Source organism: Passer montanus, unplaced genomic scaffold (genome assembly GCF_014805655.1).
Source record: "Passer montanus isolate IOZ18808 unplaced genomic scaffold, ASM1480565v1 scaffold54, whole genome shotgun sequence".
Classification (NCBI taxonomy): Eukaryota; Metazoa; Chordata; class Aves; order Passeriformes; family Passeridae; genus Passer; species Passer montanus.
Genome location: NW_024370374.1, coordinates 4,818,466 through 4,962,644, shown reverse-complemented (window position 1 = coordinate 4,962,644; position 144,179 = coordinate 4,818,466). Strand labels below are relative to the sequence as shown.

Below are 144,179 nucleotides of genomic sequence, written 5' to 3'. Positions count from 1 at the left end.
AACAGTGTTTATTCCCTCTAAACAGTGGGGCTCCTTTGCCTTTCAGCCACTACAGTTTGTTTTAGTATTTAATAGAAAACGCTCTACAGACAGGAAGGATGAATGTGTTACTCTTTATCCATGGAACAAAGCAGAATTCTTTTTTCATTAATTTGACTGTATGAGCAGGGAATATGTGAATGCCTCTCTTTTTTATCCACCAGAAGGCCATGTGGTTTTAAAATGCCCCCAAGACTTTATTGATAGAGAAATGTTGGTTCTGGAGGCAGTCTTTGGGAGGAGATGGTGGAGGATGCTAGTGACAATGAGTCTCACATTTATCAGCACACATTAGATATGATTGCAATCAGCCTCTGTCACCTCTTGGCTTCTTTAGACAAGCTGAGCTGAGTGGTTTAAAAAGACATTTCATTTTGTGTCCACTGCAACAGGACGAATGTTTTCAATTTTTATTCTTTTTATTGTTTTATTATTCTATTTATTATTTTATTCTTTTTATTGATTTTACACTCTATTATTTTATTCTCTGTCAGATAGCAAGCACCATATTATTTTGGTAATATAAATATTTATAAAAACTCTGTTTTTAGTACAAAACACAGGAGAAAAAGGAGAGCATGGAACAGCTGAAGAAGTCAAGATTGCATCTACTGTGCTGAGGGATGATGGTATCACACCTTGGCTTATAATTCAGATAAATCAGAAAGCATTTCTAACACTAGAAATTTAAAATATTCCTGAAGAACTGCAATACATCCTGTGTCTGTGAATCTATGTGTAGGCTGTTCTAATCATGGGTCAAAATTTTGAATTTATTTAGAGCAAGTAACTGAAATGATGAAATAACTTCCCATGTGTTGCTTGCTTGGCAATGAGTGAAAAGGGAAGCATCACTTTTATTGACCAATATATTTATTTACCAATATATTGTACATTTATTGACCAATTTTTTTTTGTTGTTGTTGGTTTAATGATAATACTACAAACTTCTGTGTTTGGAGGGGAAGTCCTGAATTCTCTGCCTGAGTCATGAGGACACCCTGGAATCATGCAAATCTGCAGAGATTTCTTTCAGAAATGAAAAATATTTTTTAATTTCCTACATATAGGCTTAATTGAAAATTTGTTCTATTTACCAGCAGAGGCTTCTTCTACAAAAATACATTTGAATGGAAGCTTATCATAAAAAACTATTTCCAAATAATCCCTGCATCATATGACATTTATCCCTCATGAACTTCTACTTGATAAGGTAACTTTCACAGCTATAGATTAGGGAGTCACAGAGTGGCTGTGGCTGGAAGGGACTTCTGGAGATCATCCAGGTCTGAGCCCCTGCACTTGACAGCCACCCTTAAAATACCTGGATGCACAATTACCTTTGAGAGGCAGAGGTACTGGAATATCTTCATTTCTTCATTTCACACATGGGGAATAAGGCTAAGGGGAAGAATACCTGGAAGAGTGCAGAGTATATTTCCAAAAGTAGACTTTTATGGTTTTGGGTTGTTTTTTTTCCAGTTTGATATGAGTTGCAAGATTCTCAGAAATCTCGTTGTGTGCTAATTTCTTTTATTAATGTTGCTGAATTAAGCCATATGGGTTTGCTTATGATTTTAGAGCACCCTAAATCAGAACTCATAACTGAACTCTTATTCCCTTAGGCTCAGGACTTTCTCCCTTTAAATCTTCATTTTTATGATTTTTGTTACACACTTTGAGGCAGGGCAATAGCATATAAAGAAGCATCCTCAGAGTGCTTTGAGAAGAGAGCTGGTGATGGATCCTGGCAGAGTTTTTGTGGTGAGAGTGGTTGATCCTTTCTTTCCTGCTTCATCCTTGGCACAATACCCACCCACAGCGTGGCTGCAGACACTCCAGCCTGTGTGCCACCATAAATGAATTATTAAAAGTGAAATCTGGCCCCCAGTAGTATCAGACAAACCTCCCTCTGACTTTGGTGGAAGAACATGGATCCCCCATGATTTGTAAATGCACAAATTCAGCACTGAATTTGTGTATTTACAAATCACTACACTTTTCAGCAGTAGCAGTGCTGAAAAGGGAGTTAACATTGGTGCAAAGAGTCATTTGCTTAGTAAAATATGCTTCAAACCAGTTACTGTGGCCAAAGGCATCTGGTTTTCAATTTTCAGCACATCAAAATCAAACACCGAATCCTCTGATCTGTTGCTAAAAGTGTGTAAAAATTCCAGAGTGAAAAGGAGAGGCTTTGCAGACACAGTTTATGGTTTACCCAAGCAATGCACTGAGACAGTGAGAGCTGTATTAGCAGTCTGTCTCACACTGTGTGTTGCTTGGGTTAGGGGAGCTAACAGCAAAGATGGTGCATCCTTACAAGCTGACTAGGGAAAATTACAGGATTCCTTCTGAGTAAACAACATTACAAATGCTTTTTCTCCTCCCTCAAATACTCTCTTGTTCTTACTAAAAAGATCAAGTTAATCAAAACCTTGTAGATTAAATAATTAAACCTGTAGACAACCACAATTTTTTATTGTTAATTAGACATAGAGAGGTGCAATTTTCATAGGATGCAGAGTCCCTAAATTTAGCTGTGGAATATTACATTGATCACACACACACAAACATCATTGATCCTCTGGGGAAGGCTTGGACGTCAGTGTGTGCGTGCTGGCTCAGACCACCTTTCACCTATTAAAGGGGGTTCCAGCAGATCTTTATCCTTGCTGCACATAGCAACAAAATGTGCTTTGCCATCCTTAACCCTTTGAGCGTTCTCAGCCTCTTAGCAGGGTGATTCACACTTCACTCACTTGCTCTGCTTTTGTGCTCTGTCTTGGAGATGAAATCTTTATACCAAAAGTGCAGCGTTTTTTTATCTTCTGCTGCTCTGTCAATTCTTTAATGTATGTTATGTGTGTTTAAATATTTAATATACACTGAAGCCATTAAAACATAGCTGTAAGAAATCTGTTATATTACACCTTCCTACTGTGACAATTACTCCTTCCTTTAAATGACTTGCAGCCTTTATAAATAAATACTGAAATTAAACCCTGGCATGATGCAAAATGCTGGATTTTGCTTCACCTGTTTAAGCTTACCAAAGGCAGTGAATCTTTTTAAAATACTGTGCAGAATATTTTTATTGCTGTGTAGATCTTTGTCATTATGCATATGATAATTCTCAGATCCTTTTTCTAGCAATCACTAATTAAGTGTAACAGGCATACATCCAGACACTCCTGAATTTTAATCCTCATGTTTCTTAATGAGTTGATCAAATATTACACAGAATGTAATAAAAATATGGGACTCATTTAAAATACAAATGTGTAATTTGTATAATTGTCCAGCTAATAAATTATGTCTAAATATTATGATTGTTTGTGCAAACACTTAGGGATGTGTCCATGCAAGTGGCAGAAATGATCCATATGTGCACATGCAATTAAATATTCTATACACATAATTGTCCATAAGGATTTTCAGAAGCATGCATGGCAAAGTATTCTACATTTGCAGAATACTTTAGAATCTAGACACAAGTCTTGCTTAAAAAGAACAAAATCTGTTTATATTAAAAAGTAATGATATGTAATTAAATTGTTAGGAGGGTGATTTAGATAAAACAATACCCAGTAGCCCCAGCTTGTCACCTGGCTGCAGCACTGGCCTTTCCTACGTTCTGGAATGATAGAAGAGCTTCTTTCCTCCCCTTTTTGCTGATGGGAAATTCCTGGCAGATGAAGTGCCTGATATTTGACCTGCTTTTAAATGTTTTGCATGATTTTGCAGAGTCAAGGAGCTTCCAGTAGCTCAGACAGGCTTTCAGCAAAGATCTAAACATCCTACTGCTTAGCTAAAGTGATGTTTTGATGTTCAATACCACTTAATTTTGCTTCATTTGTCTTCATCTTAAAAAGCATCTACACAAACTCAATATCATTTATTGGAAGAAAAATGAAAGTAAAAGCTTGTCAGTTGTGAGAAGCATTTATTTTTCTGCTTTATTGGTGGTATAAACACAGTGCTCTGGATGGTGAGGGCCAGCAGAGCTGTCTCTGCTTCTTTACTCTGTACAATATGATTTAGCTGGGTCCAGTTTATTGTGGTTTTTATTTTATTTTATTTTATTTTCCAAATCCCTGGGCTCATAAGGGCTGGGAAGACCACAGGGACAGATTGCCCAGGCACCAAGGGATGACAATGTCTTGTGCTGATCAGCAGCAAGCTCTGTGCCTGGCTGTGGAGAGAGGCACAGGGAAGGAGCATACGCAGGAAATTCTGCTCCTGGTGCCTCAGGTGGCAGGCTCAGGAGGGATCTGCAGAGAAATTCCTGGTGCTGAGGAGCTGGCATCCCCACTGGCATGGGATGGCATTGTCACAGAAGCTCCAGTCTAGTCCTGCTGCCTGCCCCTCTGCAAAATCCGTTTTTGCCCTGCAGCCAAATCCCATTTTGTTTATCCCATACAAAACCCAGCTCAGCCCTTGGTGTGAGCCAGAGCACAGCAAAAGGGGCTGGGCAGGGACTCCTCAGAAGAGCTGCTCCAGCCTGGGCTGGGACATTAACTGCACTCTGTGTGGGACACAGTGTGTGCCTGGAGGAGAGGAGATTTCAGGAGAAGAATGTTTAAATCTGAGTTGATCTTGGCTCTTACAGCTTTGAGGGTGAAAGAGCACAGAAGAACATCCATGCTGGGATATCACCCTTTCCTTCTCACAAATTCCTCTCCAAACAACAGTCATTGAGATATTTAGCCACTTACCCTAATATACTTCTAAATTTGTGATGCATGTTTAATATCTCAATTTCCCTCTTGTAAAACTGGGGACTTGCACACATCTGCTGAAATGTGCTCTCACGTTGTTGTCTAAACCATCATTGCAGATAAGAAAAAGAGTTTACCATAAAACTTGAGAGCATTGCTTCCAGTTGTCTGCATGATATATCATCCATGGATCCACATGGATGGAAATAGAAAAATAGGGATATCTACTTTACAGGGATGGTTATGTACATACTCTGAAACTTTTATTTTATTTCCTATTTTTTTAGATATTTTTTACCACCTCCTGAATAAATTAAACTTTTTATATGTGTTCTTTTAATTGACAAAGAATTTATTTAACAGTCTATTTTAAAGTAATAACATAAATTTAAATGGGACCATTAGCTGCTTTTGCAACTGGACCACCCCAAAACCAAATGTTCAGCAAAGAACATTCACTGAGAAGAGGGAGAGTTTCAGAAATTAAGAGATGGATCAGGCAAAACCAAAAATACCTCATTTTGACCACTGTGTCTTCTGTAGAGATGAAATGGGTATCTTGGGAGACTGACACATCTTCCCCTCCCTGCTCTTCTGTTCCATCCTGATGCATGCCAATCCTTGAATATTTCCACAAGCTTTCCAGCATTCACTGTGCTTTAATTCTCTGAGGAGGGTGAAGGATGTAAGAGCTTTTTGATGTTACAGATGCTGTAGCTATGTGTTGGAACCCCTGTGAAGGGTCTCAGTCCTGCTTGCTGTGTCTCTCCCTCTGAATATGATATTTTGCTCTACATACTGGCAAAGTTTCACAGCAAGAGCCTTAAAGGATACCCCATTCAGCCTGTCACTGTTTCACAAGAGAATTAGCCTGGGAATTTGGGCCTGTGAATTCAAACTCCCTTATTTCACAGAAGGGGCCAAACTAGTCAGTAAGAAAAACATGAGTCACGTTTTACATGCAAAGCTCTTCCCTCAGTTATCAACAGCACTTTCATGTGAACTAGAAAGCAGCTGTTGCAAATAAAATTCAGTGTGAAGCAGAAAGGTAGACTAAACATTCACTCCCCACAGTTGTTTTTATCTGGAGGATGGGTATACATCCATTCTATGTGGCTGCAAAGGCTGAACTGTCCTTTTTAAAGCACTCCATCTGCAGTGTGTCAAAAATAGCGCTGTCCTGCACATGCTTACATTTTTGGCAGCAAAGTGACAGCTTAATTTCTTTTACAGTAAATATATAGATATATTACACAGTGATATGTAGAGCAGATGTTTCTAAAAATGCAAAGAAATTCCAGTCTGTTCATGTTGATGTAGTAACTTCAGTGTTTCAAAAAAGAGCTGGTTTGGCAATGCAGTCATGGTGCAAACATGAATATTTGAACAGCCTGTATACAAACACCTTGTATCAATGGGTATGGCCATGACATCTACAAATAAAAAGAAAACTTATTTCGAATTTACCTATGGGAAAAATAAAGCATTCCTTTCAAAAGTTTTCAAAGTGAGGGACAATTCTTGTATTCAGAGTTCCAGCATAACAGGCTTGACTCATCGATAGATGACACATCAAGCACAGGGAATTTGAAAAAGCACTGCTTAACCTCGCTAAAAAAAATCATGGTTTTGAGAACAGGAAAGAAGGAAAATTGCTTTCTGATCCTTGACTCCACTATGTTCAAAAAGGGTAATGAATGTTCTGATAAAACACACTTCATTGGACAAATAAATCTAGTTCAAACTGACAATGTTATGTAAAGGGTTGTTCAAGTCTGTTTAAAAATCATCTTGAAGCAGGAAAAAAACCCCAAACAAACCAGAAGTCCAGTATGATATAAGAAATTAAGTTTGCCAGTGCATTCATTCTTTTGGTCGCTTCTCTTGCAAAACCTTTTTAGTGACCTCCTTCCCTCAACAGCCCAACCCAACAGTATAAAAGTATGGGAAGTGAGGAAGGGCACCAAAACCAAGCCTCTAAATTACAGAGTGCCCAAAGAAACAGACTTGTGAAAAAGAACAAACAGCAGCACACACAAATCCATGCAGGGCCCAAACACTACACTCAGCCCTTTGCAGGGGGACAGCCCCAAGACTGAGAATTTCTTTTGTCTCCCATACCAAACAGAGCAACGTGCTACCTTGCATCTCATTTACAGCTTTAAATTAATTATTATTAGCTTAATTCAGTTGCTTCATAAGAGGCATCTCTTGCCATTGGAGGTGCAATGGAGTACCTGAGACAGATGCATGGGGTTTGGAGATTATGACCCTTGGAAACATTTAACTGGCTTCTAGATTAGCAGCATGAACACCATAGACCTTGTCAAAAAGCACTGGATATCTGTTAGATACATTGAACTTCATGTTTTTAATGTTTTCATGCACCTCAAGCATCTTTTGAAACCAAGGCAACAGTAAACTCCAGGATTACTTCCTTGAGCCCTGAAATTGTGTCATTGTGCATGGCACAAATTCTGTATATCAGCTTTTCCCAAGGCTTCCTAATTTGTTAGAGGTGGTATAAGTTATTGCAACTGGATAATATATAGTTATTTATATGTTAATGATTTATGGGCACCACCACCTTTCCTTGCTTTAAGGTTGATGTATGAATAGAACCAATGGAAGAAAAAAGAAAACCCGTATTTTGCAAAGCAGTTTCTGATTCCCCTCATGACAAAGGACTAATTACATGAAGCGACGAAAGATATAAATATTTATGAGAAATTGAGGTGTTGAAAAGCATATCTAATTGGGTAGATCATGCACAGATTTGCACATCAAAATCTAATATAAAGCATGTGTACAGAAATTATGCAGGGGAATATCTGGGAGGCCATTCACAGGAGTGAAAGTAAGGCAAGCCATCCTGGGAAGCAAGCCTGCCGTAGCTAAAAAATATGTCCACAGCTTTTCAGGAAGAAAACCGTTTGTTCCAGTAGACAGAAAAGGGTTAATAACCAGGTGCTGCCTGTTTTTTAGGAATCACATGAGTGTCAACTCTTCATTTTTCAGCAAATGATCTAAATGCAGCTTCCAAAAGCATCCATTTGGGAGATCTCCTCAACTTAGTGCAGTCTGACAGCATGAAAAAAAAAGGCTTGAAAGTGTTTGCATTTTCTTCACACTTGCTGAGCAAACTGACAAAACATTAAGCATCACAAGTGTTAACACTATTTGTTTACGATGAAATAGTAGGTTTTGCTGCAAGAGCAGAAAACAGCAGTAGTGAAATATCACATGTTGCAGCTAGAGAAACTCTTGGGAGACTTACAAAAAAGCTAACAAGACAGGAATCATAAGAGGGAAGATTTTTCAGCCAGCTGCTTTCTTCTAAATTTTCGATGTATGTTTAATATCTCAATTTCCCTTTTGCAAAACTGGGGACTTGCACACATCTGCTGAAATGTGCTCTTATGTTGTTGTCCATAAGAAAAAGAATTGTTGTATATAGGAAAAAGAGTTTAACATAAAAAATTGAGAGCATGGCTTCTAGTTGTCTGGGTGATATTTCATCCATGGAGCCACATGGATGGAAACAAAAGAGAAAAATAGAAATAACTGCTTTCTATAGAATTAAGGAAGAATAAAATTCTTCAAACCCCTTGCAATTTGTGTAAGCAAAGATCTCTTGAAACATTTTTTTTTTGGTATAAGTTAAGCATACTATCCCTGATATGTTTGTCACCATCCACAAAAGTGAACTTTCTGTCTGTATCTTTAAAATATTTTTTGTCAGCAATTCTCAAACATTTATTTTCCCCTCTGTTGTGAAGAACAGAAGGATGTAATCTGCTATGAAGATATGTGAGATTTATTTAGTGTCCATGGTCAAGCAGGGCATTTATCTGTAGAAGTATTTTCTTGGAATCCTTCCCCTCAAAACCTAAATCCTCTCAAAATCTCGACATTACATACACATGCAAAATGAAGATAGACTTGTTAGGAGCTCATGAGATTTTCACAGAATAGTTAAAATTACACAGATGTACAGTTGAAAATTATGTCTTAATTGTGTGCCTGGAGATGGGTTTTTGGGTACTGACATTTGAAAATGTTGGCCTTTGCATAGAAATTATTCCATGATAAATCTGTTCAATTAACAAAATTTTATGTCCAAATATCTGTCACAGATAACAGAACCAGCATTGATGCTATGTCTTAAATTCTAGTTATTTCTAATATTTTGTGAGTTTTTTAGTGTTTTGTAGGCACAGTTGGTGGTAACGGGCTGCAGCTGTGCAGCACAGGTGAATGCTATTGAAGGTGAGGAGCCATGGAGTGCCCAGGGGTGCTGCCCAACGCCGCAGGGAGCAGAGGGCACACAGGGGCACTGCACCAACAGCAGGGCATAAAAGGTTGAAGAAGAAGGGCAGAACTTGCAACCTTTTGTAATGTCATGGTGCTGCTCTGCATGGCCTGAAGCCTTCTGATGTTTTATGGGGACACATTGGGTATCGTGGTTGTCTCAACTGTGGCAGGTTTGGATTTCCCAGTAATCAAGGTAAGTACAAGACCTTCTTTTTCCAATACACTTGGTCAAAAGAATAAGTCAAAGTTCTAAGAGTTCCAAGCAGTTCTGCAGGTGAAATAAATTTCTTGACTGAGGAAGGCTAAATGTGGTGGACTAGAGCTTAAAACTTTTTTCTCCTATGCAAGTTGAATAGTGATGAAGGGGGTTTGAGCTATATTGGCATTGAAAAACAATAGAGTTACAAAAGATGTTCTGAAGTTTTAATCTTTCAAATAGCAATTTTAAACTTTTGAGATATTTCTATGTCCTTTTGTTTTTAGGTCTTCTTCACTCTCCAATTGTTTGGGGTTTTTTTTAGTAGAGAGTTGTAAAGCATTTATGAGAGGTGGGAATGGAAACAGTGAATAGAAAGTGGGTTAGCCAATATTTCTATTGGTTTTGTTAAATGGACTACTACTGAAACTACTTGCAAAAATCTCCATTTTGCAAAAATAAGGCATTGGAAAGCATTGTTTTTTTTTACTTTCACTGGAAGTAATTAACTTCAGTACAATTGTAGTATCAGTGTTGGAGAACAGTCTCCTACTTATATATTTATACAGTTGAACATGAAGGAAGGCATCTATGACATGGGAGGGCAGGAAACAGCAGGTACAAATTGAAACTTGAGAGATTCCAACTTTGGCTCAGGGGAAGCCCTTTTCACCTTAGGGACTGGAATAGTAGAACAGATTGCCCAAGAAAATTGTACATTCTGCATCTTTAGAGGTTTTTTAAGACATGACTGCTTCAAGACTGGAGCAGCTGTGTCTCATCATACGGTTGACCCTGCTGTGAGCAGGGGTTTGGACTAGATGAACTGCCAAAATCCCTTGTAGACAGGGTCTTTCCACGCTTCCACACAGGGTCTTCCTGTGTTTTACAGATCCTGCATTCAAGCTTTTGTTGTCTGAATATCCACAATCCTTCAAAGACTTTTTTTCCTCTCAAATTATCAATACAGAACTTAGAGTGTGCATACCCAAGAGGTGAAAACTCAGTGGCTATGACTGCAGGCTGCAAAACCAGCATTTAAAATAGGTCCTAGATCATTTAAAATAGGTTCTGTGGTGGGATTCAGTAAGGGACTCTAACTGGCAGTCTGGTGGTCAGTGTGCCACATGGAACTGTTGCCTCAATCACACAGGGACAGTTTATATAAGAAATATACATATAGGAAAACTTTAGCTGGGGGATGGCCGTCTCTGGTTCCTTTTGCTGTCAATAAAAGAGTTCTGCTTTCTGGCAGAGGCTGGAGAGTACTGCAGGCAGCTGTGCTAAGTAAAACTGGTCTTATGGTTGTGCCTCAAGTCTCTAGCTCTGAATTTCCTGTTGCTGACACCTGTAAAGTCCTTGGCTCCTTAATCTCACTCCTCCTTTTCTTTATTGAGCAAGCTCTCTGTGGCACTGTGTGAGGGTATCCACAGGTAAAAATACTTTACTCTGAAGTGACGAGTTTGAGTTGACCCTTCATGAATGTTTAATGGCAATAAAATTTGTCAGATTAATACAATTCAGGTGTGAATTAATACAATTCTCTGTGAAAAAGCATGGATCGTTTTTTGCCCACCCATTAAACTGACTCCTAACAAAATGCAGAGATGCTTAAGAAATTCCAGAAGCAATATATATTAAGATGATACATCCCTGAAAACAATTCTGTTCTCCCAGACAAAATAACTTTGGCTGTCACAGCTATGAAATGTCTCTGTGAGTGTGTATGCACAAAGGATGAGTAAAGAAAGTCAAGTCCATGCACTCCTGAAAAATCCTTGCACTTGCTGTCCTCCATCAATAAAACTCCTGCAGAAGATACATTTGAGGCAGTAATTCATTTCAACATTTTAAATCTATTTCTTCTGTGAAGTTTTTCGGAGTTGTTGCTGTTATTTTCTTTTAAATGAGAAGAGGATACCATATTTAATTTCCTCCTGTCTACAGATCAATAATTTGATATTCTTCTTGACATTGGGTAGGGTGTTTTTTTTTGTGCCTCCCACATTTAATTTTAAGTTGCTTTCATTGTTATAAAAGAAAATTTAAAAGTATAAACTAGTGCATTTTGAACATAAGTGTATGAAAAATATGATTAAATGGTTAACCACCTCTTCTGGCCGAGTATAGAAACACTCAAATTCAAGGTGAAATTGAACCCATTAAATGTTTTTCATATTTCAAAGTTCTATATCCCAAAACCAAAGTAAGCCACCTACACTTGTACGTGTTTGTATTTCACTACACAACATTAAAAATAGAGAAAATTTCATTATCTAGGTGTTTGTTATGGAAATGTAGATTTGATTCTTATCTTTTGGCTCTCTATGTCCTTTGGGAAATATCCTTTCCATTTGGTGATAGATGGGAGAATTATATTAATAGAAATAAGATTTGGCCAAGTTATTAAAATTCTCAGAATCTTAAGTTAGGACTACAAATAATGCAGCAAGGCCTCTTTCCATTTTCAGTCCATAGGAATTTCCAAAACTTTGATGTAAAGCCAAATATTTACCTAGTGAGTTGGGGAAGGGCTGCAGGTTAAGCGTTCTATTCAAATACATTGAACTCTTTATTTGTGTTTGGAATATTTTAGCTACTGAACTCTTTGTGTTTGGAGTATTTTATAATTTCTAAAAGGAACTATTGCTCTCTGGTTGTTTGGGGCTTTTTCCTCCTCCCAATTACTCCTATATTTCACATCCCATTATATTTATAATTTAGTTGTGGAGATGTCTTACTCAGGTTTGTTCCAGTTTTTATTTAATTTAGCAATTCCACTGTAATGTGGGCTTTACAGACAGGGCACTGTTTTCCCCTAAACATATCCTTGTGTTACTAAGAACAAAAACTGCTGAAGAAATTGGGTTTGCATCCTCAGAGTTGTAGAACACACTTCTTGATTTTCCTCTTCCTCGGTGCTCTTCAGTGCACTGGCTGCTCCTTGCATTGAGAATGTTTCTCTTCTTGGTGTATGTAAAAGGCTGTTGTTCTTCTCAGGGCATCAGAAGGATTTGTTTCTTAGCCATCTCTTTCTATCATGTGTGAGCAGGTTCTATTTTAGCTGTTTCTAGAAACATTTCATTTTGGTAGGTTTCAATGTGCTTCACCTGGTTTGCTCACTTCATCATCATCCTCATGTTTTCAAAATAAATTTGGCTTAAACTGGAGATAACAAACTGCTTGTAATCATCCTGTGCAGATAGCAGTGTGGTGTGCCTTATGTAAGAAACTTTTGATATTGTGATCTCATATTTGACATTTCCAGAGATAGGAGTAATCTCCATCCTGTCCTTGCACAGAGGATTCTACAAGAAATTGAAGCTGGATTCCATAACTCAGGAAACTGATGTCTGGGGATCTTCCCTACTCTGCTCTTTGCTGATGGGAGGTAAAAATACAGCTCAATGAATCAGACACAAAAGGAAACTTCACTGTCTATTTATTCTTCCCACTTTCACCTCCTAAGTGAGTGGAAATGATGAAAATCTAGGAGCTCCTGTCATTCTGGAACTGGAGAAATTCATTCTTTCCTGAATCCTATCTGTCAGAGCTTGACATTTGTTTATTTAAGCCCAGGCTTTGATGCCATGTGTGTGTGTGAAATGTCTCTGTGGTGGACACCAGCTTCTCACCTAAACCAAGGTAACCTGCAGGAGATGGAGCCAAGGCCAGAACTGGAACACAGTGTATTGAAATACCTGGATCCTCAAATTAAAACCCTTCTTAGTGCCAATTCTTGCATAATCTGCCTCCATTAAGTTAATGAAACTCCATCCAGAAATAAATATTTTTGTTCCCACTGAGGATCTTTTCCAGATCCTTACTCCTTTGATGCATAGAAGGCTTCTTTTAAACTTATTTTTGGACAGCTCTTGTATATTTGTCCTGTTGACACATTGACCTTTCACAAAGCCCTGACTGCTTTCTTCCTCTGATATGTTTCTATGGAGCAAATTTATTTCTTTCCTTGGCTTTCTCCCTCTTCCTGAAGTTTTTATTCTGCTCGGAAAACTAAGTCACTTGGGTCTAATTTTTCTATCAATTCTTCTCTTTCCTTGCACTGTTAAAGTTATTCTTATTCATGATGGATAAAAGCCAGGAGTAGGCCAGGTCAGACTTTTTGTATCTTCTGAGAATCTCATGTTTAAAATTCAACCACATTTCCTACTTGTTTTCAGAGAGTAAAGATGCTATCAGTGGATTTTTAGCAAATGAAAGGTGTGCTTTTGCAAGCAATGACACTTAAGGTGGCATACAGAGTTATATCCTCTGCTGTCAGACCAAATTACTTTTACTCCCTAAAACAAGATAGAGAGTCCTTGTCTGGGGAGGAATGTCTTGATCCAGGTGTTTTCCATCTTCAGCAACTTTTGTACAAATAGATATCAGTATTAATGATTGCTACTCCAAAATTATGGGCCTGATTCTCTCTAGAAACCAAGTGCAAAACCATAGGTATTTTTGACATAAAATTACATATTGGCTGCATAATGTATCATTCACTTCACTTTATGACTTCTTATGAGATGTCCCATCCTAAAGGTCAATATTTTAAAAAATTATCACGGGATTTTAGATATCACAGGCTGAAGTCATATGGAAACACAAGGCAGGTGCACTGTAGTTTGTCTGTTTTGCATTCTTCTTTCCCCAGTTGCTATTAAGACATTCAGTTCATTAGACATTCAGTTCATTATATTGGATACACTTGGGTCTCCTAGTCAGCCCTTGTTCAATAGAAATATATTCCTAAGACATCTGAAAAATCTATCAGGACCCAAAGAACAGGTGCAGCAGAGCCACTTCATCCCATCGTAACGGGAAGTAAATTGATTTGGTCAAGTATCTTGGATGTTTTTTATTTCTAGTGACACCTTGTGCAGGCTGCCCCAGAGCAGAGGCTGGACAGAGCTACAGAATAAAGCAGGGATTCATTCCAAGGATCTCCTCCATGGATGCACCTTGGGCAGCACCAGAGCCCAGCCAGGGCTGCACCCAAGATGAACCCAAATGGTCCCAAAATGCACGAGCGCTGCCGGGGTCTCTCCCTGGGCTCAGCTCTGCTCCATGTGCACATTGCAGTTCAGTGTCCAGTTCCAGCTGCAGCCCCTGCAGTCCCATCCTGCTTGTTTTTCTCTCTGCAGCCCACGGGGTTTGTGCTCTTGGGCTGAGATTTGGATCATTTGTCCTTGGTGCCCAGCTGGAGCAGGAATTGTTTTGTCTCCCTGCTCTGTGCACAGAGCTCACCATGCCCTCATGTGAAGCCCAGACCCACACACTAAAGCAGCACAGAATGTGAGAAATAGAAAAGCTGAAACCTAAGTTAAATCAAAAGGATTCACTGGTCAGGAATATCAGTGTAACTGGAATGTGCCAGCTGGCTGGCAGCAGAGGCTGTACAGCTGTGGGCCAGGAAGGAAAAGAGAAGGAAGGAGCTCTGTGTGTTATGTCCCTCTGAGCCTGAAGCCCAAAGGTTGTTCATCGCAGCTCTCCAGAGCCAGGCTCCATGTGGCCCCTGCTCAGCGGGACAGGGTTGGGTCCTGAGATCTGCATCCTGTGGCAGCTTTGTTAGCCCAAATCACACAATTAATTAGGCTGGAAAAAACCTTAGAGATGTACGACTAAACAGCAGCTTGTCACCCAGCCCATGGCACTGGGTGCCACATCCAGCCTTTCCCTAAACCCCTGCAGGGACAGTGACTCCCTGGGCAGCCCATTCCAATGCTCTATCACCCCTTCCACCAGAAATGCTTCCTTGTGTCAAACCTAAACCCCCCCTGGCACACCTAAAGGTCTTCTTGTCCTATTGTTGGTTGCCTGGGAGACAGTCTGACACTTTGGTTCTTAAGGAAAAAACAGAAATAAAAGCTCTGTGACAGAAAAGCATAAGGTGAATTTCTTGGGGAACTGAGTAAAATAACCTAGATCATTTTATTTCATTTCAGCTTATTTCATTCATTTGAGACTAATCTTTCTCTCATATCCAGAAACCCACATTTAAAATGTTAATATTACTTGGAAATGGTTATTCTGGGTGTGATGTTACAGTGTTTTGAAAGTGTTAATTTTATTGACAGTTAGATTTTAAATTTCTAAAAAAATTATCTAATTTTATTAGAAAATAGCTCTGTGAAAATGTAGATGCTTTCCAAGATGTGTATTGGATAAATAATTAGTTTGACTTCCATGAAATTGGGTGTTCAGCAAGAAGTTTAGGCTAGGTCACTGTTTCAGAGGATATAATTATGTATGCCACCTTAAGTGTCATTGTTTGTAAAAGCAGACTTTTCATTTGCTAAATATCCACTGATGGTATCTTTACTCGCTCTGAAAACAAGAAGGAAATCATTATGAGACTGGCAGTAGTTGCATTTTAAACATGATATTCTCAAATGATAAAAAACGTATTACCTGGACTACTCCAGGCTTTTATCCGTCATGAATAAGAACGACTTTAACAGAGCAAGGAAACAGAACTGATGAAATAATTAAAGGATGAAATAATTAAACTGGATGTTCAGCAAGAAGTTGAGGCAGGGTTTCTCTGTTGGGGTGACCAGGGTTTTCTCATGGCTGGTACCCATTAAATGGGATTTGGCTGCTGCACACAGAAGCAAGGCATGGAAGACCTTGTTGGGCTGGACCGAACACCTGGAGTTTTATGTAGTTTTATTTAGTTCATGTGATTTTATTACTGCTGAAGCTGCACCCATTGACAGGTGAGAGTTTTTTCTTGAGCATTGCCTGAGATGAGACAAGATTCTGGATTTCTGTGATCTGCTGAGTGCTAGGAACTGAATCAGTCTCTAGGGCTGTCCTTACTCTGGCTGTTTGTGTGATGTTTTTCAGCTTGGAGCACCAAGGCTTCACTTCCTTCTTGCTTTCATGGTTTCCTTTTAGTTTCCTCATCAGAGGAATGTGTTCACATGTAAATGAGTATCTTTCAATTTCACCTGCATTCTGGTATCAAAGGCCAGATGCACTATGGAGTATTGCATTTCTTTTTGTTTTTTTTTTTCCTGTAGCTTACACCTTCATTAATCCTCCTCTACAATAGAATCTCCCTGAAATGTTTCCGAAGAACATCTTATTAGAAGTGCTCTCAAATTGTATTTGATCTCTTGCTAGAGGACTATTAGAAAGTTAGAAGGTTAATTTGCCACAATTAAAATTAGTTGTCCTTAGTCACAGCCTTCAATCTGCTGCTGCTCTGCCAGAAATGGTAACTTTGATACAGCAAGGCACGCTGGAAATTCTGCTTTATTGCAGTTGTTCTTCCTCCTTGAGAATCTGTTCTGCTCAGCTCCTTCTCCAAGAGGGAGGAGATGGAAATACTGGTTCTGGTCTACATCAGCCTTCAGTAGGAGCCTCCTCCTTCAATATTAGAAAGATGAAAACGTTGGATGGCAGACTATCCAATTTTATCCAACTTAAAAGATCATATTAGTTTTATGACAGAGTATTTTGACCACAGAATAAGATTTCTATTGAATAAATTGATCTATTTTCAATTTAATTCAGTTATTTTATTTTGTAAAACTAAGAGGATTTTAATTTCTGTTTAATCTCTGTTCAGCAAGTAAATGAATTCAAAAGTTAAGACATTTAACATTTATTTTAAAAAATGTTATTAGTCAATTCATTTATTCTTTCATAAGGCAAAGTAAAAAAATACTACTATCCCTAGCAGAATATTCAGAAAAAAAAAGTCTAAATCATTGCTGATGCTATTTTGAGATGATTTTTCTTTTTTCTTTTTTTTTTTTTTCTGGTATGTCAAACTTGTCCATATTGTGTTCCTTTCTGGGGACCTCAGTTTTAGTTTGTTATAATTATCTCTTTTGCTGCAGTGATATTGTACACAGGCATGTTATTTTTAGGAGATTTTGTCCTTAAATCAAACCTGATGCCTGTTCTCTTCATGACCCCTTTTTGAGATCTTTTTTCAGCAGCACCAGTCACTCTGCAGTCTGTTGGACATGTGCTGGTATTTAGCAGAGAAATATGAGCAATGCCTCCCCTGAATGCAGAAAAGAGCCTTTCCCCAAAGCATCTCTTGGTGCATCAAAAAAACTCTGACTAGATTCTCCAAGTCAATTTAACTGTTTTCTCTGACTGAGATCTAAATGTGCGCAATTTATTTGCATCCTAAATATATTTTAAGCTGTAAAAAATGCATTTTAAGTCTCTTGATTTCAATTTGAGAGGTGCTTTTTGCAGGGGTGGGGTAGTTCTTATCCCATGTAATCAGGAAAATTTAATTTAGTATCTTCAACAGCATTCTCTGAAGTCTTATTCCTTCAAAAGAGTGGTGCATACAAAGCAGCTTTATTTCCTTCAGTGGAATTAAGTTCTTAATTGTACCTGTGTTTAAGGGCTTTGCAAGAATATGTGCAAATCACACTGGCATTGTGGAACCTTGAACACAGGTTTTTCTATTGTTTCAGTCCTGTTTTCCTGTCTCCTGAACTTTGCTTTTTGTGCTTCATTCCTCAAGCTGATATTTTTAACTTGAGATGAGTTGCTTGGAGGTGCCTTTGTTGGGCTGTTTAAGATAAAACATTTCAGCTATACCCGGGAGCAAATACTGGCATAAACCTGACCATTTTTTCTTAAAATAAATTAGAGTCCTCCTGGAAATGTTATTGACATCAGCTCCATACTCAGGAACAAAGATTAAAAATTAATTAAAAGGGTCTGGAATCCTTATTCAGCATTCTTTGACATGGGTTTTTGAAAGCAATTTTCATAAGTCTGCACGGCACTGAAGTGGTACAGTAATAAAATTCAGAAGCTAATGAGGGTTTTTATCAAACTGCAGTAATAGATTCTTACTTTAGAGGTAATAGTTCATTTTAATGTAAATTAATTTTAATACTGTTGATGCCATGGAACAGTAGCAAGCTGCAAGCAAGTGACTTTACTTCCAAACCAAAACTCTGTAAATTGGAGAATGATACATATAACACTTAAAGAATCTTGTAAAATAATTTTCCTGGTGAACCAGTAACTGTGAACTAGGATTGCATCATGCTAAGGAGAGAGAAATAGTGATATGGATCTTTGTGCATGTTTAATGATTTTGCATAAGTGCCACAGTAGTTCCTATGAGTAGTTTTCCAACATTGAAGGCAGCTCATCAAACATAGCAAGTATCACAGATAGAAGTTTGTCTGCAGCAGAGACATGGATCTCCTTGGCAACTCCAACTCTCTGCTTGTCTCTCCTGTCACTTTTTGGGAAGTGAAGTATGTCACTGAAGTCCATCTGTGTGAAAAGCACAACTGCTGCCTCAGAATCAGGAGGAAGGACTGTTCAGCATTGCTGAAAACCCCAGCCTGGTCTAGACAAAGTAGGTGATTAAGATACAGCAAGAAAGCCCAATGTAATATTTATCTGCAATAATCACAAAAGAAGAGCCCATGTTGTAGTTCTTGGTGTTAATAAGCTACAGTGAGAATTAAAGTAATAGTCAGACTGTGTTTTGTTGTATATAACTTAATTATTTAGAGTTAAATTCTATGGTGGTAGCTCCCTATTTTTGCAGTGGGAAATAGACAAAGATATTCAATATCTGTCATTTTGTTTGTCTGATCTGGGTTATTCCTGGGAAAACAACTTGCAGGAGTTGCAGAGCTCCAATTGGAAATGTATTGTGCACCCTGTGAAAGAAGGTATTGCACAAGCTCAGGGGAGGACAGAAGATGAGGACAAAAACCTTTTTTCTTGATCTTGACCTTGAGTAGCCTTTATAATAAGAGTGAGGGAGTATAGTATTTTCTTCTCTTTTTGGGGGGTTGTGGGGTTTTTTTCAGGCTAGAAAATAGGAACATTTGCTGCTGACCTGAACAGATGTGTAGAAAATGCCTTGTGCTGAGAGGTATTACAGAGAAGTTTGGGTTGTGAAATGTCAGTGTGGGTGGACCTGAGATGATTGAAAGCAGGGATGTCATGAATTCTTTACGAAGATAAACTTGCCCCAAACTCCATAACATTTGTAAGAGCTGTTCATCCACAGTATGAATAATCTTTTTGGATTGCATCTCTAGTGTGTCCTATTATGGTAGCTCTGCTAATTCAGGGAGAAATGGGTTCTCCATGTCTCTTGGAGAGATGGTTCTTTGTTAAACATTGCCATTGCTGTTGAGCTCTGAAGTTCTCTCATTCTTGCAGGCTTTTCTGGGTGTAGAGGAAAGAAGCTCTTGTTGAAATGTTTTTCAACAGGAATCGAGACATAATGAAATATTAGAAATTAGGGAAATGAAGGAATCTGCAGTTCTGAGAATATTGCCAGGAGAAAAAGAAAATATTCTGTGCAAAAGTCATCTCCCACTGAATAGGTACAAGAAATGTGGGTTTTGTACTCTGCAGCACATGGAAAAGTTGCCCCAAGTGACAGAGGGGAGATACACTTCTGTTGGGTGGCCAAATCTGAAAACTTTCAGTGAGCAGAATGTACAGCAAAGAAAAAGAGACGGTATCTCTGGATTTCTACGTGGCCTGGCAACCAACAAAAGGTGCACATTTATAGGCATTCTCGGAGAGAAACACAGGAAAAACTGCTCAGGAACGAGGATCCTGGTGGTCCTGGAGTATGAAAACAAGTATGATGGAAAGAGATTCTGCCAAGGGTAGGGCAGGAAGCATTTTAAAAGTACAATTGTAGGGCTGCAGCAGTGTTAGGAGAGTATTTCCCCACTCAGGAAAGAGGAAGACAATCCCAGTGCAGCCTCAGTAAGCTGAACCCTGAAATGAGTCATTAACTGCTTTCAGCTAACTGCAACAAACCAACCCAGAAACAGGGAACAACCTGAGAACTAAGAGTGAATGCTTTATAATGGACATAATCTTAAAATAGGGTTCAGGGGGAAAAAAAAGAGTTTTGCACTTAAAATATTCCAGACTTGGGTTTAAAATGGTAGCTGGGGAGCTGTGCCTGTGCTAGTGAGTTAAGTTCCACCTACCATGATGTATTGCACATTTCTGTCAGCATCGCTATGGAAATGTGACTTTCAGAAGCAACCAAAAATATTTGCTCTTTTAGTGAGTAACAGTTTAAAGCACAACTCTACATGGGACAAAAGGCTCCTTGGAAAAAGTAACACTCATGATACCTGTCCTAGGAGATGGTCCATGCCAGAAAAGAGACCAGAGCTCAGTTTCAATTTGGGATCTGAGTCAAAGCCGTGTTTTTAACAGCCACCAGAATGTTTTCTTTCCAAAGACAGGGCATGCTAGTTGTAAGGGACAATAGTGTGCATCAAGGGTGGATGCTGAAGCATGATAGAGATCAGTGACCTCAGGAGCCAGAGGAACAGATAAATGTTCATGTGGGTTTTCTGCTGGCCTCGGGTCCAGCTTCTCAGCACCAGTTGGCTTAGTCCTTCAGGTTTCTATAGAAACCTTTTGTGTGAGACTTTAAATAGAGGCTCTTCATGTACCAAAAAAGTAAGAACTCAAGAATTCTCTGGTGTCTTTGGTTACAAGCTCCTTCTTTCACCCAAAGTCAAGTCTTAGAATATTGAGATAAGAGATACTCTGGAAGGAGCAGTGATGCAGTGCTAACAAATATCTGTATGGTTTCCATCATTTTGTGATCTTAGTTTGTTTTATGTACATAAGCTATCCAAAGCATATAATCTTCCCAAAAGTTTGTATTCCTCATTTAATAATACGTGAATAGTAATTAATTTGTCGTTTCTTAGGGAAAGATAACTATTTCTTTACAGTTCTGGAGGTTCATTAATTGTCTTCTACAAAAGTTCAGCATGATTGGTAGAATTATGCTTAAAGACCATGAGACAAATTCTGTGCCTGAGAGCATTGTTCAAACTCTTCTTGAACTCAGGCAGGCCCTGTCATCTGTGTCTTAAAAAAATGATTATGTCTCTCTTCCAAGATGCATTTTGTAGAGCAGTATGCTCAGAAAGATGTAACTGTGCTAAACACAGCTTCTCCAAAGCTCATTCTAATAAAATATAAGTAAATAAAAATACTGAGCCATGGCTCTTTGGTGCCAGTTTTCCTGTCGTACATCTTTCCATCCAAGTCCAGCCACCTCTAGCTTAACAAAAGATTTTTTTCTCAAACATAGATAAGTGTCTTCCTAAAGTATTTTTCATTAGTGAGACTTTTATCTTGGGGTATTTTTTTTTTTTGCTTGGATGGTCCAGTTTTTATGCAAAATTAGGTGAGGACACTTTTTTTTTCCTGTTGGCATGCTAGTTTTGGTAAAATGTGAGTTCAATTGATGTTTTTTCCCCAGACAGGTACTTTGATGTTTCACTAGGAAAAAAAAAAACAACAAAACCAAAACCAAAAAAACCCAAAAACCAAAAAAACCCTAGAAATTAAAACTTCTATTTTCTGATTTCTGCTTTTCATTTCCACCACTTTCCAGGAAAAAGAAGTCATCCAAACTTCTTTCGTGCAATAGAGTAGTCAGAGCCAGTGACGAGTGATTTTCTTGGGTTCATTAACTCACTGCTTCAGCTTTTGATGACAAAATTGCTGCCTTCTAGAAACTGGTTTTGAAAGGACTAGAGTTCTTTATCAACCAATGAACTCTTCCTCTTCCTGCTATTTCCTGTGCAATATTGGGAATTTATTGTGAAATTGGGTTTGGGTTTGTTTATTTGTTTTTGTGGGGTGAATCTTTTGTCCATTTGAATGATGAGTAAAATGCACAATTACAGGTCTTGGATTTCATAGGAGTGTTATGCTGTTGATGTCCTGTAAACCCAACAGGCTCTTCATTCACTTTGGTTCTGTTCTTTCAGAAAATCCAGTGTGTTCACAAAGGCAATTTTTGTGTGGCTGCATGGGAAGCCCTCAGTGATGGAGAGGAATTAAAAGATGTTGTACTTGGAGCTGATAAATCCAGGTAAGACCCCAAGTAAGGAAAACTTTTTAAGTATCAATGAAACTGGCCAAGACAGCTTTTAGATCATTTTTAGACAGTTTTTAGATATATTTTACAAGTCATCTTTTAGATATGGACCTCTCAGTTACATCTTACAACTACATAAGTTATTTAAAGAACAGGATGGAAGAGAATAGACTTGAATAGTTCCAGCTGGAAGAGGCCTTCAACAATCCAATTGTGGTCCAATTGCAAGTAGTGGTGAAGAGGTAAATTTCAAGGGGTTTTATGGATGAAAAAGTCGACTCTATGCTTCCTGAAGTGTTGTAGCAGCAGTAGGGAGGAAGAAAAGACTCATGCAAATCTGCCTAGTGGAGAAGCAGACTCAAAACAAAACCAGCTGCTGTCAGACAGCTTGGCAGCTATCTCAGCTGAGCTCTCTGGAGCAAATTTAAGACTACTTGTAAACTAGAACTACTTGTAAACTCTGATCAGTTTGTAATAAGTGTGCTACATAACTCATGATGATTTACAGATGCAAAATCACAATGGCCGTAGGGGTGAGGGGCCTCCTGCTGGAACCATTCCATGGTCTGTGGATTTACATGGATTTCATGATTCCATGGACAAAGTCTGTTTAAAACCAATATATAATGTTAAGATTATCCACTTAATGTGTAGTAGAGAGTTTGTCATCAAACCCACCACACTGCACATCAAAGAAAAAAAAAACCACTCTTTCATAGCCAGGTTTTTTTTGGGGGGTTTTTTTTTGCTGTTCACAGAATTTCAGAATAAGGTGCCCTCAGCCACTCCTCACACACCTTCTCCTTCCTCGTGGCCTCCTTGGATGTTCTCTAATGGCCTCATCTCTTTTTTATATGGTGGCACCCAGACCTGCCCCAGCACCTGAGGTGAGGCCAGCTCAGAGCAGAGCAGGACAATCCCTCCCTTGTCCAGCTGGCCGTGCTGTGCTCAGTGAGCCCTGTTGTTTTATTTTTAATCCCGTGAATTACCATATTTTGTAGTTATATATTGAAGCAGCTGATAAAATACTTCTAAACCACTAACATTTTGAAATACGGACTCCTTGATCAGCCTTGTGCATGACTTTGCATGCTGCTCAGCTCGGAGATCCATGAGGATGAATCTCTCAAACCTTGCCTGCTCAACTCATCCTCATTCAGAGACAAGGTTGTGTCTTGTTGAAATGCTGGGGAGCTGCAGATGGAAGGTCCATCACAGTGTCAAAAGAAGGAGAAAGTTAATTTGGATGAAGGTGCAACAGAATGTTCTGAGCCAGGACAGAGGAGCAATATCACTCTGTTGAATTACACTAGTTAATTTCTGTGTCGTCTTGTGTTCAAAATGACTTTCAGCCCCATGATTTAGACATTTCTGTCGCTGTATGACTGTACCTCCTTTTTCCAGATGCATCTCAGTAAGGTTTTTGCCTTAATGTGGCATTTGCCAGATTTCTCATGTGTTATGTGATAGATCTTTCTCTTTTCCTTGGTGTCAGTTGAGCAGTGCTCAGGTAGAAGAATGTGTGTGTGCACTAGAAAATGTAAAATGCCTCAGCTCCAGAAAGACGCATTCACTGGCTCCTCCATGTGGTTTTCTTTACTGAGAGCAGATCACCTTGATGGGTGATGGATGGCCCAGGTTTTAAAACATGACTTCATCACATTTCACAAAAAAAACCCAAACAACCAAATAAACCCTTCTGCTTGCAGCTCTGATAACTTCTTAGCTGGTGTAATAGTCACTTGCCAGAAAAGTGATTTCCCTTTGGTCAAGTCCCATGTGGCATATTTCAGATGAGCTAAGCTCAGTATTCAGAATAAAACCTTACCAGCAAATGTTGATTTATATTTAAGCTTGGTTAATATGGTTTTTTTTAAAACTTGATCTATTTCCTTTTCAACACTAGTGGAATGTCTCTCAATTTTCAGAATTTGTCTAAACGATAGATACAGTAAGTGAAAAACTCTTTTTCTGTTTTACCTTCAGGATAAAACTTTGCAGTGACTGGGAAAAATGTCAAGCCTTGAAAGAGCATTTGCTGTGTCTAAAGCAGGGGCTTTTGGCTATGAGAGAGAGCTACATGAAACTCAGATAGAAAGGGTCTGGAGCCCACCCTAGTGCTGACAATTTGTCTGTCATTCACATGTCCTTGTTAGCAAGCATTCCATTCCCAATGAACTCGGAGCTGGGAAGCATTCCCTGCAGAACTGGAGTGCAACAGGAGAGAGGCTTTGCAGGCATGTCAGACACAGCCCTGCCAGCAAGGGCTCCACAAAAACAACCCTCAGGTCTGGAAGGAAAGATTTCCTCACAGAGCCAGAATGACAGCTCACAGAGCCACAATCCAGGGTGCTTGCTGCAGTTTTGGTGCCACAGAGTAACTTCCTGCAGTCACTAGAGAGAGTGGATTGGATATGACTCAAATCATTGCGTGTTCCTTCTAAAAATGGTGTTCATAGCTGAGATAGGAGTAACACAAGCTGGAACTTTGAACTGAGTTGGCTTTGCAGGGCTAAGATTTTTTGGGGTTTTTCAGCTGTGATGTCCTATCTGCTACCTACTGACTTGGCATCTTTTGAGGTGATTCAGAGTAATATTTTATTTATTGCTGATTGCCTTGTGGTTTGTAATAGAGTAATTCATAGAAAGAATAATCTTATCACTGCGACATAATAACTTTGTCCACCAGGAAGAGAAGTACATTCAGGGAAGCAGTTATGGAACTAATTTTTCAGGCTGTCTTTTTACCTGTGTCCTGTTTGAATTTACTTTTTGAAAAAGAGAAATTAAGTTTGTTTCCAATTATTGTTTGAATTCTGTTACAAGCTTCTTTATTAGCAGTACCTTTGGGTTAGATAATTATTTTTCAAGCTGGATGCAGAGATGGGCTGCAGTCGTTTCGGTTTGTTAATTTGAGATTTTGTTAATTTTGAGATTTTTTGGTTAATGTATCAATGAGTGTGGTGGGTTTGATGTTAGTTAATTACTAGTGTATTAATTTTTTTATTGTGAGATAGGACTAGGAGAAAGGTAAAGTAGGTTTAAAATTTCTAAAGGGTATAAATAAAACTTTATAAATAATTAATAAGTTTTATTAAAAGATACATAAATCATTAATTATAAATAATGATGATAATTACAATAAAAAGTAGTAAGAATTAAAGTAAAATGTTTAGAGTTTTAAAAATATTTTTTTATTGATGATGTAAAGAAATAAAATGTAGAATTTTGGTTAGTTTATTATTTTCAAATTTTTTTTAGTTCATTTAGGGAGAGAAGGTTTTTTTGTTACTGTTATGAAAAGCTCTCTATGCAGAGTTGTTCAAAGTAGAATAGAGTTTTTCAAAGCTATGAGATGGGCCCAGCACCAAAGCTATGTAATATATGCATGTGTTGAATGGTTCCTAGCTCCAAACCCTGCCAAAGAGCTGCAAACTGAATTAAATTCCTTGTAGGCATCAGAAGGATTATTTTGCCCAGGTGCAGGTGTTAAACATGCATGACCCGTGGCACATGTGAGAGTTTACATCAAAAAGTCATCAAATAAATAAAAGTTCAGTTAATGCGATCTCACACTATGTCATAGTTTAAAATTGCATAACCAGGCAGCTGTGCTTTTAATCAAATTAATGAGTCTACAGCTGAGCACTGCTGATGACTCAGAAGAGTCTTTCCCTACAGCACAACTTGCTAACAACTCTTCATGTATCATTAATTAAACTCACTGTAACACTACCTAAAGCATAAGGAGATGCAGGACAAGGGATTTTGAATATGTAACCATAGACAACAGAAAAAACAGCTTTATTTCAAGTCCATAGTATGCTTGTTACAAAAAAACAAGTCTTTATCTTCACCCCTCCTGTGAGCATTTCATATGTTCTCAAGTTTCTTTCTATGAAATACTCATATTCTTAATATTCTTAATATTTGTTTCAAGCATGAGAATTTTGAAAATGTTACTGCACAACTTCTCTCTTTTTCTTTGTTTAACTAAGTTCAATATTGATGCAAATTAGCAAAACCATCAGAAATCTGAGACAGCGTCTACCCCAATAATGAAGCCTGAACTGAAAGAAGCACCATCAATATGAAACTTCCCTGAAGGGTAATAATATTGGAAGAAAGAAGTAAATTATTTATGTTGAATTCAGGTTTATTTAGGTTTTTTTATTGCCACCTTGTTTTCTCTCCTGCTTCTGATAAGGATTTAATTACTGAAGTTACCGTGAGTCCTGTCACTGTGTTAGGTTTCCAAACACAGGGTACAATTACAGCAGTGCAGGCTCCTCAGAGAAGGTGGAAAAGCTGAGTACATGTCTTTAAGCCTAAAGAGGTGCAGAACTATCATCCAAGTGCTGAAATAAAGCTGCTTATTGTTGGTGCTTCTACAGTAAACAGGTTGATGTTTGATTTTGAATATTTAATATACCAATATTATTACCAATATAACCAATATTTAATATAAAACTAACCTGGGTGGAAAAGAACAAATAAGCCTTGGATCCAGATCCATGTTTAAATCACTGAGTGGGGCACTATCAGTTTTATGAATGTGGTTTTTGCAGCCCTGGTTTTATTCACCAGTCTAAAGAGCTGCTTCTCTTCACAGCAGAGCAGTGTCTTTGGAAACATCACCTCAGCAAGGTGGCAACATCTCTGTTCCACTGATGCCTCAGGTTTAGCTTTTCTATTTCTCACATTCTGTGCTGCTTTAGTGTGTGGGTCTGGGCTTCACATGAGGGCATGGTGAGCTCTGTGCACAGAGCAGGGAGACAAAACAATTCCTGCTCCAGCTGGGCACCAAGGACAAATGATCCAAATCTCAGCCCAGGAGCACAAACCCCGTGGGCTGCAGAGAGAAAAACAAGCAGGATGGGACTGCAGGGGCTGCAGCTGGAACTGGACACTGAACTGCAATGTGCACATGGAGCAGAGCTGATCCCAGGGAGAGACCCCGGCAGCGCTCGTGCATTTTGGGACCATTTGGGTTCATCCTGGGTGCAGCCCTGGCTGGGCTCTGGTGCTGCCCAAGGTGCATCCATGGAGGAGATCCTTGGAATGAATCGCTGCTTTATTCTGTAGCTCTGCCCAGCCTTCCCAAGGTGTCAGTATCTGTTTCACCTATGTGGTTTTTCCAACCCGTGTTTTATTTCCCAATCTAAAGAGCTGCTTCTCTTCAAGGCAACACAGAGCAATATCTTTGAAACACATCACCATCCCACAGGTGCCTCAGCCAGCAAGCTTGCTCCTGACACTGGCTGAGCTCCTTCCAGGAGGGCTCTCCCTGGGAATGTCCCCAACATTTGCAGCCTCACACCATCCTTCCCCAAAGTGCTGCCTGACTCATGAGCATTTTGTGGAGTTTGCAGCTCTGGGGAAAATTACGGAGTGTGGACTATTGTTGTGAAGGACTTTGTTAACAATGCCAGTGCACAGCCAAAGACAATTATCTTTCTTCTAGGGTACTACAGGAATTTACCATTTTCCATACGGGAAGGCTGAAAATTGTGTATGTGACTTTTACACAGGTCTGTAATGTGTTGTGGTCTCCAGAAATATTAAGGTATGAAAAAAAAAAAAAAGAATGAAACATTCTTATATAATTCTCATGGCACAATTTATAAGACAATCAGATTTTTAAGGAGGTTTAAATTGTGTTCCTCTTCATCATCCTCGGCAAGCATGAAATGTGCTCTGATTTTCGGTAGCATTGCAGTGGTACTAAAATGATACTTTTAATGTTTTGTTGTCTTTGGGTTCTTTTTTTTTTTAAGCTACTGAAAATTTATGCCGTTTCACTTTGTATGTAACACTAGTTTAATTTTGAATAAAACCAGTATTTCTTAAATGTGAATGGAATGATCTTCCCATGGACAAAACTGCAGTTTGTAATTCTTAGTGGTTTTGTGTTGCTTAATAGTAATTTTGCTCTGACAAAATACTGTCCTTTTATGTGTGTCCTGGTCTTCAGATTAGAAGTGTAGCAGTCTAGCTCCTGAATTTCACTGTCCCCTTTTATACTGCATAAAGGAAATGTTATGTAGTTGTTTGGTTGGTTTTTAAGAAAAAAATTAAACCAAAAACTAGTATTTTTTCCATTTCTGCAGTACGCCTCTGTTCAGATTTTTGTCATTTTAAACCCAAAATAACAGAAGTCACGAGCTACACAACATTAGACTCTGAATTCTGAGTTGTTAAGTAATTTTTATTTTGTTGTTCAGTAATTTTTATTTTCATAGCAAGTTAAGAGATACCTTCCTTTACATGGGAATGTTGTTGAGCATTTGTGTCATTCTCACAGAAGCAAATATAACCAGGACAGGTCATCTTATAGTTTATAGATTGGAGAGGTAAACATGCCGGGCCACAATTAATGTGAATATAAATGAATGTAAAGAAATGACAATCCTTCCATCTCCGCTGTTCCTTTCATTATCAATGTGCTGAAATTTGGGCTAAAATGACAGAAGAAGCATAACTTGCTTTCACAAGTTATGTTTCTATAAAGAAACAATGCTAATTTCCTTCATGGAAAATGTACAGGACTTCCCCTTTCTGACAGATAAATCTCTTCTTTATATTGATATATTCTTCTTTGTTGGAGTTCTGCCTCTCTGCATTCTTGGCTAGAAACATTTTTTGTGTGTTAGAAGCAACACTGGAGAGAACCCCTCTCTTTTATCCTACACACATCTTTTTGTTTCTGTTCATGTCACTTTCAGGAAGGTTGCAATTACTTTCTTATCCCAAATTCTAATTCCAAAAAGCAATAAATGTAGGTGGAATAATGATAGCTGAACAGAGAACAGCATACAGAGAGACAATATTTTAAAATGCTCTCCTAGTGTAATGAAATAAGCCAGTCATTCTGTATTTAGTGAAGAAATTTCTAAGAATTACATCTCCCATTTTCTATGGCAAAGAAGGAAAATGCTCTGAAATTTTTAGTCTATTTTATTTTCTTCTGTTTTTGAATGAAGAAGAGTTTTGATTGTAAATGTCTGTGTCTCACACCATTATATTGTGGTGTTGTGGGTTCATTTCTTTTTTTAATAGTATAACATACATTATGTTCTTCTATTTCTTATTATGAATAATCTTTTATGAAGGGGGCTTCATCATAATAAAGTGCCACTAAAATAAAGGTTAGTTTCTCTGTATACAACTTTGCTGGAGAAGCTTTTATAAATGACTTTATTGTTTCCCAGGCCTTGGAGAGTGCTGCTGTGGATGGCAACGAGTGTGACTCATCTGGCTATAGAGCTGGAAGTGTAATATTGAAGAAAATAAATAACAAGGCTGAAAAGAGCAGTAAATGAGGAAATGAGGCATGGGTGCATGAGACAGAGGTTGGTCTGCTGCATGTAAGTAGGTACCACCTAATTACTGGGGAAAAGAACTTAGTGAGGGCACAGCAGGACCATGAATGATCTGGAAGCCCTCTAGGATATGCTCGGCTTCTTAAAACAGTGTATATGGAGGGAATAGCTTGAAAATTCCAGTCCTGAAAGGAAATACATTAGAAATGTTGAAAAAGAGATTTGTGCTATCTTTTTTTTGTTTGTTTGTTTTTGGTTGATTTTACTGCTTTTTATATATTTGCTTTTAGAAGGAGGGTTTTGCATTGGGCAGGAACAATTCATCATATTCAGTGTCAAAAAAAACCATGGGGTTTTCCTTCTACAAAAAAAAAAAGGAAAAAAATGCTCAAAACATTCCCTCAGTCTAAGATGTTACTCTGGGAGCCTTTAACAAGCTACAGCTGGGATCTGTAATGTAAATTTTGTTGCATGAAAAACTGATCTGAGAGCCAGCAATGCAGACAGAGCCATGCTGCTGCCATTCACTTGAGCAGGAAAGGCATCACCATTCTCATTTTAAACCCAAAACTGTGCAGGACCTTTGGGGAGCCCTTGCTCTTACCGTTCTTTTTTGTCTTTTCTCCCCCTAGAACTTTTATTCTTTTATAGAAGAGGAAAATAACTCTTCCTGCTCTACAAAGCAACGTTCAGTGCCCAAACTTGCCTTTTCTGTTTTTATCTTGTTTGTTTTGTTTTTAGTTGACCGCTGACTGTGGACAAAAATACTTTTTCTATATCACTCAAATGTGTTTATGCTCTTAGGTTAAAGACCACCACCCTATTTAATGCAGGAATTGCTGAATGCATTGAAATCTACCTCCAATAAGTTTATTTTGGTAAAAAAAAAAAAAAAAAAATAATCAGGGCATTAGGGCATTCTGTTGCTGTGTAGTTGTACCAATATGAAGGAAAGCACTGATATGGCCAAACCTGTAAGAGATGTTATTTAAAGAAGATTTTAATAAGTGGCATTCAGGTTTTCCAAATTCAATGCTCGCATGTCCTAGGAACCAAGGACATAGAATGAAACTGCTGAATAATTTCCATGTGAAACCTTGTGAGCAATTTGTGTCCACAGAAGGCACAGAGATTGATGGGGTGTGCTCATCAACATTTTGCTGTTTGAGTAAAGTTTTTACTCTTGCAACCAAAGGAAATCTTCTGCAGTTCATTTTTTGAGATTGTGGAACAGTCATGAGGAAAGCCTGCTGGGAAGACCAAGCACAAAATCGATATGATCATTTCATTGATTGAACATCTTAATGTATTAATTATTTATTAATACATGGGATCAAATTATTTCTTATCAAAATTAGTTAGAGGGAGGGATTTATTCTGAAAATTGCATTTTGGACTTTAAAATAAGCAAGAATAATATATCTAGGTCTTATCTAAACATTCTATCTCTGATATACATATTTTTTACAAGATTTTTTTTTTAATGAGCTGAGATATGTGGCTCAGCATTTTCTAAAATAATACATTTTTCAAAATAATGCATTTTCCAAAGCTCCTTCAAGCTTTGAAAGCTACTGGAATATAACTAAATTTGGGGCTTTGAAGATAAAAAGATTAATGTCTTATAGTGTTAGCTACTAGTCTTATAAATGATGAATAATTTTCCTTATAATTATGGATAATTACATACATATATGTATTTATGCATCTATATTATATATGTTAAGTATTCACATGTGTATATAATGAAATGTGTCTATGTATACATATATGTATATACATATACACATATATATATTACATATATATTGCACATATATTTATATGTGTAAATATAAATAAAGCAAAATAATGATTTGATCCTATAATTTTTAAAGGAAATGGACCATTTCTAAAGAACAAAATAAATCAGGTTCAGCAGTATTTGTCAAGAACTGTAAGTTAGAAAGTAAATTTAGAGACAGCAAGGGAAAGTATATTTTATGTTTAAGTATTGATAGTGGTTTGTGAAATTATTTTGTTTGTAAAGAAATGACAAATTTCTTGTAAAAATTTGGATATTCCCAGGGGAGGAAGATTTAATTTGTTAGATTTTATCTGGGTTGTGGGTAGAGCAGGAGTATTATGGCTGTCACATCACATATGTCCAGTGCTCAAGCTCAGGTAGCAGCTGGATGGAGAATACACGGAGGTTTTTATAGCCACAGATGCAGAGCATGATCCAAGTCTTGTGCTTCCTGCTGCAGTTTGTGATGGCTGGTGGCACTTGTACCAGCTCAGGAAAAATCCATGTATATATTGGAATCACTTTATATGTTGGAATATTGGATATTGACGTGAAAGGATGGTTTAAGGCTGTGAGGAGGGTTTCGTCAAGGAGGGCTCTCCCCTATTCTGCCACTTCATTCCCTCCCTCATAGGCATTCTCCATCACCTTGCACTTCCATATGGGAATTTCCTGTATGGTGGGAAGGAAGAACTGGTATGGTGCAGTGTATGTACTGTAAATCCATTTAATATATGGTGTAAATATGCATGTTTTTCTCTATTCTTCTTTTTGAAGAACATTCTTCAATTCTTCCTTTTGAAGAATATTCTTCTCTTCTTCTTTTTGAAGAACATTCTTCTTCAATTCTTCTTTTTGAAGAATATTCTTCTCTTCTTTTTGAAGGATATTCTTCTTCTTCTCTTCTTTTTGAAGGATATTCTTCTTCTCTTCTTTTTGAAGGATATTCTTCTTCTTCTCTTCTTTTGGAAGGATATTCTTCAAAGAGAAGAATAATATTTTTCTTTTACTATTCTTCTGAGGTACTGACTTCAAACTGCAGAGGCCTGGAGGTAATCTACTGTTCATCTCCAGCAAGAGACTGACAGTCAAATCCAAATTTAGGAGATCTGGTTTGACCTAAACTACCAAAGTTACAGAAAGAATTCCCAGGAGTATTATAAGAAAGTAAAAATTCTGAAAAATAGATAAAAAATAATAGGTATGGATCTGATGTGTCTTTACACTTAGGGAAATGAAGAATTGATAGAACTGATAAAAACCAGAATTGTCAGTTTTGAATGGCACTAAGAAGTTTTTTGAAGGGTATTCTTCTTTTTGAAGGGTATTCTTCTTTTTGAAGGGTATTCTTCTTTTTGAAGGATACTCTTCTTCTTGTCTTTTTGAAGGATATTCTTCTTCTCTTCTTCTTTTTGAAGGATATTCTTCTTCTTTTTGAATAATATTCTTCAAAGAGAAGAATAATATTTTTCTTTTACTATTCTTCTGAGGTACTGACTTCAAACTGCAGAGGCCTGGAGGTAATCTACTGTTCATCTCCAGCAAGAGACTGACAGTCAAATCCAAATTTAGGAGATCTGGTTTGACCTAAACTACCAAAGTTACAGAAAGAATTCCCAGGAGTATTATAAGAAAGTAAAAATTCTGAAAAATAGATAAAAAATAATAGGTATGGATCTGATGTGTCTTTACACTTAGGGAAATGAAGAATTGATAGAACTGATAAAAACCAGAATTGTCAGTTTTGAATGGCACTAAGAAGTTTCACTGAGCTACTTGTTTAGAACTGCTTTGCTCATAAAGCACCAGTCCCTGCTAAGCCACCATCACACACAATGGGTAAAACCAGAGATAAAGAAATTTCTGTGGTTTTGTGTTCTTCACCTGCTATTTTTCACTTTACTCTTTGCTCCCTGAGCTTCTGACCAAGCCCTCGCCTCGATCTCTCTTCTCAGAAGTGTGATTCAGCAGCAGGAAATGTTACAGGTAGGTGCTTTTATTTTATTTCCCTTTTTTAGAAACATCAGCTGCAGCAAACTCGAATGCATTGTCTTTATTATAGAAAAGAGATAACCTCTTCTTGTGGATTTCACCTGAATGTTTCCAGTTACAGAAGGATACCTGTCTAGTGTAATGGTAGGTCCTGACTTTTGTTTGTAGCAGTGTTTGTTCTTGAATTCTTCTCAGCAAAAATTCACCCCATGCAGCAAATGTTCTTTCTTGTGTTCAGCAAGAAAAAAGTCTGTCTTATTAGTGATAAACAAGCCTGAGATTTGTGTGCACAAACCAAAAAGGATCTCAGTATTCTGTCACTTGGGTGCTGCAGTTAGTCTCTTCCAACAAAAGATGGCACTGCTCAATTTTCTTCAAAACTCATCTCCATTCTCTGATATTAAAAGCTCCTAAAAATTTCACTTGTCCGTCTAGAATCTGCACACTTAGATCAGTATTTTTTATTACCAAGCAAGTAATAAATTGGCCTCAGATATTTCTAAAAATATCTCTTTCCACAAGAAGTCCCAAATGGAAAAAACCTAAGTGCCAATAATTCACAAATTACTCTTGCCACTTGTTGAGGTTCACTTTGGAGTCAATAATTATTTTATGGATTCATTTTTTGTACAAATAGGAAATGAAAGGAAAATAGTTTCCAAGGTTGTCTCAGATATTTTTCTTTTTTTAAATTTTTTTTTTTACAACACACATTAGCCATTCAGACATTAATTTAAATGCCTATTGGTAAAGGTATATCTTCTCCTCAGAAGTTTCTGCTTGCATTATGGATGTACCCAAAAGCAGAGATTTTACACAAATGTGAACTTCTCCAGTGCCTTATATAAAATCAGACAGCTCTGTACTTCAGTTTTGCTAGATTTAGGTGTAGCAATAATCCAATTATTATCATAAATTAAAAATAATAAACACATGGAATTTATTTAATGTAAAAGACAATATAGTCCCCACAGACAAATTTAAAACAAATCTGCAACAGGTCTGTCATAGCTGTTACCATGACTAAAATGTAAGAAACAAATAAAAGCCAAACCCAAAAAGGTTACTGTAATAATAATATACAAATGTCAGAGATTAATTTAATTAATTCAGGGAATAAGACTTGAAATACCTCAGCATGATGTAAAAATACACAAAATCATGCTTTTTTAAAAATCTTATTTTAATACAATCTGAAGTGTCAAATATACAAAGATAACTGAAATTTCCCAGCGTACCCAGAGTACTCTGTGTTAAGTGGCACCAAAGAGGTTCTGAAGGGTTTGGATAAAGGGTAAGATTTACTTTTTGGGTTTTTTTTCATTTTTTGTTTGTTTCTTTTGTTTTTAATCAATTGTGGGGAAATTTCTGTATTTCAGAATTTGCATTTCAGGTATTGTTTCAGTTTATTTCTTGGTTTATTTTCTAAAAATACTGTGATGCTTTGCTTTCAGAAGCATTCTTCATGCTCTTTTTCAATCCTTTCCATGCTTCCCCTCAAGGAGGAACAAAAAACTAAGGATTTACTCCAAAATAAGGATTTTTCAATTTATTATTTTATTATTACCATTTAGAAATAAAATTGCTAAGTGAGAGATGCTGTATTTCCTAAGAAGCTCCTTCAGCATGACAATTTTTTTTTTTTTTAAAGAGAGAGTCAGATTTTGTTCCAAGCACAAGAAATTATTCACAGCACAGAAAACCCTCCCCCAAAAATAAATGTCCCTGAGTTTTGGTGGGCATCACTTTGAATGGGAAGAGCAACAATAGCTGGGAAACCTAAATTTAAAAAAAAAAAAAAAAAGATACATGACAAAATTGTAATCTGTAATTCAAACCAGATTGTGGAAATTTATGATAATGGCTTCATAGCAATTCAAACAATGAAACAATTCAATTTCAGAAGGGCAATAATGAATTTTTTATTGGCAGAGGAGTCCCTAGTTCTTATATGTAGCTCACTAGGTCAGTCTCAGCAGCAAATAGGACAATGATGCATTGATAAAAACTCATCATTATCCTCATTGGGTAGAAAGAAAATGGTGTTTTTACAGGTCTAGGCCCATTTTCACAGCAAGAAATCACCTTATCTCATTAAAAATACATTAGCACTTTGTTTATCTGCTCAGGAAGAACGGCTTTAATGAGATTCATCTTAAATTACTGTTTTGAGAGAAACAGCATATTAGATAGTACACACATATTTCAGCACATATGCAATAAACAAAAAAAAACCCCTTCAACCAAAGGAAAAAAACACATAGTACACTACAAATTAAGAGGCAGAAATCACTACCTTGTGGCTTTTACTCCCAATTGTGCCTGTAGAATTTGTTCTAATATGCCACTCTTGGAGCTGGGAGTTTCCCCATGTGTATACACTTCAATAGACTTGGCTTTTTTGACCCCATATCTGCTGGCTGATAGTGAATTCCACAATAACCCTCTCCCAGCCCTGGCTCCAAGCTCTTTGCCCTTCCTGTGCTCTGCCAGCATCACTGCAGGGCCTTTTCTCTTCAAACACTCAAGTCATGGCTGTTTTATTAGAGCTGGAAATGAAAAGTGTGACTTCTCCCAAGGGATGCTGCAGGAAAAAGTCTTCCCAAGGAATTGGACTTTTTGCTCTTTCCTGCAGAACTCTGCTGACTCCTGTCACAACCCCAGCTGCCAAAAAGTGACCAGGCAGGGGCTCAACTCAGAAATTCCTACAGCTTTATCATACCGTGATACTGAAAACATTCAATTTGCTGCTGATGTTCTTTTGGAAGAAAAACCAAGAGATCAAGGAGAGAGCATGAGGGAAGGGATTGAATGTGATGATCAAGGTTAATGCAGAACTTTAACAGAAGGTCAATCCTCTGTTGAGTGTGGAAGGTAGTAAACTGAATTGTAAACTTGCCCACAATGGCTTAATAATGCATTTGGTTCTTTCTAGGAGGGATGTGATTTTCCTGGCGTGCTGCTACTTCATGATTCTGCATCAGCAAGTAAAATGGCACAGCAATTTTATGAGATGTGTGGCTTGCAGATGTTTTCTCTAAATTTACATTCTTTGACACGTGGCATCACAGCAATGTGCAGTTAAAGAAGTCAAAATTTCACCTAAGTCATCATTTTTTCTTCATATGCTAATTTAGATGTAGTGGAAAAAAAGTTATAGTTTTGTTCATAAAGTGAACATTTTTAACAGTATGTGGAGATCATTAAGGTATTTCAGGTAAAGGCTGTTTTAATTTTACACATTCCAGAAAAATAACAAATTGTGGAAATCTTTGTGACCACCTTAATTTCAAAATATCCAATCATCAATGAAGCTACCTCACCACATACCTAAAAATAGAATTCTGTATTCCTTAGGCTGCCAGCCAAATCCATATGGTGAAAGGTGAAGCACAATAAAATGTAATAGAAAGCAGATTGGAGCGGGTAGTATGGCTGCTAGCAGCCAAATTCCTGAGTAGACCTAGGATCTTGTACCTTCAGGCTCAGTCACGTGCTGTGGTGCTGTTTGCAGACCCTAGTGTAGGTAATTAAGGATGTTGAGTAAGTGGTAGAAACTTTGGGGCAGTTCGATTGCTGCTGCTTGTCACAAGATTCACAACTCTGTTCAGCAAAAATTAGATTGAACACGAGCTGTACCTTCATTTATGCCAAAATAACACCAAGCACGTAGTTATAATAGGAAAGAAAGGAATTATTCTTAAGAAACACTGAGCACTGTGTTCTTCCAATAAATACTTCTGCTCTGAGAAGGATGATCACAAATATTTGTTAAATTATCAGAGGAAAAGTCATTTTAGTTCTTTTCCCATCTACTGCTGCTCCTGAAATCCAGGAGCAGTGCCTCTTTACGCTTTGCTTGCAAAAAGCACCTCCTCTTCCTTGCTCCATATGTTTTGGCTTGAATACAGTAGGGTTTTGTTTTATCAAGAACGCTCTTGGCACAGTCTGCCCTGCCCCTGATGCTTCCTGACCCTGACTCTGGAATAAATTTCTATTTGTTTTCCTCTGCCCTGTCTCCCAGCCCTGTTAAATTCAATCTTGACACACTTCATTCAGGTATTTAGGGCAAATTTGGTAAAGGTCCTAGATATCTAGGCTATAAATGAGAATTTAAATGCCCACATCTAAACCCATTGCTTATGTGCTTTTTTCAGTTCTCTTTCTGAGTTTCTTTTCCAGAAATACTTTGATGCTGTGCTTTGAGAAACACTCTTCATTATCTTTTTCAATCCTTTCTATGCTTCCCTCAAAAACAAGGATTCTATGATTACTATTTTATTATTACCTTTTAGAAATAAAATTGCTGAGTGAGAGATTCCATACCTCCTTAAGAAGCTTCTTCAACATGACGGAATGAATGTTTTTATTCAGAAAGAGTCATGAGGAGCCTCACAAGGATCAAAGATGACAAGTTGCCTATCTGGAAGGACACAAACCCGGCCGTAGTGTGGGTTGCTGTTTGTGCATGCATTTTGCACACACACACAGAGTCTCTGCAGAAAACAGGAAAGCAAGGATAAGAAATCCAAGGCTGCCACTGTCAGGAGCACGTCCCGGCCACCAGCCATTGCAATGGTGAGTAAAATCCACCCCCACTCTCTGACATGTGCAAACTGTAGGCACCTGACTGCACCTCAATCCCTAGGGTTTGGACCATGTTTGTGAAAAAGTCAATAAGAATAAGGAGAGACTGTAAGTAGAGAGAGGTTTCCAAGTTCAGGGGGAAAAAAATTAATTTCATTTGCCCACTATGAGATGTGCTGTGTTCTACAAAAATATTTGACTTATAGAATAGTAAGAATATAGTAGGAATTCTCTATTTCTACTAGAAACCATATAAAGGAATATTAGAAAACTTCTGAAGCAAAATCTGTTCCTCATCCTTTCAACTTAGACAATGAAAACAAAATTCATCTGGGTTGCTAAAAATCAAAGTCAACACTGTTTACTTTCAAACTCACTGGTATCATATAAAAGCTTTTTATCACTAGGAGCTTCCTGAGCACTTAAAACTGCTCACTTACAGAGAATACAATGTTAATTTAATGGAGCTAGGAGTTCCTTTGAGAAAACAATTTTATTTGCTTCAGTATTTATTTAAAACATTATGCTAACATTATTGGACTACACAAACCAGAAATATTACTAGTATAATACTATTAAAATAGCATGAAAAAATAAACATAGTCTTCTTCTGTACTTTTAAATATTTTAATAGAAAAATAAACAATATAATTAATTAAAAATATAAACATATATAATAATGACTATAAAGTAGATAATGATATAAGAATATATAATATATAAAAATAAATCATATCAAAAGTAACACAGAAGTACAGTATTTAGATTGCAAAATGCAAAAACAAGTTTCTAGTGCTCACTTGCAATGGGCAATTAGAAGTCAGTCTCTATTTACATTAAATGCAATTTCCATGTGGTAAATTCATAACTTTTTCTTGTAAAATAAGGCAGCTTTAAGAGTTTGGAAGTCTCAACAATTTATGTGATTCTGATTTCTATGCAAAGATAATTAGAACTTTATTTTTTATGTTTTCTAAAGATTTGCATCATTATAATTAAAAAGTTATAGTATTTTATCACCTTATGATTTTTGCATATTTTAAAATCTGTCTGCATTTGTTTAGTTATCTGTTATGGCTTCTTATATTCCTGAATTTAGAGTGTTGGCTTCTACCATTGGAATGAACTTTTTCCTCTCGAAAAAAAAAGGGGAGAGTTGTATGGATATAAAGGAGATATAAAGACCTTGAAAATATCTAGAAGACACCAAGTTCACGTGTTGGGGTTTTACAAAAGTATTCCTGCAGTTTTGAAGACATTTGAAGCCAGGCTGTGACCTTCAGGTTGTAGGAATGTAAAGAATTCATGTTCCATTTGTTATTTCTGCTTTGACAGTACTGTTTCCCCTGTCATTATGGCTATAAAACTGGCTCTTTGCTAGCATAAAAAGATTTTAGTTTTCCAGCACAGCCTTGAAATGAACTCCATGTTATGTAGATCGTCTCCTACACAACCTGCCTTTCTGGAGCTTTTTAGGAGCAAGGAATTGGATGGTCCTTTCAGGTCTTCATGTGCAAGGGTACAGTCATGTTAAAGGCATCCCTATGGGTCACTCCCTTCCTGTTGAAGGAGCTGACTTCCTCCTGCTCTGGATCAGCACGTGCTGGTTGATGACACGAATCACTCTTCTGAAGTTGCCCTGTTTTTCCTTCTCATTCTCAGGGCGCACACGGACCACCTTTGACACGTTTACAAACGTTTTCCTGGGCAGGAGTCATCCTTTCTGCTCCCAGCTCCACTCCCAGCACTTTGAGATCCAGCGGCAGAATCCCATCTGCAATTGACAGGAGAGGTTTTATTTGCAATGAGCCTTTCACTCTTCCAAGCAGTCACAGCTTGCTCAGGCCCCTGTGCTGGGCCCACCCATGGCGTGTCAAGGGCTGCCCAAGGAGACTTCACAGAATCACAGAATCTCTAGGTTGGAAGGGACCTTTAAGATCGAGTCCAACCCATGTTCTAATACCTCGACTAGGTCATGGCACCAAGTGCCACATCCAGTCTTTTTTTAAACACATCCAGGGATGGTGACTCCACCACCTCCCTGGGCAGATGATTCCAGTAGGGCACACTGGTGGCTCATGTTCAGCCGACTGTCAACCAGCACCCCCAGGTCCCTTTCCACCTGAGCACTGTCCAGCCACACCGGCCCCAGCCTATAACGTTGCAGGGGTTATTGTGGCCAAAGTGCAGGACTCGGCACTTGGACTTATTAAACTTCATGCCGTTGGACTCTGCCCATCCATCCAACTGTTCCAAGTCCCTCTGCAGAGCCCTCCATCCCTCTAACAGATCCACACATGCTCCCAGCTTAGTGTCACCTGCAAATTTACTGATGGAAGACTAAACCCTCATCCATATCATCAATAAAAATATTAAATAGAACTGGCCCCAGTACAGACCCCTGAGGGACACCACTGGTGACTGGCCTCCAGCTGGATGCAGCACCATTCACAACCACTCTCTGGGCCCGGCCATGCAGCCAGTTCTGAACCCAGCACAGAGTGCTCTTGTCCAAGCCACAGGCTGCCAGTTTATCAAGGAGTATGCTGTGGGAGACAGTGTCAAAGGCCTTGCTGAAATCCAAATAAACAACATCTACAGCCTTCCCTGCATCCACTAGGCTGGTTACCTGGTCATAAAAGGTGAGCAGGTTGGTTAAACATGACCTACCTCTCCTAAACCCATGCTGACTGGGCCTGATACCCTGGCCATCCTGTCTTCCGCTGTTTCTCTTACCCCGGCCGTGCCCTCAGCGTTCCGCTGTTTCTCTTACCCCGGCCGTGCCCTCACCGCTCCCGGTCTCCGCCGCACCCACTGCCAGCCACCGGCCGCGGAATTCAAACAGCGGGCCGGCCGCGCTCCTCGCCTCCTCATTGGCTGAGCGCCGTGGCGTCAGCAGAGCGCCGGCGCCAGCGGTGAGTGCGTGGGGCCGTGCGCGGGGTTCGCGGGGAGGCCGGGAGGGGAAGGGGAGCACGGAGGGAAGGGAGGGCAGGGGCACTCCCGGGAGCACGGAGGGAAGGGAGGCCGGCGGGGCAGGGGGCACTGCCGGGAGCACGGAGGGAAGGGAGGCCGGCGGGGCAGGGGCACTCCCGGGAGCACGGAGGCAAGGGAGGCCGGCGGGGCAGGGGGCACTGCCGGGAGCACGGAGGGAAGGGAGGCCGGCGGGGCAGGGGCACTGCCGGGAGCACGGAGGGAAGGGAGGCCGGCGGGGCAGGGGCACTCCCGGGCTGACGGGCGAGAGGGCGGCTCTGGCCCCGCTCTGGCCCCTGCGGCCGCCGCTGCCCGAAGTCCCCCGGGTGCGTTTCTGCCCTCGCTGCCCTGGGTTCGGCTCCGCGCGGGGCCGGGCCCCGCTGGAGGCGGCGGCCTGCAGCCGTGCCCGCTGCCCCTCCGGGCGAGCGCGGTGTAAAACGGAATAAAACACAACCCGCGCGCCCTGGTGAGGAGGAATCTCCGGGCGTGCGGAGCAGGGGCCGGAGCAGAGCCCCTGGCGTGCCCCGGGGCACGGCCGGGCTCGGCCGCTGCTCGCCCTCAGCAGCGGGGCCGGCACAGGAGGGGAAGGGAGAAAGGCACAGACCCGGCTGGAGGGAGAGAGCTCGGCAGCCGAGGCGGGAGCTGGGCACGGCAGCCGGGCACGGGGAATGCCTTCCCGTGGGGCAGCCGGCCCCGGGAGAGCAGGGCCCGGCCCGGGGCCAGTCCATGTCCCTGGAACGCGGTGCCGCCAGCCCATCCTGCTCTGCCCCCTTCCCTCTGCAGCCCTCGGGGCACCCGGCCCGGCCGTGTCTGCGCCCTGCCGTGCTCAGCAGGAGCCCAGAGCAGCCCCTGGGGAGGAAAGGAGCCCCACTGCAGAGCACACCGCGGGGATACACGGCTTTCTGCAGGCGCGCCTGGTGTGCTGCAGAACGCACCTCTCAAAGTCACAGGGATGTGCACTTGCAGATTTAAAGGCCGGGAATTACGGCCTAGTTGAAGCCTAAACGATCACGAGAGTAGCTTTCTCAGCGTATCCTTATGCAGGCAAAATATTGGTAGCCTCTGGCAAAGGAAATTTGACACAAGCCTATATTAAAATCTGATAGTGGAAAGAATCTGCTTGCTGTTGGAACACAATTGGTTTGTAGATAATCTTGAAAGTTCTGAGAACGTTTTGCTGGCATGACATATCTATAAAGCTGCCCAGCTTGGAGTGTGTATAGCTTTGCCTGTAGTGTTTCCCCTAAGTTATTTAAACAAATACACTATTTGAGATATTTGTTTGAAAGTAACTCCCAACATCTGCTCTTCTAGGCTGACCAACTCTAGAATGTTACCTCAAAATCTGTGCCAAGTTTACAAATGTTTGTTTCTGCGTAACTTGAAACTGAATTCAGTACGTGTGGCTGGTTTGGCCAGAAGGATCCATTCTTCATCAGAAAAGCTTTCTGACGCTGAGTCAGAGGAACAAACTGTCCTGAAATGTGAAACTGAAGAGCTGCCTCAAAACACAGAAAACGTTAATTCTGGAAGATTGCACATACCAGTGATGCTGGAGGAGGTTGTTCATTGTTTATCCCCTCAGCCAGGTCAGGTGAGTTAAACGATTAATTGACATTTGTGGTCCCTTAACAGTGCAACAGAAAAATGGAGTGTAGGGGTGATTTTTGTTTAGAGGAATAAAGGGATGCTCTTAAACAATCAGCTGTATCTTTCAAAGGTTTTCAGTTGTTTTGAAGTTCAAATTAAAACTCTGTATTCAAACTAATAAAATTCTGGTGTCTGTGTGTCTGAATCCCCAGGTCGGTGGTGTTTATTAAAACTGTCCTATTTCACTATTCTCTTGCTTTTGTGCTTGTCTTTTTGAGTTGCACTTGTGTATTCTTAAGGTTATGTTAATGACTCAGAGGGGAGTGCTTATGTGTGGTTATCTCATCAGTTTTTGAAAAGCCCTCTTCCTCTTGGGTAAGAGATAGTAAGTATGTAGGTTTTAAAAATTGTTTAGCTTCATTAGCATGGAGAACTGGTTCAAGCCTTCTGGTTTGGGTATGGTACTGTGAGTGGTTTGCTTTTGGTGTCTGTAGTAGTAAATGGTTACACATGTCCTTGAAAAAAATGGCACACAGGGAAATGGTTTTTGTAGTATGAATTTGAAAGGATTTTTTGAATAATGTAAGTTCTTAAGTAATGCTCACATTTCAGGTACTTCAATCTGTGGTTTTAGTGCTTATGTTAGCTTCATAGAATCTTACTAGTTAAGGCTTGTGTATGTGTTGTTTTACTACAGAAACTGAAACAATAGGCAAAGTAGAAAGATCAAAGTACGTGTATGCTTTTATTTTTATTTGAGAACAGCCCCATCCAACTGTGACAAAGTGATACAGCAAGTTTGAAGTGGATTCAGTGGTCAAAAATGTGCAGTCAAATCTTGTGTTGTCTTGTGTATCATTTTAAATCTTTGAAAAAGCAGTGAAAATGCAAATACTGTTGATAAACATTAGCATAAAAATTGCTCTAATTGCCTGTGTTGTACTGTTGAAGATAGGTATTTCTCTAATTTAGGTAAGGAAGTTGGAGTTCAGGTTTTTTCTGATGTCAGAACTATGATGACATTTTCACGCATTAAATGAACATACGAACTGTGATACACTATGTGAAATATTTTTTCTAGTTGGGTAAGTTTTTACTTGCATAAGAAGAGCCCGAGGAAGTCAGTGTCTATTAGACTCTCTTTGTTGATGTAGAAAAATCTTACTTGGCAATGGAATTTGTAAAAGAAACTGTTCAAGGGTATGCACTGTGAAGAGTAACTATTACTGCCCCAGAAGACTTTTTCTAATTTAAATATTTATGGTTGTAAAATAGTTTTATTGGGGTGGGATTTTTTTCAGGTCTGTGTATACCTGGATTTTCAGATTCCCAAGCTGGTGGTGAACCACTGACTGCTATAAGATAGCCCAAGTGTGTTTACCTCCAACAAAAGCATTCGTAATCTACTCCCAACCTGTTCAGCATGACTGAGGCTGTAAACTGTTCAGCACTTCTATTTTTCTGTTTGTATTCACAGCACTTTCTGAAGCCTTGACAAATAAGTAGTGTGCAAAAGGATGCAGTGTGTCAACTGAGTTTTGGCTAGTGTGAGCCCAAGGCTGAACAGAGGATGAGACAGTTCCTCACTAACCTGAGTGGTGGTCATCAGTTTGTACTGACATGCATGTCATCTGGGAGTGTCATATAAATTTACATTTTTAAGAATGTAGTCAGGACAGTAAGTCTATGAACACTTTGTTTTGTGGGCAGGAAAGGCAGTGCTCAGATCTTGAATTCAGTTTTTCTGCTTTATTCTCTCCCCACACATAAAGATCTTTGCTCGGCTTTAGTAGAGTTATATTCTTTGTTATAAAATAGCTGATTTGGGCCTCTATTTCTTCTTGTGTCTTAAGACAAGGAGCTATCAATGTAAAAAAAATCTAATTAGAAAGATGATGTTCTCCCTATAGTTATGGTCACTGAATGGGATTTTCATTTTACTTGTAGAGGTTCTTATGAAAGGAAATGTTACTTAAGAATGAGTCACCGCTGAAATAAAGATGTTAGTGCCCTCCCACTGAATATTCTTGTTGACTGTCTCCTTTGGGGAATCTGTTTGTCAGAGTTGGAGCAATAATATTTCCATTTATCTCTGAATCTTCTTTTATTGTCTTGTTTCGCACAGTCCCTGTAGTAGTCCTGTCTTTGAAGCAAGGACTGCCAATTAAATTTTACCAATCTACCTCACTGCTCAATGAAATGTCTGTTGCACTAAGTCCACACATAAGTAATTTCCTCTTTAAGTTTACTGTATTGATTACATTTTAATCTTCTCAGTCCATGAGTGTTGTTTGTAAATACCTCACCACTGTTTTTGCAGTTGTCTGGACAATTCTCTGTTCTCTTAAAGAACCAAACCTATTTTGAATCAATGTTTGGACATCCAGCAGTATGTTTCCTCAGTTTTCAGCCTACTTTTTCCTATTTTTTTTCCTTTGCAATGCTCACATTTATTTTAGCTAGAGATGTGGGTCTTTTTCATGTACTGTGGCTATAATGTGAGTAAAACAATTTCAATAGCAGGGAGTTCTAGTATGATGCCAGAGGATGAAACTGAAATTTTAACTGTTCTTATGAGAATCTTAAGGGTTTTTGAGGAAATGATAGTGCTCCACCACCACCAAATCCTTCTATATATAAACTTTAAACTCCAGCTAGAAAAGAAGCAAATATTATGCCCTACTCAGATTATATGGGGAAACGTGTAACCTGATGACATGGGTGGTTTTATGTGAGTGATTTCATCTGTGGTTGAGTATGATCCAGAAGTAACTGTAATGAATGTACTATAAGCTCTGGTAGTATTATTTGGTTTATGATAGTTCTTGAAGCTGGGATTTTTTACTATCTGTAAGTTAAATGGTAGGTGGTCAAACTTGAGGTGAGAAATAATGAATGAGACTTTTCCATTTTCTACAGTGTTTAAATGGTTTATCAGAAGCCATTAATAGATTACTTTTTACCTCATGATGTTATTTGTCTATAAAAAAAGAAGGCAGGTAATTTTCCCCAAAGAGATCTCATCTGACATCATCTTGAGTTTGCCAGGACTTCTTGTGGATATTTCTCTTTTGATTCTCCATGATATTATTGAGATTGGTTTTGCTACTTGGCATTCATTGAAGAAGGAGGTATCCTCTTTGTCTTGGAAATCGTGTGTTAGTCCATGTGTTACTCCATGTACTGTTTCTTTTTCTTGGAAATCATGTGTTGGTTTCTAGAGACAAGTACTTCCTGAGAGCATGCAGCTTTGCCATGAGCTCCCCTTTCACTCTTTCAGGTACATACTGCTTTGTTTTCAGGATAATTACTATTTTCACACATCCAAACATCAAAGCTCTAGGGTTCAGGTTTGAAGGCAGTGCTTCACCTCCTGGAGGTTCTGTTGCTACTCTTGGATGTTGATCTGGAGCGTGATTGTTTCTTCCTTTTCTGCAGAGCTAATTAGTCAGGTAATAGGAGACACTTGGACAAGCTGAGGGAGACTGCTGGTGAGAGAAAGCAGAGTCAGTTCTGGAATTGTTGTCTTACTTTCTGTGTATTCTTGTCCATACGTCACTATTCCCTTACTGCCTTGTACCAAGTATAAATGTAAGGCAAAAATAACCTTTCTCTGTACAGCACCCTGCAGAGGGGACTTCTGTTCTGTGGCAAAGCTTTCCAAGTGTTGAGGTGTATAAATAGTTACGTGGTGCTGCTGCTGACCAGGGTTCTTACCCCAGCACCCCCAAAGCCATCTGCAAGTCATTTCTAACTGGAATGACCCGTTCATGCTAGAGGTGCTCAAAACTGGACTTCTCTGCAGCGTGCCCAAAGTAAAGAGGGATTGAAAAGGGATCTGGAAAAAATAATTCTGATTTCTCAAGTTGTATGAGTATTTTGGTAAAGTGCAGCCAAAATGCCAAGTCTGAAAGGGAATATTAGTTGCATCATGAGGTAAATGATGAAATACTTGTTTTGGAAAAGCATTACAGACATATGGACATAGTAAAAGTTTTTATTGTTTTAGCCTGTTTTTCACTGGACTTGTAAAATGAGGTGTACATAAAGCAATCAATTTGCATAATGTTCTTTATTGTAGAAACAACTTTTTTTTGTGGGAAGCATGCTGAAAATATCTTTCCATATGCAGATTTTATGGCTATTTTTACTTTGTCAGCAGCACAGTGAGCTTTGTAATGATTGTTGTAAAAAAGGAAGGAAGATACAGAAACTTGTGAGTCAATAAATTAACATAGAGTAATTCTGAAAATACTCATGGCATTCCAGAACACGCCTTTTTCCCATGGTTCTTGGGTGTTACTGGGGCATATTGAGAGTTGTTTCAGTTGATCATGTAGTTCCTGTGTATTTTTTCTGTCACTCTTACCTTGCCTGGTGTCCTGGCTGCACATATTGTAAATTTACAGAAGAGGCTAGCCAGGCTTCAGATCACAGCCGTGTGTGGAAGTGTGTAACAGAATGTCCATGCAATAGAATGTACATATGTGCAAAGTATATTTATTTCTGGATGTATCTACTAGGAAACTAGTTAACTGGATTCTCATCAGATAGCACTGTTTAAAATACTTGGCTAAAATCATACTTTAAGAGGGATGATTTTAGTGAAGTTAGCATTTGAAGTTAGTGCATGAAAATGGAAAACATTCTCAAAATAGTTTTGACTATGATATGCAAAAGATACTGTTTCAAGTGTTTATCATTATTTTAAGTACTAATACTGTTTGGTTTTGCAAGGGTAGTGTATACGTGCAGATTTGGAAAAGCAGACCCCATTTGCATACGTTCCTTGACTTACAACCAATTGCTCTCTGCTGTGACGTGCAGGTGAAATAAAAAGTGGTAAGGGAGAAGGAGTGTTATTGAACAGTGTAATGCCAACAAATGTCATATGTGTTTTACAGTATCTGCATCTGTGTTATTGCCATCCCAAGATGAGAGAGGACAGAAGGGGTCTGGGAAGAGAACAGGACAGGAGGTGATACTCATGAACTATCGCGGTGGATGCTCCAAGTGTGGGGACACGAGGCGTGACTCCATTTTTCTCAGAAGGCGGATTTATTATCTTATATATTATATTAAAATGCTACATTAATATTATGCTAAAAGAACAGAGAGAGAAGAATGATCAGAAGGCTACCAAGAACAAGAATAGAATAGGAATGCATAACAAAATCCTGTGACTGCTCTCAGCCTTGACACAGTTGGCTGTGATTGGTCATCAATTGAAAACAATCCACATGGACCAATGGAAGATGAACCTGTTGCATTCCACAGCAGCAGATAGTTATTGTTTACATTTTGTTACCGAGGCCCTCAGCTCTCAGGAGGGGAAAATCCTAGGAAGGGATTTTTCATAAAATACCATAACTACAATGAACAGCTTGCCAGTTGAGGAGGCGGAGAAGGTCACACTCTTCAGTTGTCTGCTTGTTTTACTGACTTCCATAGTGGGCCCTCCAAAAGTACAGGGATCTTCAATTCCGTATTGACAGGTGACTGAAAACACCTCTGTGACTTGTTTCAGAGCACAGCATAACTGTTTTGAAGCTGGTACTGCTGAGGGATAAGACTGTGGTACCAGGAAATGAAGAATATCTGTGGGTTTGGATCTGAGTGATGGCAGGATATGATGAGGCATGCTGAAGACGTCCCTTCACATTTAACTTTTTTTATGCTTCAAGAATTAGGTCTTCAGAGAGAAAGTAACTAGAATACTTGGATGAGAGGAGGAATAAGTTGATGGCTGCAGCTGCACAGGAAAGAATGTTCAGGTTGTAGTTCTTGCACATCTGCCTGACCTCCTCATCTTCCCAGCTGCATCAGTGCTCTCTGGAGGCATGCCTAAATGTTACCAGCAGCCACAAGCAGAAGACCTCTCACCAGCTTGGTTCTGCATCCTTCCCTGGCAGTAGAGGAAGGAAAGCCTGCAGCTGCTGTATCCAGACCAGCAAAGGAGCAGGGGTTGCCTGCTGCAAGCAGCTCTGCAGATGTGCAGATGTGGTTTGATGGTGGTACTGGGTTGGTTTGGTGTTCCTGCTCTATCACATAATGAATGGCAGCGCTTCAGGAGGCTGTTTAAGATGCTGTGTTATAATAAAGCAAGATTCAGTGCTTTGGGGTGACTCAGCTTGCAATGACGCTGTGTATGCTCTCCTTTGCTGTTGTGACAGCATTAGTCTTTGTACCTCTTGGGGAAAACTAATAAAATTCACCAGAAAGTAATCTAAGCCCTTTAAATTTTAACTTGAGTGAGCCTGTGTTCTCAGAAAGGGTGATAATTAATATATGTAGCTACTCATTTCCTCCTCATCTAGTACTGTGTGTCTTTAGTCAGCCTTTTGGCTAAGCTTTCTTATTAAATATTTGAATTTGAGTTTGCAAACAGAAATGCAGACTTCTTTTCTATTACATGGAATATTACTAGCAATTGAAGATCACAGGTGGAGTATGGGAGGTATCTGCAGGTTTTGTTTTGTTATTTTGTGTTTTATACTGTTGGGAGTAGTTTTGCCCAGAATTAATAGGGGTAAAGAGATGATTAAGAAGTTCAGCTACTAAAATTGTTGTTTAAACAGGTATCTGAAGTTTCATGCACAGGTGTGGTCTGATTTTTTAAAAATATTTTTTCTTTTTCCCAGACTTCCTGAGCATGTTATCTTCATTCCAACAATGTTTGCTGATGCTCAGCATCTTGGGAAAATACTTTTCTAATAACTGTTTTAATAAATGACAAATTCTTCCGTTTTCATAACGTCCCTGAAATAAATGGATATTGTCTCAGGCTGACTCTGTATCAAAATGGTAATATTTAATGTCAAATTGCTGTAGGAACCTGGCAGCCAAGGCTTACCAAAAACATGTCCATGGCTTTTTTGGGGTTAGCTAGCAATGGCTAGCTAAATGATAATGATTTACTTGAGCCTTTGTAAAATTTTCATTGCATCTTTAAATATCTCCTTGGTTATAACTGAGGAAAGAAGTTTCTTCTGAGGTGGCAGAGGAAGTTAGGTTTTTCTTGTTGGGTCTGATGATTAGCTGAAGTCATTCAGACACTGAAATTTTAATTTCCTATGGAAATGTTAATAATGGTGTGTTTGAGTCATAACGTCATTAAATCTAATTCCAGACAACATTACTCTTAGGAAAATGAGTGAAGTAAATAATGCATAGTGAGGCAAGGTCTGCCAGTGCTGTCTAAAAGCAGGTGGCAGAGGCAGGTGGTGGTTTTTGTTTGCTTCTCTTTGCTCTTGTGCAAGGGGGAAGGGGCTCTAGAAAATAAGTAAGGAGTGCAAAGCAGAGCAGAGGTAAAATGCATTTTTATGTGTTCATACAAAACCTGTTCACTTTTGTTCATGTGTTGTTTTGTGTTAAGCTGTAAGCAGAAAATGGAACCCTTGTGAAGAAAATACATTGGGAATTATTTTGAGGCATTAAGTGGTTATGATTGATGGGTGCTGCAAAATGTGCTCATAGCAATGTTTTTTCCTCCTCTCTGTGAAATGATGAAGAGATGGTTGATGGTGCAAGTTACTGAAATTCTTGGATATGCCAGCTTAGTGATGTACAGCTATTTAACTGTACTCTAGAATCTAGCAGCATCCTCTGTTAGTATAGCAGTGGGATGAATGGGAAAAATGGGAAATGATGCTTGCATTATATTGAATTGTTGAATAGGCCAATGCTGGAAAATCATTTTATATTGTACTTAATATGTGATCTGAGAAGGTTGTTTTCCTGCAAAATGCCAACTGTTCATTTATATTCTCTTGGTGATGTAGGTTGTTAGACTTGGTGTGTAAACAACTTTTTTATCATTTCATAGTCTGTCAAAAAGTATTTGTGGAGAAAAATTAGTCCAGTTATGTTTTATCTATCAGTCCTTATTTTTTGAAATTACAAGTGATAACTTTTTACGTAGGTGCAAGACATGTACTGTATAGAACTGAGAGGAGATCTTTTGATTGCAATCAAATTTCTTCTTTGCTATGTACTTAATTTGGTCTTTTCATTTTTGTGTCCTGGATTATGGCAAATCTGGGAGAAAACCTCCAAAAGGGGCCTCCCCCAGAAAGCAAACCCACACAGCCCTTTCCCCCCAGCGGTTTGGGAAGGATTCCTCGGAGAGAACTGGAAAGAACCTGTTCATTTAACAAGCAAAACACCCCCAGCACACAAAATGAACAATAGCAGATGACAATATTTTCACTGATCTGAAAAGGATGACAAATTCGGAAAGTCTTTCCTGGGAGTGGTCGCTCTGTTGTTGCTCCCTCCGGCACTGGGGATAGCTGCTGCAGCCACCAGATACAAACTCTTGGTGTTTCCCAGGTCCCAGTCTGGAGCAGGTTGGATGGTTCCAAAAAGGGAAGGAAAAAAACAAAAACGGAAGAAATCTGGACTGCTTAGCTAAACTAACTAACAGAAGCAGAAAAAGCAAAAGCAGGAGCAAGGGCGAAGCAGAAGGCCAAAGCTGCACTATGTACTGCCCTGTCTCTGTGTCCCGCCAGCCGTGGGGGAGCAGGCTGATAACAAACCAAAACAAACCTTGCTCTTCAGAGCCAGTCTTGAAGGCACAGTACATAATATCCAGCACTAACAGAACACACAATTGGGGATACAAGCATCATAACCTCACCCTAGGACAAGGTGCTAGGGAAAAAACCCAGTTTTTTGATGTCATATATTACCATTAGCAAAAATACAGAACTATAAGTTTTCATTTTTTCAATCAACTTTATTTTCTGGTAGGCCATGTCATCCTGCAGAATACTTTTAATCCTTTTATAATATTTTCACTGACAAGTTTAGCTCTCCTATACTTGAGCAAGCTTTGGATGAGAATTATGCCTGTGTAGGTCAGTAGGTGCTCATAATTTTCATGGTGGTGTCATCCATAGCATCTTATTCGTTCTGGGTCTACATATTTGTTTACCTTGCATGGGTTTTAAAACATTTTCCAGTTTCCTGCAGGGAAACCTGTAGTGAGGCATTGCTCTAGAGGTTAACCTTACCCACTTCTGGCTGCAGATGTTTTCATTTTCCAGAAGTTCCTTCTTGACTCCTTTTTATTGGTAAGGGATTTTATGTTGCAGCATGGCAGTGTGTTGTTACTGATTGACGTTGAGATGACATCAGAACATCACCTTTAATTTTCAGAGTTCTTACAGAAGTAACAGAATGCAAATGAAAATTGCAACTTTTCGGGGTGGGAGTACAGCATAGCAAGGTGTCTGTGGACCGTGTGTGATTCACTGGATTTGTAATATTATTTTCCCTTCTGATCTTGAACAGATGATTAAAAATCAAAGTGCTCTAGTTTAAAAACAGCTATGTCTGATTTATTTTACAGAACTTATTTGCAAAATATTTTGAATTCTCATGAGAAAGCAACGGTTATTAGCGTGTTGAAGCCTAAATATTGCTTCTTAATAAATTTGAATAAAATAGTATAAAAATGCAAGAATAACTTCCTCTCACTGACCTCTTATTTACTTAGTTCTAGGATAGTTTTTTCATTTGTGTGTGAATAACAAAAATGAATGTTTTAATAACGTTTTCTTCTAAGACTTTGAGTGTGCATAGTTTCTTAGTTCATTTAGAAAAACAGTACAACCCTTCCAGCATTTCTCTAAAAGTACATTTCTCTACTAACAAATCTTTGTGTGTATTTCACAAGTGGCTTATGTATCATGTCTCACGATGCCAATGGTTTTTAACAGTCTGGTTTATTTCATGTAATTTTAAAAACCTTGCCTGTTGTCAGCCAAATAAAACATGCATACTGTTTTAATTCTCGTGTGTTTAATGGGAATTGAGGACAAATTCTCAGGTCATTATGCAAAAATTAAAATATCAACTTTTCTCTATGTGGTTGATGTATGCATGGATTAGGTAGGACATAGTGGTAGGTGCAATAAATAATTGGGAGTTAAATTGGGAGGACACAGGATGCTTACCCATTTTAAGTCACATCTTGAGTCAACCAAAGAAGCAGTTCTTAGAATGGAGAAATGTAATGGAAATTGGTAGACACATTATTTGGTCAGGGATAGGCAGGCTTTGACTTGTAAGATTTAGTCTGCAGTCCTTGTTCAATGGCTTTGAGAAGCTGCAGGTATTTCAGCTTACACAAGTCATTCAACAGAGGGGACTTCTAGCAGAGCAGAAGGGGAGAAAGTTCCAAGGAAACTCACTCCTCTCCCATTGGAGGCTGAAATGCCGAGAAGGAGAAAGAAGATCTCCAATTGCTGCATCTTCTGATCAGTATTTTTGCTTTAGCAGAAGTAGTTCTAGATTTAGAATAGTTCTAGAAACATGATCAGATTAAACAGTTTAAGTTTCCATAGATGCCGTTATTTGAATCCAGCAATATTACTATTGTGAGTTTGGGAGTGAGCATACATAGTGTACATTTTTTTTGTTTGTATATATTGACTTCTCTCTTTTTTGATGAAGAATTTTTACATGGGTAATTGTTGAGCAGGATTGAATGCTGACCTCTGCTGGCATTGAATTTATAAGCAAACTGTACTCTAGGGATGATATTAAAAAAAAGAAAATGACCTTGGAAATGATCTGGAGTAAAACCTGCTGGCCTTTGTGCAGGGGCCCAGACAAAATGGTGGTTCTGTCCTTTGAGAATCTCCTTCCACTGGCCTGTTCAGGTAGATACAGCCAGACAGAGCTGTGGTTGATGTATGCATGGATTAGGTAGGACATAGTGGTAGGTGCAATAGGTAGGAGCTGTGGAAATAAACTAAATATTTTGTTCATGGACATGTCTTACATGCTATTTACTGTTCAAACTCCGCTTTGAATTTAGACTTTTGCCTCTTGAATTACATCCCTGCAACCTTTGAATCATCCACAGATTATCTTTATCGATTAATTAATTCAAATTCATTACGCAGAATTTGTGTTTACAGCTCTCTTGTAAAGTAGCACAATAGTGTTGCTTCTGCTTGGCAGAATTTAGAGGCAGCAGTGCTGAAATTCTGCTTTGGGTGCCTGAGCAGAAATGCCTCTTTGCCTGGTTTTCCCAAGAGGGTAGCATTTTGGTGGAGAGCTTTGCAGCACATTGGAGGCACATCCACCTGCAGCTGCTGAGGTCACAGGGTGTCTGGGAAGCACATCCAGAGTTTGAGTTATACTGAAAAAAAAAAAAAAAAAAAAGAGGAACAGTTTGACCTACCTGCTGGTGTGGTGACCTCCTGAGAGTCCCAGGGGCAGCATGGCCAAAGTCCAGTGTCCCTCTGCCAGCTGGGTGCATTCCTCAGCTACTGCTTGGATATTGCCATTTCCAGTGCTACTCCACTTTGGGAAGGGAAACGGGAATGGAGGTGATGGATTGTTCCCAAGGGTTTGCTGGAGGAGCCACGCTGAGCATGAAGGCAGTGGAGTGATGCCACTGAGGGGGACAAGGGGACAGGTCCAGCGTCCCTGCTCCCCCTATGTCACCACCTCCCCCATGTCACCACCTGCCCCCTTGTCACCACCTCCCTGAGCTCCTGTCCCTCCCTGACCTCTGCACATCAGCTGAACACACTAACACGTCAGAAAAAAAAAAAGTGGCTTTTCCTCTGTTTCACTTTTCTGGGCCACGTTGCTATGTTTAATTGGCTTGTGGAAGTACACAGTAAACACCTGTGCTGAGAGAAATTAACTGCAAGAGGGAAAACACACATGAGAAAATAATGCCTAATTACTCCTACACCTACCACTTAACATCTTGTGCAGCTTAGGAGTCTAACTGATGGGTCTAGTACCAGTCTTAGGTACGTGGTCCCTCTGTCTTCACTGTGAGAAGCTGACATGTGCCTGTTCTCAGTCACAGATTTTTCACCGCTAAAAACTCAGGTTAAATACTGAAGTTGGTACGTTCTAGTGTAGTCCTTGAGAAAACATGCTTTATTTTAAAATTATTTTTTAATTGCAACATTCATGCTCATTTTAACCCTCAAGAGCCTTACCTGTTCCTCCCACTTCCTCCAGGCCTAAAATAAAACTGTCAAGTTCTTCGATCAGAGCAGAAGATGAGAACAATGAACACAGCTTTCCTTTTCCAGGATCCTGCACTTGCAGCTTTGGCATCACAGCCTGGCACAGAAGTCTTACTTGGAAACCTTAACATGTTTTTGGAGGTCCACGAGAATATCAATAGAATAATCTTTCATCCAGGATTATCTTCCTGTTGTTTTCACCACCAAACGTGAAAATGCCATTGCAGTTAGTGCAGTGGTAGAATTGTTATAATTCAAAATTCTAACCAAAGGGGATTTTTTTTCCAAAACAAGGAGATGGCTGAAGATATTTTGTCCTCTTCCATCAGCTGAGGACCTTCTGACACAAAAAATTTCAGCCTTCAATTGTTCAAATCGGCCAGGACTCTTAAGTGACAGCAACCAGGATTTTTTTGATGGTAGTTATTTATACTAGTAGTACATAATGCTACTTGAGCAGCTTGTAAAAAAACAAAACAAAACAAAAAAAAATATCCAGATTTAGAATGTGCTTCTCGGCTTCCAACTGTACAAAGCATTATTTGTACTTTGATTTTTTGAGATGTTTATCTGAAATGGAGTTAAAACAGTGCTCCTGAAAGTCTCCCCTTCAAAAAGCCCACTTGAGCACTTGTGGCAGTATCCACTTTTGGTCATCTAAATTTAAAACAAGACTTTTGCTGAGAAGGTCAATGTAAGTACTTTCCTTTTGATCTTGCATCCTTGTGGGTGCCCGGGTAGTTGTGTAGGAAAAGTTTTCCTGAATGAGTCAGTGCACTGAGTCATAGCATGAAGCCTGTAGTGCTGCAGACTAACTAATTGGTAACAGTCTCAAATGTAATTAAAGCACAGTTGTCAGCTCTGTGGTACTGACTGACATCCCACTGAAGTATTTGGGTTTTAGCAAATTGGATTAATTGTTCTTGGCTGTTCAAGTTTGTGTGGTGTTAAGATGTTTCTGTTGAATAGACCTGCCGTTGCCATTATATTTTACTATCCTCTCTGATTTTTATAGTACTCAGTTTGGGTTTTTCTTCTGCTAGGTCACATATTCAGTAATTATGCTTTTTACCGTGCCTGTGCATTTACAGATGTTTAGAGTCCTTTGAGGACCTTTTAAAGTTTCCATCGTTAAGAACTGTCCTGTTAGTACTGATTAATGTTTTTCGCTCTTCCTAAACTCTTTAAAGCATCATTCAAGGCTTTTTAAAAATCCAACCTAAAAATAAATCTATTTTCTGTGTTGTCTTGCAGATTACATTTTCAATGTTGCTAGTTTTCACATCTGAGGTTCATCTTGTATTGTGCCCTGTTTTGTAATAGTAAATGGCACTTTTTTTTGTCCACATGTGTGCCCACCATCCCCAGGTAATTAGCAGTGTTTTCCAGCCCCAGGTAATTAGCAATGTTTTCCAGCAGCATTGGAGCATTTCTTTCTCCTGTTCTTCAGTTCCTTTGTGTGTTTCTTACCATTGTGCAGCTTGAGGCTGTATGGGCACATGGGACAACAGGACATGTCTTGAAGCTGTCTCTTTTATTAAGGAAAATAGAACAACCTTAAAGCATTGGGAGGAAAGCAAAGTTTGATTTTGATTTTTTTTTGGTCATTTGCATTATTAGAGAAAACAAGCCTTGCAGGCTTTGTGCAGGACTCCTGCTTGTTGCCACTGAGAAGAGAGGAGTGCGAATGTGCATGGATGGTTGCAGCTGAGTTTATTTCTAAAAGCTTTCTAAAATTTACTGAGACAATAAATTTGGACTGTTAGAAAGGTCTGTAGTACTTCTGTATGTGATGAATGCTGAAGCTGGGATGGTGAACAAACGCCTCTTTAGAGATGGGAGGAGGCGTAGGATTCTTTCGTTATGTATTCTTTTTCTCTTGAACAGTTTTTCTTCTCCGAAGCTCTGTAGATCGAAGGACACTGCTGAGTCACAAGAGCATCAGTGACAAAGCACTGCTTCACATCACAGTGCACCTGGCTAGGTGTCCAGTCCCTGGCATGTGGAAATTCCATGGCTGCGGGTGCTAATGGAAGCCTGCAAGAAGGGGAAGGGAGAGAAATTATTATTTTTTACCTAGTGGTACCTTCACCTGACAACAGTAATGGAAGGACTTCTTTACAGGGGGAAGGTTGGGGGTTGTATTTGTATAATATCATTTGTGGGCACTCAGTTTGTGGTGATTGGGAGTGGGGCTGAGTATATGGAAAGAAAGTATTTAAATTTCTTTTACTTTGATGCTTTCATAGATTGCAGGTCTGCACAATATGGGTTTAGTGTTGGTTAATTATTAGTGCACTCACTAGAATGCACTTGTAGGCACACGGTGGTGATTGGGAGTGGGGCTGATCCCTAATTGATCCCTAATGAGTCTGCACAATATGGGTTTAGTGTTGGTTAATTATTAGTGCACTCACTAGAATGCACTTGTAGGCACACGGTGGTGATTGGGAGTGGGGCTGATCCCTAATTGGTCCCTAATTGGTCCCTAATGGGCTGCAGCTGTGCAGCACAGGTGAATGCTATTGAAGGTGAGGAGCCATGGAGTGCCCAGGGGTGCTGCCCAACCCCACAGGGAGCAGAGGGCACACAGGGGCACTGCACCAACAGCAGGGCACTGAAGGGGGCTGAAGGACAGGAGGAGCAAATGCTTGTAGCCTCCTGAAGAGGTGAGGTGTGACTCTGCATGGGCAGGCACTTGCAGCCCTCTGAAGAGGTAAGTTGCTATTTTTATGGATTGAAACTTTCTGAAATTGTCTTCTGTTGCTCTGTCTGGCTTGGAGCTTTCTGCTCTTGTATGGTGCCACTGTGCATTGTGGCCCTCTGGGCTGTGCCCTGTGCTGGGACAATCCTTGGCACGATGTTTTTTCTGGTTTCATCTCTCTACAAAGTGTGTTACGCGCTGCCCCTCTCCCTGCGTTATGCATGGTTTCAATATTTGCATGAAAGGCACTTTTTTATTTGTTCTAACTTGATGCTTGATAATATCATCAAGTTCCCTGAGCTCTTTTATTTTGAGATAAGTGAATCATACCATCTGCTGCAGCTGTATAAAAACAATTTTAATAGTCCTCCACAGAAAACTGCTGGAGCCTTCGGGTGGTTTATTGGACCAGAGCGATGTGTCCTAAGGGAATGCTTTTCCACATTTCCTATTTTCTTGTCCTCATCTAAGCCTGGTTTCATATAAAGCAGCAGTGATGGAAGGTGTTCTGTTCTCTCCTGAAATGATCAGTTGGCTCTGAAATTTGTTCTTTGAATGTGATTTTATTGTTTTCCTGGACTGGAGATTTCCCTCATACCAACTTTCTCCTAGAAGTGCAAGCCTTACTGATGCAGTTCTTTTTCAGCCCCTTTCCCTTTTATAGGGTCTCTTCCTTCATGCATTTTTCCTTTGTTGTCTTTAGCTTGGTTTTATCTCTTTTTCCTCCTTTTCTAACAGGTTTTTATGTTTCCCTAATTTAGTTTTATTCTCTGTCCAAGTGTTTATTATTTTGGTTTTGCATGTTATCCACATTTTAAAAACTAAATTTTTGAGTAGGTTTATGGCTGTAACTCTGTCATGTAGGTATTTGTTCTGTTTCGTCACTTGTGAAGAAGCTTAGATATTTTGAATATGATCACCAAAATCATATTTGTCCTAGAGACTAGCAATAGAATTCTTGAAGAGTAAAATGCAGCATATTTCTGAGCATCTTGTTCAATTTGAAAGAAAGCAGTGAAGATTTAAAGCAAATTCACCTGTCTTACAGTCACTGAGGAGAATAAAGCTCTAATTGGAAGTGTTCTGTTTCTAAGTAAAATCAGATAAGTTTAGCTGAAATAGAAGATTTTTTTTTCTTGCTTTGTGCAGGAGATATAAGAGAAGATTTCTGTGGAAAGTTGTAGCTTGGATTTTGAATTTAGTAATTTGGGAACTGTTGTATTGTCAATTGTACAGTAGTACAAGCCACAGCAATGGTTTTGGTGATTAAGTTGATGGCTTTGTAAAATATTACTTATGTAATCCTTGTTACAGAGTTAAAAGTGATGACATTTCCCTATTTGTTCTCATCCTGTGTCTCACACCCCATTAGCACATACATTTTTTGGGTTTAAGGACTTCAAAATTGGTTGGATTAAGCAGAATTTGCTTGGCAGAATCAGTCTGTTCTGAGCTGGAGTACTGAAGATAAAGAAACAAGATTCTTCACCTGTTAATGGGGGTTTTGCATCTCAGTACAACTGGAGAATCTCACCAGTAATGGGATTGTCATTTGCTATAGGTAGAGGAAACTTTTCAGGAGTGTTTACATACACTAATTAACAAACCATGATTTTTAATTGTGTGGGACAATGCTTTCTTCAGAACACCACCAAATTAATGCTGATGAGCTACTTAGTAGAACACTTAAGTGTTCAGAGGTTGTGTTCTGTGTCCACGGACATATTGCATGTCACAGCCAGTGCTTTTGCCTTGCTGTGGTCGATGGGTTGTTTTCACAAATGTTGCAAAAAGTTCTAGTGGGTTAGTTTGTTCTTCCAGGCCAGGAAGGAAAAAATAAATTAAAATTGCTAAGTGGCATCACTAGTACCGGTCTTGGAAGTACTTGTTAGTCTTTTATCTGCTGCTAGAGAGAATAATTAGAGACTCAAGGCTTCATTTCAGCAAAGGTTATAAAAAATACTGTCTTGCTGACCTGTCTCTGGGTGGGCAAGGATAAATGCTCAGAACCTGATGGAGCTGGCATTTGGAAAATCCAGAAGATAAATTTTAACACCTACTAGGGCATGAAACAATTGAGGTACCAACTTTAGAATAGTTTCAAAGACTGTAATAGTTACAATAATTTAACAAACAGTGCAGTAAATACACTTGGAAAGATAGTCCTGTGTTTTTTATGGTTCTGTAGAGCATTTTACTGTACAGTTTAGGAGTGTCATTATTTTGCTCAGCAAGTCAGGTTGCTGGTTTTCTATTTGAATAGTATATTAAAATACATACATGCTGAAAGCAAAAGAGGGGAATACAAGGGCCAAGTTATCAAAAACAACAATGACATGATTTTTAAGCAAATATTAAAAGTTGCATAAAACAGTGATCATTACCATAAGCGGTGTGTACCCATACTGGTTTTTTAGGAGCAGTAATGGTGCTGGGTTTTGCATTAAGGTATTAAACTTTTCCATACAGTGATTTTTAGGGTGATGACATACCTGTGGTATTTAGAGTAGACATTACTATTCTTGAGTGATTCCACTCATGGGAAGAAGGTGGAAGACAGCTTGTGTGTGCCCTCATTTGTGTGGTGTTGGTGCAGGCAGAGTGACTGGGTGCATCCACCTGGATGAGGATGGTGGGTTCAAAACAGAAGAGTGCTCCCATCTTAAAATAAGCTTAATAACAAGAAATTATATGAAGTTCAATAAGAAAAAAATGTATCCCGCTAAGATAAATTTGTAATCCTCTGTCCTGTTTGAGCTATTAAATATGCAACGTGGATTAGAGCACGCTTGGTGGCTCAGGTTCTGCTTGTTGAAGAGATGATTTAAAACTGTAATTGCTTTTTAATTTTTCTCTTCTTGTGCAACTAACTTTTGGATGGAAATACAGGGTAAAGCTAACAGTTACAAAACTCACAGGCCCATCTAGCTGTGCATGTTGATTCCAAGACAGCTAAATAAACACATGTAATTGCTTTGTGCTGAAGGAGATGGCTGCTTATCTGTATTGCATGGAATTGGCACTGTTATCTGCATGGTCTTCCCTACTCCGTCAGGTTCATTTGTTTGATCTTGAGTTAGATAGCAGGTTTGTTTGAAAAGAACTGTCTTCTGTGTGTGTGCAGATCACAAAGCAAGTTAGTTTTGCTAATGGTAGTTCCTTTTGTCTCTAATAAAGGATCATGGCATACAAGCATCACTATAAAAAATAGGGTAAAACAGCTTGTTTGCAGGCCATAAATAACAGACAAAGGGGAGCAGGCAAGTTTACTGTATTTATACTCCTTCTTCTTGTGGTAGAAGCTGTCTTATTTCCTCTGTATTTGTAGGGATTTTTAAAGCAGTTTTTTGCAGTAGGGTGTTAAGTGTCATTGGGCCAGTTTGTCAGAACCAGCTGTATTAGAACCAGCTGATTAAAATACTGTCTGTATCTAATCTGTGTAATTAGATGTAATTCTTGTTTCAGCCACTGAGAACTAACAGATGTGAGCCAAAGCAGCTCCTCCTTGTGCAGTGTGCTGCCACAGGCAGTGCTTTGGTGGTAAGCAGAGCGTGTTATCAGAAAGTGAAGTTTGCTATGCTGCCTCTCCCCACCTTTTGGTTCATGATAGCATCTCTGCTGTCATGTGGAAATGCAGCCAATTAATTCAACAGCCTCAGCCCAAAGTGTGATTTGTGTTCTTAATCCACTTGTTTATTCTTTTTCTAACTTGCAGCTGAACATGTTGTGTTTTAGAAAAACTAAACCTCCACTCCAAAAATGTATGTGATTTGGTCATGCCATTGCATTCCATGATTTCCACCGTGGCATTCTGTATTTAAGTACACAGCTGGTGGAATTGAGGATGTTTTTGCCTTAAAATAGAAGTAAAGGGACCCTTGTTCAGATGGCAGATTGTGCATGCCTGTTCTGGCTTGCATCAACACTTTAAAGATATTTTATTACTATAATTGCATCCTGCTACGACTTTTTATGCCACTACTGAACCACCTGGGCAGTTTCCGCAAGAGGCTGGTAATTTGATTTTATGCTCTGAAGGGCCAAGTAATCAATAGATTACTTCTCTAATCAATAGATTAGATGAAAACTGCATAGTTCTACAAGGTTTTTATGCTCAGTATTTTTGTCAGGGGTGAATGACAGTTTTTGTTTTGATTGCTGTATTAATGTAATAAAGAGTATGAAAGTACATTACAAGTCATGCTGTTCTCACTAGGAGTTTGAACTCGTGTTTGTGGTAGGAAATTAATCTGGTTTTAATTGCCTGTGAGCCTGAAGTATGTTCCTTTTTGTAAAGCTGATCTCACATAAATATAAATCAGTAACTGCCTGTTCTTTAATTATGTATTAGTGTATAGTATCTGCATGCTGGAGGAGAATATGAGCATCTCTAGTTACAGTGTATTGGAGGTCATTAAATCTTCCCTGCTGGATGAAGTTTAGTGGCACTGCATTTCTAAATACTGAAACATGACCTGTGCTGCCACTTGTTTTAGAGTGTGACTCGGTTCAGCTACAGTTAGAGAGTTACTTTATTAGTAAGGTTATATGGTGTTTTTTACAATATGGTAAACAATTGCTGTAAAATATACTACAAAATTGCAAAAAAATAAATTAGTAATTGTAAATTATTTTGAGATATTTTAATGTAAAATAAACTAAAGCCTTTGAAAATATTTTTGGTATTTCATAAATATATGGCTGAATTCTACCACGGTGCAAAAATATTCTATGAATTTTTTGAACAGCAGACTAATGCAACCTGCATTCTTGGTAGCAGTGTCTCTACTTCCCTTGCCATTTTATGTTTGATCTTGCCAAGAAAAAATATCCTTGTCTTTTCTGAATTCATTCTATGACAAAGATATCAGTTCCATGATGGCTTTCTCATGAGAAGGGACTTCTGTTGCATACTTCAAAGAAAACGTGATGTACTTCACGTTGTTTGGGACTAATGTTTCCAAAAAGGTGGCAAGTCCCATTTCTGCAGGTCTAATGAAAACTGTCACCTTTGGATTGTGAAATTCAGAAGCCTTTTTTAAAAATGTTCATGTACAAGCTACAGAGAACAAAAATGAGAGAGAATTTGTGGAGCTGGTTTCTGGAAAAACAGTTAATAAACGTATTGCATGAATGATGCTAAAACCAAACTGGAGATAATTCCCAAATGACTGCCTTTTGACTTTCTCTTGGAGAAGAATAATGTATTTCACATTTATTTGAAAATCTGTTGAGGTTTTGTGTTTCGTGGGTTTTTTGGGTTTTTTTTTATAGCCATTACTTGATCAGTAGGGAATGTTAAGTGAAATAATATTATTAAGAGAAAACTGTTTAAAATATTTGGATGAGTAGATTTTTTGATGTTGAGGGCAAATTACTCTTAACAGCAACTTTCCTAGTATAATTGAATTGGTAACTTTGTACAACTTATGGTCTTGGATTTCCACTTCAGCCCAAGATGAACAGTAAAAATACATAATTTTTCAAGGAGATTGTGTTCTTCTGGAGAGGCCCTGGGTGTTGCTTGGGTTCTTTTGTGTGTTTGTGATTTTCTTTTTTTAATTGGTTGGGGTTGGTTTTTTTATTACTGTTATGTTCAAAATGAATTGAGCATTGTTAGAAGAACTAATAATAATTACTAAAATAATAATGAAATTATTTATTTTTTATAATAACTATTTAGAATAAAGGTAATTTTTAGCTATTGGCAGGAGAATATTTGTGAGGTTTCTACACACATAGGGTTTCAAGCGTGCTGGTCTGCTCAGAGCTGTAAGCTGAGTCCAGCCATGAACTTCAGTTGACAGAAAAAAGACTCCATGTGTCTTTCAGAGGAAAAGTGATCCCACTGCCATTAGTCTCTTTCCAATGGATTGTTTGTTCCCATAATAAGATGTCCCAAAGCCAACACCGAGCTGCTGGATTGCTCTGTGTAACTGAGCTGCTCCAAGTGACTTTGCACTGGCACTGCAATTAATAGCTTTGGGGTTTTTTGGTTTGTAAGTGTTTATTTACTGAAGTTTTTAAAGAATTGCTTTTTATTTTTATTCGTACATAAGTATGTTGACAGTGACCCAAGGGAAACGGTTCGAAGTTCCTTTTGTACCACGTTGTTATTTGCTGCACACAATGGCCATCACAGTTTGTCAGAAATAATTGTGAGCAACTTGAAATGAAAAATGATGCCTGAAATAGATTCTGTGTAAGGAGACTTGGAATGATTTCTTTATCTCTGACAAAATTATACCTTAAAAGTGCCTTTAAAATTATGGCACAATAAAAATATAGCATTCTGTTGGTTATTACAATTTTCTGGACTTGTTCAGAACATGTATTAAGACAGTCCTAATTTTTTTTCTCTTTTCTAGTATATTTGGCCATGATCTGTCCAAACTGCTCCAAGACATGTGACTTGAAAAGTGAGGAGCTGCAGAACCAAGATTTTCTGCATATATCTCACATGATCATTTTAGACTCGCATGTTTTGCTGTGCTTTGCAAAAACTGACAGTGAGATTTCTTAGAAAAATCTCATAGTCCGTGGAGGAAAGAACATGAAATGATGACTGATTCAGTGGGAAATAATGGACAGAATTATATGTAGAGCACATGTAGTGCTGTAAGAAATGCAAATGATACATGGTAATACATGGTGTTTAGGAGAATATTTTTTTCTTTAATGTAAAAATCTTGCCTCTTCAGTTGCTGTTTTCAGCATAAACAGTACTTTTAACAAGTTTGCCATGTCAGAGAGCTCCTCGGGATTATCAATGCCGACATAAGTTGATTCAGAACCAACAGTTTGTGGAAATCTTGATTGTAGGCTTGGGTTGTGCATGCCTTGGAGGTGACATGGAGAAAGAGGGTAGGAGAAATGTAGTGTTTATTTTGTTGGTGAACAACTTCAGCAGGAAATGAGGTTTAAATCAGCTATTAGGGTGAAAATACAGAAACCTGACACTTTGGCTTTCTTTTGAAATACTTTGCTATGGAAGAGGTTTTATCCTTTCATTAATTTCTTTGTGAAATGCATTCAAGCATTACATCTTCTTAGAATATATTTTCTGTTAATTAAGAAGCATTTTCTGTAGCAGGTATGTGGTTTTGGTAGTGTGAGAATGCTTTCAATCACGTTGGTCCCAGAAACAGCTTGGCTGGCTTATGTGTGTGTGGAGAGTCACACTGTGGAAGGGCTGTGTCCACAGAGGGGCCCTGCAAGAATCCAATTTATTTGAGTAAAGCAAGAGACTCCACTAGGCCATACCCCTGAAGGGTCTCTCTCAAGCTTTTGGGGGATGCAGCCTCTTTTCATCCTGAGCTCCTGGCTGCCTGAGGGACTGGGCAGGTGCAGCCTTCCCAAACCACCCACCAGACATTGCCCCTTGAGCACCTGGCATCCCCCATCCACATCCTGCATTGCACGAGCACCAAAATGAGCCTCCAGCCCACCCTGGGCAGAGATGTTAATGTTGAGGCTACTCAGTTGAGGCTACTCAGTTGAGGCTACTCAGTTGAGGCTACTCAGTTGAGGCTACTCAGTTGAGGCTACTCAGTTGAGGCTACTCAGTTGAGGCTACTCAGTTGAGGCTACTCAGTTGAGGCTACTCAGTTGAGGCTACTCAGTTGAGGCTACTCAGTTGAGGCCACTCAGTTGATCATGTTAAACCCATGTGCTTTTCCCCCAAAGCTCAGAAGTTCAGTGTGCTGGCCCCTGCAGCCAAGCTGCTTGGCTTGGTGGCCATAAATTCCCCCCAGCTGCTCTTCCAGGGCCGCCCTGGTCCTTTCAGATGGAGGCATTGGGGAGGATGTTAACCCCCGTTGCTGCTCCCCTGTGGAACCCTCACCTTGCCACGGTAAGGCTGAAATAAGTTTTGGAGCTCTGTAGTGCTTGGCTGTCCAGCTCCTGCAGCCTGAATTAATTTTCATTGTGCAGCATATGATGCATATGTGAGCAGTTTAATGCTGGTGAAAAGCATTCACTTGGGTTTTTGGAGGTTGTGATTTAATTTGGACAGAATGGTTTTGTCTTTTTCTTTGTTGATATAGCAATATAGCATATATGTTGGGGTTTTTTTCCAATCCTGTGAAAAGTGGAACGAGTGCCATTTTCAAAACAAATATGTTCTGCAAGTTTCTAAAAAATACACTAATTTCATAATTATATCATTACATGGTACTTAAAGTTACTGGACAGGATGATTTTAGTGTTTGTTGTTAGGCACGTACTGAACAGAACTCTATGTGTATCATCTTGTGCATTACAAATAGTATTAAAAAAGAAAGTAATCATATTTTTCTGCTCCTAGAATTGTCATGTAGGATGTTGCTGCATGCTGCAACATGGAAAGTTTTTTCTGAAAAAAATTTTTGCTTCTCTGTCCACTTGGACAATTATCTTAAAATTAAAGCACTTCAATATCTCCATAGATTGCTGCTTTTTAAGGTGCATCATGGTCAGTTGAAAGCAATTTGTAGTAAAGAAGTGGAATTAGAGAAAAACCTCAGCAATAAACAAATCCTTGTGCCCTTTGGCTGTATCCCAAAGAATGTCAGAATAGCTGTTAGGCCTGAATGAAACGTTGGTAACTCAATTTGGGTAAATATTATGGATTTCAAAGCAACAGAACTTTTGTTCCTGTCTGCTGCCATATAGACCTGATGCGTTTTAGGATGAAAAATCTTTGCTCATCCACTGAAGCTGAAATTGGTCTTGAAATTGGGAGAAAATAGGTTGAAGTTTGGGTGTGTTTTTCCTTATTCTTAGAAGGAAAAGATTATAGATTTCATCTGTCCTTCAGATTAATTTTCTCTCTGTGTTTATCGAAACTATAGGTTCAGTGAGGTTGGTCTTGACAAAGGCCAGCGCTAAACATTAATTCTCAGTTTTGAACTTTGCAGAAGGAAAATAAAATCCTGAGGGACCGAGAAGAGATTGCTTTTTTTCACAGTGGACTTTAATATGTGCCCAAACAATGGTCTGTGTACTTTATTCAAGAAACACTGACAACAGTAACTATTTTTAAAAAGTCTCTATTCATACCTTTGCAGTGATTAGTTGTGAAAGATGTGGTAATAAAAGGATAAAGCAGATCAACTATTTCTTGGAAAAAAAAATTACTGCTAGAAAAAGTTCCTATAGAGTTTGTTGTCACTGCTCCCCACTTCAGCTTGTTCTGCCTAGTGTATATTAAATAGTTGAGTGTCTTAAAATAGTAAGCTGTAGAAAACCCAAGGTGTTTGAACAAGAGGTCAGATGTCTTTTATTGCACTTAGAGTTGATATTTGGAAAATAAAGTAGAGTGGAAAATAAGTTGTGTTGTGACAATGAGCAATTTCTGTTGTGAATAACAAAGAAATTCAGACAGCAAGTTTAGAGAACATGACTCACCATAGGAACACCAGAAGAATGAAGTAGCAAAAAGCATCTTGCAATGTGTTGATTATTTTGTTTACATTGCTTTTCTGCTCTCAGAATTTTTTTCCACAAAGAGATGGAATAGATACAAATAAAATAAGAATAAATACTTTGATACAGCCCAACAGTGGCTGGCAATGCAGTAATAAATATTTATTGCTAGCCTTAACAAACATCCTAGTATTTTGACCTTCTTTGCATTTTCAAGCAAGCACTAGCTCTCATTTCAAGTATGAAAAATCTATTATTGTGAAAAATATTGGCTCATCGTCCCATGGAGAAAGATGAGTAAAAAGAGAGAGGAGCACTGTGATCTAGCTTTGATTGGCTCAAAATACACAAGTTGATAGCGGCTTTAATATTGCAGAAATACTACAGAACCTATTTCTCTCACCATGTAACCATTCCTTTTTGTGTGCTTACCTTTGTTAGACTCTTCAGTATAATAATAATTCTCCAAGAAAAAAGATTGTTACTTTGACATTTTCATGAATGTCAATTGCATGAGTCTCCATTTTATTTTTCTTTCTTCAGGCAGCAGTTTCCAGGTGTTTCCTTTTCTTCTAGGGAGCTGAAAAGTTAGGCAGCATAGCTTGGATGCTGGCTGGCGGTTCTTCAGTTTTTCCTTTGTAGTATGTTTTAAATAAATCAGTGTTCTGGTTGTGGGTGTTTTTTTCCAATCCTGTAAAAAGTGGAACGAGTGCCATTTTCAAAACAAATATGTTCTCCAAATTTCTTGAAGATATACTAGTTTCATCATTGCTAAAACTGAAACTACGCTAGTTTCATCATTGCTACAACTGAAAATATACTCATCATTGATACAACTGAAGCTGTGCTAATTTCATCATTGCTAACACTGAAAATACACTAATTTCATAATTGTGGATCTTTGTAACTCTTCTGGAAGATGAAATATGAATGGTGAGTTTCTGGGGCTGCGTTCTCAGCTGTTGCAGCAGGGTTTGTGGCTGTATTTCCTTTCTCCCACAGTGAAGTTCAGTGATTCTGGTTTTTCACTTGTCAAGCTCACTTTTGGGTGGAAGTCCTCCATCCCTGTTAAATGTTATATATGCTATTGGTGTGGTACTGGTTAAGGGTGTGATTCTTGCAAGATAATTTTTCTTCTGCTCATATTTTCATCTTGGCTTTCATGTTGTTTGATGCTTCATATGAGCATTTAATTTGGGAGGAGTTCTGCAAAATGTTCTACCCACTATACTTGAATGGCTGCCATTCCATGAAACGTTTATTTTAGGCAAGAAGGGGACAAATGCCACCAGCAGGACACAGGAGTTTCAGAGGGGAGTAATTGTGGGGTTGTGTACTAACCAGTTGGAGGAAGGAGCAGCATTTTCCTGGAAGGTTGGTTTCAGGCTGATTCTTATTTTATTTTTAATCGTAGAACTTAGAGGTAAGACGTTTTAGGTGATTACACTTGCTGAAGGCACCCAAGATGGTCACTGTCAATATGGATTTTTAATTTTTATTTAATAGGAAAAGTGGATAAACAGGACTGGGGATTGAATAATATCAATATATTTAAATAATATAATAAAATAATTAATATGATTAATAAAATTAAATAAATTATATTAATATAATTAAATTATTATGCAGTACAAGGTCACTTTTTGGGGAATGACAGCCTTTCTGTTTTTAGAAGAAATTACTTTTATGCATTGGAAAGAGCCATGGAAAATGCCTGATGTGTGCTTGTTTATCACAATGTATTAATGATCTTCTGGTGTCCTGTAAGCCTGAGCAGGGTGAGAGAGTTGGTCTGGACAAAACGATGAATGGCAGGAGCTCATTCCGTGGAATGGGGAGAGGAGAGGCTGCTCATGAGGCACTGCTGTCCAGGACAGGAGGTGGTTTGGCATGTCCTGTATCCTAACTCAGCATGTCTTGGGCGTTTTGTAAGTCTGCCAAAGTCTTTTGGAGGTGTTGTCCAGTGTGTCAAAGTCCTCTTTCAGGCAACGTCAGGGATGCAAGAGGAAGAAAAACTATTTTTTGAAAGAGCATCTGATGGAGTGCTTGAAGTAGTTAAGGGAAAATGAAGTCGTACATCTAAAGGATTAAATTACTTAAAAAAGAATATGAAGTCCTTGCCTTTAAAAAAGAAAGAGGAGAGTGAAAAATACTGGAATTGTGAGCTTTTAAAAACAAGCATTATGATGTTTCAATTTGTGTCACGCTTGAGTCTCAATTTTGTGTAAGCGCTGCAGTCTCATTTTGTTACACAGCAAAGGAAAAATAATCACAAAGGCTGTTAAGTGTTGTGTAGTCAACTTTATTACATGTGGAACATAATCAATAGAGGAATTCCTGATCAGCCGTAGTAAAATGAAATGCTTACAAGGTATTTATTGTGAGAGCTTTTCAGTACAAAGTCTTGTATACCAAAATGGTGAAGTCCAGCTCTGTGTCTCTCTAGCTGTAGTAAAGCTAGCTGTAAAATGAAATCCGTGAAATTTTAGTTTGTTGCTCTCTGTGTGTCATGGAAGAGCCAAATGCTTTCTAAAACTTACAGTCACAAACTGATTATGAAATTCCCAGGGGGACTCTGATGGGACTATCATAACTTAACAATGGAATGGTGAGTCACTGCAGGAGAAACTCATGTAATAATCTTTTCTAGTATTTATAGGAGCAGGAGGATAAAATGTCATTTAATTTCATTTGATTAAAAACTAGTAGGCGAGAGAGAAAGAGGAATAAAAAAATGATGCATCTTTTATTTCAGGCGTGAAAGATGGAAGGAATATGTAAGAAGCATATTATGAAGCAGGATATTACAGTGATTAATTTCTAATCTGATCAATGCTCCAAAATGGTCGTGTTACTATCATAATTATTCTATTTGGTAACTTAAGGTGTAGTTATTTTTTTTCAGGTTCTAGATGCAGAGTGTAGCCTTTGAGTGGAAGAGCTGGATTATGAGAAGGTGGATGTGGATTGAATTTGGTGCTTTCAGGTTAAACCCCATGCCTGGTGTCGCTTAGGTTTGGTTGGTGGGTGTTGGTTCTTTCAGCAAGGGGAATTCAGTGAACTGTGTTCGTGGACAGCATAAAGAACATGGGTTCTTCACTAAAGCTTTCCAGCGCTGTCACAGCGCTGGGAGTTTGTCACTGTGTCATGGCAGAGCCAGCCCATCCTCCCTCTTCTCTGCCTTGCATTGCCAATGTTTATTTTGGCTTTGTTTTCAACATCTTCCGTGTGGTTCCTTAATAAGCAGCCTGTATAAAGGGCTTGTCGAGCTGAAAGTGTATCAAATTTAAAATGACTGAAAGCAGAAGCAGCTATCTGTGAGGAAAGGTGAGGCTGTTAAACCATATAAGTGTTCTTGAATGAGCTAGAACATCTTCAAAAATTCATCTGGAAATAAAAATCTCAGTGTTACATATTGCTTAAAAAAGCAAAATTGTCTGGAGGTTTGGCCAAAAAGGTCCCTAATTTATTTATTTCATGTTCTGCTGTTCAAACAGATGGAACAAGGGACTTGGTAGAAGTGGTGGTGAAAGAAGGATCCAATGTGTTCAGTACTTGGTAGAGATGACCAAAGAAGAGTCAGATGTTTAGAAGACAAACAGCCATGCAAGAAATAAACAAGTAGTTAAACATAGTAGTGGGAAAAGACTATTTTCTGGAAAGCCACGTTGCTAGGGAGTTTAAGTGGAATAAGAATATTATTTCAAAGTATTTTGTTTTAAAGTCAGAAATAGCTCTTCTGACACTTCCTATCCTTTCCATGACTCTTCCTGCCAACACTGTAGGTCTGTTTTAGGAAAAAAAATACTGATTTTTTTCAAAGTTTTCATCCTAGTTTTCTAACGATGATAAAGAACAAGAACATTTGTTTGTTGTTTTAAACAAAAACAACCAAACCCAACCATGAAGACATGACTCATGCTGATTAAACTTTTTTTTCCAAGAAGAATTATGATGTAGTTTAGGCTGGTTTTGATTGTAATGTGTTGCTGCAGAATAAGTGCAATCCTAAGTGACACTTGGGACTCCTGTGATTAAGTTTTTGGAGTGCATTTCTGAGTGGGTTAATCTTATGCAAAAAAATAAAAAGGTAATTTTAATTTTCTGTTGCTCCTCCACATATTTCTAAAGGGATTTTCTAAATGGATTTCCCTACAGAACTAGAATATAAAAGCTAGAGGTCTGTTTATTGCTTATGTACATTAGTTCTGGTAAGGATTAAATGGAAATAACTTGAGTAGAAATCAAAGCATAACAGATGTACCCTGGAAATTTTAAAAGTAATTTAGGAGGATTTGTATTTTTTTCTGGAACCCATGTTCATTTTTGCAATTTTCTAAGCTAAATGCAGAGGGAAAAATTACATTTGAATATTAATAATTTTCATTGAAGGAAGATAATTTAAAAAGTAGCTAATTAGTTTAATATCCCACTAAATAGTCAGTGTTGGATTTTTATGCATGCAGTAGAAGTAACAGCACAATGCAAAGAAAACCCAAAGTGATTGGAATCTTTAATAAGAAAGCTTCTGTGAATCTTACAGGTATGTGACAACTTCCAGAGAACATGCTTGGAGTTTTTAGCATATGCAAGTGTATTTAAAATCTAGCTAAATTCTTATGTTTGCCTGTGTTGAAGAAACAACCACATTTTTTAGCGGTTTAAGTTTTGTGTTTATAAATTGGTTTCAAGCAGTATACTTTTGATTTTGTTATGGCAGGAGATAAATCAGAATGCTTCAATAGATTGTGGCAGAATGCTTAAATAGATTTGTGTAGAATGGATGGTATGTCCTTTGTGACATGATTTTGTCTTATAGATACTGCTCACAAAAAAATTCTGATCAGTGCTTTATTTCTTCGTATGAGTGGTGCAATGTAGTATTGGGTGATCACCCAGCTAAATTTTGTTTTCTTCATTAACTTTGTGAAATATTGTAGGAAACTTCTGCTTCTAGAGCATAAGCTTAGGAAATGTCATAGTATAGCATGAAGAAATTGTGTTAAATAATGCAGCCTAAAGATCATTTGTCCTTACTTTCAGCCACAGTAGAGTTATATTATTTGTCTTACGAGTATGTTACTTATTTTTGGGGAGAATTTCTTATATAAGTCTTTACATTTTCTAAAAAATGTTTCCGGAAAAATTTTTGGGTCTTCATTGCCTTTGAATTTCTGTTCTTATCCAAAAGAGTTTGTGGTTGGCTCTTAGTTCTTTCAAGAGTTAGATGGGAAAATTTCACTTAAAAGGTGCTTTTAGCCTTCAGCTGTATAATTTGTGAGAATAAGTTTAGTTCATATTAATTTATATTTAATATGAATATAGCTGATAAGTAGTCGTCAAAACCTGTTTCACATAAAAAAATAATCTGAGAAGCAGGGAAAAAACCCCATGCAGATATTAATATTGAAGTATATTGAGAATTTGTTTTTCAAGTCTAGCTAGTGTTTCCCTCAGTCAAGAGAGGACAGTTCAGTCAAGTGAATGAAAAGACTTATGGCAATACCAAGGTGCAGAGGGAGTCAGTCACATTTGTACTTTGGTTTAGATATATTGTCACAAAAACAATAAAAATCTTTTTTTTTTTTTTTTTCTGTGCTGGAACATGCATTCCCTAAACTGTAGAATTACAGACAGTTAGTGAATTTGAAATTTGAAAAGAAAATACTTCCTAAGTGGAGTTGCAGTCATACAACCTCTGCGTTGCTGAGCAAAGAGCCAGTTATTTCTGTCCCCAGAAATAATTCCTGCCTTGTCATCAGTCAGGTGCCAGCCAGAGGAGGAAGAGGCATGGGGCAGCCTCTGGAAACACTGCTGCTCCTTTATAGGCAAAAGAAGGCTTAGCAAAGCATTAAGTTCTACTGATGGGTTTGTTTTTTTTTTTTATTTTGGAGGTGTTTGGTTTGGTGTTTTATTTGTTTGTTTGTGTTTGATTTTTTGTTTTCTTTTTTGTTTTTAGTTTTGTTTTGGTGAAAAAGAATTCTGATATAATTGCAATTCTGTACAAAATAAAAAAATACATTTTCAAAAAGACAATGGTATATTTTCCTCTGGTACACGAGAGGGATTTTCAAACTAAGTTGTAAAGCAGCCATCAGTTTGTCAGTGCTCTGAGTTGAAGGTGTTTGTGTTTTCACTCCCCAGCGTATCCTGGATATGACGTTTGGAGCTGGAGGTCACACAGCAGCTCTCCTAGAGAGAGCCAGAGACATCACTGTGTATGCCCTGGACAGGGATCCCACGGCTCACAGCCTGGCTCAGCAGCTTGCAGAAGCCTACCCGTGAGTTGTCTCCTCCTCTCTTATAAATATGGTTGGGTTAAGGTTGGTACTTGGGTATTTTATAAGTAATTTAACATATTTTTATAGTTTTAATAGCTTGTTGTGGAATAGTGTTCTGTGATGTGTGTACCCGTTGAACAGGAGATGCAATTCAATTTGTTTATGAATTGGCATGTGTAAGTTAAATGTCTGTTTTGTAGTTTTAATTTTAAGCAGGCATTGAGTAGCTAATTTTATCTTTAAAAAGGGATTTTAAAAAGATTTGTGTGTTCTGCTTGCCTTGAGATGATTCTGATTGCAAAGTAGTACAAAAACATATCTTTGTGGTATGTATTTCACAAAAATGATGGAATAATAGATTTAAAAATAATTAGGTCATTTAGATATGGATTATGAATATTTTAATTTTTAAAACCCCAAAATAATTGTAATTCAGTATTGGGTTTGCTAAGTATTTTGCCACTGGCTTCAGAAACTACTGAACAATTTAATAAGCTACAATTTCTGTGTATAGCTTGTGCTTCAATTTTCTTTTTAAATAAGAGTGCTGAATTTGCTAAATGAACAATCGCTAAGTGCAAATTTTCACATAATTTTTAGTTACGTAAAGTTCTCATTCCTGTATTTAATTCAGGCGAGAACCCACTCAGAACACCAGTGCATTGGTGCAAAAGTGTGCAATATATGGAGTTGAATGTGAGCTTTTCAGAAAGTCACTTTTTCAGATCTGACCAAGAAGTGAAAATAGGTAGATACAAAATTAAATAATGTGAAGTAGCCAAGACTTGAGAAATTTAAGTGAGGTAGTAAGGAGAGAGTACTCACCGTCAGGATGAAAACATTATTTCAAAAAGAGCTTTAACATGAAGAAAAGCAAATATTTCCAGTGAGAAGAAATCTGGAAGAGGCAGATAAAAAAACCACCTGGTTCTTCAGTCGTGTTGTCCCACATAAATAGAAGTTCTAGGGCAGCAGTAATGTTTAAGCAATGCAGAAGGTGTTCCTCAGCTTTTCTAAGATAAAGGGCTAAACTGTGCATTCCTTTCAAGTGTGTTTGACAGAGACCCAGTGGGAGAGATGCAAGCATGTGCCAGGACAGCATAGATTATTTTCCAGCCACCCTGCTCTCTAAGACCACTTACATCTCTATTTCTCTAAATTTTTAGTTCTCTTTGGGCTGAAGTGACACACAATGTATATTAACAAATTTGTGGAATGCCTCTCCTCTGTTATTTCTCCAGAGAAAGCTTTTTTTTTTGACAGAATGCTGTGGAGAGTATTGTCAAGGAAAGTCCATTTTCTTCTAAACTAAGCCTGCAAACATGTTCTGCCAAATGTCATGGGAGTTGTAAAGTCTTCTGTTCTTTGTGTCATGGAAAAAAAAAGTCTTTTAGAAACATTCCCACAAGGTAAACCAACAATGAACAGTATAAGTTTATCTGAAATTATCCTATGCAAGCCTGGATGTGAAAAGTTCATTTTCCAGATAGATCAAGAGATTTTACAAGTGTTGGGTGCTCTTCTGCCAATAATTGACATCAGTCATTTTCTGCTGGCTTAGAAAAGATGAACTTTGTATAGCAGTTGATGTAAATTATGATGGTTGAATAGACAAAGGAGGTCTCCTAGTTGTTATTTTTGGTGCTGGTGTCTAACTTTATGGGTGCAAGTTATCCTTAGAATCAAGTGGAGCCTTAAATAGCATGGTGTTGTTGGTGAAAAGTTGGAATCATTGAGAGATGACTGGATGCCTCTTGGATAGGCATTGTAGGATACAGAGCTGTGTTCTTATTTTCTCTGGTGTTTTTCCCTCTTTTTCTGTCCTTCCTATTAGGAAGAACAGGTGAGTCCTTTTTCATAAGGTAAATATGATAGTTTGTGTTAAAATCTATAGCAAAAGAATGTTCCATATGTGCTAACTATAAATCTGCATTCCCTGGGAAGTCAGTTGCATAAACCATTGTCAAATTAAAAGGAGAAAGGCAGTATAAGGATGTCATTTATAGACAGGTAAGGACAGAGTTTGCTGACAAATTAGTTGAGTATAAGGGATTTATTTCTGAGATATGGAGCTTTTATAAATGGATTTTTTTCAGTATTCATTAAAAGCTAGTTGGTCTAACATTACGGCATTTCATTGTCTATTCTCTGCACCATTTTAGAAACAAACCTTGCATCAATTCAATTCAAATCCGGGCATCAGAAGCTTGGGGAATTCATCCAGGTGACATCTGTGTCTGGTCAGGTCTGGTTAGGTTAAACCTGGTCAGGTTAAAGAGTGGCTTGGCTTACCAGGGAGCCACAGGAATAGTTGTGCTACCTCAGAAATGGCAATGGCAGCGTGCAGCTGCAGTCTCAGAAGTGTGGGGCTGTCCCTCTGTGAGACAGGCACAGCCCTGGGTGCACCTCACTGACAAACTGCAGCACAGGGCTAGAAACATCTTCCACTTTCCCTGCTCCAAGCTTTTCTCCACCTCCTCTGTTTAGCATTCCTGTTCAGGGAGAGCTTATTTGACTTGCTGAAGTGGCTCATGTGCTTCAGAGGTGACAGCACCCAGCTGGGGAAGGAAGAGGCTCTTGTGTAACCATCACCAGTAAAATCTGATTCCCCCTGGCTGAAGCTGTGAATGCAATGGGCAAACTGCAAGTCGTGCTTCAACTGAGTTTTCTGTGGCCATTTTTTTCCCTGCTTAAACCAGAATGCTGCGTGTGCTATTGGTTATTCTGGTTAGGTGACAAAAATCTCAGTGAAATCACAACGTTCCCATTGTTACTCGCTATGTGGCTTGGTTTGTTGATGGCCATACACTAAAACACAATGAGTGCCACCTGGACATGAGGAAGAACTCCACTGAGAGAGCACACCTGCTCCAGGTGACCCTGTTTTGGCAGGGCAGTTGGGCTGGGTGCTCTCCAGAGGTCCCTCCAACCTCAGCATTTCTTGTGGTTCTGTGGAATATGCCTGAAGGTATTGTGGCAAGAGCAGATAAATATGGCTAAATTAAGGAGTTTCTCTATATTCAGAACGCCTAAATTAAATCCTCCATATATTTAACTGAAAGACAGCTAGACTAATAAGTCACTGGAGGAAAAAACTGAGGGAAAATACTTTTGATGTTTGCCCTTTAAATGTGTCACTATTTTTTGATAGCAATTTTGTCAGAGCTGAAATCTGAAGAGGGCAGAGGAATTCCAGCTGCAGCTCTCACATTCATTTAGTGTTGCTGCTTATTATTTTTATTTTTTAAAACATGCAGTGCTGCTTCAATAAGGCGAAAATGGGTCAGGGTCTGTTAGATATTCAGTGTGTGGGTGGGAATCCTTTGACGTGCTTTCTGGGGAAGCCACCAACTTGGGAATTGCTGCTGAGGATGCAGGAGAAGGAGATAAAACTCAGGCAGTAGCACCAGATATTACAAATAAACCCTTTCACGCCCACTGAAAGGAAGAGGCTGGAGAGGTGGCTGAAATCTGGCAATTAACCAACAGCATGGAAAATTTTTAATGTGAGAAACTCATGCAAAGCCAGTGCAGAGAGAAAAAAATATGTGCTTTGCAATTCTCTGAGCAGAATAAGGAATTGTGCCCCAAAAGTATGGATAAATAGTATAGAATTCCTCATACAATTTAAATGCCATTTTAAGGTAGTTTTAAAGTGATTTTGAGGTGTGAGGGTGCCTGTGGATTTTGCTTTCAGAATTGCACCAAGTTTGCAGAAAAAAAGGAGATAGATCAGCTATGTATTGTATGCTCTAGGGAAAATAGGTTTGGGGTTTTTTTCCCAGTTCTAGAAAAAACAGCTTTTTTATGTTCAATTCTGATAAGCTTTTTATCTGTGCTTATGTGCTGTAGCTTAATATTAGGTATTGGTGCTTTTCTTGCTGTATATTATTTTTATTTAGCTCTTTACTGTAGTTGTGTAAGGGATACAACAAATTGCAGTCAAGGCATATTTATTATAATGGTGCCTTCACTACATATAAGTATACTTAGTTACTTACAGGGTTTTTCTTTCTAACGAATTCTCCATGTATGTCAACATCTGTCTGTCTGTCAAATGCAGGCAACAAAGATAAGTGAATTACCTTAAATATGATGTGGAAAAACTAAGTTGAGGGTAGTAAAAAGACCCTCAAATGCCGTTAATATTAAAATATTACTTTTCTGGCTTTTATTTTGTTTCCCAAAAGATTTGAGTAGGAAAGCCAAACATTTCTGTACCAAAATGTAATATGATTTTGATCCGAGTGCTCTTGAATAAGCTGCTTAATTGTATTATTTTGGTGGGAAAATCTTAGAAGAGATAGGTTTTGCATTAAGTGAGGGTTGGTTTTGAGGATAACTGATGTTTATCAGTTGTGGTTTAGTTTCTTTTACAATATATCCTGGTCCCAGCCAGGTTAACTTGTGGAGCAGCCAGGAGGGGCATGGCCAGGACCTGGATGCCATTCCCCACCACCCCTCATGGTGTGCAGGGGCTGGGGAGGGAAGGGGTCTCCCCCAGTTGTGGATGGGTGGTGGGGAGCCCGTGGAGCTCCACGTGGTGAGTGCTTGTGTGTATTAATTACCTTTCTTGCACACCCTGTTACTGGGATTGCTGCCAGTGCTGCTCATTTCCTTATTTCATTTGCTGCTCCCAGTGAATTGTTTTCACCCCAACCTGTGATTTTCATCTGTTGTGCCTCCAGTTCTCCTTTCCATCCCGCTGCATGGGGAGGGTGGCAACAATCTGAAAAATATAAAAGCTAAGCCCTGAGGTATTAGCAGAAGGGGAAGTAAGCCAGCAGTGCATGATTTGGAGCACCAAACCGGGGAGTGCCATTCCCAAACTGTGACAATCTCAAAACCATTCCCACAGGAAGAGAGCTCAGGATGCCCTCTGGTCCAGCCTTGTGCTTCAGACCCATCAGTGTGATCCACCTGCTCATGGACCTGAACTGGGACAACTTTAGGCATCCTGAGACAATGGAGGTACAGGTTAGGCAGCTCCATTCCTTCCTGACTGGAGAGGCTGCACCTTTTAGACCACAGATGTAGCTCAGGAAACACACAAACACTCATCACTAGGATGAGTTGGTTTTCTTCCATCACAGTTTGTGTTTCTAGGAATACTCTGAAATGCTAACTCCTTACTTGTGGGTTTTTTTGTTGTTGTTTTGTTGTTGTTGGTTGGGGTTTTTTTTTGTTTTTTTGTTGTTGTTTTTTTGTTGTTGGTTGGGGGGTTTTTTTGGTTTGTTTTTTGTTTTTTTTTTCTTTTTGTTGGGGTTAAGATTGAAGGTATTTGAGATGATAGTTTGTGTTTAGATTTAGGAGTTTATTGTTTTTTATTAGTGTTATAGTTTTACAGCAGTGAGTGCTGTAGTTTTTTTATTAGTAAGATATAAAATGGTTATTATTTTTTGTTACAAGGTTTTCTAAGTTTAAATTATTTAATTAAGAATTTATATTTTTTTTTGTCTTAATCATTGATTATTTGAAGTCTGCAATTCGGACTTTTACATTTAATTATAAAATATTGTTTAAACTTATGAAGGTTATTATTTTTTGTTACAAGGTTTTCTAAGTTTAAATTATTTAATTAAGAATTTTTTTTTTCTTAATCATTGAGTATTTGAAGTCTGCAATTAGGACTTTTACATTTAATTATAAAATATTATTTAAACTTATGAAGAAGGAAGTAAAGAAGAATAATTTCTTTCCATTTTAAAACCTCTATTTTGCTTCATATTTATTGCTATATTGTAAAACCCTAAACTTTTTACACTTTGTGATACCCTAAAGTTTTTTTACTTTGTGATGTTATCTACTTCTAACCAACTACACACCTGTAATCCTAGTGCCACTCATCAACTTTGGAAACCTCTTTTATAGCTTTAGGTCAAATGTGATGTTCTCTTGTGAGTTTGTGCCTCTCAGCACAGAAAGCTCAAAATCCTCAGTATTTAGGGCTCTAAAACTTAAAGAATGAGAGGACCACGTGTCAGTTGATAGAGAGCGTGATATTCACATTCACTGAACAGAGAGAGACATCATTCTCTCTCCCAGGTAGAGAATTCTCTCTCCCTTTTTCCTGAGGAAGGCAATGAAAATGGTAGCTTCCCCCTGCCCCGCCTTTTTCCCCCCCATAGGAGGCTGAACAATTGCTTTATTAAGCTGTATTATATTACACTAATACTATATTAAATTACATACTAAAGAGATAGTACTGAAAAACCTGTGACTGTCTGAGACAGCCAGGACACAGCTTTGACCCAGCTGGCCAAGGAATCAAAACAACCCTGAGCAGAATCCAGCTGACAAATCACTTTGGGTAAACAATCTCCACAGCACGTTCCACGTGTGCCAAACAACAGGAGCTGTGAAACGGAGATGAGGATTGTTTTCTTCTCTCTGTGCTTCTCCAGGAAAAGAGAAGTGCCTGCTGCTCTCTGTGGAGAGAGCTATGGCCACAAGAGAGGGGTGAGAAGCTTCTGAAATTGTTTCAAGCCCCTCTGTGTTTTGGTTAAGGAGATGGAGATGAATGTGGGCAATCTGAGTTCCTTCTTGGCACAAATGTCCAGATCCTTAATTTATTTTTAAGGACCTGTTAGCTGGACTTGATGGAATGCAATATCAAGTGTTACTTTAATCAGTGTTAATTCAGACACATTCATTATATATTTTTTTCTTTAGTTCATCTGTATGAGTGTGGTATAAAAGTGCTCAGAAGACCTTTCAAGTTTACTGGTACAGCTTTTACACGAAGAGTGTTTCTAAGAACAGCTCTTTGAGGCTTAATTTGGGTTGTACATTTTTTTTCTAAAAGAAAAAAGTGTTTTCAATACCCATCAAGTAAGTAGTTACCGTACTGAAATAACCTCTGAACTTGCTGATCTGTAAAGGAGACATCAGCTTTTTCTTTGAGCCAATTTTCCTTCCTCTTGGTTTTGATGATAAAGTTTCTTATAGGTATTTGGATGACTTAAGGACTTTTATATTGCTTTTGTAGCCATCTTGTTAATAAAATGCATGTAAATGATTGTAGAACTTAAATTCTGATTATTAACATTTTATAATGCATGTTTCAAAAATATTTAGAAATATTTTACAAACAGCATAAGCATATTTTCCAGATGAACAGTTGAATTCTGGGTATATTTTCATGACAGTAACAAGGGTTTACAGTTCAATTCTTATAAAAATAATCAGTTTCCTAAAGGACACTGATACAGTACTGCTTTCATATTTTCTAAAACTCAGTTTTTCATAATAGCAAAACTCCTTCTGATGAGTAGGGAGAGGGGCAGGTAATAATTTCCAATCAGAAGGTTTTTGTATCTTGGAGCTGGCTGTCCACAGATGATTTTGTCATGATAAGAAGATAGTATTTTCATATTCCTTAGCAGGTTTGTACCAGGCTGCATAATTAGCTTATTTTTGCTCACACTGACAATAGGAGGCATTAAGGCACTCTGCACAAATCAAGAGGACGTGAACTGATTTAAAATACTCCTGCTTGTATCAAACAATACAGACAAAAGTTGGTTTCATCAACACAGCTTTGAATTGTTTTGGGGATAGATGATAATTGTTGGGGATAGAAGACAGCAGCAGTTTCCTCTGAAAGTGGAAATTATATCAATCTGTGGACAAAAAAGATGCTTGTCACTTACTGAGAGAAGGTCAAGACATGCTGGTATTTAAGATAAACATATGATTTACTGAGTGGCTAAATTAACCCAAAAAAAAAAAAGCTGATAGTGTCTGATTCGTAATCTTATTTCTTCTGCTTTGATAAAAAGGAAAACAAGTAACTAAACGAAAATGTTTGTAAACAGATTTTTGTATCACATCTGAGCTTCACACTTAACTATGAAATATAAAAACCTACAGAGAAATTCAGATTATTTCTGTGATTGAGTCATTGAGCTTCAGATACTATTATGCAGTAGGATTATGCATATAGGTGACACAGGCCATAAAAATGAATTAATTTGACTACATAATTCTGGTTTTTTTCTTGTCATGATAATAAACATAATTTACATTTTAATTTTATTTTAGTCTTTGTGACTCAGCTGTGCCAAGTATTGTACAGAATATTGAAAGGGCTGGAAGTAAAATCAGCCAGTTAATTGCTGCTTTGTGTTTGGCTGCCTGAAAAGTACATCAGCTTAGCTTGATCAAGAAGCAAAGATTTGGGTGGAGAGATTTCAGAGAATTTCTGTGTAAAATTCCAAAAAGATTTCTGTGTAAAATTCCAAAATGAGTAAATTTGGAATGGAAGTTGGCTGTGGCCTTGTCACCACTGAATGGTGCAAGTGTTTGAGACCAATATCGACTAAGTGGTCTCCACACAAGAGATTGATCAGGAATAATAGAGGTGTCCTATCTCACCAGCACAAACAATCTGTGTTACTGGTACTGTTTGTACTGTCAGTCTCACTGTGGTCACTGAGAAGTTAGAGGCTGCTGCAATTTCAATATTTAAAATCCCCTTTACCTGAGCATTAGGATAAGTTTGGTTCCTTGCACTGCAGTCTGGACTGAGGTTGGAGTGATGTGTGACATCCAGCATGTGAGTGGAGTCAACCCCTTCTGCAATCTGCCTTTAGGTGGGTGTTAGCACCCCGTGAGTACAATATTAAAATTAAATACCTTCTGGCATTTAGTAGTGTTTAAGCCAAAAGCTGGTGATGCATGAAATTATGCTAGTATGTTTTCGTGCTCTAAAAATAAATAAGTAAAATAAATTTGCTATAGGTAAGTAAAAATTGTGTCACAGCAGAATTGAATATGTAGTTTGTTACTTTTTCAAACAGCATGACCAAAAATTTGTGCTATTGAATGTTGTGTGAACATTTTGAATAATCAGTAGTGTCACTTTGTTAAACTTTATGCTGCAACAAAGCTTATTTCACTTGGAGTGAGCTTGGGTACTGCTCTGAGAGTGTAAAGGGCAACTTTTTACTTCAAGCTAACAAAATTTGGGGATGTAAGGTGAAATTTTCTTAGGCAGAAATTTATGTCTTTCAGGTTAATCTGGTGTATGTGTCAATACCAGCAGTTAAGGAAAGGCTGGATGTAAAGGTTGATGCTAGTGTGCTAATGAGGGGGAATTATCATGGTAATTATCATGGTAATGAGGGGGAACCCCACCAATGGGTTTCCCAGCAGGTCAGCCTGTTCTGGTGCATGGGGCTGCTCCTCCCCAGGTGCAGGACCCTGCATTTCCCTCTGTGGGGTTTGGCACAGTTCTGCTCTGTCCATCTCTCCGGCCTGTCTGGGTCCCTCTGGAGGGATGCACAGCACTCCAGGGCCATTCCTCCCATCTTTGTCTCATCAGCAAACTTGTGAGGGGGCATCATGTCGCCATGGTATTTCCTGAAAAATCCTTTTGCCAAGATTTTCTCCTGAGCAGCTGAGGAGCCTCAGGAGAGAGAAATGTAAACAATAACTCTGTGCTGCTGTGGAATGCCACAGGTGCTTCTTCAATTGGTCCATGTTGATTGTTTCAATTGATGACCAATCACAGCCACCTGTGCCAAGGCTGTGAGCAGTCACAGGATTTTGTTATGCATTCTATTCCTGTTCTTTCAAGCCTTCTGATAAATCTTTTCTCTTTATTTTTAGTATAGCATTTCTAATATATATCATAATATAATAAATCAGCCTTCTAAAATACAGAGTCAAGATTCTCATCTCTTCCCTCATTCTGGGACCCTCAAACACAACCATAGCATCTGTCACTGATGGGTAAGTTAAACAATTCTGGGGCCAGTATTGAGCCTTGGGGGCACCAGCAGGGCCAGCCTCCAGCCAGACCCTGTGCCACAGCCCTTGGGATCTGCTGGGCAGCCACTTCTGCACCCCCTGAAATGTCTGCTCCCCCAGCCCAGCTCCCTGTGAGAGAGTGCTGAAAGCTTTGCTCAAGTCCAGCCAGACAATATCCACTGCTTATTTCCATTTTGCTCTTCCCAGGTATTTGAATTATTTTGGTTTTATGGGGAATTTAGCAGAATACAGCAGCGGACATGGCAGACACTGGTTTTCTTGGTCTTATCTGTTTCTTTTTTTTTTGCATGGTCACATACTTGATGGACAGGGCACCAAAACTATGTCTGATAGAAACCTTGAGTTCTGTTTGGTTGGATATTTTGCAGATGAAAAAAATGGACTGAAAAATAAATCTCTGTAGGCTTTTGATGTTAATTTGGTGTCTTTTTTCGTGGCTCTTTAGTTGAGATACTAGTTTATTATAAATTCAGATCTGTTGTAGCAAGAACTGTGAATAAAAAATGTTATTGAATTTTAAAAACTTAAAATTCAATACTCCTTTTGTGCAATGACTTCATGGCTTAAAACAGGAACTGAATCTCATTGTGTAATCAGGGGAATTTCTTGCTTTCAAAGGAATATGTTTCCATTTTTAATTATCATAATTAATAAGATATTAAACATTGAAAAATGGAAGTGTGTAGAACTAAAAATGTTTTGTTATCCCCTTTCTTCTTCCATTGCTACAGGAAAGAATGTCAGTATTGGGGTGCCAATCTGGAAGCTTCTCCATGATTCCACGTTGCACAATTAATACAAATAGCTAAATATGTAATAAAATTGTGGCACATCAAAATGTTTATGTATTAATTCTGCATTCACAGATGCAGTGTCAACCCTTTAATTACTGAATCTGGCTTTTGAGTTTTCAACTCAAAATTGGATGTCCCTGGCAGGTCAGGCAGGTTCTTGTCTCTGGAAGGAAGATCTCTCCTCTCCTGCTAGACTTTCAGGTGCAAGTCACACCTTGATCCCTTGCACCAGCAGCCCTGGAATCCAGCTTTTTGCCCATGCATGGTTTGTGGCTCTAATGTTGCCTGCCAAGGTAATAGAGGAGAAAACCCAAAAGCTGTATTAAATTGAAATAAAATATACTGCTTGCCTGTTACCTACAGAGCCAGGTACTTTGTCTTACATTTATTTAAGGTAAAGCACTCCTGGATCAACCTCATTTATTTCTATGTTGTCTGTCCTCATCTTGCTCTTTGAGTTCTGGGTAATAGTTTTGATGCAGACTTCATGTGTGATGATGAAGGTCTGCCAGCCTGTGGTTCTCTGGAAAATCCTTGACAGTTTGTTTTTTTTTAAGCTATCATGGTGTTGATTTTGTCACAGTTATCAGGGAGCTTCCTTAAAACTGACAGAGCTCCTGGCATATTCTGGTCCATGTCATCAGGTCTTGTGTCCATGTCCAGCTGCTCTGTGTGACACCTCACCTGTCCTCCTGTGCTGTGGTGTTAGCACATTGCCCTCCTGGGCTGGGACAGGGGGCACTTGGGACAAATTTTTTCAGCAAACGCTTAGGCTAAGGCTTTAATTGCCTCAGCCTTTTTAGTGAAATTAATTACCTGTGTCATTCTTCAGTGTTCCATGTCCTCATGGCATATCCCTTTCCAGTTTCTGCTTCAGACAGATTTAGGTGTTCTTAAATCCAGCTCAGGATTTCTATTGTACTTTATCCTGCTTCTTCCTCTTGAGCCTCTTCTCTTTGACATGGCCAGTATTGCCCTGTTCAGCCAAGCTGGCATCTTGCTGTGGCTTTTTGTTTTCATATGGGTGTGTATTCAGATGGATTCCCTTGCACTTGGCAGGAATTGTTCATGGGGTTTGACCTCTTGTCCTGAGGGCCTCCTGTTTTCACATTCCCTAAAAAGCTGATCCAGCTCTCCTGGATCCTGTGATTTCTAGTTTGTTGTCTCTTTGCTATCAATCTGAAGACTTGGATTGCAGGTGACACTGTATCTAGGATCAATGGTCAAAAGGATTATTAGATGCTTGTATTACTTCAATGAAAAATGATTTGCTCATGTCTTAATCATCTGTTAACCCTTCAGTATTATTCTTCCAACATCTGTTTGAGGCTGTGTCAGGAGCTGTGACACCCAAGGTCAGATATTTGTGACATGCTTGTTTCTTATACCAGAAGGTTTTTACCACTCCTTATTTTTGGTGTTGTATAGTTTACTACAAGTGTTCCTATGTTAAGCTGGCCTAGCACTTTCTTACTGATGAATTTCATGAAGTGTTCAATTCCATTTTTAAGTTATAAAATGAATATAGTTTCTGATATTCCTAGTACTGTCAAGTTTCAATTGCTTTTGAGAAATAGAAGTTGTAATCTGTTTGTCTTTGAAAGATGCAGCAGAGGAAAAACGTAACTTGCATAACTCATCAAGTACAAAAATGACCTCTTAAGAGGAATTCAAGTCAGTTGTGTCACTGACAGCTTTGTTTAAACTCATCAGAGAGCATTATGCTTGTCAGAGATGAAGTTGGACTTGGCTTCTATTTCTTTTAAAAATATTGTTTGCATTATGAACATAAATGCTGGCAAACCCTCTAATAATTATGACTGACCTGAAGCTCTTTCAATATGCCTTTTAAAGAAAAACAACAAAGCAATGAAAAGCAAAACCTGTACTGTAAATAATAAGCAACTTGACGATAAGTTGAAAGTCATTTTTTCAAACAAGATAATTTTTTTTTTTTCCTTTGAATCACTGGGGGGATTTTTGGAGGGTTCCTGTGTTAAAGGCAAGCAGGGAGTGAATGCCATCTTAGAACTTTGTTTCTTTACTGCCTGTGGTAAGGTTTGGGTAAAGAGAGTTGTGGTTCAAGGTTCAGGGGTTCTTAGTGGGCATTGCTGTCTGGGGAAGTGAAGCTCCTCTCTGAAAGCAGCGTGTGCTCTTGGCCTGTGCTCCCACCTGGGCTAAGAGGGGATTCCATACTTACATTTGACTCATTCTAGAGTTAAATGATTTAAGGAGAAAAGAGAATTATAATTTACTGGTTTAGCTCTTACCCTAAGTCAGCATCTGCAGTGCTCAGCCCAGTCACACCTTGTTACAAGTTTAGCACGTATCCAAAGCATTTTCATCTTGGAATAATTTAATCTTGAATGACAATTTCAATAAGAGTTTGTATGGAAAAAAAATGTGCACCCTTTAACTAGAACCAGAATGTTCTTATTGTTTTGGCTTTCTGACGCCTTTCTGCCCCATAATCAGCTTTAGGAGGTGCTGCAGATGGTTTGGAGTTTGAGTGAGTTAATAATTAATAAGGATTTACGTGGTCTTTGTGTCACTTTTTATTTCCAAATCGTTTGCTAACAAGTCACCTAAGGGCTTCAAATTGACCAGGACAATAAGCAGCAGGAGCCTGTGGTGCAGCTGATGCTGATGAACAAAGAAAATAAATTATAGAAGTGAAAATAAGTATTATTGGTTGCACTTAATACTATAAAAAATTGTTTTCTTGTAAGGAATACAAAGAATCAATTCAAATAAAGATTTTTTTTTGTTGTAGTTTTATGTAGAACCTAAACCTTCCTCTTTATATTTAATGCAATGATTATTCAATTTATCAGATGTTACTGCATTGTTTTGTTCAAGAACATTCACTCAAATGGATGTCAGTATTATGTAATTTTTTTCTTTTTTTTTCTCACTTCTAAGTCCCTCTGGAGATCACCATTACAGCATGAAGGCACTTAATATTTCAAATATTTCTGGGCTAGAAGAGCACATCCATTTCCATGACCTATTGAAGCTTTCTGACTAAAGGGTTTCTTTTCATCTCTCTCTCTCTCTTAAACCTCATGATCCTTTCAAGTAAGGGTAAATATTTAGTAAATATTGAAGTAATGATAGCTAGTGCCTTCAAAAGAGACAAAGTTTTGTTGTATGTGAAACAAGGGGATTTTTTTTTTTTCCTTTTTGCCATACTCCCCTCCAGGTTACTTGACTGTGCTCACTTATATGTAGGCAAATCTTGGGGTTTTTTTGAACAAGACTTGTGGCAAAATTTCCTTTCTCACTCCAAAATTTTCATCATAGATTTCCTACTCTAATACTTAGATAATTTGATTGCAAATACAGGTTGTTGCAGTTGGTGCCACACTTCAGTCCCCTTCTTCTACAGGCTCTCGTAATTCTTACATCTTTGCTGCTCAGAGTTCAGTCAGTGTAGGTAACCTGTAAGCCCATCAGCAACCTTTTCCAAGGGTGGGGTTTCATGTGAGTGAGCTCTGATCTGCAGTGCTGGGAGCTCTTGCAGTTCCCTTCGCTTTGGAAGCTGTGTGGAATGGAATAAATGTCTTAATGTCCTTGAATTGAGCTTTGGAGAGCCTACAGCTCAAAAATAACAACTATCCCTATTCCTACACTGCACTGGAGTTCATGTGATTTCTCCAGACTTCTCTCTACCCTTCTGTGTTACCTTCAGCGTGTTGTCCTTTCCCTTCCCTGTGAGTGAAGCCATGTTTGACCATGTAAAACTTTTCTCTTTTTTTGGTGTGTAGAGGAAGGATTATGTTTCTTAGGTTGGAAAAGACCTCCAAGTGCCACTGTCAACCCAGCACTGCCAGCTCCACCGTGTCCCTTAATTCCACTGTTAAGCACCACGTGTTCAAGTTCCTAAATTGACAGATTCAGCTCCATCCGTGCACCATTTGTCCATCAGCTGGGTGGCTGAATGCCTGAACCATTGAACTGTTGGTTGAACAGGCACAGCCCAAGGTGCCATCTCTTGCACAATGAAAGGGTCATGTGTTTAATTGCTGCACTGCAGAAATAATGGAAAGGCAAAGCTCCTTGCTACTTATTGTACTTATTCAAGAGGGACTCGGAGATGTGTTGTAATGCACATTTTTACAACTTGGGTTTTACTATACTGTCTTCTGGGTAAAGGTACTATAAATACTTTTTAAATGTCACTTTCACTCAAAATTACTTACTCTGGTTTTGGCCATATGTTTTGAAAAACAAAAGAAAAATTATATCTACCTCGTTGTGCCCTCTCAAATCTAAGTAAAAGGATATTATGAGGTAGAAGATACTATTTTTATACCCTCCGTCACCTTTGTTAACATTTTATTAGACATAAATCATGTAGTTTCAGGCTGCATAGTGGCAATATGGTTCACTGTGTGTTCTATTTTTATAACTTTATTTAAAACTGACATGTAACTTGCTGTACCTGAAGCCCCAAGTGAGCCAGTTATTGGAGTGTAACAAAGTTTTGACGTCAGAACTGCTATTTATTCCACTGGCAGCCATTAGCGATGCATTACCCTTTGGCACTTGTGTTTTCAGAAACATGGTTAAATTTTTATGACTGGCTCTAGCCAATTAGGATTCTTTCTCAAGATAGAAATAAGGGAAGGGATCTTTTTTACGACTTGCTAAATGTAGCTTTCCAGAAACAACATAATAAAAGAATATGAATTATTGCACTCAGAGCTCCCAAAACGTTCTGTGGAGCCACACCTCGGCTCGCCTGCTGGCTGCACACGTGTTTGGGAGGCAGGGGTCCAGCTGGGCTGCCTTGTCAGAGGCGTGAGCATTGCATTTATTAGAATTTAATGTCATTACAGCTGAGTCATCCTCTCAGCTCAGTCTGGGAGCTTCAGCAGCATGTTGGAGGGGCCAGGTAGAGAGAACTGGGGAGATGTGGAGGTGCTGGGCTGGTCACCAACACGTGGAGAGCAATTCCACTAGAGGTTTCTGATGCTGCCTTTTCCCTCAAAAAGCCAAACTTTAGCAACAGTTAAGAGTTTTTGTAGCATATTTTTAAAGCTTTTTTTTTTTGTAGCATATTTTTAAAGCATATTTGTAGACCCTACACACCAAGAGGGATGGAGCAGCTGCCTGAGAAGGTGCTGTGGAATGTGATTCCTCTTTGTTGGTTCACTGCATTCTGGCCATAAGAAATGCCAGTGTCTGCAAGCAGGACCTGCAGCAGATGTGTTTTCCCTCTGTGTGATGTTCAGTGATGCTCTCCTGAGGGCTTGGTGATCTGCACTGTGGATTCAGGCATGAATTCAGGGTTGCCTGTTGACTAAAGTTGCAAAATGCTTGTTTGTACACGTTCCTTTGCTGGGGTGCTCTAGGTGTGTTTGCAAGGGAATGCTCTTTTATATAAGGTTATTATTCCATTCCTGCACTTTATTAAAGATACTGGGTTCTTTGTATCAATAGTGAAAATGTCACCAGCTTTTGTCATAGGTTGTTTCCTGCAAAAAATGCTTCTCTTCAAGGCTCTGATCTTTATTGTAACAGGACAGTTTTAAGTGCTGTGTAAAAGGTTGTGGCTGCAATCTAAACTTGGCAGCTACATCCTGATTTTCCAAGTAAATAGAAGCTGCATGATCTTAAAGTATCAGCTATCTGCATTTATGTGTAATTTAGCTGTAATATGATTTCCAGGCAAACAATTGTTTTTTGAGCGGCCACGAGAGGGAAACTTTTTGGATATTCTGTTTCTGGTTCTTGTTTTTCGCTTGTGTGGAACCTTTGACATCCCTCACTGCTCTCTCCTGTAATTTGGATATTCTGAGTGGAGCACATCAGAGACTTTTACCTGTCTTTTTTTTTTCTTTACCTGACTTTGTTGTCTTTTACCAACCTGTTTTAGTGTCCTTACCAAGTTAATGGGGACAGACGTTTTCTTTGGCAGAGCAGTGGCTGAGAAATTTGTTGAAGGTAGAAAAAAAAATAGTTGTGAGGCCTGAGAAAGAAGGGGCAGTTTGAATGGAGGGACTGCCCAGGAGGTGGCAGAATTTGGAGACCACTGAAGCAAAAAGGAGAAAAGATTGCAGGAGAGAAGGAAAACTGCAGGAAGTGTTTCCAGTTTCTTTGGGGAAAACAGGAAGGCAATTAGAGAGGGAGAAATTATTTAATTGCCTATCAATTTTGTGAAGGAGGCATTAAGTCTTCCAGAAAGCCTTGTTGGTTCCTCCTGGGCGCACATTTGTTCTGAATCTCCTCTCAGAGCTGTGCAGTCATTGCCCCGGCAATAAAAGTTTGTCGCATCAAAAAACTCACTTGTCTTCCTGAATGATCCTTCCAATGTTTTCTTTAAGGAAGTTTTGTGGTGCAGAGACCCTTTGTTTGTGCTTTTGGGTTTGATGAAGGAGATCAGGAACAGCCTTTTCTTCTTGGAACAGGCACCTTTTTAATCTCTCTGCTGGCTACTTGCTTGTGGTGCCTGACTGGGAATGTGAATACAAGGCTGACAACTTCTGGAAGACAAAAAGCTACTTTGAATCTCAGATTTAAGAATTACACTCTAATGTTAATCCAGCTTTAAAATTAAAATTCAAAATTTCAGCTGCATTTTCCTGGGTGCTTGCAGATATTCAGGCAATATTTGGAACAGTATTTTCTGGATATCTGAATAGTGATTGTAGATTTTCTCTTGCTCCTATACATGCAGAAATTGAAGACCAGATCTGTGGGAGAATATTCTGTAAAAAGGAGATTAGAGTAATGGTTGGTAAAGTCCTGAAGTAACTGTTCAAAATGAATTTGTGTTTAGGTTGTCACAACCTGTAAAAAAATCTAGATGGCTGTCATGTGGATATCCCTAACAGGCAAATTTTTTAAAATCATGAGCTAAGGTTCTTGTATGTTATAATACAGGCAGTAGTTGCACAGTTTCACTGTAGTTTTAATTGCTGGGGTTTTTTTCAGCATTCCTTCATTCCTTACCCCTTCCCCCCACTCCCAAAGAGGTACTTTTATCACAAATTAGCTTCTTAGATTAATCTGCTTGACAATATTAATCTCCTTCAATACACTGCCTTGCCCTTTATAGGAGAATATCTGTAATTCAGCCACCCTGTATTCCCATTGGCACAGGAATGAACAAAGTATCTGACAGAGGAGCAATACACCAATTAATTTCAGATTAATTTTCTTAACATTTGCTGTTCCATGAGAAATTAGGTTGAATTAGACATGTAAGATTCACAAGTGATTCTTTCAAGTCCAGTTTATGAGCTATTGTAGTGGAAAGCTTTTTGGGAAGAACTGAATCATACCTCCAAGTCAGGGTTTCAGCCCTCCAGCTCCAGTGGCTGGTTGGTAAAACTTGGTTAAAGTGTAATGAGCTAAGGAGGCTGATTTCATTTGTGCAGAACTGTAAAAGGTCAGTGATTTCATATCTTTTAGGTGGGATTTATTTGTGATGAACATGAATATGTTCAATTTGATCACCATCTGTGTCATACTAGAGAAGAAGCCTGGCTCATAACTATTTGTATTATACATTGGTAAATTAGATACAATAGCAAGAAGTAAGCATCCTAAGAAAAGACAAAATGTCTTCTTCCTAGGAAGTGGGAAATACTTTCTATGTGATGCTTTCAGTGGTAAACACCTCTTCATTGTTCACAGACCATGGAAATTATTATGTTTTTAGGACACCTGTGGGATTGCCTTGATAGATGGAGAGAAGCAGTGGGGAAAAATATGGAAGAGAGCAGGAAATGAATGAACATGTGGAGAATTGGGAAAATACAGCAATTGAAGGGTAAAAAGCAAGTCTAGAGGACAAGAGCTATGTGTAAGTTTTGATGAGAAAAATTCCAAGAAGACAAGTGGTTTAAATAATTCATGATTGAAGGGAATATTATGAGACAGAAATAAAATGAATGGGAGAGATGCAAATATGCAATGTGACAGGCAAAATACAAAGAACAGAAATTAAATATCAGTTGGCCATTCGACAGCAGCAGTTAAAATTGAGGGGTAAGTCAGGCATAGCCAAAAAAGAGCTTGATGTGAGCTTCAGGGTACATCTTCAGGATGTGCAGTTCAGGGAGATGCATTGAGTGAAACACCGGTTCTGGTCTTTTGTTTAGAGAGGGAAAAAAAACAAAAATTGTGCAAGGTTGTGCATTTCAGCCTTGCTTCTTCTACTCTATAGAAACATTTGTGGCATGTCTTAGAGTTGCCATGGAAAGTGCACCTCCCTGCTTCAGCATGAAATCAGGCAGTGGAAATGCTTCTGAGTGTGCTCTGCTCCCTTCAGACTTGACTGGAAATGACCCACTTTTGGTTTGTTTGTTTGTAACATCTATGTTCATATGCTCAGATTTGAGCTAAAATTGTCAATTTTGGAAAGAAATATGGGTTCTCTGTGTTATACCTGTTTAAAAATACCCCAAATAATGACTCAGAAATGGTTTTGGTTGCAAGAAAACCTTAAAGATTGTCTGGTTCCAACCCCTGCTCCTTGGGCAAGGATGTCAACTATCCATGTCCTTCCTGTAATACAAAGAAATAAAATACTGGTAAGATAAAGAAAAACCCCTGATGCAGTTACAGGAGTATCAGGAGATAAGACAGAAGAAAGAATAGAGTGACACAGGCAAAAATTTCATTAGTCGCTTTTCCAAAGATGTGAAATCAGATGTTACCAACTTGAAATTTAACTTGCTAACTTGAAATTTGACTGCAGATTTCCTGATCAAACTTAGCAATGAAAGAACTTAAACCCCAAATGATTTCCAAAAGAAAATTTAAATAAATCGGATGTTGGAAACAAGGTCTTTAAGCACTGCCAATAAATTGCAAAATTAAAACAAAATCTGCTGTACTTCTGGAATTCCTAAACACTGTTTGTCTTTCCTCTTCCTAGAAGCATTCCATAATAACAGGAATTGGATAAATAATACTTCTTGTGATTTATACATTAAGAAATTTTTCCGATGTCCAGCTCAGAGCTCCTTTTCTGCCACTTCAGTCAGGCATTCCTTGACTTGCTCTGCCTTGGCATGCAGAATGGCTGAATGCTGATGCTTTTTTAATAACTTGGTATGGAGATAACCATCAGATCCCCTCCAGCCTTCTTATTCACCAAGAAAAACAAAACAAAGCACAGCTTCCAGTGTTTCCACATGACTCACATTTTCTACCTGCCTCTTTGCTGGTCTCTGGATCTCTTTGAGCTTACTCACTCCTTGTTTAAAGCTCTTGCTGTAAAATTTGGCCCAGTACTTCAGGTGACACCTGCTTAGTCCTGTGACACATTGGCTACTTGACTCTTAATTTTGGTTATCAGACTTTTGCTAATTATACTGTTCAAGTGTTTGCATTTTTCCCTAGTGGATGCAACTATAAAGAAGCCATGCTGCACCATTATTGTGCAGAAGGATTCCACTCTTTTCTTCATTTCAGACAGACCCTATCATTTGTCAGAGTGATCTGCATGCTTTGAGAAGCCCCTAGTGTGGTTTTGCCATGATTTCAGCCTTTGCCTGAACTTTGGCTCAGCTCCTCCTTTGTGAGACGGATGATGCCAGACAGCTGTAATGAGGTGAACATGCCTTTGGCCCCCCATCTGATGGCACCAGCACTCTCTGGAAGCCTTTTTGGCAGACAGTGTCTCCCACAAGATGTCAATAATCTGTGTGTCAGGTCATTCACTCATTTGTGAATGTCAGGGCTGCTGAAGGTGGAGGAGTCAGCACAAGTGCAGGAGTGTTGAGCAGTCAGACCCACAGTGGAAGGTTTCTGGGCCACAATTTCTGGGTTCTTTTTTGAGACAGAACAAGAGTTCTGGGGTAACTTAAGGGTTGCTTTTATAAATCCAGTTGAGGCATACACTTGGTAACAAATCCCATAGCCTTTCCGTGAATATGACACAACCATCAGTGGTGTGTGGGGATGGAATTTGCTGCAGGCTCGTGGCAGTGCTTTGCAGGAGGGAGCCACAGGTTTGCTTGTCCTGCCATTAACCACTTCCAGTAGATGGTACTGCTTGGTGGTTCTGTTGAGTTCTGATGGTTCTGCTTCATGTCATTTGGTGTTTTGTGATTGGAAACGTGGTGTCCTTTGAAGTTCTTTTAAAGGAGTTTCCCCAGTGGAGTTATACTTACTCTTATGGTCTGCCACCTTGGGGAAGAGATACTCCAGGTAGGGCATTATAGTACTGCCACAATGAAATAGTAAAGTGTTTCTTTGGTATCTCCCATGGGTGAATTTGAAATGTTACCAGAGCACATTGTGGGAACACCAGTGGAGCCATCTTCAGTATTCTGAAGAATTTAATGGATTACCCATGGTTTTGCATAGGCAAAGAGGCATTTATTCTAAATAAAAGGTTATTTTTTTTCACTTGAAGTGCTGGTATTGGTGTTTATGATTTCAGTGGTTCAGCTTGTGAATGGGAACAGAAATGTATTTGTATAGTAACAAAAATAAGACTTGCTTCCAGGGAGAGTTATTCTACTCAATAATGATTTTTTTTTCTTGCTGAAAAGTATTATAGCAAATGGAGAGCAATGAAATTCAATTTACTGACACTTCCAAAGAAAACCATAACAGAACTAAAATATCAGATATTTTGAGGACATGCAGGAATACTGAGATGTAAACCAGCTTGTGTTTAGAGCTTCATTCTTAAATTTTTCATGTCATCAGGTAACGATAAACAATTATTTTATATCCTGCCAAGAATCCAACATCAAAACCTCTTAAGTCATAAATTAGTGGCCTGATATGGAAAATGAGTTTGCCTGTAGTAAATATGTAAATGATTCAGGAGTAACAGTTTAGCTTTCTATGTGACAAAATGCAGCTAAGAATGAATCTTCCAGGGGAATGTCAAACTGCTCTCATTTTATAATTTTTTATTAATTTTATTTTATTGATTTGATTAATTTTTGATTAATTTGCTTTTATTAATTTAATTTGATGAATTTAATTAACTAGTTGATTCTTATAATTTTGATTAAATCCACAGTTGCTACGTCCTAATTTTACGTTTGTCTTGGTATTTCTAGGGAAAAAAAATTAAAATCAGGATCAGTGATCTGTAGTATTTTTGAAGACTTAAATATTTGCATATCCTTTGCCAACTTTACGAACAATTTGCCCTGGAGTTTTTCACCTGCCTGAAGGGCTGCCCCAGAGCTGGAGTCTGGTGGAGGTTCTGAGACACGAGTTAAAAGGCAGGAAATTCCAGCTGGAGGTGGCGGTGAAAGAGATGGCCAGAAGAGGTTTCCCAGAGAGCTTGGGGATTATCTCTGGAGGTGTTCCACTGGGCCTGGCCTTGGGGAGCCCAGCTGGTTAGGTCTGCACTGAGCTTTGGGCTAGAACACCTCTGGAGGTCTCTTTTGCAAATTGTTACCTGGTTCTGTGATTCCTAGGTAAAAGATGGCACCTAAAAAATTCTCTGTGACAGTCTGAATATTTGTGGATCAAATGGATTCTTGCCTAATTCCAGTTTTGGAAAACTCTGAATAAATGCTGAAGTAGACTGTAGTAGTTTTCTGAAGGCCGTCAAGATCACATTGTGTGTTTTCTGGCACCTGGAAGGGCGTTCATCTGGATGTGAAAATTGCCTGTAATTATTTTACCTATAGGATCTGAACCTGTACTAACATAATGGAAAGTAGTTGTCTAATTGAGGGATCAGCTACTTTACAAAACAGATGGAAACCTGCTGATAAGCATGGATAAATCCAGCCTACAGAGTCCCAAGCCATGCCACAAAGGGTTAAAATGTTCTTAGATGTGGCCCTTCTTCTTTATTCTGTTTGGGTAGAATTGTACTTAAAAATAGCACTAAAGTAAGTTGGGGTTTGTTTGGAAGTTTCTTTTTCATCTCCTTTTATATCACATTAAGTTAATGCCTTTAAGCTATTTTATTGCACCCTATGGAAAAGCAGACACCTCAACTCACTTTTTGAACTATTGAACTTTTCCTTCAATAACAATCAAAAGTTGTTGATCTTGGGATCCTAATTATCCTTTTGTGGCAGCAAATGGGTTTGGAAGTTCTTTTCTCATCTTATGAACTAAGGAATCAAAAAAAAGCTGTATCTGAGAGCAGTGTATTTTTTGAGTTTTCTATCAGAAAACAGCAGTTTCCAGTCAATATCAATGTTATGTTTGGTTAAAAGTTCCCCAGTAACTGCTTTGGGAAAAATTAAGGGAAAAAAGCCTTTTCAGTGCCAATGTTGTATTTATGCATTCAGTTCAGGGGTTTCTAAAAATAAAAGGAACCATTTATACCTAAGGGATAAGTTATTCCTAGGTGGAGTATCTTTATACACATGTAAAATGTGTGATGTGTATATGTCTTGATAAGTTTACATAAACATTTTCAGGGTGAACTTTTCAGCAGAGAATTACAATAGCTGTTCAAATATAAACATGCTTTAAGAGACTTGTATGGCACTGAATCCAATTGCATGGTATTAGAAGCCACTGCATAATTTAATCTCCTCCACTGTGCTCTATCTTAAAAGTAATTAGGACTTCTATATGCAGTGCTCTTGCTATTCCAGAGTCTAATTTTTCATTATATGAAACTTTTTTTGAAGTCTCCAGTTAAAGCAGTTACCTAATTTAATTTTAATTGGGGAAAATTAACTAATAGTTTATTAATGTCTTAGCTCTTTCCTTGGCATTTAAAATACTCACTGTAGAATATTGACATCTATTCTTGCCCTTCTTTTTTGTATGCAAAACATGTCTGGGATTTTTTTTATCCTTTCATAATCTCTAGCTTCTGCTCATCCTGTTCCACCTCCTCTGTGCCAGTTCCACTTGGAGTTGTTCTTTTTTAGACAAGGCTCCTGTAATGGCATACCAAATTCTTACTTTTCAATTTTCAATATTTTCTATTCCAGTTAAGGCTTCTGACTTGCATACTGTGGGGTTTTGTTTCCCTTTTCACAGCTGTTTACTGTTCATATGGCCAAATGAAGCTTGCTGCTCCTTTTCCTCATGGTTATATGCAGGTGATGAGCTTTCAGCTCAGGCAAGGGGTTTTTTTCAGTTTTTCAGGGTTTTTTTACATGTTTAGTACATATTTTCACACATGGTGCTCTGAACTCCTCGCATTTCTCTTTGGTAATATTTTAGGAACTTTGCCATCCTTTACTAGGCTACATGCAACAAATTTAGCTAGGCTAACACAGTTCCCCTTCTAGGCTAGAAACTTGCTGCAAATATTTGGTTTTGTTGGTGAAGTTGTAAGGATCATGTCTCGTGATACTTTAGGTGGGATTATGCAACAGCTTCTGTTCTCATGGTCTGCCACACTTTTATACTTCCATGTTGCTTCTTCTGTATCGTGTCTTTTTAACTGTGGGTTATGTGCCTGTTTCCTTAACTTTGCATATTTGGTAGAGCTCACAGTTTTTTTTGTTTTTTTTTTTACCTCAGGATGTTGTCTTATTTCACAAATTGGGTGCTTTTTTGTTCTTTTTTTTTTTTTCCCCCCAGTGTATCTCAATTGAATGTATTTTCCCAGTAGAGAGAAATAGAGCAGTAGTTTAAAATTGTGTGTGTACTTTCAGGAGCAAACATTATTCAATTGAAAGTTCTCTTATTTCTCCAAATACTTGTAACTTGGGACTTTATGTTGTAATCTGCAGTGGCAAGTAATTAGACTGCATGTAGTCTCTGTGCAGAAAAAATAACATTGTTGAGACTAGGGTATTTCAGTAAAAAAAAATATTATTTCTGATATTGACTTAAAAGATCATGTGCACAATTTCTGGATGTTCATTTTATAGGAGAGAAGTTCATTTGAATGCAGCATTTCATGACTTATATGAAGTAAAAATGTCAGTACATGAAACAATGAACCTCAGGACAGCTTGTCACTGCTGACATGCATTAAAATTTCCCAGCTTGATTTTTTTTTTTACCTCAGGATGTTGTCTTATTTCACAAATTGGGTGCTTTTTTGTTCTTTTTTTTTTTCCCCCAGTGTATCTCAATTGAATATATTTTCCCACTAGAGAGAAATAGAGCAGTAGTTTAAAATTGTGTGTGTACTTTCAGGAGCAAACATTATTCAATTGAAAGTTCTCTTATTTCTCCAAATACTTGTAACTTGGGACTTTATGTTGTAATCTGCAGTGGCAAGTAATTAGACTGCATGTAGTCTCTGTGCAGAAAAAATAACATTGTTGAGACTAGGGTATTTCAGTAAAAAAAAAATTATTTCTGATATTGACTTAAAAGATCATGTGCACAATTTCTGGATGTTCATTTTATAGGAGAGAAGTTCATTTGAATGCAGCATTTCATGACTTATATGAAGTAAAAATGTCAGTACATGAAACAATGAACCTCAGGACAGGTTGTCACTGCTGACATGCATTAAAATTTCCCAGCTTGATAAATGAAGTAACAGAATGAGACTTTAATATAGAATTGTCTGTAAAATTCTACATGGATGCTAACTGTGGTGTGTAAAAAGCCGCAAGGTGTTGATGGCTCCTGAAAAACCCAGTTTTATTTTTATAATTGCTTTGTGAAATTGACATTTTTAAACTAGAAAAAATGTCAGGGTCACTGGGGAAGTGAATGGCTGCCAGCTTGCGTTTTAAGACAGCATTTTCAATCAAATGCATTCTTAGAGTTGCTAATGTTGTGTTCTTTTGTGTACCCTGGGTAGTTATCCAAAATTTAATGCTTACTGTTGGAGCTGAGATTATTGAAGGATATATCTAACTTTATGCATGATTTGGAAATCATGACTTTCTTGAGATTTTGATCTGACTAACAAGTAAAATTCTTTTACTTGTAAAAAATATTTTAAAATATTTTATATTTATCTTTTCACTATGCAGGTACATGTTATAGTCATTAGTGGAATGGTATTATTATACATGTTATCTTTAGTAGAATGATATTATACATATTATAATTTTTAGTAGGATTAAGCACATTACTTTCTTCCCAAGATTGGATTGCAATGTTCTGAGAAACAAATATAGATTTAATTTTGAATTTAAGTGTTGGATAATTTGGAGCAGTTTTCAGAGTTGGTAAACACTGAAGTGCCAAGTGCAATTGAACAAGGTAAAGTTGTGTAGAGAGTGAGTAGTGGAAGCAAAGCAATCTTCTGGTGTGGATTTTCTGCCTGGTTATGGAGGTCACTCTGATCTCACTTCAAATGATGTCACCAGTGCAGTGCCACAAGGTGCAGCATGCAACTTAGTTATTCATCAATTATCAAAATAAGCCAGGAAATTCCTGGGTGGCATGATTGCTGCTGATTTTTGGTTGATTTTTGCTTGTTGATTTTAGGCTACGTTACCTAATACAGCAAAAATGAAGATTTTTTTTTTTTTTTCTGGAGAACTGCAGCACCCCACAAGGCAGCAGGTGAAAAGACATGGAGTTAAGTGGTGTGGCAAAACACATCAGGTTTCCTTGTGTGGGCTGTAAGCTGACCAGAGTAGGTGAAATACTGGGCTTGTTCTGGGAGTCTGAATGCGTGATGATCATGCTGGGTAGAAGAGCATGCTAAAAGCCACTGGGAAAGAATTAGAGAAGAAAATACTGGCCATTGGCCTGTCTTTTAAACCCATGATGTGATTGAATTTTTAATTTTACGCAGCACTCGTGTTGCCTTGTCTGGACAAGGGTAAGACCTGGTGTGAGCCCAGGCACAGGAGAGCAAACTGCAGTTGTGGCTGCAGAGTGATGCCCCGTTTCCCTGCTGGCCTCATTTGCATTCCTCTTGTGTTCTGCTTCTCTGATTCCTCCTCCCCACAATGAGGAGCATGGGATGCTGTCCAAGGGACAGGCAGAGAGTTTAAAGCTTGAGGTGAGAGTCAATTCAAATTGTAGATGTGTTCTTCTATGGCTTAGCTTAGAAAAGAACGGGAAGGAAGAAAAAGGTACTTGTTTCATCTGTAATAATTTCTTGATGCTGGATGTACTTATCCTCAGTGTTCTGAGGGTTAAGTACTGTTTCAAACAAGGAAATGGTTTGTCAAAGAAAGAATAGTTAATTACTGATTTAAGTAAGACAGGAGCATATTCAGAAACTGAAATGTTGCAGTGGGGAACAGCAGGTACTAGAGGAATACACTTTTTTTTTTGTTCATTTAACAAATGAGACAAAACTGAAGCAAGTTCTTGTCTTTTTAGATTGTAACATATGGTATTTTGGTCATTGTACATACCTGATCACAATTAATCAGTTATTGATCAGTAAAGCTGATTGGGTGATAAATCTGGTTTTGTGCCTTGTCTCCAGTCTGCAACACTCAATACAATTTCAGATTCCTCTGAGACTGTCTTAACACGGGAAAAAAGATCTGCCCCTTTCCTGCACATTGAAATAAATTCTGTCTGCAATGCTTGTTGCTCCAGGTTTTAGTGTTCTTACATTCATGGACTGAAACATGTTCATTCACAGCTTTTATGTTCCTGATGTTAATTTGTACCTTTCAACCTGCTGGTGTACATCCAGAATTTTTCTGTATTCTGCTGGCTTTTGGCAACTGATTGCAACAGAACTTTCTTTCCTTCCATGGCCAGTGGCAGCATTTCTTTTGAGTCCAATTAAGTACCATTGTGTCTCCAGTGAAAATCTGAATTTATATGTGGGTTGTTGTGCACTGGAGAGGCAGTTTTTATCAAACTGTCTTTTAAGATGGCAATAGAAAAAGAATATGATGATTAAGATCTATCAACTCTAGGAAAACTTGTTTTGCTGTGTTTTCTTACAGTGAAATAATGATCTTAAAACTTGAGTGATGGATTGGATGTTCACCTTTAAAAAGTGTTTGTGCAAACTCAGCAGAAAGGTCCAACAAAACTTCTTGCAGTAATTGTTGAAGTGCTAGTAGTGTTTATGAGGAGAGGTGAATTAGCAGGCAGATTCATCTGGTTTGTGGTCCACACACACTGTGTTAAAATTGGCAATAAAGCTCAGTGGGGTCACTGAGTGTTTGGGAGTCCTGAGGTGGTGGTGGTGATGATGATGATAACTCAGCTGTTCCTGCTTATGGCCACTGCCAAAATGACATCCACCTCCCAAGGAAATCCCCAGTGGAAATCAGAGAAACCAGGACTTTTCTGAGCTGTTATGTTCTATGAGTGACAAGCAGGTCGTTCTGACAGCTTGGCTTTCTTTGCACCCCTAAATGATGGCAGTGTATGACGTTTGCTACATATATTATGTAGTAAAGGTGTCACTCATAATGATGTTATATATTTCATAGCAAAGGCTTTAATAGCTACATGCAATTGCAAAAAATGTGCTCTTATTATGCAGCAAAACTTTGTGCTACTGAGGAAACCAAAACATACATTTTTTCAAATTTTGGTGAGACGTGTAATTTTGAAATTTGTCTCAATTGCGTTTTTCCCTTAGTCTTTTGTTTTCCCAGGAAAAAGAATAAAATTGCCTCCTTAATCTGTAATTTAGCAGGACATATTCTTCATTATAAACTTAAATTTTCATACTTATTTTAATAAGATTAAGTATACCTGCTGTGGAAAATGTCAAATATGGCAAGATTTTGGATTTATACTCAGCGGAAGCCATCTTTCATATTTGTGCTTTTGGTTTACATATTGTATCTTTTCCTTTGGTTGCAGCAGTGTCTTCTCCAGCAGTTTTTGCTGAATTTGTGAGTAGTGGGCAGGATAGTGGAGCACAGACTTCATATAGCAATGAAAATGAGCATTTAAACAGTGACCAGTCTGTTTGGAGCAGGTGTGCTTGAGAGGTTGATAGAAACAGTTTTGGGGCATGGTGTGAATGGCAGGGGAGCAGTGAAGGATTGCATCGCTCTACAGAATGTGGCAGAGAAAGGAGAAGGGGAGTTTTCCTGGGAGCTGGAGGAGAACCACTGAGGCACAAAATAAGCAGCTCCATGAGGGTTTGTGTGAAAGGGACACGCAGTTGGCAAGAGGAGGCTCAGAAAGGCACTCCTGGGATAGCGTTTCTGACAGTGTGAGGTGCTCACTGTCCTACAAGTCAGTGCAAAAAAGGGGGGGGGGGGGTTTTCTGTTGGGTTTTTTTGGTGTGATGTCTTCAGGCTATATGGAGAGAATAGCTGACTTTTCAAACGTATGCATGCCTTTTAAATGTTTTGTACTCTTAAGTGGTAATACATGGTAAGTAAAAGTTTACCAATTTAAAAATACTTAAAATGCTATTTCAGGGATCCTCAGACAGAGTACAGGTGTTATTGTAGCCGTCAGATTTGAAAATCTTAACTTGGTTCTATGGAAATAGCTTTTTAGGTATGCTTCTTCCAGTTTTCAGGCCTTTGTTAATCAGGGGCTGAGATTTCAGTTGGTGATTTTGTTGCACAAAACACAGCCTAGACTGAGTTGCTACATCTCAAGTAGCTACTTGGACTTTCCATGGATCTGTAACTTATTTTTTTATAAAGCTAGAAACGTAATGGCACAAGTGGTTTATAAGGGGAAAGATGTCACAGTTCTTGGCTTTATTTTTTTTTTTGGTGCTGAGGGTTGACCCCGGCGAGATGCCAGGCACCCACAAAAGCCACTCACACCTCTCTGCAGCTGGACAGAGGAGAGGAAACTTAACAAAGGGTTCATGGATTGGCATAAGAACCAGGGGAAGTCACCCAGGCACCTCTGCCACACGCTGGGGGTGGCTCTCTGCATCCCCCCCCTGGATCCCCAGGGGCTGCAGAGGAATCCCAGCTCTGCCCCTGGAGCACCTCCTGCCCCACTGCCCTTGCTGGCTCCAGCTTCTTTCCCTCACATGTTCTCAGCTCCTCCTCCTCTCCTCTGGCTGGAATTAAAGCTGGCCCCCAGCTTTGTTTTGATTTCTGCCCAGCTCTGCTGTGCCAGAGGCATTCCCACCATGTCTCACTGTGCCAGCCTTGGCCAGCAGCAGCTCCATCCTCTGAGCCAGCAGGGACTGCCTCTGCTGGACATGGCTGAGGCTTCCAGCAGCTTCTCACAGCAGCCACCTCTGTGCCCCCACTGCCAAAACCAGGCCATGCAAACCAATACTCTTGGCAACCATGAAAACCATGCCAAATTTCCATTTGGTAAAGGTCGTGTGAAGATTTTTGCAGAGTTTTCAGGTACGCCTTTTGAGAGGGATGTTGCGCTGAGGCAGTAACACACCACAGCTCCCAGGCAGGACACTGGAAGTTCCTGGGGTGTATGGGTGGAACACTTCACAGTTTGCTTCCAGGTGTGCCTGGGGCAGTGCAGCCAGGAGTGAAAATGGCAGCAGTGTGACAGCTGTGGTGACCTTAGCGAGGTGAGGCAGTGTCACACCAGGTCTCTGCCAGTGTCCCCATTCCAGCTGGTGCTGCGTGGCCCTCTGACAGCAGTCCCAGGGGAGTTACTGCATCAAAGCACCACCTTGGTCCCCTTGTTTGATGTGCAGTGCCAAGAGTTGGCTGAAAAACTTGATTTTCTGTTCTCCTGCAGAAACCATTTGTTCTGGTTGGGTGAAGTGTAGTTTTCACTGCTGACGATGGATCATTGTGTGTTTGTACACAGAATTTTAGTGGAGCAACAGTGAAACATCAGGAGCAAGTATTATGTATGCATAAATAAATGCTAAAACACCATCAAAGCATCACTGTACATCTCTGTGAAATTACTTGAATGATTGGTGTCATGTCAATGTCTGTGGCAATCAAGAGAAATTAGATGAGAGAAAAGCTTCCATTTATTTTGTTGAAGCTGTGTTAATGCTTTGCTTTTTTTACCCTGTGTAGATCCCCCTCAACCGAGTAAAATGAGAAATATTTTTATTGCAGAATAGCAGAGATGAACTGAAACCTGCAGAGCCTGAAATACTTTAGAAGACATGGAACTCTTTCTGCTCTTTCCTGTGCTTGAGAAGAGTGGATCATGTCCTGTCTAGCAGAATTACTATGCTATATGTCATAACAGAATAAAATACTGTGTTCTGACCTGAGCAAAGCACCTGAACCCAAAGATCTGTATTATTTTCCAACTGTGTTATTTCCCATGAATTCTGCAAGGTTGTGAAGTTGTTGCACAGGAAAATCTATTAAGGCCCCACAACCTTAGTCATTGTAAATAAATTTTATTCTTTTTAAAGCAGGCTGGATTGTCCATATTCCCAGAGTTCTTTTGAAATCTTACATGTGTTTTTCTAGTAGAATGTTGAGTTTACTAAAAAGGGAATGAACATGTTGGATATTTTGAGAAGTTAAGAGATTGCTTGTCTGTAGCAGATGGGAATTTGCTGAACAATTGCCATGCTATTACCCCACACACCCCCCAAATGAGAGTTAATCTGACAGGTATTTTCTGCTTTCTTACATCCTCAGACCATGGTTTCTGAATTGGCTAAGCTTTCTATGTGGTATCTTCAAGTCATTAAATATTAAACCCGACAAGTCTTGTTTCTCCATTTATAGAGAGGAGCTAAAAGCTCTTAGGTTTCCATTTATAGAGAGGAGCTAAAAGCTCTTGGGTTTTTTTTTACTTTTCTAACATATGCTGAATATATAAAATGCTTCTCAGGTATTATGTTGAAATATTTTCTCTTAAGCAAGGCAACTTGGTTTAGTCAGATTTTTAACCTTCTGAATGATTTTAACCTTCTAAAATTATTACAGGGACCCTTTGTAGTTCTAGCAGCTTTCCAAGGTGTCAGCACTGGTGAAAATCCCCGCTCAGTCTTGCTCTGGGATGTTTTGATGTGCTCTCTCATCTCAGGCTTGTCAGAACTATGAGCTTGGCTGTTTGTCTTGGCTTGTTTGTCTTGGTGTTTATGGATGTCCCCTCGCTTACCTGGCCTGCTTTTCCCACTAAGCGCTGGTTTTGCAATATATTAAGATAGAAAGGGTAATAGATTTTCACACTAGGTAAGTATGTCCTAGAACATAAATCCTTTATTGACCGAACAAAACATCAGAAGACTGAAAAAGACAGTGGCAGGAATTCTGCATACCTAGGTAGAGCAGAAGGCGTGTGACTGTAGGAAATAAAGGTTTTTAACATAGTTTATTATTATTTATCCATTCATTATTTGTTATTTATTTGAGATTTTTCTGGAAAGTGGATCCACAGATCACTTAAATAAAAACCTGAAGTCAAAAGGAAGTTGAGGGGAAATGAAGAATATTTTGAGAAATCCTGTGTGTAACAGGCAGTTTTTATTTGAATATAGGCAAAAAGAATGGTAAACTAGAAGAGAGTTTCATTATCTTCTAACAAATGTTCTGAAATCTTGGTAAAATATTTCAAAGAAATGTATTGTGCTTATAATCTAATAGATTAGTCCTTTTCATCACTATCATCATTACTATCCGACCAAAAAAAGAGTTGGTATTTGTGTTTCCTTTCATGAGGTGATAAATCTTTCAGTGCCGTGCACTTGGTTTGATTAATTGAAGTGTATGAGATAGCCAAGATGCTTAAAACTGTGTCTTCTGTTCCACAGAGGAACAGGAATTCAGAGAGCTGACCTGAACCTTGTAATGCATTATATTTATATTTTATATAAGAATAGTTATAATATAATAAGATATATAATATAAAATATAATATAGTATATATTACATATGTAATATATATGTGTATGTATATATATAGTCATTATAACCTAATAAAAAGCATCTGGTTTTAGTGAGAGTTTGTGATCAGCAGGATGCCTGTATCCACCACTGTTACACACAAGGCAGTGCATAACAAACATGTTATATACAGAAGCTGTAACACCACACAGCTGAAAGACTGACGTAAAATGTCAACCTAATAATTTTTCAATTTTTTTTTATTTGCCAGCTCCAGAATTTTTCCAGCTGAAGCATCTCTCTACCAAAGAGTAAATTTCTACTTACTCAAAATTTATTTCTTTTTTTGATTAACCTTTTTCTAACCACAGAAGTTTGGCAGATCACAAATCAAAAAGCTGTCACAAACATCTTAGCTATCCACATAGTTATGACTTGTTTAAAGAAATGTAAGAAAATTTCTAGCAATAATTAGTGTTCAGAATAATTTTTCAGGTGGCTTGGTAGAGCACTACTTCAGGGGCACTGACATGGATTACATCTGCTGGGGAACTGGACAATGGCAATTTGTAGTTTTATTCAGGTCTCATTTATTTTCATCTCCCACATATAGAATTTTAAAGTTCATTCATTTGCATGAGTCATGAAGGTAGAAACACTGCCCAGTTGGAAAAAGTAGTATGCATTTTCAAGGAAATTATCCTCATTATATTGGGGAGGAAATACAATCTCTAAACTATATAACTATGTAGCTTAAATTGGTTTAAGTGTCTGAAGTGGGTCATTGTGCTTTTCAGGAGCTGTCAGTTCTTGTTATGTTGAATAGCTGTGTTCAGTTATGGGCTGGACAGCAATCAATTCCAAATTGCACGTGCCATCATGATATCCCTGGTGGAAATTGTCCATTTACACTGTTTCCCAGGCTCTGTGCTCTGCTTACTGGGTGGATTTTTTTCTGCTCTAATGAGGAGAGCCTTGTGTAGCTGAGTGTTCTTCCATGTGGTTGGATTCTTAAGTGCCTTCCTTTTAATGGAGTTTTTCTCTCCACGTGGAGGCAGTGGCTTCCTGGTGTGGGCAGAAATGTGTTCTGTTTTGCAGGTACTGCTTAAAAATGCAGCAACATGTTGATTAATCTAAGTCTGCCAAATCCATTTAGATTTTGAGAGACAGATAAAATAAATTGCGTAATTGTAAGCCACCTTATATATAGGCAAACCCCAGAAGTTTGAGATTAGATACCCAAGAGAGCATTGGAAACCTCAGAGATGATGGAATCACAGGGTAGCCTGAGCTGGGGCAGACCCATCAGGGTCACTGAGTCCAGCTCCTGGCAGGACACCCCAGGAATTCCATCCTGTGCCTGAGAGCATTGTCCCAGCACTTGCTGAGCTCTGTGTGGTTGGACACACACTTGTGTGCACAAGGTGTGTTCCCTCCTCCCTTGCCATTCCTCTTTTCCTTGTCAAGATGGGAATATTAAGGAACAACCACTTTAAATCCAAGGAAGAGCAGTAAGCACAAAAGTGCGTGTTAAACTGATCTCTGCAGTGATCAGGTGTCTAAATCCAAAATGCACTAAGGGTTTTACCTGCTTGTGATTCAGTGCACCTCATTCTCCCAGTTATTGTTAAAATGACAAATGCCACTAAAAAGGTGTTTGGTCCCATGGCAGGAACTGGAACTGTTTTCCTGCTGGGTAAATACTAACCACAAGGTAGTGCACTTTTGTTCCATTTTGTTTGTTTCTCTAGGTCCAAGATCTAGCCTTTCTTTTCTGCACCTTGGCCTTGCTTTACTGAGGGCCCTGCTGAGCAGGGCAGGTACTTCAGTAGTCAGGACATTCCTGCTGAAGGTGTCTTCTTGCGTTCCTGCACACTGAAAAAATTAAATTTTAGTCAGTTTTCTATTTCTTTGAGAAAAAGCAGGAAGAGAGTAAAGAGTTAAAGCTGAAGTAGCCACTGAGGGGTGTTCTGGACCAGTTTTCAATGTCAACATACGAAAAGACATAAACCATTACTTTGGGAGCAGCCCTATTACTTCTGAGACAAGTTGAGTGCCGTTATCTAATTCCTGCTGCGCAGGGGGGAGAGATGGCATTGTTATAACTAAACTTGGGGCTATTCCTTTTTTCCTTTCTTACAGGAAGCAGCTTCAGCCTCTCCTGGGGCGCTTCAGCCAGTCAGAGGCTTTGTTAATCTCGTCTGGGGTTGAGCCAGGGACCCTGGACGGTGTTCTCCTGGATGCTGGCTGTTCCTCCATGCAGTTAGACACGCCTGAAAGAGGCTTTTCCCTGCAGAAGGATGGGCCCTTGGACATGAGGATGGATCAAGACAGGTACGTTATAGTAGAGCATTTCCTCTTGAACCTCGAAAACTGTCTGCTCTGCAACCCCTGTGCGTTTCCTTTCCTCTTAAAATGGAGAATTCTTATCCTCAACCACATCAGGTACTGCACGAGTATCCTGCCTTTCTTTTGCCAAAGAGCTTTTTTCTGTCTTAGTGCTCAGCCCTGGTTATTGTCTTTGCCTTCTTGTAAATGAGAGGAAGGTTCCAGTGGTGAGTGATTAAAGCAGTAATGTTTTATTTGTTGCACCTTTAAAGGTAACATTTTTGGAGTGTGTGGTGCACAGTCACAGGAACATTTCTCTTTCAGAAGCCTGTTATTTCCACAGTTTCTCTGCCTGTACTTTATCTGCAGGCTCACAACTTCTTGCTGCAGTCCCTTTCCTTTTCTGCCACATTTGCTATTTGTGGAAACTTCACTTGAGCAGGTCCAGTTGCTCCCTCAGGAAAAGAACAGTGTCCCTCTTATGTGCAGTGACCACATGATCCAATTGCTTCTCTGTGAAAGGAACATAATAAAAATGAATTAATAAAATCCTATTTGTTATATCTGCTAGCTTAAATCAGATAGTTATATTGCTTTTAGCATGCTAGTGTGAAGTTGTGTTCCATGCCCGTGTGTTTGTTGCAAATTCTGCTTAGCAAAATTACAAGCTTCCTTTCCCTTTGTATAGGAGACACATCAGGCTTAATTGTCAAATTAATGGTTACTGAGGAAATCACCTCCATTTAAATTAAAATTGGTGTTCAGTACTTTCAAGAGCATGAAAATCAGTAGTGGAGTGATAGTTTCCACTTAGGCAGCATTTTTCATCTTCAGACAACCTGATGTATTTCTGCAGCACTTTGCTTTTTGCATGAGCAACCAAAGAGGTGTCTTTTCTGGGTGATGGCTGTAATGGCATGACACACCACATGACAGAGAATGGCACATTTTTCTTGGTGTTCTGATGAACATGGTGTCTTAAGAAATGCCATTTGTCATTGCCCACAAGAGCCAATGGGAAGGCTCAGTTTCTAAGGAATTAGCTTACTATATTAATGTTAAGTCTCAACACAGCAAATTTCATGATAGTTTCTTTTGCTGGTCTTGTGCAAAATGCTCCCATGGTTCTCCTAGGACTCAGCCCTCAGATTTCAGAATCTGAACTCCAGGCTTGCGTGTGAGTCAGATGCATCATGAGAAAACAAACACAGAACAGGAGCATAAGAGCAAAGGGTACCTGAGGCATGACAAAAGCCTTACACTGTGGTTGTTGCTATGATACTACATGCCTCTAAGTTTTTTTTATCCTTTGTTAAGATACTGCAGGGGAATAAAAAATGCCTGAAAGTGAAGAAGTGAATTTAGAAGAGAATTTATTAGGTAGTTTGTATGTTTTCTCTGATTAGTAAACCCACAGGTGATGTTCAGAAAATACCCTGAACTATTTCAGTGGTCAAGTGACAGAGATGTAGATACACAGATTGAAGGCTTACACTGTTTAAATTGTAGTAAGTCCTGTGGTTTATATGACTAGGTCATTTCTGTTATCTCAGGAGAGTATTTCTATATAGATTCTTATGCCTTTTAGTGAAAAATCATGTTTAATTATCTTCATTAGCAATTGTTTTCATAGCAGGAGATGTGAAAGAAAAGATCCTTGAAATCAGTTCTGGCTAGAAAACAACGTGGCTAAAATAGTGGCTAAAATGAACCTGTAAGGGGCAAGTTTATGTTCTAAATCTGGCTAAAGAGAAAGGTCACGCATAATTTCCATCCTAGCATGATCCTGGAATACATTTATTCTTAATTTAACATTACTCTTCACTAAAAGGCATAAGAATCTATATTTAAATACTCTCCTGAGGAAATAGAAATGACCTAGTCATATAAACTCCAGGACCTACTACAATTTAAACAGTGTAAACCTTCAACCTGTGTATCTACATCTTTGTCACCGGGCTACTGAAATGGTTCAAGGTATTTTATGAACACCATCTATGGGTTTGCTAATCAGAGAAAACATACAAGCTACCTAATAAATTCTTTATCCTAAACTATTAAGCATCGTTTATAACAACACTTGGAAGTGAAAACTGTTCTAATTGAAATTAAGGAATGAACTCCGCTTAGACCAGCGAGAGAAAGGGATGTAAAAGGCGCAAGCATAGTTTATGACAGCACTTGGAAGTTAAAACTGTTGTAACTGAAGTTAGGGAGCAAACTCCCCCTAGACCAGCGAGAAAAGGAGATGTGAGAGGCGCGAGCTCTTTCCACAGCGCTGCCAGCTCCAATCTGCACACCTCGCAGGCAGTGTGCAGGGTGTGTGTGTGTGTGTGGCTCCTGGAAGCTCACCTCTGGTGGATGGCAGCTGATGTCAGAGGACTGATCGGACTAACTGGCTGCTGTGTGTGCAGGTTCCCTGCTATGGCCACGGCTGCCGATGTGGTGAACGCCCTGGAGCAGCGGGCGCTGGCGGCGGTGCTCAGCGCGTACGGCGAGGAGAGGCACGCCAGGAGAATCGCCTCTGCCATCGTGCAGGCACGCAGCATCTACCCCATCACCAGGACCAGGCAGCTGGCAAGCATCGTGGCAGGTACCCTCATTAATTCTGCACAGGAGGGAAGGAAATATTAATCCCCGCCAAGTCCCAGAGGGATCTATTTGTACTTGGAGTGGTGCAGGACATTATCCTGCCCCTTCTGCTGTGATCTCAGCTCTCCTCTTTTTTTTTAATTTTTTTTTTTGTATTGTAGTTTGACAATTAGTTCAATAATAGATTCAATATGAAGTGGTTTATCATTTCATCGACCACAGAATGACAGCAGCCTTGGGTATTCTTTATCCTGGCCATTGATCCTTTCAAATATCAGATATGTCATATCTGTCTTAGTTTTAAATTTCTGTGTTTTATATTTTAAAGGGAGGTACCATGGCAGTTTCCATGAATAGCCCCAAGTTTAATTTTCAGATATTTTCTGTCTTTTTAAAGAATCAGGAAGCACAAAGCAATATGGCTTGCTTCACTTTGGGCCAACTAGATGAGCCTGAAGAGACTATTGAAACACTTCACCTTCCTTGCTCCTCACTGTAAACAACTTGAAGAAAATACAGTTAGGCAGGAGCAGTGCCTGCATCAAGAACCTTTATGTTTGTTTTCTCAAGTAAAAATTTCCATAAGACACGAATCCTGTCCATTAACATAATATGTAGTGTCAGCATGTTTTTATTTTTTTAAACAAATGATGAAAATCACTACATCTTGTCACAAATGAGTCTAAACTGCTGACTTTGAATACAGACATTTAAAATTCTAATCCAAATTTAACATTTTCCTAATAACAGTGTAAAATATTTTATTGGTAGCCTGAAGAGTATTAAAAATTTCATAGCATTCTTAAAAATTTGCATTACTTAAACTGGAGGTCTAAGGCACTTAAATTTAACAATGGAGAAATGAAAAAGTCTGGATTTGTAGAAGCCAGGCTACTTTAGCAAAATGCCCAGTCAATCAAGGCTCAAAGTTTAGCTGATGTGATAAAAGGACCTAAAGACACTGCTTGCTGTTGTAGGCCCCTGCTGTAAATATAATGAATATGACCAGTCTTAAAAAGAAGAAAAATCAAAGAGATAAAGCACTACGAGGCTTTTATCAACCTTACATTTTTAATATCATCATTAGCAACATCCTGAAATAACAATTGTGAGCTTTGCCATATATATTCCTTGCTTTTTGAAAAAGTGTTGATCAAGACAGTGTACTGCTCCTGAGCTGGAAGGAACTGTCTCACTGTGTTAAAGATATAACATGTTACAGACAAGCAACTCAGTAATTCTGAAATAATTTTGTGCCATAGCTGTAGCTAAGAGAATGAAAATACAGGTGTATACAGCAGTTGGAGATCCCTTCATGTTTCATGTGCTGCATGTGAGTCAGCCGGTGATGTTCCTTTGCTGTGACCATGAGGATTTTTTTGTCCTCACTTTAAATTCCCTGTTATATTTGAAGAGATCCTTGATCCACAAGTCAGGTATGCATCAGGTAGTGTACATGCCAAAAACAATGAGGCCAGCACACATCTGCCAAGGTATTAAATATGCGTGTTTGATGTGCTTTTTTGGGAGTACCCAAGTAATTGTGCCAATTTTAGAGCTGTTACACTGATCTCTGTTTGCGTCAAACTTCCTCCAGTTTTAATTTGGTTCATCCAGTAAGGAAGAACTCTGGTGGATCCTATCAGTTTTTAAACTGATTAAGAAAATGTTAAGGAAATTGTTCATAGTTGTGATACATTTTGATTCATTTATCACCTGTAATTAACATATATTCTTACATAAAATTATATTGGTGAAGTTACTGGGATAAGCCAGAGCTACAGTGCCAGAGACCACAGCTACAGGAACCTCTTGAGGGCACAGCCCAAAAAAACACTGACTAATTCAGGACTTGACCAGATGAAGATTTATGACCTATTAGTTAAATGTCATGTCCTTTAAAAAATAAAATATTAATTAGAATAATAAATTCTTGCATTTTAGATTTTGCAGATTCTCTGCAAGCCTGATCACCTTCCAGAGCAGGGTCATCATTTTTACCTGGTATGGGAACCAGAACCAAAGCAATACAAGCTGGGTGTCAGCATCTGACAATCTGTGTAGTGCCTGTATTTCTTTCTCCTCTTATTGATTACTGTGGCTTCAGATGTTCCGGAGCTCCCAAGTTTTATCTTAAGGTCCAGCTGATCATCATAATCAAAGTTATTATCATCATAATCAAAGAATCTAGGCTTGGACTAACCTGAGCTTGGAAAATTTCATTTCTTTTTATAGAATGCTAAATTTGTGGTCTTTCCTACCATCCCCAAAAGGTTAGCAATATGTGTAGCAGTCCCTAATCCATTGGGAGATAAAAGCGAGGGATGTAGTTTAAAAAAAAAAAAACCAAGGAAACAAAATAGCGTTAATAATTTTGTCTTCCTCTTTGATTTTATAAATATTATCCAAAAGGCTTCTGATCAGTTTAAATAAGACCTCTAGGAGCTGTGCAATCTGCAGTAGGAGGAGTTTGGGGAACTCATCTTTTCCTGCAGCACAGTGGAACTCTTCTCACTGTTGATAATTTTCACAGAGCTGTTTGCAGCCTTGAGTGCTCTGTAAACAAATACTGAAAATCAGTAGTTCTCCACTGAAGGGTTGTGAAGAGGTGTGTGAAAGTTGATTAAGAAGCACTTCCTGATGCCTTTTGTTGTACCTCATTGAGTAGTTTGGAAACACTAGGTCTGACTGCATGTGCAGGAAAACTCATTAAAAATGGTGAAATTTTTAGAATTAAATTTTCACGTGCTTTTCATGTGCAGCTAATGTTCTATTTTGATTTCTTTTCAGGGGGGCAATATACCTTTTTATCTATTAATTTTTGTTCAAAATTTATTTTTTCTGAGCATTATTTAGGTACATACTCTATTAACAGACAATTTTGAGATCATGTGATCAACTGGCCTTAACCTGAAAGGAGGTGATGACGACATGTTAAAGAAATTTTCAAAGTTTAAAGAGAACTTTAATCAGTGAGGTCAATTTCATTCAGACTGGCTCACTTTTACAGGCTTTAATTATCAGTTTGGAATTTGTAATGTTGCCTGCATTTCAGATGGGTGAGAACTAGCACTGTGCTGAGGGAGCCCAGACAAAAGGACATTGTCTGCGTCACAGAACCTTGTTAAATGCAGTGCTAATTGAACAGACGAGTTCCTGCCAACAGGTGCACGCTCTGAATTCCTTCTTACACTCTCCCACTCTCTCACACTCTGGGGACTTGGACAGTTCCTATTGACAGGCACAGCACACTGCTAATTTCATTCACAAGCTTTTAAAATTTCAATACATTTCAACATGAGAACCTATTAGATTTTTTTTTTTAAGTGTAAGTATCATCAGGGCATCCTAAAACTAAAAATGGTTCTTTCTCTCATTGGGATTCCAAACCAGTCATCTAGCCAGAAGCATGGTGTTTTTATGAATGAAATTCACTTTACAAGCTTCTCATACAGATTTTTTTTTTCCTTTTTTTAATGTTTTTGTACATTGAGCAGCCAGTTACCAGGAAAGATTTTCTTTAAGCACCTTGGTAACTGGAGGGGCCTGGGTGAGAAGTGATGTGCCTGAGCAGAAAGCACAAATAGATTTTGATTTAACTGAACTAGAGGAGTCAAAATGATAGGGGGATTTTTCACCCATGGAACATTGATCAGAATCTATTGCCTTGGCTAAAAAGCTGAAGGCCAGTGTGACAGAAATTACATTCCATATATAATAATAACCAGATTAGAATAACCAGAGATTACATTTATGAGTTAATCCCAGTCTTTGACAGTAGACCAGTAAGTCTTAGAACATGTAAACAGTTGGATTTTGGCTTTAGTCTGGGAGGGCTTGCTTGCATAAAACTGCAAAGTGGCTGCATTTCTTTACCAATCTCCTGAATATTAGTATCCTGTGCTTTATTATAGGAGCTGCAGTGCTCTTTGTGTGTGTTCAACTGAGGCATGAAAAGGTTGTGTTAGACTTACAGAAGATATCTGGGCTTTGATTAATTTTTCTTTAGTGTGTGATAAATTATTCATAGTAATAAATTAATGTCAGAGTTAATTGTCATAGAAGGTTCTTGTAGGAGGAAACTGCACTCAACAGCCACAGCAGGATAAGTGGAAGAACCTTCCAAAGACCTGTGAGTGTCCTAATCGTGCTAAAAGCCTCAGTGTCATTGTTCCTTTTTTATCTAATCAGTATTGCAGTTGCAAAATATCAGTGTTGATGAGCAGACCAATGAAAACCTGCCCAGATATCAGCACACTATGTCCATTTACATTTTTACAAAGCCTTTTGAAGTTGAATTTAGATGGATAGGGTGGTTTGGGTTGAAAGGGGCCTTAAAGCCCATCCATTTCCACCTGCCTTGCCACGGGCAGGGACACATTCCTCTAGACCAGGTTGCTCAAAGCCTTGTCCAGCCTGGCCTTGGACATTTGCAGGAATGGGGGATCTACAGAGCAACCTGTTCCAGTCCCTCCCCACCCACAAAGCGAATAATTTCTTCTAATCTGATCCATTCCATAGTTCTGAGCAGCCTACCAGTGCTGGTGGCTGTCACTTGACCTGTAAACAAAGTTGTGTTTATTTTGCCTAGCACAATGTTCCTTTCTGCTGTGCACTGAGAGACTGAGCTCTCATCACACACAGCTGGCACTCAGTGGCTGTTCCAAGGGCTCCACCTTCAAAATCTCCTTTCACAGGTGTGCAAAGAGACATGGAAACAGAGGCCCTGCCAATAGGCACAAGCTTGGTGTTGGTTTCTTGGGATTTCTCATGCTCTGTGGTTTTTAGTTCTCCTTTTAATTGAGGTCTCTCACCAAAACAAGGTTTGTGATTTCTACAATGAGAGCACACATTCTTTTTATGATTCATGGCCAACACAGAAGGTGATGTTCTCAAGGACAGAATTACATTGACTAGCTAGTACAGCTTTTTCTGGAGTTTGTAAATGATGGAGAAGCCTCACTCCTGCAGGCTGCATCTGCTGGTTGGTGAGAGAGCTTCAGGCCACAAATTCACATGCACTCCTTGGTTGGGAGAAGTCAATCCTGGTGCCACTTTGTGTCTTGAAGGATTCCGACTATAAGGATTGGAAGTAGCCACAGCTCCAGTGGGGTCTCTTCAGTGAATTTAGGAGCTGTTAGCTTTGGAGATCAGAGGAGGAAGGTAGGTAGGAAAATCAATTATGCAGAAACATATCTTAGAGACATAGCATATATGATAACAGTTTTGTTAATAATAGACTTTTAAAAAAGTCCTATCATTTTCCTCTTTCTTTACTGAGCACTGAGATTGCTTTTGTGTTGTGATATGCTTTGTGAACACGTAGGCTTTCTGACATAAGTAAAATCTTACCTTTAAAACTCTCAAGAATTGCACTCATAAATTCTTCTGTGTAAGCATATTACGGGTAATGATAGCTATTAATCTTTTTAATCACCTGTGCAAATTTGAATTTAGACAACTAGTTTCAGAAGTACATTATTCCCCCTTTTCTCTTCACTATGTAGAATATCAGTTACTTGATGGTGAGCTGCATTTGCTTCAAACTTTTGCTTCGTTATGTTGTAGCTTAGCACTGACAATAAATTAGGGCATTCTAATACATACATACCAATTGTATTGCCTCTTGTTTAGAAAAGTAACTGTCCACTTATGTGCTAACATGATTTATTCAATTTATCTTTACCAGACTCCTGTGGTCACTTAAGTAATAGATTATAAATTTACTCGTGTTTTACAGATCTTACAGGGTTCTTGCACTTTAGTCCCTCTGATCCATCAATCAGGCTTCTCTAGCTTTTTTTTCTGTACCCATGTAATGAAAGTTCAAGCTTAAAATACATTAAATATTGATATATTAAAATTTCTATCAAAATTTTGGTCTCTGCAAAAACGTGTTTGAGTCATAAGAATTTTGGGGAAAGGAAGAGAGTTTTGTGCATCTAATAAAAAAATGTTTAATCTGGTGATTTTAGGTCTGACAAACCTTGACACATTCTGCTGTGTAGGCACGTAAAAACACAGCAGTGTCAGCTGCATTTTCTAAATTTCTCAAGGGATTTTTGTGAACATTTGAAGAAACACAGGCGTAGTGTTCAACAATTGCTATTCCCAAACAAGGATGCCTCTTTTAACCTTCAGGCAATGCATTGAAAGATAGTTATTACCAGGTAGACATTGTCTTCAGTTATCTCTGCCTGTGAAGAAATGCAGTTATCTGGAAACCACACGTAAGACTGTGTCCATTGTAAATGAATTTTTTTCCTTAAAAGCGTTACACAACCACAAATTCCAAAACTGACATCGATTACACTGAGCTGTAAGGTGGGACTTGTCTGTCCTATCTTTTTTTTTCTTTATCTGGATTTCAGCCATTATTTTTTAGTTTAAATTGGTGATGATTTTGGAGAAGGAACTTCTCTAAAAGAGTCTAGGGAAAAAACTCAACCACAAAGTATCTTAATTTAGTAGGCTTTACGTTCAGAGATGCAAATTCCAAACATAAAATAAAGATGCATTACAAAGAAGGAAGCTCACTACTCAAGGTTCAGTTTTGAATATGCTTCCCTGTAAAGTCACCTTGCATGAGTGGATGTCAAGATGTAGGAATATGAAGTTATTAACATGCATCTTTTGAAATGTGTAACAGGCGCTTTTCCAGCATCGGCGCTCTACGCACGGAAGGACTTGCTTCAGAGACCTGTGCATGTTGCCACTAAAACTTTCCAAGGCCTGAGAATATTTGTGAATGATGAGCTCCATGAACTCCTGATAGGGCTGAAGACAGCTGAGAAGTTCCTGAGGCCTGGAGGTCGCCTCGTGGCCCTGTCCTTTCATTCCCTGGAGGATCGAATCATCAAACGCTTCCTTCATGGCATTGATGTGACAGAGAAGTACAACCTTGGCTCCAAGCAGAAGATCAGACAGGCTCTGAAAAACGCTTCCAAAGGAGAGAACACACAAGGATCTCCCTGTGGAAAATCCAACTCCAAGTGGATTTCTATACAGAAAAAAGTTCTCACACCCCAGGCCAAGGATATTCAAACAAACCCAAGAGGAAGGTCGGCCAAGCTAAGAGCTGCTATTAAACTCTAAACCAAAATATATGATTACATGATTGTATCATTTCCTGAAATTCTGTTTTCCAGAATGCTAACTGAACAGATATTGTCAAACTGAAAAAATAAAATGAAGGCTCTGAGAAAACATTTCTTTCTTACCTTTGTGCTTCTTTTTGGCGAGGAAGTAGTATGGAGCATGAAAATGCTAACTGAATGCCTATAAGTGGGTGTCACTAATTATATAAAAAATACATGTTTTTTTAAAAGAGCATCAAACACCAAGTTTATAAAAATTGCAGGTTTGATGTATTTGTAGTATTCCCTTTAGATTAATTTCAAAATCCTGGCATTAACAGTCTAAATTCAGTAGCTAATTGATATGTATTTTTATGGGGGTGGATTTCACACACCTAATTCAGATGTCTGGTTTAGTCTAGAGTAAGTTTAAACTAATCTAAGAATTTTTGATATCTGTGTCTCTCTATCCCAGCTAACTCGTTGCATGAATGCCACTGGGACAAGATGTAATTTTGAAATAAAGTGACATCATCATGCCATGTTCTGCCCAGGAATTTGTAAATAGACTCTTAGCTTTTTTCAAGTAAGTATTTATGTCAGAGTGATCACCTGGTTGTTTAATGATTAGTAATTGTAAATAATACACATATCTTGGGGGAAAAAAGGGTTATTAAAAATCCACTGTTGGTACTGGGACGCTACAGTAAAGCAGTCAGATTTGTACTTGACCATTGAATTTTTTCCTGCAACCATAACTTCTGTGCACAAATCCTCTACAGCTTTTAGGTGTCGATGGAACTATAATGAACCCATCAAAAAAGAAGTGTTGTGGGTCTTATGAAGTATTCTCCTTTGCTGGTGGATTGTTTAGTAAGAGGTAAGTATTAAATTATTTTAGGAAAGGCTGACTAGATTTCTGTTTGGGTGCTATACTTGGCTGTAGAGCATTTAACATAATTTGTTTAGTTACTATGAATTCAATTTAGTTTTGGGTTTATATTTTCTCTTAAGAGACCACTTTTTTTCTAGTTTTACTTGCTACAAATGAGTAGAAAATAGTACAAGTTTCAACAACTTTGACCTCTGACTCATCTCTTCAGGAAAAGGTCTTAGTTTAGATAATCAAATTGGTACCAGGATTTCATTTGTGTTGTCTGAAACTTGGTTGGTAGAATTTAAAAAATGCAATTTCTGGCTCAGCTAAAGGACTACTATGCTGGCTTCTGAGCAACTGACTGGATCCTTCTGAACTTGACTTTTATCCTCTTTTGTTGATGTAAATTATGACTTCCTGGTGGGTTTTTGAGTCATGTTGACACAAGATGATATTTAGGTTCAATGTCTAATATGCAATATAGTGAAATAGCTGGATATTGTTTAATTCATTGGTAAAGGTAAGTCATATAATGTGTTCTTGGGTATAGATGATAACATCTGTCTCTAACCTGAAATAACAGATAATGGGCATTTCATTATTTTTTGACATTTCAATATTTTTCCACTAGCTTCATTATACATGCTGCTTAAATAAAACATTCCACTTCAAATAATATTGCTTACTTTTGTCATCTTTAAGACAACACACTGTACCCGAAACAGCCTTTTTTTTTTTGGGGGGGGGGGGGGGGCAAACATTAAATATAAATAGCTAAGGTTATTTTCAGCTGAGATTTCCTACTGGAATGTATTTCAATGGTAGATTTGAAAAATTGTGCCTCCAGCATAGGCTCAGAGAAGTTGTAGTGCCATGCTGTGCCTTTTCAGGACACACTTCAGGGAAAGACCATCCAAAATTGCTACCTCAGAAATTATATGAGAGCACTAAAATTCCTTATGCTTAAAACAGTGTTGAAAATCCACACTTGTCACACCTAAATTCAAAGGCCCAGTTTCTTAGGATAATTGAACTACTGCATACAGGGTTGTGTAAATACGCTCCCTCGTTTAGGAAAAGAGGCTTTTCTTTGCCTTTAGGTTGGAGTTGTACAGCCAGGACAGCACATAATTTGTTGATTTCTTTTTTTTCCCTTTAGAGGATCTGTTTCTCTCCTCTCAGCATCTCCTTACTTTCAGCTTTAAACCTGACATATGTCAAGTCCTAGAATTTTAACCTCTGCTTGCCTAAAAAAAAAAACCTTCTGGTTTCCCAGAAACACCTCTGGTTATATTTGGTGAAAGCTTTCTTGTACCTGTAAGCATTTCACTTCATTTCATTAAAAAAATAGGGACTTCTACGACAGATATGCAGCGATTTTCCTATATTTGAAAGCTTTCTTGTACCTGTAAGCATTTCACTTAATTTCATTAAAAAAAATAGGGACTTCTACGACAGATATGCAGTGATGGGAAAAAGGGAAATGGTTTTAGTTAAAAGAGCAGAGATTTAAACTGGAATTTACCCAGGAGGTGTGAGGCTCTAGAACAGGCTGCCCAGAGGAGCTGGGGCTGTGCCACCCCTGGAGGTGTCCAAGGCCAGGCTGGGTGGGCTCTGAGCAGCCTGGGACAGTGGGAGGTGTCCCTTCCATGGCAGGGGACAGGGAATGGGTGATCCTTAAGGTCCCTTCCAGCCCAGACCACTCTGTGGTTGTGTGACTGAGTGAGCCACACTGAGTTACGTGACGGGTATTGGACATTGATCTTGCCAGCAGAGCACACCTTAAATTTTTCTAATGTGGTACATGTGGCATGTTACTAAAACTGTCTGGTTTTTTGCCACAGTTGAAAATTATCTTTAAGGAGGAGATGGCATCTGGTGGCAAACGTCTTGCTGGAAACCAAGGCTTGCTGTCAAGGTACAGGTCATCACTTCTAGAAACTTGCATTCCACCTAAGCAATGCACATTTTAATACAGCCAAATCCAAGGTCATCTATCTATCAAGAAAGAAAAAAAGATTGTGAGCTGTGTTTGCAGGGAATGTGACAAGAATGGGGTCCTGTACACAAGGGAAAGGGCAGGAACATCCTATAAATGCAATGATTGTGGTGAGCCTCATGTGGCAGCTCTGGTGCCATACAATGTGTGCATGTAGAGCATGTTGCTGAAGAGTCTATCTTTTCATGTTAGTACTTTAGAACAGGCTAGTACTTTAGAACAGTGGGAAAAAATTAAAAAGGGTAAAACCTGGCTATAAAATTATTTGTATGTGTTGCAAACATGCTTTCTATTGAATTTACTATATAATAGGATGTAATTAGTTAATCCAAGTTATTGTAGAAGCTGGTATGCTGTCAGAAGTACCTGCCTGGTAAAGAAATTGGCATAGAATAATTATTTGAAAAGTAGACACACTTATCCTGTGACTATGATATTTATAATAAAAAACCCCATACATTTAAAACATGATTTAACAGTATAAACACAATTGTCTGCATTTACAGCCAGTGAGGGCCTACTGACAATTATTGCTTCCTGAAGAAAAAGAATGAGTTTCGTTGTTTCGTAATGCAGGTAATATAAGGAATTAATGTCTCCTCAATTTCGGTCGTTTGGGTTTTTTTTTTTTAACCTTCACAGCTGAGTATTGTATCAGTAGTCTTTTACAGTCATGACTCCCAAGGTTGTCACTTGACTTGAACCAAGTCCCAGTCTGGAAGGTGAGTTTCTGTGATGTGTGGAGGCATTGGAGAGATGGAAGCTGGAGGGAAAGGATTCCTAGTGGGGTACAGAGGGGAAAATACTGACTTCAGTGAGCACTCTGAGCAAGTGCCTCCTCCAGCAGCAAGTGTTGCACCAGATGTTTTGCATTCTGCTTTCTAGACTAGCATGTCCATGGTTATTAATGATTCATCTAATTGCTCCAGGATTGCTTTTTGTGCAGGGGTAGGCATGGTGTTAATTGGAGAGCTGATGCTCCTGAGCAGTGTGTGCCCTCAGGAAAGGGGATGTGCAGGGCTGTGGGAGCGTGGCAATAAGAAGCTTTAGACATGGATTGTTGGTGATTTGATTAATTTCAATTTTAAAATAACTTAGTTGTTTTAAGTAATCAGTCGTGACTCACTGGTTTTAGAGCAAAAGTACTGGCGAAAAATGAGACAAATTGGAATAAACAGAGAAGTAATGAACTCATAAGTCAGTTCCTTGCTGTTCACCTTGCTTAACATCTTTAGCAACAGCAAAAAGGGGCTCAGGCCTGGTTTCCTTGTGCTCTTCTCAAGAAAGAGCCCTTCAGTAGCTCTAGTACCATTTACAGCAGGGTTCTGAAGAGTATTCAGTGGAGGATAGGAGTCAGTCTTTATATCCATACATTTCCTTTTTCATAAAGCACCTGCTTAAAACTTACCTGTGAGTTAAAATAATATGAAATAAAGTTTATAAGTCTTTAAGAAGAAATAATAAATTTAATTAAATGCAGAGGCCATTTTACACTGGATTTATACTGCAATTAAAGCAGGATTTTGGGGATTAATTAATACTTCATTGCTACAAGTCAATCTTGGAAATAATTTAAATGAATGTGGAACAGCTTTTTCCCTTCCCCTTCACCCAGACCCTGTAGAAGATAGAATAGAAAAAGATGTTTCATTTAAAAGATATCAGTAGTAAAGTTGAGAAATTTCTTTATGAGGTTGATCTCCAATTTTAACAAAATGTCACATCTGCAGTATTGTTACACTTTCTGTTCATTGCTTGGTGTTGCCAGCAGCAGTGGGAGAGCTCAGTGTCTGCAGAGCATGCATAAAGAGTGGTGGTAGTGGGAAGGCATATATGCTTCCAAATATGATCTCTGTGTTTTCCCTCTGTCTCCTCTGCAGTTAGGGTTGTGTTTACCTTTCTGCATCCTCTTTAAGCTTATTTCAGGTGAATGAGAGGGAAGGGCTTTTCTTTTTTTGGTGAACCGTAAAACCTGTCCTTAGAAGTTTATTAAAACTGATGCCAGATAATACTTTCCTACTTGACATGTTTCACTGATGACATGCCATGTGTTTCAGTATTGCTATTACATCACTAAATCAGGAAAAAGGGCAAATATTTGTTCATGGCAAATCAAAGCTAAAAAAAAACAGAGCAAGTCCTCGGCTGTCTAAAATTCTTACTGACATAGCAATATTTATAAAAACTAAACATTGCTCCATTGTATCATGATCTTTAGGCAAATCTTATTCTTCCTGTTGCTTTTACAAGTTTAATTTGATTGGTGTAATAGTGAAAAACAAGCCTGAGGGCGTTTTTAATTTGTTTTTATGGTTGCAAGTTTAAACTTGACAGCTTGTGTATAGATGTCTTTTTAAAGGGGAAAACTGGAGATACAGCTCCCTCTGTCTGTCCTGGGGGTGCCTCTGGTGTCTTTTGAGAACGCCTGCAAATGATCACAGGAGGAGCATCTTTATTGCCAACATGAAAACAACATGGGGATATCTTGGTTTACAGGTCTGTAGTTGTTTTAAATTAAGTTGACTGGAATTTTAAAGGAATAAACGTTGTGTTCTTAGCTTAAAATGCTTCAGTGGAGGTGCCTAATTCAAAACACAGAAAAACAAACCTGTGCAGTTTCTCAAAATTGATAGGTTATTGTTAGAATGAAATATGTATGTGTAAAAGTTCTGTCTGTTCTTTAGTGCCCATACAATTTTTGCAGACCTAACAGTGGCAAATACACTTCATGTTTTTGACCATTCATTTAAAAAATATGCCCAAATTGTGAGTTATTAGTGAATATGACAGAAGCTGGAATGAAAATAAATGACACTATATAAATCACACTTTAAAACTTATACATGTTGGAATACCCAAATAAAAACTTAAGGTTTATGTAGTCCATTGTCATCTCTTCAGTTTCAGTCTGTGGATGTTATTCTGGCAGAGAAAATAATGAAAACAGTCTGTCTGTGGTTTATATTTGTATTGAAGGAATACTAGAGCTCAGAATAGGTTTCTGCTAGACTTACCATGTTATAAGGACTTTATATTAGCTGTAATTATACTAATGATATTAACATAGCATTAACAAGGTCACAACACAAGTTAGTAACTGTAAAAAAACTCAAAGTGTCGTGATAGCTTGTACACTAAAATGTGTGGAAGCTTAGTAATCACTTAGTCATCAACAATTCAGGCCAGGAGAGATTCTTTTTTAATTTGAACAGCATTTTAAGCTCATCCCTCCACATCTTTCTTGTAAATTATAGATATACTTTTTTTTTAATCAAGTAGTTTCACACAAAAGAACATCTCTTGTAGACGTTGCTAAGAACTGAAATGAGAAGAATTGACAGTCCAGGCTGATAAGTATCTGAAAATGGAGAGGATATGAAACTGTTTTGTAATACAGTGCAGAAGCCACATTGTCAGGAGAAATGAGACATGCATGCCTGTTAATACCTGCACAGCCTTCAGCTGTGGGTGCAGCCTTGCTGTGGAATGATGGAATTGTGGAGGTAGGAAAAGACCTTTCAGTCATCCCAGCACTGCCCAGTCCATCCCCAAACCACATCCCCCAGTGCCACAGCAGGCATGACATTTCTCTGAATCCCTCCAGGGATGGTGCCTCAGCCACTGCTTTGGGCAGCCTGCTCCAGTGCCTGACACTATCATGTGTATGCCTTGCTTCTAAAGTGGCCCAAAAGGAAACTGAAACCTTGGTGAGCATGGAGAGCTGGCAGAGCAGGGGTTAAACTCAGTAGGCTGATGGTGGGCTTCTCTGGAAGCAGGAAGGACTTGAAACTCTGCAAAACAAGGTCCACTGAGAATGGGGCAGTGCAGGCTGACTGGCAGCACGTGTATGACAGTGACTGAACGTGATGATGCTGAATTAAACCAGCTCTTGAGTGGAGGCAGGTTCACTGGTGTATAGTATAGTGCATTCCAGAATGGCTTTGTGGGTTTTAGAAAACTAAAGTTAGGGAAACTATAATTTTAAAAATCCTTGGAATTGAAGCTTATATATTTCTTTTAACTGCCTCTCTTTGGAAGGGCAGGAGGATGACAGAAAAATTGAGACAAAAGGGTGTTCAGTCTCTAGTGTTGCTGCATCTATTACAGATAGAAGTTTCCACTCTTGCAAAAAACACGAGCTCTGTACCAAAACAGCACACAGCCTGTAGTTATCACTGTTACTCAGGCTATTAAAAAATACGTAAAGTATATTTTAAAAAAATACTGTAACTCAGTACATCTATTAAAAAATACTGTTACTCAGGCTATTAAAAACTAAAAGGTGATGCAAAATCATAAAATATTAGATTATTTAATGAGCTTGGCAAATGCCCTGCCATGTATTTGTACTGTACTGGAGAGTATTCTGAACAAAGGTGATGAAGGCCTGCCTGGGGATTTGCCACACCAGCCCTTCCACCAGGAGCCTGCCCGTTGTTCATGTCTGGTCTGAGATAAACCCAGCAGCACTGGGCTGCACCTGCACACCTGGGCAGGAGCACTGCTGGAGCCAGCAGTGGCTGGCTGACTGACTGACAGCGAGATTAAAATCTCAGCCTCCCCTAAACTGTGCCATGTCTTACTTTGCAGAGCACTGACAAATCTCGAGTTGTTTGGGAAAAATCACATCGCAGGCTCAGCACAGAGGGCATTTTCTGGTTGCTGTTTGGACTCGGTAACTTTGTTCCTCCAGGCAAGCTGGCTATTCTTCTTTTAAAATTAAGTGAAACAGCAACAGCAGTCAGCATTTGTCTCTGAGACAAAGATAATTAATGAAGCTAATTGCAGTGACCGTTAGATCCCATTGTATACCAAAGGGAGCACAGCCCTCCATAAATACCACATTTCCCAATAGGTCAGTAATTCAGCAACATATTTTAAATACTCTTTCATAGTTTATGCACTCCCATAGTTACAGTTGGCAAATATTTTACATGACCTAGTCAAGTTTTAGCTGTTTTCAGATTTCTTTTTCATTTGTGCACTCTTTGTACAGAAAAAAAATGTTACGAGTGGTTGGGTTTCCAGAGAAAAGGCAATCCATTGTTTTTTTCAAATACAGCCTTGAGCAAAGAGAACTTTGCAGTTTTTTGTTTAGTGTTTGGGGTTTTTTTGGTTAGGTTTGTTTTTTTTTTGTTTGTGTGTTTGAGGGGTTTTTTTGTGTTGTTTTTTCACTTTGATGACAAAATAAGGATCTCAGAATTTCTGCTGTAGTTTCTCCATTGGAGTAATTCATTATTTGCATTAGGGATACAGAATTAATGTTGTCTGCTAAATAGAACTACTGCCTGTCATCCATGTTCCCCCTCACACAGGGTGCCACCTGCCCTGGCATTACTGCCTGGCACTCCCTATAGCCTACAGAATATCAGGCATTCCTCAGCAGGCATTCACAGTGTGTTCCTCTTCATTCAGTAGTGATGCTGTGCAGTAAATGTGCTGAACTTGGGTTTTCTTTTCTCTAAGCAAAACCCTTGCTTGTAATTCTGCTTATTCTTGCATGTCAAGTTGAGATGCTGCTGTGTTCAAGTCACCACATCACATTCAGTGCTGACAATACTCATTACCTTTGTGGTTAATGGTGCTCCACGTTTTCCCCTGGGCATCAGAATATCAGTTCTCCTGAAACACTAAAGCTGAATTCCAGCCTTCATGGCAGCAGATGAAACCATGCAAATTGAAGCCCTTTATCTTTCCCAGAACTATGTATGATAGTAAAGCAGAATCTTTCTGTATTTCCCTCTTCCATTTTCCTCCTTTCTCTTTCCCTCCTTTAAGTTTCAGTTTACTCCTTTCCCCCCTCCATCCCCTCTCGCTTCCCTCAGGATGGCCAGGTCCTTTTTGGCCCCTTGCTTCTGATTTTTATGAGCTGCTGTTCTTTCCATCCTCCCCTGCCCTCTGTTTGCCACTCCAGGAGATGTATGCAAAGGTTTGAACCGGAGGAAGAAAAGGCTCGTTGCTACGTCCTGCTTATGTGGGACTTATCAGCTGATCAAGTCATCTTCCACACACCAACTTTTGCTCTCTTAAGCATAGCAGCCTTGCTTGAACATGAGCCTTTACAAATGCATCCTTGAAAGTATTTCTTACCCTTTATATCCTCTGAGGAATTTTGAAAACATTCGAGACAGGACCTCTGAGTTTTTTAGATGATGGGATTTATTTTTCTTTCCTCCTACATAGGCAGGAAGGCTCACAACTTCACTGCATGGCTCAGAAGGTCACAAGGCCCTCACTTACAAGACCTTTTAAGGATTTAGTGACCAATAAAACACTGCTAACAAGCATATTTATCTTTTTGACCCAATCCTTCAATATGTTGTCTTATGGACCCATGTTGGAGGGTAAGCTTTCTTAGCCAGTCATGTTATGACACAAACCTACAGTACTGCCTTCTAAACTTCTTGTTTAACTTTGTAACTACCTTTTTTTCCATATCTTAAACTCTAAACTTTCCTTTGTTTAGCTTAACGTGTCTGTTCTTTAAACTATAAATCCATATTTTTCCTTCCAGCACCTGAGTTTGGGAGCCTTTTCCAAGGTCTCAGGTCAAATCCTGGGTTTAATTCTAAGCTTTGGCTTACAAACCAAAGTTCTGAGAGTTCCCTGAATTTTGGATTCCAGCAATATCCTAGTAAGGTTCTTGCTGAATTTGAACAGCTGCATGAAAATATTTATCAATCCAGCTTTGTAATCACCGTTTTTCCCTGTGAGCAGTTTCCTTAGTCTTGAATGCCAGGTCAATCCATTTCCAGAGCAGGCTGCTGAGTGGCTGGAGTCACTTTACCAGAACCAGACTAACTCTGGGGACAGTTTTGGGGGGAGGTGGAGCTTTGAGTTCTGCAGTTTAGCAGCTCCTCATGCTGTCCCTGAAGCAATCCTGCATGGCAAAGCAGGGAAATGCCTGAGTGTGGCTCTGGCTGCCAGCTGCAGCCTGCAGGAAATGCTCAGTGGTGTTAGGGGCTGCAGGATCCCTCTGGCAGTATGTGGTGGAATTGGTGATGGTGAAATTTACAGTTGCCTTGGGTAGCCATAAAGACTGAGGGTTGTTCTTGGCTGAGGAGGATTTCATCACTCCCAGGAAGAGTAATGCACATGGCTTTTCCAGGGCAGGATAAATTGCAGGGGTACATCTTCTGCAGTGGAGAGAAGTGTTTCATTTGAAAGATGGATCTTTGGGAATACCTCTTCCAGTGTTTAAAGTCAAGATATAATTCAAATTGCCTGAGTCATGCTGCCATTTTTTTCCCCAAATTATGCTAGGCTGGTGGGCAGTTAGCAATTATATGTCATGTGTCCCTGTGTTAAATCCAGCAGCTTGAAATGCTCTAAGGCTTTCAGGTGGTGCTGGGAGAAAAGATGAGAAATGTTGGAATGTGTGTGACTGGTATCCAGTTGGCTTTAATAATTATTATTAGCTCTATTTGCATTCACTGCAGCCACTGCTGCCTTTCCAAAATCCCAGGAGAAGCTAGTTGAAGCCCACTGCATGCCCTGACAGCTTTTCATGGCAGAAAGGGGCAATGGCACAAAAATAACATTTTGCTTATTGCAGCAAAATGCAGAGGTAAAGCTTAGGCAGGCCTGAAGAGTTTTGAGATCACTGAATGTGACACAAAAAGCTGTGATTTCACTTAAAATAATGATCTTAAATACACACAATCTGTTATTACTTTATGTGAATTTGTTTTAATAGCTCATTTAGCAAAAACTGTGCGGATGAATGTTACTCCTGGAAATGAAAGCAATTTAGTTAAAGCAGAGCTATTAATCCTTATTCAACAAAAATTTATTAGCTTGGCTGTGTTGCAATTGGAGCAAAGAAACCATGTCTCTCTCACAATTTTTTTCTTGAGCAGGCTATCCTGTCTGGGGCAGCTTGGGCTTCCATCAGTGATATTCTAATTAAATCGCTCAATCACTGATTTGCAAGTGTGTCAAACTGTCATTAAATACCAATTCATGTTCTATCTTCAACTGCTTTCTTTGCAATGCCTGCAATTGTGTTTTTGTAGCAATTATGGCAGCTATCCCTCTGCTTAAAATGATTTAAAGTAGTGTGTGAGGAGCAGCAGAGGAGTACACCATGTTAAAATAAATCAGAAAGAGGTTGACAGACAGTTTGGGCAAATGCAGTTGTTTGGGCTTTGGTCCAATAGTGGGTTGTTTGGTCCAAGAAGGTTAAAGACTGTTAGAACCCTGCAGTTTTTCACGTGAAATGGCAATGGAGCCCATCTCCAGCATCTCAGCAACTATTTTTCATCTCTCCTGAGTTGAATCTGCTGGAAGATCAGTCATGTGGGACAGATGTCTGTAAACAGAAAACCCTATTGATCTAGGGTTCCTTTTATGCAGCTATTAGCTGGCAAAGATGTTAGTTCTCCTCCATGCTGAATGTAAAACATTGGGTTTTTTCTATCTAGAGAGAGAAAAGATGAAAGTTAAGGGGGTTTTGGAGCATTTTTGAACAGCAGAGGTTAATAGGCTGGGAGTGTGTGCTTCCCTTATTACCCTTGCTTCTTTCCTCTCATCTGCACTCATCAATAAATAAATAAGTTAATTAAAAAGCTGTTTCTAAGGGAGAAAGTATGCATCCTTAAGACGTATTAAAGTCTCAGTAAAAAAATTAACCAGTGGCCTGAAGAACTCCACCCAGGGTTATGGGGGGAGGAAAGCCCTCAGCTGTGCTGGTTTTTATTGTCACAATGAGCTGCACAAGTTGCAATAATTAATGGAGGGTATATCTCTCCACCAGTGGGCCCACGGCAAGGCCCATCATGCAGAAAACATGCGATGAAAATCCTGTCTGCAAAAATATCCAAATATCCATATATCTACTTAATAATAATCTCAATATTTTGGAAATGTTCCAAATCACTAGGATGCGTAGGAAAAAAAATATTCAGAATCTAATTCAATGCCCATGGGAGTTTCTATCTGATGCTCAACCAGCAGTTTATGAAGTGTGTGTCTGCATGCAGAAATAAGCATATTCTTTAATATTTTAACACATTATTTAATGCATTTTGCCAGGTTTTATTTTCATAACCTCTCTTTTCTGGGCTGCAGGCTGCAGGTGGCTGTTTTGCTCACCTAGGCATCCTCTCCTTCTCTGTGTCCTTTGCTGACCCAACTTTTCTACTAGAAGTAACCAGTTCTCCTTGCAAAATGCAAGTTTAACCCTGGTGAATGTTTTGCCTGTGGCTATTCCTCATTTGGCTTATCTGCAGGGAATCAATTAAAAAAACTTCACTGGGATGAGCACAGGTCTTTGAAAGGGACTTGTGAAAAGGTCCTCATCTCTATCTCTGTACAAATTGATAAATTAGGTTAAATAGTGATATTTCCAAGATGATGATGATTATAATTATTATTGTTGTTGTTATTATTATTATATTAAGTGATATTAACAGCCAGGGTAAGTAGGTGCTGCTGTCCAATTGTAGCCCAGCACCGCAGGTGGCTTTAATGTGGCAGTAATTCACTCAACCCAAGCAAGGCATTTTGTGAAGAGCAAATTGGAAAAGGAAAGAGATTTATTAGCAAGCTTCACTTATCTGAGAGTTAAAGATGCACAGAAGCTGAAACTGTTAAAAAGTATCTTTGGAATTAGTGTTTCATTGGTCATTCAAGGGGTCATGCAGGATGTTTGAGCCTATGCAATAAATTAAAAATAGCTGTGGTGAACACTTGTGGAGAAGTCCTCAGTAGTGTTTCACAGGAGTCAACACAAACTCATTAGCAGAAAAATTTAATTTTGCCTGCTTAGGTTTAAAAAAAATAAATAAGCAGTAGTAATCACAGAAGGCAAAGAGTGGGTGATTGGTTCCTATTATTTTTCTTTTTAATATAAACGTGAGGCCTACAGCTTTGTGATTCAGTTTCATAATTTCCTCCTATTTAACCTAAGTGGCTGTTTTGGGAAAGATTCCTTTCCTTGAAATATAATTCATGTGTGGGTTTAATATGTTCTTGCAAAAATATATTATTGTTTTCTTTTATAATCTTGGCAGAGTTTCAGTAATTATATCTTTCTTTATTTAAACTTTTCCAGGTCTTTGAACTAACAGTGTTATCACCTGTTTCAGCAGTCTACTTTCTTTAGACTTTCAGGTATTCATTCTAAATGAATTAAATTTGTATTTAAAAATAGAGTTGTGGCACCTCTGCCTGTATAAACAAATTCTGGTCTTCCCATTAATAACAACCCATCTGCTGCAGATATTTCCAGTGCTCTGTAATGGGGCTCATCCTCCTCTCACAGGGGAAGTAAAGTTGTCAGATTGAGGAAAAAAATCTGTGGAGAGGCATTGCTAAAAGTGGTGCTGATTATTGCACAGGGCTGGAGTTATCTGAAATAGCAAATAGAGTATTTTTAAAGTCCCTCACCTTCCAGTGTTTGTTAGGGGATGCGGAAACTTCTGGTTCACTTTATCTCCTTAACCTTTTAGTCATTTCTGATGAGGAAAAAGGGTAAATAGCAGAAATATATAGTAATCATAGATATGGGTAGGCTTACACCTTTCTCTAGCTATTTACAAATGGCATGCATATAGAGAACTAACTGACAGCAGAGCTGTTATTAATGTAGTCACAATATAGTTTCTGCTGCAAAGCTGTTGTGGCACCAGCACAGTTTCAAAATTATATTAGAGCTCCAACTCCAGCTTTATTAGCTTGTTACTTTGTCTGTGAAACAAAACATCCACTACTTTTCTAATAAAATTCTGGTTTCTGTGTGTATCAAACACCTTCTGTTGAGTAAAGCATCACTTAGGCAATGAAATGCAAGCTCAAGTAACTTGTTTGAAATTAGCTAATTGCCACTCTTCAAGTCTTTATTGATGCTAAAGTCTTGACATGCAAACTAAGGGGATCAACACTTTCACGTGGTTGTACCATTTAGTTGCTGCTTCCCATGAGCCAGGGCATTTTTTTTCTCAAATTCTCTCTTTTCTCTGCATAAATCCTATTTCTTCTCTTCATGTTACTGAAATAAGGCAGAGCTTGTTGGAAACTCTTAGCTTGTTGCTAATGAAAATATTGAATCTCTTCCAAATGATGACCATTGGAAAATGCAAAATACTTTCAGTCAGAATGCTGAAGAAAATAGTTACCTATGTATCTGAAAACAAGCATAGGAGTTTTTTCTGAGTTCAAGTAGAAGCAAAGAAAATTCTGCTCTTTTTTCTGTACCCCAAAATGAAAATACAGGAAAAATAAGTGGAGGAGGTTTTGGCCATTTCTCCATCTCTGTTTAATTTTTCTTTACATTTCAGAGAAGCTCTGCAGGTGCTTTATATCAAAATTCCATTTTACAGAGATAATTGTGGCACTGTAAAGAGTGCCGCAATGGCAAATACCTTCTGAAGCCTGTGATTTGTTTACATCAGAGATCTCACAGGAGAGGAGGATTCTGGATGAATTCTGCACTTTCTGTTTACCTGAGCACACAGTTCATGTATTTGTGCTGTTTTAACCAAACTAATGGCATGTATGCAGGTGTGGTATGCATACAGACATATATATACTCCACAAGGAAATATTTTGTCATTAATTACCATGGCCATCCTGAGGGTATTTGAGAAGATAAAGCCTCTTAGTTGAAGAGGAAGAAGCCAGGCTAATGAAGGAAAGTTCCTATGTTGGTGGCTTGAAGCCCTTGAGTGTGAACAACAGTAATGAACTGCACTTGTAAATGCATTTATTGCAATATTGCACCTGTACCCATGTGACAGCTGAGAGGCTGGCTCACAAATGGCCATTGCAGAGAATTGTGGTGTTGGGATATCAATAACTGGAATGTGGAAAGGGAGAGATGGAATAAAATCTAGGGTGGTTTGAAGGAAAAAAAAATAAATAGATGTAAGGGTGAATTTTATGGAAAACTTTGTCACTGCCCCGGTTTTTCCAAAGGTGAGGCATAGGTGGTTTTTCCAATCGTACTTGATGAAGAAATGACAACTATTATGTAAATATTTCTTCTGAATGACAGGGGAATGAAATAAAAGACCACCATTTCTCATTTTAGGTCACTAGATTGCACTGACCTCTGGTATTTACGTTTGATACCTCAGCAGCTGGAAATGGGAAATATTGGTAGAGTCACCTGCTTCTTCCCAGCTGTGTTCTGCTGAGGTTTTCTTTTGACAATAGGGGAAGCAGCACACCCATTTTCTTCCCAGAAAGCCAAGGAGTTTGTTTCCTGTCCATGTTCAGCTAATGTTTAGTTAAAAACAAGGTGAGTCAATGTCTGTGTTCCTGCACAGTGTGATGGGGCCAAGGTTTGAAAGAGCAGTGTATGAACGGGGCTGTGGAGAAAATAATGGAACTAATGCAGCTAAAATGGCAGAACTGAGGTGGCAAATGTCATTGCTAAGTTCCAGGTTCTTCATCTGTGGTGCTTCAAATGTTTCTTTCCCCTTTGTGAGTTGATTTACGTTTATGGAGTGCTAAGTTTGTAGTCTGTGTGGCACAGCAGAAGTCACAAGGAGGCCCTACTTATTCCCAAACTCTCTCCTCTAGTGCATCACTCCCACTGACACGTGAGTGATGCTGCAGAGATGTCCTGGGCAGCAGCAAATTGCCAAAGTTCTGTGTTCTCCCCTGCAAAGACCCCACTTCTTTTGGAGCTGTTTGTCTGCAGTGCTGCTGAGTCACAGAGCACAGATGTGGGCTCTGTCCTCCCATGGCTGTATCAATTATTCTTTCCTCCTCTGTTGCTTAATGATACACCAACTCTTTCCACAGAGCCTGCATGACTCAGGGCTTGCCTTTGCCCCTGAACTCTTATTCTCTTTCTGAATCACAGCTTGGACTCAGAAAAGGTGTGGAAAAAGGAAGGACGTGTCAGGGGCGATGCTTGAGGAGACCACACTGCACTGTAATTGTAATCTCAGGTGAAATTCGTAAATTGGCACTTTTCTTTAAACACATTTGTTATTGATGCATTGAAAACATAATCTGGAAATGTTCAGGGGTTCAGGAACCACAGAAGTTCAACACTTCTCTTGAACCTCTTGTAACCCAAAAATAAGTTTTAGAATTTGATGAGATGTTTTCCTCATTAGCTGATTTGATTGAATTCAGAAACACTGTATATGAAACCTTCCCTTCATGATTTTTCAGCATTAAATAACCTGAAGTGAAATAAAGGAAGAGCTGGAACTTTTTATATTTTATTGGCTAAAGTTTGGTAAAAACTAATAATTAAATAACCTGATAATCCACACTTGCTGTTATCTTCATTTTTAGGTGTTTGAATGGCAGGCTGTTTTCTGGAGATTTTTTAGCTTTTCTTCTATCAACAAATAAATTTAGTAAGTAATCTAATGTGAATCACTAAGACTTTTAAATAAGATACATGAAATTTGTATCAGCCTACATAGCCTGCATTGCTCATATGTTACCAACTATTTTCCTGCAGGTTCTTCCTGTCTTGTCCTACAAATCTGCAATGGCTTTAACATAAGGAGAGGAAAAAAAAACAAAACATGGAGGCAATAAAACCAGCCATGCTGGGGCTTACTCTCACTTAAATGCCAAAGTTTTTAGCAAAGTGTTTTCAAAGAATACTGATCAGGTTTTTTATTTTATCCAGTGGTAAGAGATTGAGAGGTTCAGGGTCTAAACCCAACGTTAATGTTGCAACTTTAGTAATAATATATATACAACCACATTGTTCTGTGTTTTGTTGGTTTTTTTTGTTTGTTTGTTTTTGTTTTGTTGGGTTATTAAGTTTTCCTAAATGATACCACACACTTGTGAAAGTATTTGTTATGATCGTTCAAAATATAAGAGTCTGTTGCATGCCTTTGCAAGGCACTGATAGCACTAGCATATATTTTGTTTAAAGTAGACCTTAAAAACCAAATATTCCAGGTTTTGCAACCTGGATTCTGGTCAAGATGGTCTCTGCAGTAATGCAGCTTTGATGTTTCAGGGTCACACACATGAACAGGCTGTATTTTGACAGCATCAAGTCTGTGATGAGGCTGTGCCTGACCAAGCTGCTGCTTTGGAACCTCCCTGGATGTGTCTGCACAGAAGCTGGCCCAGATCCTTCCTGGACACTACTGGCAGGTTCAGGTTGGAGTTGTGTGTGACGGCAGGGTGACCATAGACACATGAATCCTGCTGGGAGTCCTCCAGACCACTTCCAGAGCTAGTTAGCTCTGGGGTGATGTTGATAGGTGTGTGAAGATGATCCACATGGGCACTGCTAGTGTGTGTGGAACCCCTGGCCACGACCCTCTCTTGGCAGTGTTGGGGAGAGCTGCACACAGGACTTGGAGGGATACCAGGTAAGTTTGCAGATGATACACAATGGGAAGGAGCTGCTGCCTCCCCCAAAAGCAGGGAGGCCCTGCAGAGAGACCTCAGTGTGTTAAAGGGATGGGCAGTCACAAGCCATGTGGAGTTCAGCAAGGGCAGTGCAAATTTCTGCACCTGGGGGCAGCCCTGGTTGGATGTGCAGCCTCATGGAAAGGGACCTGGGGGCCCTGGTCCATGGCAAGCTGGCTGGGGCCAGCAGTGCCCTGCAGCCAGGAGGGCCAGCCCTGCCCTGGGGACACCAGGGACAGCACGGCCAGCTGGGCAAGGGAGGGATTGTCCTGCTCTGCTCCGAGCTGGAGTGGCCTCACCTCAGGTGCTGGGGCAGGTCTGGGTGCCACCATATAAAAAAGAGATATAAATTAGAGACATCCAAGAGGAAGGTGGAGGGCCCTGAGGGGAAGGCGTGTGAGGAGCGGCTGAGGGCACTGGGGCTGTTCAGCCTGGAGAAGAGGAGACTGAGGTCAGACCTCATGGTGGTCTTCAGCATCCTCACCAGGGGCAGTGGAGGGGCAGGCACTGATCTCTGCTCTGTGTGGCAGGGACAGGACTCGGGGAATGGCCTGGAGCTGGGTCAGGGCAGGTTCAGCCTGGATATCAGGAAAAGGTTCCTCACCCAGAGGGGGCTGGGCACTGAACAGCTCCCCAGGGCAGTGCTCACAGCACCAGCCTGGCACAGCTCAGCAGGTGTTTGGACAATGCAAAGTGTTTGGGCACGTGATGTGACTCCTGGGGTGTCCTGCCTAGGGCCAGGATCTGGACTCCCTTTGAGTCCCTTCCAACTGAGAATGTTCTGTGATCCTGTGGATTGCGCTGCAGCTGTGGGTTCCATGGCTGAGATTTTTGGGGACTCCTTCCATGACTGGTGAAATAATGTCACAGGTGAGCTCAGCTGCAGATGGCATCAGCCTGTACAACAATCTAATCACCTGTTAGCTGAGCTGCTGGGCACCTCAGCCTCTGCAGAGGGGAGAAGCTGGATGCACCTAACTGCACTGTGTGCTGAAAAGGTAAGCCTGAAGTAGCCAAGTGACAAAAATCGTCCTGGTGGCTGAGAAAACAAAGTCTGCTTGTGACAGATCTTGAGAAAAAAATCAATCAAAAAGAAAAAGCAGACTCTGGAAAGGCTAGCAATAATGTTCACTGTGTATACTTTTGTGTGAGCAGTTACTTCATGCCCTGTTTTGGCTGGTGTTCTCTGGAATAACCTATCCTTGCTGGGACACAAAGATACCAGGAGAGAAGTAGCTTTGAATCTGTATGCATCCAGCAGGCTGGGAACACTGGATTGTTTCATGTTGCTCTTATTCAGTAGAATAAATTCCCACTCTATGATTGTATTTTGAAATCTTGGATGCTGTCAAGCTTTGAGGACTTGGTGTTGCCTTAAGGAACTGGGACATAGGCATTTCTAAGACTCCAGAGACTAACCAGATAAGGAGAAAAAATTAGTTCAGATACACATCTAAACCTCATTTAATTTTAATCTAAGCTTCTATGGAATTATTTCATTATCTCAGGTGTGTAAGGCTTCTGTGTTTAAAAAAGAAAGAGTGGGACGAAGATTTGCTTGGCAAAATTTGGAACTGTCCAGTCCTGAGAGGTAGAAATATAGTGCCTGTGTTTCTTTATGTCAGCTGTCTTTCTAGTGGTTTTATTAACTTTTCTACTACTTAAAAAAAATCATTTTCTGCTACATGTAAGTTAAGGAAAAGAGGCCGAAAACCTCACTATGGTTTCTGACAGATTCTGTCAATCATAATAAAATGCCCAATGTAGAGCAGCTCTTTCACAGTCATCCCTCTTCACACATAGAGGGATGACTAAGTGTACAGCAAGATGCATGGTTATGTGCTACATTACACTAAAAGAGAATATTCTACTTTTAATTCACCCCTTCAATCAGACCTAGAGGTGTGCAGTCACTCCAAGGGCTGCTGTAGTGCTTAAGAAAATCTAACCAGCTACTCAGGAGCTCTCCAGCCCTAGGCAAGACTGGATCCAAGCAATGTCTGCACCAGCACGTGCCAAAGAGGCAAGAAAAATAAGAGCTGCTTTTTTTAAAAGCTGGAGTTACCTGTTTGTGGGTGCACTGGAGCAGTGCACTCCTCATGGATGGAGTGAGGGCTGCTCAGCACTGTGGCCTTGCTGGGTGTGCTGGGACCTGTCAAGGCTCTGGAGCTAAAAAGGGATATTCACAGGCTTCTCTGAGCCCGTTAGAGCAGGCATCAGCTGCTTGTGTTACACTGAGGACATGGTACCACTGTGAGTGTCATCTTGCACCAGTGGCCTGCCAAATCCTCTCTGTCTCCTGCCTCTGCTCCTGTGGTGGAGGAGAAATAATCGGGAAATTCTGATCAGAAATGTCTCGCATGTGTTTTCTCACAGCATCCCTGCTCATGGCATTCCTGGGCTTGGCATCACTTTTCTTGGCATCCCTGCTTCACAGCATCACTCCAGGGCTTTGTGTTCTCTTACACAGGACCATGGAATGGCCTGCCTTGGCTGAGACCTTACCTTGCTCCAGCCCCTCCATGGGCAGGGACACCTTCCACAGCCCCAGGTTGCCCCGAGCCCCATCCAGCCTGGCCTTTGACCCTTGCAGGGATCCAGGGCACCCTGTGGCAGTGCCCCTGTGGTTCTGCAGGCAACAGGAACCTGCTGTCCTTGGAGAAGTTTTGTCTTTACTCTTCTGCTGCAGCCCTGAGCCCCTGACTTTCTGGGCTCTCCAACAGATGGTGCAGGACAAACACTGCAGCCCAAATCTTCCTCTGAGCTCTTCACAGTTCTGCTTTCCAAGCTCTTTGGGGAACTAAACTGATCAGGTCCTTTTATGCTTAAAAAAAATAAATTCAATTTTAATATAATTTTTTCTACATCTTAATAAAATTTAAAATTTAAGTTTTTAAAATTATTGTCTTAAAGTGCTGATGGGTTTTTTTCCTCTTATGTCACATTAATTGCATGTCACACAAATAGACTAATATTAAACTAATTATTGTTGTGAAGCTGTTAACCTCTTTACAGGATTTGGAGCTCCTCAAGGAAAAGGTGATGTGTAAAGACAAAGAAGCCTTCATGCTGATACTTTCATATGGCAAAATGTACTACTGAGTTTCAAAGATAATATTCACCATGTCTACCTCAGGTCAAATCTTTTTTCTCACCAATTCAGGATTTTTGTACTCATTTTTTATTCACTTTTCCAAAAATAATCAGTTTCCTGTTGTCATGCAACATTCTGTTGGGTGCATCCAGAGTTTTATGTCTGATAGTGGTGCAACATATTGTTCTCAACGTTTTGTAACTGTCTACACATTTTTAGAAATTTTTTCATGAAATTCACCCCACCTTTCGGTAGTGAGTTTACAGATTATATTTTCATAACAAAAATATTTTGCATTTTCTTTTTCTATATTTTTCCATCTAGGCACAACTAAATATTTTGTTTTGTGGCATCAACAAGTCCTGCAGTCTCCCTTCAGGAATACTGTCTCCAAGGAATTTTTTGAAAATCAGCAAATTAATTTCTACTGCCTGTGAAAAATTATTGAAAGTGATGTTAACACTTAAATCCACATGTAATTATTGTACCTGAATGTTTGTTTTGTATTTTCTGAAAAACTTCAGGAAGCAGATTCCCATGTGGGGGAGGCAGTGGAGCATTGGTCAGGAGAGCTGAACTCCTTCCCCAGGCAGATTTTCCAGTGCAGTGTTTTCCTCTCTGTCTCATTTTGCAGCCCGTGGAGCTGAGCCTGGGAGAGTTTTACCTGTCTTGGTAAAATCAGTGATGGTTTGTTGAATGAGGAAAAAATTACCAACTCTGTCTCAGAGGACCTAGAAATGACTGAATATTAGGCAGTGGGCTGGAAGAAAAGCCAAGGCACTGCTCTTACACGTAATGATCCATGTGCTGATGAAGGTTCTAAGGTGAGTAGGTGCCACCCTTTCCTCACATCCAGTGCCTTTGTCATCATCAATGCAAGGTGCTCATGGCACTGGGGAGCCTGAGCGCCAGAAAACATGGAATTTCATGTCATGTCAGCATTTTTTTTTCCCGTTAATTTTGTATTAGCCCAAAATAAAGAGAATCTCTCAGAAGAGGATGAAATATGTGCTCTGCTGTTGGTCTGGGGTGGTGCCTCTGTGGCTGGCTGCTGAACTAAACACTTTATGCAAGCCTGAGGAGAAAAGTGCCAAATTCTCACAAGAGGAGGTGTAAGGAGTATGAAAACATTATCCAAAGTGTAAACTGTATCCTGAAAGTGAAGTTATTTGCAGGAATCTGCAAATTCCAGATGTGCAAAAGGGCCACCTCACAGCCAGTCTGTAAAGATGCACACACTTCACCACATGCCTTCCTTCCCTGTTTGCTTTTGATTATTCATCTTAGAACAAACTGTGCCTAGGTGTTTGGTCTCCTTGCAAAAATTCACCTTATCCAAGGTGGCATTTCATTTCTATGGGTATTGGCAAGAAAACACCTACTGTTCTGCAAGAACTCATTAAACAGGGACACGTTCGTTTACAGGTTTAATCCATATGATATTTATTGGCTGGCCTACAGGCAGTGACAGGCAGCCAACACACTATTCAGTGGACTTTTCCACCCATCTGTTTATCCATCTGTTACTTGAAAAATAGATTTCTTCCTCCCCCCACCTTCCCCCCCAAAATAGCATTGTTCAAGCAGGCCAAGCAGATAAAGATGCTCTGATGTGTGGAGCTCTCAACGGGGCCATCTGAAACAGCCACCAGTAGTATCTTGGTGTGAAATAGCACTAGTAACTTGCCTCTGCCCCCCACACCAGTGTTCTTGTTAGTGTATTAGTAAAATAAACTCAGAATGGACAGGCTGCATTTATTTTGGGGGGAAAAGAAGGAAGAAAGTAGCTTTTTGACCATCTTCCCAAGGAATATATTCACTGTTGCTAAGATCAGAATGCTTTGAAAAAGGTTATTCTGATTTTTTAATCAAACTGTGAATATTCATTTGTGCACATAGTAGAACACCTCCAAAAGAGAATCAAGTTATGAAATTTTCATCAGGTGCTTAAAAACTCCGTTCACATTATGTGAGCTGGTTTTGTAATACAGATTTCTGAAGCCTACAGTTTTAAATATTGCTATCTGATTACTTTAAAATGTTATTCCTATGTAAAAAAAAATTAGGAATATGCTTTTAAGGGGAAAAAGTAAAAACTTGATAACTTCACACAGATTTTGTGTATATGGATGCAATCCAGGAATATTTCAGGCATCTTTAATATTATGTTGATGCTCTTATGCTGATGGAGACAACCTGGTTTGTCACAGAGTTATTACATCCCTCTTTGCTGGTCAGCTCTAGGAAATCTTTGTTAGAGTTTATTCTTTACAGCCCATGGACTGACAAATTCACAGCATTCCTAGTGAAAGTTCCTTAATAGCAGATTTAATATAATTTATTTTGGCACCACGGTTTTCTACGAAACCAGGAACCAATGACAATGTCTAGCAAAAATTTCTGTGGGAAGACCTATTTTCAGTTTAACTTTTTTTTTTTTTCTGAGAAATGTATAAATTTTAAAATTTATTAGTGAATAATTTCCAAAGTGTTAAGTACCAGGGCCAGTTTTTAAAAATACAAGGGAACTTCCACAGGCACTTCCGCTGGTTCACAGGATGTTACAGGTGACCTGTGTGATGATGATGATGATGGTCCTTTCCTCATCACCGTCCTGTGCTGTTCCTCTGGAGAGGGAGGGAAAGGAACCTGCTCTTCCTTCAGTTTAAGGAGCTTTATCCAGCTTAGGCAGCAAGGGAGAATAAGGCAAAGCAGGGATAAATCAAAGCACTGTAGGGAAGGCTAATCCTTGTTCTTTTGCATTTCTATTCATTTAGAATGGAGTGGTTACAGCAACTGAAAAATGGAGATGACAACCAAGTCAGGATGTTGGGGTTATTACTTGCCTGTCAGGCAAGCAATGTAGGAGAGTTTAATTAAATGTAGATGAAAGCATTATTAGTAATTTAACAAAGTGGATCACTTTTTAATATTTCCTAAAGTAGTTTGCACACAGATGTCACCATTACAAATAATTTAATCTAGACAAAGGTACTGTGGAATTTTCCCACTTGTACTCTCTCTGTCGGGACACTTGTAAGATTGTATGTGACACATTGCACAGTGGAACATTCACTGGGGACACAACTGAGAAACAGTTTATAATCTGGAAAATGCATATTGTTTTCTACAGTACTGTGGAAATGCCATGAAAAAAAAAGCAGAATGCAAGGTGAGAAAGAAATAGACATCTTTTGTGTTCTAGTATTTTTCTGGGATGTGTATGTTGCTGAAAACACCCATGGAATATCACTTACTAAAGGGCTATGATGAGGATAGTGTTCATTTTTCTAGAAAATTCAAACCACTCATCTCTGCAATCATGATCCACGGACAGTTACAATGGACATCATGGTGTGAATATAGTAAGTACACAAAGCTTGAAAGCTTTTGGCAAACTGTAAGGAAGGACTTTGCTGACATGAGTTTAAATTTCTAAGCAAGTTTAAGTAATGTAAGGGAATAATTTGTGTAATGCTAAGAAAGAAAACCAAAGGAAGAGGTAGAAATCAAGGAACCTGAGGTAAAGGCACATGGCAGCTCACCAGAATTTTCTAAGCACCCTGTGTTGGTGTGCTTGAAGTGCAACACACAAAAAGTAACTTAACCCACCCCACAAAGGCTTTTTCTGACTCATTGGGGCAATAAGATCTGAAAATTTTTTAAATATCATACTTAGTCTGAGCCAAGGGAGTCTAAAAAGTCATTCCCATGGCCATCCTCTGTAAATGGTTATTCTTATTTCTTACACAAAAGGAAATCATCAGAGTATCTACCCTTCTGAGGATTTCTTGGTCCTAAGAAATGACAAACAAAATTGTAAGTAGGGAGGTGCATCTATGCACTAGATGGCCCTTAAGTTCTTTCATATTTAACACTTCAATGCCCTTAAATTCTTACGCATTTCACAGAATACTTGTTTCAGTTGCTGCTGAGCAAAGTGAACCCTGGTGTCTTTGCTCCTTCAGAAATGCAGGATCTCACTGTTACCCTTCTTTGCCTGCAGTTGCAACTTGATCTTGCTGTGTATGTCCATATATATGTGTGCTATTCATGTCAGAACAGCCTTTCTAGAGAGGTTGTGCTAAGGCTTAGTAAGGTCCAACAAGTATTCTTTAGTGGGTCCTTTCCAGGCCAGGTTACTTCAGGTCTTTAGGGTGTGTAATATGACTGTACTTCCTTGGATGTTCTCTGCAGTTATTTCTGGGGTAACTCAAGAATTTGGAGTCCAACTTTAATGTTAATTCTTCTATGAATGTGACAGTTTGGTAACTGTTGGCTTGGAGAGAGAACGGTGTTTGGTAGTAAGGAGAAAGGAAAGAAACTGTAAGCAGGAAGGAAAAACTAGAAGTGGAACGAGGAAGAAACTAAAGCTGAAAGCCAAAATAGCTACAAAGGGGAAAGGCAGCTAAGGGCTTTGGAATATTTTGTGTGCAAACTGGATTATTTTACCTCTTCTATAAGCTGCTGTAAGAGGCAGCTGCAGTGTTTCACATGGTCATAACCCATCACAGGCTCTCCGAGAGCCCCCTGATCCAAAGTATTAAATCATCCAGGGTAAAACTTGATTCTCCAGGGGAGGTGGCTGGGTATTCCCATGGGAACCTGTGTGAGTGTAAACCCAGGGTGCTCTGTGTTTTCAGGCTTCCCTGTCCCCAGGTGGATCACTGTGGCCATCCCCTCTACCCTCACACTGAGATGAGTGTAAGCTCCAGTGGGATGCTGTCAGCACCCACTGACTATCCCTCTGTCACTTTCTTTTTCTTCCCACCTCTTTTTTTATTTCTATCTCTCCCTCCCCACCCCACATGTACTGTTAGGTATAAATCTTTAGTATTGACTTCAGCAAATTGGTTTTGTTTGCACCTTCACTTGGGCAGAGACAATTTTAACATCTGGATCTTAACACCTCTAGCTGACCTCTTTGTGCTCCCCACTGGGAAAAATGCCTGAGCAGAGAATGGACTCCTTTTGACCAGGAGTCTCTTCTGCTGCCCAGAAATCACAGAATCATAGAAAAGTTTGTATTAGAAGCAGCCTTAAGATGAGCCGTGGATGCCACCCAGTACAGCAGCTTGCTGTTCCAGAGATGGGACAGCCACAGCTTCTCTGGGCACCCTGGGCCAGAGCCCCACCACCCCCACAGTGAAGGAGTTCTCCCTAACACCCAATGCAAATCTCTCCTTCTTTAGTTTCCTTAGGAAGGATTATGGAAAATGCAGCTAAAGCCCTCTGTTTGGGAGGCTCACTGCTCCTGGTGTCCTTCAGGATGTGTTTCTTTGCCTGGGCTGTCGGGTTAGTCAGAGGTGTCACAGCTGTGGTGTCTGTCTCCTGGGTGATGATTTTCCTATGGGCCCATTGGTTTAATAGGAATAATGTAAAAATTAAAAAAAAAATTAAAACCAAGTGAGCTTAAAACTGTCTCTAATTCCTCACTGTGCAGTGACCCTGAGGTGAGCTCAGCTGGCCAGAGCATGGTGCTGATAACACCAAGCTGTGGGCTCAGCCTCCAGGCGGCCACTCACTGAAGAGCTGGACTTGATGGTCCCTGTGGGTCCCTTCCAGCTCAGACTGCTGTGTCAGAATCCTGTGTGAGAGAGGCTGCATGGCAACTGCAGGACACTGCTGGGGCTTTGTTTCCATCCTGCTACCCAAAACTGGCACTGGCATCCTTTTACAGGATCCCAGCACAGCAGAGTCACTCAGGTTGAAATTTGGGTGAGTTGAGAGATATGTCTCACTGCTGGCAAGGTACATGAGTTAACCCAGGGATCACACTGTTAACTTGCATTGAAAAAGAACAAAATAAAATCTAATAAGATCCAAAAGCAAATGTCAGAGAAGTTCATGCATGGAAGCTTTTAATAGTCCAGGAAACAATCTTTCAGCTTATCTTATGCTTACTTTTCATCAGCCAAGGTCTGGATCTCCCTTAGCCTTAAACCTCTGATATTAGTAGTTGGCCTTTGCTCTGCAGTTGTTCATTTATTCCACCTTCTTTCTAAGAAAAATGCATACAATCCTTTATTTTATGTGCTTATCTTAAGGGAATTCCTTAAGGGTATTGGCAAAAATTCAGAGAATCTACAAGAATTGTGTAAGGCAACCAATTAGATTGTTTTTTTTCATTTTTTTTTAAATTTCCATTTGAATTTCTGATTAGGACTTGAACATGACTGTTTCTGCTTCCTTTGGTGAGAGTATTTTGAATAAAATGGGCTATGGACAACAGATACAAAACTAACCCTTTCCTGCACAGGCCTGCTTGACCTTTGAAGATAGATTTGCAAAGCTGTTTGTCTCCTGGTAGTGAGACACTAGGAGATATCTTTGCATGTGGAATACAAGTATTTTTGTACTGTGCAAAAACTTTTGAGACAGATCTAATTAATGTGAGATGGATTATAATTTATCACACGTAATAATTCAGCTGCTGCATGTGTCTCAGAGTTCTCACACGTTCCAGGAGGGTTAAACAGCAGCAAAAGTGGCTCTACAGCCTGCTTTGGGCCTAGGTACTTCTTTCTTTCCTTTCAAAAAAGAAATTACCATGGCTACTGTTGTGAGATTTGACAAACTCATGACTAATTGTCTTAATTTAAAAGAAAAAATTTAAGTCCTGTTTAGTTTCTGGAATTATCCTTCAAATTAGTATGGTACTTGGAGTTGTTTCTTTATTTGTCTCTGGTCATAGTACTGACACCTGAAGTAAGAAGGGAGAAGGAAAATCAGCTGTATTGATTTTTGTCAGTGGCTTGTTGGGTGGCTCTTAGGTGCAGAGAGTGAAGAAGGGTGCTCTGGAACAGAGATTTCAACTTTATTGTGGCAGAACTGCATCCACTTCAAGTCACGATGATTCATTGTTCGTAAAAGGTCTATTTTTAGCTGGCCTGAATTATATGGAGATTAAAGAGAATCATTAGCATGAAAATCCCCTTGGAGCTCCTGCAGTTGGTACAATACAAAAGCCTTTGCTAAGATCTCCTCAGCCTGGATAA

At 39.1% G+C, this 144,179-nt stretch overlaps 1 protein-coding gene and 1 long non-coding RNA gene across 4 annotated transcripts; one reads left to right on the top strand and one right to left on the bottom strand.

The window, feature by feature from the left end:
- Positions 1–37,647: 37,647 nt before the first annotated feature.
- On the top strand, positions 37,648–117,000 carry METTL15 (methyltransferase like 15). Of its 3 annotated transcripts, none has more exons than XM_039725051.1 (6): positions 37,648–37,837; positions 42,131–42,410; positions 72,662–72,798; positions 107,015–107,206; positions 109,615–109,793; positions 116,442–117,000. In XM_039725051.1, exons 1-6 carry the CDS (start codon positions 37,728–37,730, stop codon positions 116,885–116,887), a joined length of 1,344 nt encoding a protein of 447 aa, XP_039580985.1. In that variant the 5' UTR covers positions 37,648–37,727; the 3' UTR covers positions 116,888–117,000. The 3 variants fall into 3 exon arrangements, with proteins under 3 accessions (XP_039580985.1, XP_039580987.1, XP_039580986.1); XM_039725053.1 differs by lacking the exon at positions 37,648–37,837 and adding an exon at positions 40,720–40,761; XM_039725052.1 differs by lacking the exons at positions 37,648–37,837; positions 42,131–42,410 and adding an exon at positions 56,994–57,124.
- LOC120509874 lies at positions 39,495–40,654 on the bottom strand. The gene is made up of 2 exons (XR_005629354.1): positions 40,583–40,654; positions 39,495–39,620 (listed from the first exon to the last, which is right to left on the bottom strand). It is a non-coding gene; the product is annotated as an uncharacterized LOC120509874 (long non-coding RNA).
- Positions 117,001–144,179: the final 27,179 nt, after the last annotated feature.

Excerpts from the sequence above, each read along its gene's own strand:
- METTL15 (XM_039725051.1), top strand. The coding sequence starts at position 37,728 with ATGCATTTTGCACACACACACAGAGTCTCTGCAGAAAACAGGAAAGCA. Across the intron at positions 37,838-42,130 it reads GGCCACCAGCCATTGCAATG|GCTGACCAACTCTAGAATGT; the intron begins GTGAGTAAAATC and ends CTGCTCTTCTAG. Across the intron at positions 72,799-107,014 it reads CAGCTTGCAGAAGCCTACCC|GAAGCAGCTTCAGCCTCTCC; the intron begins GTGAGTTGTCTC and ends CCTTTCTTACAG.